General features: G+C 52.6%; 5 protein-coding genes across 6 annotated transcripts; 3 read left to right on the top strand and 2 right to left on the bottom strand.

Moving 5' to 3' along the window:
* The first annotated feature begins 23,376 nt into the window (after positions 1–23,376).
* Positions 23,377–31,237, top strand: Higd1a (HIG1 hypoxia inducible domain family member 1A). Its single transcript, XM_038324076.2, has 4 exons — positions 23,377–23,533; positions 27,658–27,776; positions 30,207–30,341; positions 31,084–31,237. Exons 2-4 carry the CDS (start codon positions 27,680–27,682, stop codon positions 31,131–31,133), a joined length of 282 nt encoding a protein of 93 aa, XP_038180004.1. The 5' UTR covers positions 23,377–23,533; positions 27,658–27,679; the 3' UTR covers positions 31,134–31,237.
* A 17,943-nt stretch (positions 31,238–49,180) lies between these two features.
* Positions 49,181–79,031, top strand: Ccdc13 (coiled-coil domain containing 13). The gene is made up of 15 exons (XM_038324530.1): positions 49,181–49,398; positions 50,379–50,527; positions 52,348–52,490; positions 54,085–54,174; positions 59,533–59,649; positions 60,587–60,691; positions 63,257–63,421; positions 65,997–66,173; positions 66,911–67,117; positions 69,891–70,018; positions 71,436–71,519; positions 72,388–72,510; positions 76,447–76,598; positions 77,910–78,024; positions 78,872–79,031. Exons 1-15 carry the CDS (start codon positions 49,181–49,183, stop codon positions 79,029–79,031), a joined length of 2,133 nt encoding a protein of 710 aa, XP_038180458.1.
* A 5,712-nt stretch (positions 79,032–84,743) lies between these two features.
* On the top strand, positions 84,744–92,940 carry Hhatl (hedgehog acyltransferase like). Its single transcript, XM_038323819.1, has 12 exons — positions 84,744–84,866; positions 86,297–86,415; positions 86,888–86,955; positions 87,367–87,480; positions 87,577–87,771; positions 88,034–88,243; positions 88,371–88,539; positions 88,866–89,010; positions 89,120–89,155; positions 91,833–92,034; positions 92,334–92,475; positions 92,717–92,940. The coding sequence occupies exons 2-12, from the start codon at positions 86,310–86,312 to the stop codon at positions 92,842–92,844; spliced, it is 1,515 nt and encodes a 504-aa protein (XP_038179747.1). The 5' UTR covers positions 84,744–84,866; positions 86,297–86,309; the 3' UTR covers positions 92,845–92,940.
* Positions 92,941–93,397: 457 nt separating this feature from the next.
* On the bottom strand, positions 93,398–98,281 carry Klhl40 (kelch like family member 40). Its single transcript, XM_038324454.1, has 6 exons — positions 97,130–98,281; positions 96,005–96,165; positions 95,588–95,695; positions 95,307–95,492; positions 94,089–94,235; positions 93,398–93,509 (listed from the first exon to the last, which is right to left on the bottom strand). Exons 1-6 carry the CDS (start codon positions 98,279–98,281, stop codon positions 93,398–93,400), a joined length of 1,866 nt encoding a protein of 621 aa, XP_038180382.1.
* A 10,841-nt stretch (positions 98,282–109,122) lies between these two features.
* On the bottom strand, positions 109,123–118,421 carry Zbtb47 (zinc finger and BTB domain containing 47). Of its 2 annotated transcripts, none has more exons than XM_038322664.1 (6): positions 118,313–118,421; positions 113,685–115,169; positions 112,491–112,638; positions 111,560–111,675; positions 110,817–110,961; positions 109,123–110,694 (listed from the first exon to the last, which is right to left on the bottom strand). In XM_038322664.1, the coding sequence occupies exons 2-6, from the start codon at positions 115,086–115,088 to the stop codon at positions 110,420–110,422; spliced, it is 2,088 nt and encodes a 695-aa protein (XP_038178592.1). In that variant the 5' UTR covers positions 115,089–115,169; positions 118,313–118,421; the 3' UTR covers positions 109,123–110,419. The 2 variants fall into 2 exon arrangements, with proteins under 2 accessions (XP_038178592.1, XP_038178590.1); XM_038322662.1 differs by lacking the exon at positions 118,313–118,421 and adding an exon at positions 117,601–117,722.
* Positions 118,422–120,839: the final 2,418 nt, after the last annotated feature.

Genomic DNA, 120,839 nt, shown 5'->3' with positions numbered 1-120,839 from the left:
GGTAACAGCAACACTGCCATGTCCAGAAGACGCTGCTTCAAGCCGGCCTTCCCTGGTCTCTGGCTCTTACGGCTTTCCCATCCCTTCTCCCTCAACGATCCCTGAGCCTCGGGGACAGAGTGTGACACAGAGTCCCATGTGTGTGTCTAAGCATCCCATAGACACTAAGTTTCTACACTTTGATCAGCTCTGAGTTTCCGTACCAGCCCATGTCCCTGGATAAAGAAGCCTCCCTGCTGAGGGATGGGTGTTACATTTAAACCAGACATTCCAAAGAGGACAGTCTGCCTCAATGTCCCACCTGAACTCTGTAACCCAAAACAACCTGTCCATAGTCTGTGTCAGGGAGGAGGGTCGTGTCTGAAGTAGTTTGGGAGAAATTTGTAGAGTTTAGCACGTAAGAACTTGAGGGACGACGCTAACGCTAAAACACACTACATCCAGGTCCCCTCTGCAAAGACTTGAAGGAGGGAGACCCGTGGGAAAGGTAGGGTACCAACAAATGACCGGGTAAGCAAGATGGGGCTTCATGGGCTCACTGTAGGGTCAAGGTCCACCCAGCTGGCTCTCACTTCACATCCTACCCCTGAGACGATCCCTCCAGCATCTGCATACGCTGCCGGAAACCTTCTGAGAGGTCTTACCCAGTCCATCCCAGGTGCCTCACGGTACACTGCCCCCTCTCTCTCCAGGCTGCAGCCACTCCAGGGCTTCAGCGGTCTCTGAAGTGCATCCAGGTTCGCCTTGTTCTCTCAGTTTGAGGTGTATGCAGCTTGTCATTTTTGTATCTTCAAAACTCCTCTGGCCAGGCGGTGATGGTGCATGCCTTTAATCCCAGCACTCAGAGACAGGTGGATCTCTGGAAGTTTGAGGCCACCCTGGTCTACAGAGAAACTTCCAGGACAGGCTCTAAAGCTACACAGAGAAACCCTGTTTCAAAAAAATAAATAAACAAATAAATAAAAAAAAACTCCTCTAGAACCCTGTGTATTATTCAGATTTTTTTTGTTTGTTTTTGTTTTTTTTTTGTTTTTTGTTTTTCGAGACAGGGTTTCTCTGTATAACATTCCTACCTATCCTGGAACTAGCTCTTGTAGACCAGGCTGGCCTCAAACTCACAGAGATATGCTTGCCTCTGCCTCCCAAATGCTGGGATTACAGGCATGTACCACCACTGCCCAGCTGAATTATTCAGATTTTACCAAAATTTTAGGATCAAAGTTTAGACTCTGGTAGTCCCGATAAACTAGGTTCTGATGTGGGATTTCCCTCTGTAGGCTGTGACTATGTTTTATTACATTGGTTAATAAAGAATCTGCTTCGTCCTATGGCAGGGCAGAATAGAGCTAGGCAGGAAAAGTAAACTGAACGCAGGGAGAAAGAATGCAGAGTCAGGGAGATGCCATATAGTTGCCCTCTGTATGCTGTGAATATGTTTTAGTATCATTGATTTATTAACTGCAAGAATATGGGAAACGTGAGAAGATGGGGTACATCAAGTTAAGGGATACCCATTCTGTGTGTGTGTGTGTGTGTGTGTGTGTGTGTGTGTGTGTGTGTGTGTGTGTGTGTGATGTGCCCCCTGGCGTTCCAGACTCTGGTGACCATAGGATGTTACAGATCCACAGACAAACTCCCAGTAGAGGGCGCCTGTCGTCTCCTCCACAGTGGCTATTGGGGCTGGAGAGGCGGCTCAGCTGTTAAGAGCACTTGCTGCTCTTGCAACTGACTGGAGTTCAGTTCCCAGCTCCTGTGTCAAGTGGTTCAGAGCTCCCTGTAACTTTATTAAGAAGCCGCTTTGGCCCGTGACAGGGCAGAATAAAGGTAGGCAGGAAAACTAAACTGAATGCTGGGAGAAAAAAAAGGTGTAGTCAGGGAGACACCATGTAGCTGCCGAAGGAGACAGATGTTGGAACTTTATTCGGTAAGCCAGAACCTTACCAGATTAAACAAAGAATAATAGAAAGGGGTTAATTTAAGATGTAAGAGTTAGTTAATAAGAAGCCTAAGCTAATAGGCCAAGCAGTGTTTTAATTAATATAGTTTCTGTATGGTTATTTTGGGTCTAGGCAGCTGGGAAATGGATGAGCAGCCTCTGACTACACAAACCTCCCCATACAGTTGGCTACTGAACTGAATTCCCATAACACATAGGAACCCTGAACTTACATGACTAGTTGATAATAAGAAAGGTGATCAATAATAAAACCTCTTGGGATCTGGAGAGGCAGCTCAGCAGTTAGGAGACCTCACTGCTCTTGAAGAGGACCTGGACTTAATTCCCAACACCTACCTGGAAGAGCTTACCAGCCCCTGTAACTCCAGCCTATGGGTTCTGATGCCCTCTTCCGGTTTCCTTGGGCACATGTATGATTGCAGTGCACACACAGACAAGCAGGTGTGTGTACACACATGCATAGTGCACATAAACAGCTCTTCAGGTGGAGACTGCTGGGCTGAGGTGGCCTATGTACCAGTTTGGTTGTCTCTCAAAGGAATTCTGGGGGGTGTAAGTGCCAGGCGGAGGAGGCCTGAGTACCAGTTTGGTTGTCTCTCACAGGGACTCTGGGTTTGGAAGTGAAGTGGTGTGTAGTTCGTGATTTATACACATGTTGGGGAGCAGTCCCATTAAAGGAGTCTATTTAGACCTCAGGCTATCCTTTCCAAAGAGAAAGTATTCCTGAGGTAGTCTCCTGACTGTAGTATCATCTTCCTGCCAGTAGGGGTCGCCCTGAGCTCCCCAGGAGGTAAACTCAATCCTCCTGCTAAGGATTCCCACCGCTGAACAAGAGAATCATGGATTAGACGGTGTGCCCCCTGCTTTTCCAGCGCTGAAAAACTGGTTAATTACAAAAGCCACGTGCACAGCAAGATTTTTTTTAAAAATCACATTCCTTCACCCAGTCCTGCTCCTTAAGAGAGCGCTCAGGCCAGAATGGGCAGAGAGAAGAAGAGAGGATCTGGTAGACCCGGACACCTGATTAGGGGCTGTCAGCACAAAGAAGGAATGTGCCGGTGTCCAGGCAAGCAGTGGGTGGCTAGGATGGTCACAGTGCTGCGGGGCACATCACAGGCTGGGCTGTTTCTGTTTAAGCACCTCTCTTCATTTTCTGTAATGCTCTATCCTAAAAAGCACACTTCTTTCAGGGATCCAATAGGTTGAGCGCACAACAAAAGTCTCCAGGCACTTACCTGCTGAGAATAGTTGTCTAGGTCTCAGTCAACACCTGAGTCAGTCTCTCTCTCTCTCTCTCTCTCTCTCTCTCTCTCTCTCTCTCTCTCTCTCTCTCTCTCTCCTGAAAACCTGCTGACCATGCTGACCATGCTGGTCATGGAAACACCTCAACCCAATAAAGCTCATTCGCAGCCAGACCACGCCCACATGCACCTAAATGGAGAGAAACTCGAAAGAGTTTCCACTAAAATTAGGAACAAGACAAGGTCGGCCACTCTCCCCACACCTAGTCAATGTAGTTCTTGATGGAGTTGAAGAATAAATAGTTATAGTTTTCCTTAATTATGAAAAAAGATAAAGTAGATATAAATATTATGACTGTAATTCTTGCTTGATACCTGTTTTGTTATATGTAATTTTTCTGTGTTAAAGTTAAAACCTTCCTTTTTATTTAAACAGAAAAGGGGAGGTGATGCGGGATTCCCCTCTGTGCTGTGAATACCATTGGTTAATAAAGAAGCTGTCTTGGCTTGTGATAGAGTAGAATAGAGCTAGGCGGGGAAAACTAAACTGAATGCTGGGAGAAGGAAGGTGGAGTTTAGAGACACTATGTAACCACCAGAGGGAAAAGATGTGAGTTGCCAGCAGGAACCTTGCCGGTAGGCTATGAACCTCATTGTTAAAGTATAAACTAATAGAAATGGGCTAATTTAAGATATGAGTTAGCCAGAAATATGCTTAAGCTATTGGCCAAACAGCATTGCAAATAATACAGTTTCTGTGTGAATATTTTGGGTCTGAGAAGCTGGGAACAAACAAGCAGCTTCTCCTATAACAGTAACCCAGACCAGAAAGACAAATATCATATGTACTCACTCATAAGTGGTTTTTAAACATAAAGCAAAGAAAACCAGTCTATAATTCACAATCCCAGAGAACCTAGACAACAATGAGGACACAAAGAGAGACACACATGGTCCTAATCTACATGGGAGGTAGAAAAAGACAAGATCTCCTGAGTAAATTGGGAGCATGGGGACCCTGGGGACCCTGGGGGAGGGTTGAAGGGGAGGGGAGAGAAAAGGAGGGGAGCAGAGAAAGATATATAGCTCAATAAAAACAGTAAAAAATATTTAAAAAGAAAAGAAAAATTAGTTTTATCCAATGAGTCTCACTGTGCATACACAAACCACTGTTGAAGGCAGGCCCTGGCCCAACAAAATGGGAAACGCGAAATGAACTTAATAACATTTTGAGGGTTCTTTGTCTTTTTTTTAATCTCGCAAATCCTCTCTCTTTCTCTCACTCTCTCTTTCTCTCTCTTTCTTTCTCTCTTTCTCTCTCTTTCTTTCTCTCTCTGTCTCTGTCTCTCTGTCTCTCTCTGTATATATATATATATATATATATATATATATATATATATATATAAAATGGTTTCTGGTTTTGTGTTTTTATTGGACTTCTGTGTATGCAAATGTGTGTGTCTCTATGTGTTTCTTGTGCTTTTCCTTTGACCCCTTTTCTTCTGTGTTTGTTTTGTATTATTTTCTTCTTTTTCCTTCCTCTTCTTCTCATTATTTTGATGCCTGTTTGTATTCTGATGAGAGAGAGAGAGAGAGAGAGAGAGAGAGAGAGAGAGAGAGAGAGAGAGAGAGAAAGGGTGTGGATTTGGGTACATTAAGACATGAGCAGAATCTGGGAGGAGTTGGGGGAGGGAAACCACAATCAGAATATATTACATAAATATGTTATATAAAATTATTTTCAGGTTTTTTTTGTTGTTTTTTTTTTTGTTTTTCGAGACAGGGTTTCTCTGTGGCTTTGTAAGTCTAAGTTGTTTAGATATTTCCAATCTTAGTTAGAAGCTGTCATTCTATTGGACCAATCATGGCGTCCAGGACAAATGCATCAAGCATCAAACACACAAAGCCCCTTCTCTATACATTCAAAGATGCAATACTAATGGGTTTATTTTCTTAGGCATTAGAGGATGATTCTCTTTTTTCATGGCTAAAACATTTCCAAACATTACAGTCCATACTTTCAGAGTCATTTCAGAAAAACCACAGATCTTGAGCCAGTTTGGGTACATTAACCTGAAATTAAGCAGCATAAAAAACAAAACATTCAAAGTTACCTGACTTAGGAGACACCTACGTTCCCTTGCTCACCTGGTAGAAGCATCCATCAAATGCCTATGTGGTCCAGGGAGAACAGATTTTTGAAAAGTCTGCAAAGGGGAGTGTAAGAAAGTCCAGACAGCCCAAGAAACACATCGAAGATTTGATTTCTGATGCTCTCTGTAAGCAGCAAGGCCTTCTCCTAGAAGAAAGCTGACCCAGACAGAAGTTAGTCACAGCATCGCTAAGAGCCAAGAGCAGGACGCAAAATCCAGCCTTACAACCTACCAGGTGGGCCAACTGTCATGTCCTGCAGTACAGCTGTGCTCCTCTTGGGGGCGCTGCTGTTCCAGGGAAGGCAGGGAGGGTGTTAAAATGGGATTTTTGTCACTTTTAAGGGCTGCACTGCAGAAGGCAGGCAGGCAGGTCTAGCTCTGCACCCTCGATTCTTTACCATGAAGGGCCACACGTCCTTAATATAAACACACAGCATGACCATAACGGCCACATAGTCAGACAGCGGAGCCCCTGAGACATTTGGCAGGAAAGACAAGACCTCATTATATTCATAGAGGAGAGAAATGTGGACCCTGAAGTAAATTACTAAATGCCACAAAGGGTATTTGGAAACAGATAATGGAACCCCAAATTTAAAAGTGAGTTCTGATATTTGTTCAGCAGAAGGCTAGTCTCCTTTAAACGAGCCACGGCGTCTGCGAGTTCAAATCCCCAGTCTTGCTTCGCTTTAACTTTTAGGTATTGCGAGCAAACTCCAGCCCTTGGGCATACTAAGCAAGTTCTCTGCCATGGGACCACATCCCTGGCCCAGAACTGAGACCTGAGACAGGATTGCAGAGGCTGGCTTTCCCCCCAAGAACACAGCCATCGAGGACAAACCCTACCCTCAACTTCACCCGCCTCCACTGGTCCCCAGGGCTCTCTGCCGTGGAGGGGGACACCATCGGTTTCCCGTGTTCTGTTCTGTGTCCCTTCTGCCTCCCAGTTAGCAAGGTGAAGAAATGAAAAGGGTAAAGCCATGGGCCAGGTGTGGAAGCTGGAGGTCAGAGGCCTTTCTCCTGGTCACAGTGCTGAGCCTCCCTGGGCTTCAGACCCCCTCATGTAAAAGTCACTCCAACCCTAGAGACTGAGAGGAGGGAAAGGCAGTGGAATGAGGCCCAGCAGCACAGCTCTCACTTGGCCTCCAAGTTGGGCATAGGTGACCGTGTCCACTCACACTGGCCCAGCCCATAGCACCCATAATGGCTGACCTCTCCCCTGAGTTCCTCGGGAAGAGGATTTCTGAGGACTCATAGGTAATTACCTTAGTCATGAGATCAACAGGAGCTATTGCCTGAAGTACAGAAAGTTAAAGGGCCATCTATTTGCACCCAGTGAGCTGACACACCCATGAACAATTTCCCTGTGCTTTGATTCCTCCAAAGTCCAGCGCTGGCACCGCCTGGCCACTACACGTGGACGAATGTGTACCCTACTTCCCCTGGCTTCTGTGGCCACCCCACTGGCTCTCCTGTCTCCCCTTCTCTCCGCCCAAAGCTCACCCATTCTTCTAACCCTCTCATGCCCCTCCCATTCCTGGAGACCTGCCCTGAGCCACCTCTGATGCTCTGGCTGCCCCTCTCGGGAGGTACGATACTCTCCAGGAGCATCCCGTCCTCAGCTGGCCATCAATAACCACGACGATCATACTGAAGGCCCTGTGTGCCTTCATTCATATTACCCTCCTTTACTGCACGTGTGCCACTAACTATGCGTGAATTGTGCTTCATAACAGAATTCACCTTCAGGGTTACCAAGAGCAGCTGATATTTCCCACACACTGTACACCTGATAAGAGACTTCCAGGAACCGCTCAGGTGGCCCAGGCATCATCGGTCTTTGTCCTGACTTAGAGACCAAGCATCTAGTTAGCTTGTGGAATTTGCCCACCTCTCTGTACCTCCGCCTCCAGCACTCCGAGCACCTGCATAACCAGTTTTCTAGATCGATGAGAACGGGAGGTCTCAGAAACAATTCCTTTGCTGGGAGTGGTAACACACACCTGTAAGCCCAGCATTCGGGTGGTTGAGGTACAAGGATCGTGAGTTTGAGGCTAGACTGGGCTACAGAGCAATACCTTGCCTCAAAAAGAAAGGGAGAACAAGGCAGGGGATGAGGAAGAGGCAGTGACAGGAGAGGAAGGCCCTTAGGACCACTTGGCCTGACATTCTTTATCTGAAATTCAAATGTAATGGCAGCATCCCGATCTACCTCACTGGGACCAGAGTTTATTGCGGGGGTGCTTTCCTGTCCCTGCTCACTTAATCTATATTCTTTCCAGCAAATATTTCCTTTTATGGGGAAGATACAGTTACTCGGAGACTAGTGGGCAATTCACCTTTCCCTCACTGCCCATGGTTGGCCAACCGCTGCCATTGGGTCCTGAAGGGGAGTCCTGGAGCCTCTTTCTGTGGAGAAGAGTTCCCAAGCGGAGGCCCGTGACCAACAGTGACTGATGGGTAGGAACTAGGAGTCCTGGAACTGCTTCCAACCTCACAGCTCAGAGTTCCCTTCCCAGGCCTGGGGAGGAAGAACAAAAGAGACAAATTCCAACTCCCATTGGTCAGATCCTTCCCTGAGGGTTTTGGGAGGCAGGATTTGTCAGCCAGGGCCTCTCTGACTCTTCCCCTCTAAGGTCGTGAGACCCCGGGAAACTGAGATCACATGGGATACAAACAGGAGGCTCACAGTCACATGAGGTAACAATACTAGGGAAAGAGGTGCCTCTGAATCGAAGAGCCCAGTTGTGACTGCGGTGGAACCCAAGGAGCCCAAGGAACACTGTTGTTGGTCGGCATCTTAGCGCTGGTGGGCTGTCTCTAAGCAACAGTCCCGTTTCCGGAGGAACCACAAGTTGCAGAGCACACTAGCCTCTTCCCCCTTCCTTGGGGTCTCCTTCTCATCCGCCATACCTTGCAAGGCGGCAGGCTAAGGTTACTAAGCTCATTTGAATTTTCTGTTGTTTTGATGCCCCAAATCCTTAAAACCCTCTTCTGGTCACCACGAAGCAGGGTAGAAGGACCCGGAGTGTGATCTGCTCTGATCAGGCAGAAAACCTCTCTTTTCCCGTCTTCCCTGGACAGCGGGTTCCTCTCCCTACCAAAGGCATCAGGGAGAGTCACTTGGGGCCACCAATTTAGGTGAAGTATCTGTTTGCAAATCCACTCTTCTCTTGGAGCTCTAAAAGTGATTGCTCATTCATCTCTGGCAAAGGACACCATTACTGCGATTTGGATCTAATTTAAATGTCAGCTCCATTTGTGAGCCCTCAATTCATTACGCTGTCAGGGCAAACAGATGGTGCCTCTAATGGGGAGTGAGGGTAGATGGCTTGGAGAGCGTGGAGATTGGTCAATAAAAGCCTGTTTGTACTGCCATCGAGTGGGGTGGCCCTCCCAGGAGAGTCACCTCGTCCAGAGAATTAGCAGCTCATAAACAGGCCTGAAATCCTTGTGGAGAGGGGAAAGTTGGCATTCTGGGCAGACTGTGGTCATGAAGGGGGGGGGGGGGCTAGAAGATGGGTGATCAGGAGGGTCCAAAAGTCCACTGCAGGCTGGGTGTGAGGCACACACCTGTAATCCCAGTACTTCAGAAGTTGAGGCAGAGGCCTGTTAGCTCAAGGTCAGCCTGGACTTGAGTGAGACTGTCTCAAAAGGAAAAAAGTTCTGTTGTAACTCCAGTAGCTGACAGTGCAGCCAACGTCTCTGTATGCGGCTGTTTGCCTCTGATAGTGCAGTCAGCGTCTCTGCATGCACTGCTCACCTCTGACGGTGCAGCCAACATCTCTGCATGCACTGCTCACCTCTGACGGTGCAGCTAGTGTCTCTGCATGCGGCTGCTCACATGACAGTGCAGCCAGTGTCACTGCATGCGGCTGTTTGCCTGACAGTGCAGCCAGCATCACTGCATGCGGCTGCTCACCTCTGATGGTGCAGCCAGCATCACTGCATGTGGCTGCTCACCTCTGATGGTGCAGCCAGCATCACTGCATGCGGCTGCTCACCTCTGATGGTGCAGCCAGCATCACTGCATGCGGCTGCTCACCTCTGATAGTGCAGCCTGTGCCACTGCATGTGGCTGTTCACCGCTGATGGTGCAGCCAGCGTCACTGCATGCACTGACGCTCACCTCTGACAGTGCAGCCAGTATCACTGCATGCGGCTGTTTGCCTGACAGTGCATCCTGTGTCACTGCATGCAGCTGCTCACCTCTGCAAAGATAGCCTGGAGTCACTCACCCAGGATTTCAGGGTTTGCTGGAAGCTTCTGTGCACAGGACACAGGCAGGTCCTGTGGCACAAACATGGGTACAGCAGTTCTTAATCCTGGATGCTTGCAAGGCAGCAGTCACTCATAACTGCAGTCCAATGTTGAGTGTCAGTCCTGGTGCAGGTCCCAGCCAGGGACTCTAGGGGCAAAACTGCTCCACTCCTTCCTTTGGAAAGTATAGTGTATTTCATTTGTATTTCAATAAATAAAGCTGGCCTGAAGTTCAGAGAGTAAAACAGTCACCGGTCAGTCTTACAGACCAAACAGTGGTGACACACACCTTTAATCCCAGTAGCCATACTAGTTTGCCATAAAAACCAGGTGGTAGTGGTGCACGCCTTTAATCCCAGCAGTAGGGAGAAATATAAGAAAGGAGGAGACAACTCTCACACAGTCTCATTCTGAGATTCCTGCAGGCAGGATTGCCATTTTAGACTGAGGTAGAGGTAAGAGCCAGTGGCTGGCTGTTTTCCTTTTCTGACCTTCATGTTGAACCCCAATTTCTGTCTCTGTGTTTTTATCAATCAGGCTACAGGGAGGGGTTATCTTCCTGAAGGATACAGAGAGCTCTGCTTCCAGAGATCAAGGCTCCTTTTGCACCAGTCACATGTGCAAATGCAGATTATAAAAATAAAACATTCTCTTCAGTTATATTTATTAAATTATAAGCTTTATCATCTAAAACGTCAATATATAACTCATCACCAGCTGAATATTAAAAAAGAAAACTCTGCCTGCTTGCTATCTACTGGGAAAAATAATGACAAAAATATATGTTATATGTTTGGTATAAAATTAAGATATTTTTACAGTACTATGATGTGGGATTTCCCTATGTATGCTATGAATATATTTTATTACCATTGGTTAATAAAGAAGCTGCTTTAGCCAATGACTTAGCAGAGTAAAGCCAGACAGAAAATCTGAACAGAGATATAGAGAGAGTAGGTGAAGTCAAGGAGACGCCATGTAGCTGCCGAAGGAGAACGCCAGAACCTTTCCAGTAGGCCAGAGCCTCGCGGTGACATATAGATGAATAGAAATGGGTTAATTTAAGATGTAAGAGCTAGGCGGGAACACACCTAAGCCCTTGGCCAAGCAGTGTTGTAATTAATATAGTTTCTGTGTGATTACTCGGGTCTGGACAGCCAGGAAGCAAAAGCAGAGTCTCTGTTTACAGTACTGAGTGTTGAATACAGAGCTTGGTGAACGGCTGGCCAAGTACTCTACAGCTGAGCTATATCCCAGCCCACCCTCCCAGCTATGTTATAGTTTTAAAAGACTTCATTATTAGTGGGTATATTTGCTTGTGCATATGTAATATGTGTGGGTACGCATTCCAAGGCACACGTGCGATGGTCAGGGGACGACTCTATGAGGTCATGTCTCTTCTCCCACCTTTACCTTGGTTCAGGGATCTAAGTCAGGATGTCAGGCTTTCTTGGTCTCGCCGGTACACTTTTTAAAATTTGAAATAGGGTCTCAGTGTCCAGGAAGGTCTTGAACTTGCCATCTCCCCTGACTCAACCTCCCAAGAAGGCAATAAAATTGCACCACCAAACCCAAAGGGAAATCAGATGAAGTAAATGTGCAGAGACTATTAGTCCCGAATTTAAATGTTTGCAAATCAAGCAAAATAAGAAAGAGAACTTCAGCTTGAAAGACATACTGTGTTCCCGCTGCTGCCCACCCTGCTGCTACCAACCCCTAAGAACTGAGAGCACAGTCTGTATGATACAGGGCAGTAAGTGCAGAAGTCAGAAGGCTGAGGCAGGAGGGTCACAGCTGTAAGGCCTGCTTACGTCATTACGACAGCCCTGGCTACTTAGCAAGACTCTGCTAATGAGGGTCCAAAACACAATGAAATGAACCCTGAACCCATTTTCAAGTGACAAACTCCATTGATTTGAAAATGCTATTGTTAAAACCATTTGTGTCCAGTCTAAAATCATCATTCCTTATTAGTTCTGCTTCATGCCTTCTTGTACAAAGGATGTCTGACGTCATTGCTCACATAAAGTGCACGGCTGGGCCAGTCTGGTCTGGACACAGTTCTGCGGAAGAAGAGGCAATCTCGTTTCTACAGATTCTTCTCTAAGTCATTCTTAAATATATTTCCTCTCTAATTGTGTGGACGTGTGTGTCTAGGTGTGAGTGAAGTGCTTGAGGACCCCGAGAGGGGACGGCATTTCCCTGGGGCAGGAGCAGCACACACTCTCACCCTGCGCCATCTCTCCAAGGCTCCACTTCCCTAAATCTCAGAGGGTTGATGTCACTGGCTGGCTGTAGAGTGACATCAGGGACCTGTCTGAGTTTCATGTTTGATACACAGGATGGACAGCAGTTCCACCAGTCAAGTCCCAGAAGTTAGGAGAAAGCGCAGGCTTTGTGGAGAGGAATGTCCAGGGAAGAAGGAGGCAAAGACGGTTAGTTCCATCTAGCGGGAGTCTTTGGGATGCCAAGGTGGAGCTGAATGGAGTCCGGGAAATAGAGCAAGAAGTACAGTAGAGAGGAGAAAACCAGCTTACAGATGAGAGTCAGCAAACACGACATCACTCTAGAGGAGGAAGAAGCAGGAAAGCCTGCACAGCACCCTGGAATGCAGCCACAGTCCAGGCTTAGAGCATGTATACCCTGTGACAGCAATGAAGACAAAAGGATGTAACAGAGGCTACTGGGGAAATTTCCATGATGTCCATGTGGTGGGGAGCTCGGGCTGTGCCTGAGGGACGGAATGATGTTGTCTTTCAACGTTACGGGCTCGGCAGTGTGATTGGAAACAAAAGCAGGCTAGGGGAAGTGAGTGAGTGCGGGAGGGTAACGATGGCACAGACACCTTCCTTCCCTCTCCTAAGTTGGTGAGGAAAAAGAAGAACAAATACCACTACAAGAAGAATCATACAGGGTGGTGTGGTAATCCCGGCACTTGGAAGGCTGAAACAGAAAAGCTGACTAGAGTTTGAGACCCATCTGGGGTACAAGAGAGTGCATCCCATAATAATAATGATAAGGGCCAGAGAGTAACTCCTTAGTTAAGAGCACTGGCTGCTCTTCAGGAGGACTGGAGTGTGATTCCCAGCACCCACCCCACGCAGCTCACAACTGACTGCAGCTATAGCTCTGGGGGTTTGACATCTCCGGCCTCCTCAGGCACCTCTCACTACACCTGGCCTCAGTCTCAGCTAAGCTGGCTGGACCCGCTAGTCTCCGTCCTCCCCAGCATGAGCTGGGACCGCACATACCTGCTATTATGTGCAGCCTTTTTACGTGGGGCTGGAGATGGGAGCTCAGGTCCTCATGCTGGCTCAGCACCTTACCCAAGGCATCTCTCCAGTCACTGATGGATCGTTGCGTTGATGGAAATTCAAGTTCCAAGATTGTAAGTAACTTATCCTAACAGGAATTCCAGTGGTCTTCAAATGCATGTCACTTCACACCATAAACAGCAGCAAGCTGACCCCCAAGCGACCCCAAACTCCACATTTTTCCTCACTAGGACTTATTAGATGTTCTGCTGTCTTGAACAATAACAAATTGTACTGAACACATCAGGGAATAAATCAATTCAAGATTAAAATATTTAAAGTATAATATTTTTGTTCATGGTTACACAAACACGCAAATCCTACTTCCCTTTTGGTGACTAATGGAAACATTTTTTACATGGCTGGCTGAAAGCAGGGATACAAAAATAAGAGTTACATAAGCTAGGAAAGAAGTCTGCCTTTCCCTCGCTTCTCCGCGAGTCTACCAAGCTACTTACGAGCATCCTACAGTGATGATTTTTGTGCACATCTTGAGTAATCAATATCGTGTTTGTAGGTCAGCTAGGTAGGACCTACACACACACATACTGAAGGGGGCAGAGATGTCATGATGATTGTGTGTACAGCGCTGACAGCTTACCAGACCGCATTGAGATTCTGCTGTTCTTTACCACTTGCTCTGAGAGATCTGTCAGTGCATCCTGTCTGATGAAGAAAGAGCAGGTATGCTTCTCCCAATCATTTAGCTCAGAAGCGGCAAAGAAACTTCAGTATGTGGACCTGGTACTGTTAGACCGCATCTCACACAAGCCTGGACAGAGCCGGCAGACATTTCCTGTCCACTTTACTCCCCTGCTGAGAACCACAGATGCTTTCTGTTCTTGTCAACATCCTGCCTGGACACCTTAACTTTCAGGAGAAAATATTACCCATTTTAGGAGGCGGCCAGGGTCTCAAGGAGCCCAGGGCGATATTCTGTAAACTTGCTCTGTGGTCAAGGATGACTCTGAACTTCTGATCCTGCTGTCTCTACCACCACACCCGATGTATGCCATGCTGTAGACTGAACCCAGGACTTTGGGCACGTTAGCCAAGCAGTCTACCAACGGAACTACTTCCCAGCCCCTCTGATATTCTTCAGAAAGGGTTTCATGGAGCCCAGGCTGGCCTCAAAACCTGCTATGTGGTTTAGGGTGGCTTTAAAGTCCAGCTCCACGGTACTAGGATTGCAGGCGTGTGCCACCTTGCTCAACCTTGTCCAAGCTCTTTAATCGTAAATCTAAAGCAAAGTCCTCCTGACTGTGACTCAAGCCTGCTCTCCATGATGCAGACTCTGCATTTATCCAAGTGGTTTCCTTTTCCCACTTCCAGGGGCCAAGGCACAGCTACATTCCCATGGTTCCCACCATCCTCTGCCCAGTTGGCTTTGTAAGAAACACCCTCTCGATCTCTGCATCCCAGCCTTCCAGGCCCCTTCTAAGATCTGGCCTTTCTGAGTCTTTGCCAAGGCTGAGAACATTTATAATGAAATGGCCATCAAGTAGGTGACCTCTGGCAATGCTCCCACGCTGTGACAGCTACCTGAAATCCCACCCAAAGCACTTGCACTTTCTTTGCTATATCTATAGGCCCATTCCTTCGACCTGCTTTGATTAAATTAGTTCTAGGAAGGGACTAAGTCCTTAAGTCTAGAGTCCAGTATGCTTCTCCTGAACCGTCTGTATGTCTGCACACCCAATCACTGATGATGGTCAGGTGCTGTTTTCTCAAAAGGTCTGACAAACACTTAAAACCAAAATAACTACTTTAAAAGAAGGGTACCTCGGGTGTTGATGGGCTGGGGCAGGGCCTGATTCCTCTGCCCATGCCACCACAAGAGAGATGAGAAATGGGGACAGCTCTCCCATGCTCATAACTTCAGGGCTGGCTCACATACACCTGTGCTGACAGGGTTGGCTCTGTTGGGTAAAGTTGTGAGCATGGGAGAGCTCTCCCCACTTTTTATCTGTCTTGTGGAGGCATGGGCGGGGGAGGGTTGATGCCCAGATGCCTTCCACCTGCCCATCATCATCGGGGCAGGTGGGAGAGCTGGCCCTGTGGTCATAAGAGTGGGAGAGCCAATCCTGTTAGCACCGGTGTGCGTGAGCCAGTCCCAAAGTTGTAAACATGGAAAAGCTGTACTCATTTCCCATCGGGAGGACCAATCCTACAGCTGCCCAGGCCCAAACCCAAGGGTATGATTGGCTCCCCATCCATGATCTGCTGGAGCGTGTGAAGGGGCCTGACCTGCAGATCCAAAGCGGCAGGATCTCCACAACACAGGCAACAACAGGATATCCAGGCGGAGCCCTAGCAAGGACCCAGCACTGATAGGGTAGCAGAAATCAGAGACCTTGAACCAGACCAATGACTCTTTGCAAGGAACACTTACAAGATACACGGACAAAGGAGTTTGTGGTGTGACTCACTGTGTCACACTGCACCTTCTATGGTGAGATTTTTAAGTTTTTCCCTTTATTTTTTTCTTTGTTTTATTTAGGGGGTGTGCATGGGTGGAGGAAGGATGTGAAGGGATGGGGAAATGAATGGGATCAAGAGGCATGATGTAAAAGACACATAGAATACATACATACATACATACATGCATGCATACATACATGCATGCATGCATGCATACATACATACAGGAGGGCGCCAAGAATAAGACAACTGAACTTTAGGCCTAAATGAACAACTGAGCTCAGAAGCCTCTTTCCCTAGGACCACGTGTGAGCCGCTGCTTGGAGCATGAACCAGGAGCTCTCTGAAGAGGACAAGAGCAAGGCTGGAAGGTGCCTCTGTACCACCTTTCCTTCCTACAAACATGTAGGTGAGGTGACATAATTTACAGGAGCCTGGGAAGTGGGTCAGCAGGTAAAGATGATTGTAACCATGCCTGATCACCCAGGTTCCACCCCCAGAACCCACATGGTGGAAGGCAAGGTTGTCCTCTGACCTACACACACCACACACACACACACACACACACACACACACACACACACACACACACGCACACGCACTAATATATGAATATAAGTTTTTTAAACTAGTTACTTGCGGTAAGGTAAATGGGATGATGTATCTTCTATATTTCTTCTCCATTATATCTGTATTATGATGGGCGTCTGTCACTATTGTAACACCATGTGGATCAAACACAGCAGAACCCTATAGAGTCTCCTGAGGCCAGGTGTTCAGTGGTAGTGTGCTTGCTCAGCATGGGCAAGGCTCTGGGTTCCATCTAACACTACAGGGGAGTCCGAAGCTCTGAACCACATTATATTTCAGATGCTCACCACCAGAATTCACAGCCTAGCACGAGGGTCATCACCACACCAGTGTGTCACACAGACTGGCACAGCCTAGCACGAGGATCATCACCACACCAGTGTGTCACACAGACTGGCACAGCCTGGCACGAGGGTCATCACCACACCAGTGTGTCACACAGACTGGCACAGCCTGGCACGAGGGTCATCACCACACCAGTGTGTCACACAGACTGGCACAGCCTGGCACGAGGGTCATCACTACACCAGTGTGTCACACAGACTGGCACAGACAGAAGCTGTCCCTGGTCACTTCAGCAGGCCTCAGGGGCCCAGAACGAGGGTGGGGTCATTTCTGATGCCATGCAAACATCACCACCTCACTGCGGAACAAATCCCATTCTGCTCCAGTCAGCCTGAAGTTTGCAGAAAATAAAGGCGCACTGGGCTGGAGCGCACGTGCCTGCGCTGGTGTCTCAGAGTGGTCGGCGCAGGAGACCTGCAGTCAGGCATATTCGTCGCACTAACACCCCTATTTAAACAGACCGGGGCTGGGTGTGGCATGCGTGTCTGCAATCTCAAAGCTTGGGAGGTTCAGGCTGGAGGATTGCCCAACATTCAAGGATGGCATGAGCTACGTGGGCTACGTGAGCTAGCTTGCCATACAGAGCAGTAGCAAATGGGGAAAAAAGATAAAACAAACCCCAAACAAGGCACTGCCCCTGCTGTTGCGCGTGGGGCAGCCTTTTGTTTTGTTTGTCTTGTTCTGCATTCATCGTCCACATCTTGTTCCAATAATCCTGGTGCTTAAATATCATGAATTACAGAGTTTTACTTTGATTAACTCTAATGCTTACTGTGCTGTTCACATGACTTAAGTGTTTAGAAGCCACTTGCTACAACTAGAACTGAACCCAAAAGAAGCCTGGAAACAACAATCCTTCCTACCAGAGGTTTATACCACATAGATCTGACCACATGACGTTGAGCTGGCTCCAGAGCAGGCTCGATCAATGACTTAGAGCCTGCCTGTGTGTCATCTAAACAGGAATCTAAATTCTCAGAATTGGCATTCCCATAAGAAGAAAGGAAATGGACTAAGTGGCTGTAAGGCCTTTAGAAATAACTGACATAATCTGGCTCCTTATAAAAAATGTAGAATGCATTCTCTGAAACTTGGTAATATTTACATTTTGTCTTTCTGTACAACCCTTATAGTGTTGAATATATGGCGGAAAACTATGTCCAGTTCATGATGTTTTAAGTGTCTGCTATACCAAATGCAGTCTTTGTGTGTAGGAGTGTTTTGTCTGCGTCTATTTCTGTGCACTTCATGTGTGCCCAGTGCCCAAGAAGGCTGGAAAGGGCTTCAGAGCCCGGGAACTGGAGTTGTAGACCACAGTGAGCAGCCATGTGGATGCTGGGAATAGAACCCAGCCCTCTAAGAGCAGCTTTACCCCTGAGCCATCTCTCCAGCCCCACAAGTGCAGCCTGAGAGCTCCAACAAGCCTGGCTGTGACTCACTGCAGCATACGGCCCTGGGGCAGGGCAGCCACTCATCTGGGCCTTCTTTCTAAAGAGGGAGGGTATGAAGCTGGCTTACTTTTTAATAACAGCTGAAGTTTTTCCAAGGTGATTTTCTCCTCCCTCCCTCCCTCCCTCCTTCCCTCCCTCCCTCCCTCCCTCCCTCCCTCCCTCCCTCCCTCCCTTCTTTCTTTCCCTCCTTCTCTTTATGTGTGTGTGGGTACACAGGCCTTAGGACAAATGTGGAAGTCTGAAGACAACTTTTGGGAGTCCTGGGGATTGAACTCAGATCAAGAACTTGGTGACAAGTATCTTCATGTTCTGAGCCACTTCACCATCCCTCAGTTTAATTCTTTTTTTTTTTTTTTTTTTTTTGGTTTTTCAAGACAGGGCTTCTCTGCAGCTTTTTTAGAGCCTGTCCTGGACCTAGCTCTTGTAGACCAGGCTGGCCTCGAACTCACAGAGATCCGCCTGCCTCTGCCTCCCGAGTGCTGGGATTAAAGGCGTGCGCCACCACCGCCCGGCCCTCAGTTTAATTCTTAATTCAGTACTTTAATCAAGTACCAATAAACTTTTCTAAAAGCTACATCTATTTTGTAACCCAAAAATGTAAGATTATCTTGTGTGTTATGTGCATGTGTGTTTGTCTACCCTGTGCAAGGCCTGGTCAATTCCCACTACAAAGACCAAGGATGAATGGAACTCAGAGGGGACCCACTCCCGCTAATGCCTTGTGCTCCATTCCCAGCGACAAGGGGCAAAAATAAAATAAAAATCAAGCCTTTTCCTCACCTTCAAAATTCAAATCACTTCAAAGTGGATCAGAACGAGAGAGGCCCTTCCAAGAGAAAGCGTTTGAGGCGCAAATGTGCATCTTCCACCCCGCTACACCTTACCTTAAATTACAACGAGTCCAATGTGTACAAAACGTAATTCTTTTTCCTTCTTCACACTCCCCTGCTGTTATACTATTAACACACCTGTCATCAGGGTTTCCTAATCACAGAGGAAAATGTCTTTTTACAGTTGTCATCTCTACTGCTTCCTGGCTTGTTAACTATTTATTTTTATGTTATGGGTGTTTTGTCTGCATGCATTTCTGTGCATCGTGTACACAGTTCCCTAAGAGGTGTCAGAACTCAGGAGCTGGAGTTCCAGATGGTTGTGGACCATGTGTGCACTGGGAACAAAGCGAAGCCAGGTCCTTGGCAAGAGCCATCTCTCCAGCCTCCCAGGGTTTTGTTTGTTTGTTTAATGTTTTTTTTTTCATTTTGTGTGGGGAGGAGATATTTCATACCTCAGCATGTGTGTAGAAGTCAGAGAACAACTCCCAGGAGCTGATCCACCGTGAGGCCCCCAGGTCCAACTCAGGTCACACCATTTGTGCAGCAAGCAAGCCTCTCATTGGCCCCTACTTCCTAGGTTATAACATTTATAACCTAGGAACTGGTTTAATTTGTTGGGCAATATTATTTTAAGGTGTATTACTTTTATTTATGTTGTGGAACATTTGTTTAATTATGTAAAGATGTGTTGCTTTTGTTTATGCTGTATTTGTTTAACTCCATGAAGCTGTAATTCTTTGACTGTCTAAAACACCTGATGGTCCTAATAAAGAGCTGAACGGCCAATAGAGAGGCAGGAGAAAGGATGGGTGGGGCTAACAGGCAGAGAGGATAAATAAAAGGAGAACTGAGGAAGAGGAGGAGCAAGAGAACGAGAGGAGGACATCAGGGGCCAGCCTCGGAGTAAGCGCAAAGGTAATATTAATAAAAGAAAAAAGCCCAAAGGCAAAAATTAGTTGGGATAATTTAAGAAAAGCTGCAAGAAATTAGCCAAGACTGGACATTCGTAACTAAGAATAAGCCTCTCTGAGTGATTTATTTGGGGGCTGGGTGGTGAACCCCCAAACAGGCAAAAGTGAAACATTGTACTACATTACCAACGTAAGTCCCAAGTGGTGTGGGGGGTCCTTCTGCCTACGTGTTGCTTTAATTGGTTAATGAATAAAAAACTGCTTTGAGCCTATGGCAATGGCAGAACAGAGCTAGGCGGGGGAAAGCTAGGCCGTATGCTGGGAGGAAGAGAACAGAGTCAGAGAGAAGCCATGGAGCCACCACCAGAGACAGAAGTGCTGAAACTTTGCTGGTCGGCCATGACCTCGTGGTGATGCACAGATTAATAGAGACGGGTTAAATTAAGATGTAAAAGTTAGCCAATAAGAAGCTAGAGCTAATGGGCCAAGAAGTGCTTTAAATAATATGGCTTCTGTGTGATTATTTTGGGTCTAAGCTAGCCGGGTGGCCGAGAACCAACCAGTGCCCCTTCCTCCAACACCCAAGGAGGACAAAGTCTTCCTCATCACACAAAAGCTACACTTCTCATGGGAGGAGGCTAATCCTCAACAGGGTTCCCCATCCACCCCCACAACTGTACCCATGCTTCATACATGAAAACAAAGTGACGTGCCCAGCACAGGCACAGTCTGAACTCAGAGCAGGGCTGAGGAAGATGCACTAGAAGTCTGAGGCCAGCCTAGGCTATACAGCGAGATCCTGATTTTAAAAAGAGAGATATCTTTGAGAAGGTAAATCAAGGCCATTGTTAGTATGTTGTTAAGTTGGGATGTCCAACCAGCTCTGAATGAGCCTGTGTTTCATTTTCAGGAAACTAACAAGTTAGCTAAATTATTCTGAAGTGTACAGATCCCTGTCAAAAAATGAATATGCTTTGGTCATTGCTAGTGTCAGCCTTTGTGTGTCCGGGACTTGAGGTTTATCTTCATATTGGTCAATGGTGTTAATTTTAATATTGTGAGCAAGCTATATCATAAGCATAAATGTTTGCATCTTTCAATAATGTCAGAATTTATTGAATAACAATAAATCCATAAACTATGTCCGTCTCATCACCGTCAAGGAACCAAGTAGTCTCGGTGTCATTTGGAACACAAACACTGAGCAATCGTTTTCTTTTATTTCATTTCAATCTTAGTTACTAATGTTACTCTCAGATTACACATTTCATACCACACAAGATTATATAGATTCTAGAACTACTAAGAAATGGCTAATGACCATAACAGGCTTCACAGAGGCCCGATTACAGACAAAAAGCAGAGAGATGGCAGAGATCTGTTACCACTACTGATGGCTAGGTATCGAGAACTCATCAGAGTTATACAGAGCAGGTTTAAGGTACAGTGGGTCTAGACATCTTTGTAGTTCTAGTGGGCAGTCAAGCAGGGTGATGTGCTCAACTGAAGCCTCGGACACAGAATCAGAAGTCCATCCAGTGACGAACATCCCTAATGCCAGGACTATAAAGGCCAGTGCAAGGTCCTCCTGCTTCTGAGCTAGGGTTTTACCATGTAAGCCTTGCTGGCTTCAGACTCGCAATTCTCCGTCACACACCTAAGTGCTGGGATTAGAGGTGCCACCACACCCAGCAATGTCTTCTTTGCTGTGACTCAGGAGAGGAAGTTACACCATCCTTTGGTCTGGTGTTTGCTAAACCCATGGGCCTGGCTTCTCTGATATGGTCTTGATACGCTCATGCGCTCTGATTTAATTTGGTAAGTTCACAGATGGTACTTTTTTAAATTTGTGTAGGTAAGTCCATGCCTTGTGGTGTGTGCTGCATAGTGGAGGGTGTTCTTTGTGATAAGCTCTGTGTGTTCAGTATCTGGTGGTTGTCTACCTGCCCAGGTAAGTTACCCTGCCTTAGCAAGTACTCTTAAAGATGGAACAAAGTGTTAGTGTACAAAATGGAAGCGTCCCAGGCAAGGTATAACCTCAAGGCTACTTTTCTTTTATTTGTTGTTTGTTTTTCAAGACAGGGGTTTTCCTGTAGCTTTGAGGCCTGTCCTGGAACTCGCTCTTGTAGACCAGGCTGACCTCAAACTCACAGAGATCTGCCTGCCTCTGCCTCCCGAGTGCTGGGATTAAAGGCATGTGACACCACCACCAGGCTTCAAGGCTACTTTTCTACACCCAAGTAGGGGAACCAAGAGCAAGGCCAGCTTTCTCTACAGTTAGGTCTTTTTGCCGCGGTTAATTACGATGGTTGATTCCTACTCAGCCAAACTGTGTTCAGGGCACCTGTACCAAAAGCCTGCCTGCCTTCAAGGAGAGAAAGCTGCCACATAAAGGTAGGGAGGGTTTATTTTTAAGATTTACTTTATTGCATAAGCCCTTCACCTGCATGTATGTATGTGCATCATATGTACATGCCTGGTGTCTGTAGGGGTCAGAAGAGGGCATTGGTTCCACTGGGACTGGAGTTATGGACAGGCGGGTGTCGGGAACTGAACCTGTCCTCTGCAAGAGTAACAGGTGTTTTGTTGGTTGGTTGGTTTTTCAGACAGGGTTTCTCTATGTAGCAATGGCTGTCCTGGAACTCCCTCTGTAGACCAGGCTAGCCTTGAACTCAAGAGCTCGGGCTGCCTCTGCCTCCCAAGTGCTGGAAGTTCTTAACCACTGAGCCAACTCTCCACCCCCAAGGTATGGAGTTTTTATCATACATAGCATGAAAGGTTTTCTACATATAACTTAAATAATTTTTAACCTGAGTTAGATTCCTGGGGCCACGGTCAAAGGAGAGGACAGACTCCTTCAAGCTGTCCTCTGACCTGCACACATTTGTCATAGCACATGCGCCCTTCCCCACAACAAATAAAAATGTAAATATTCTTCAAGTCTGTCGTGTAGTTACTGAAGGGTGGCTCACAAGATTACGGAAGTATTGGAACGTCAACGTTCAGGAGATTCAAGAAACTTTCTGAGGGCCCCAACAAGACGGTTCGTTAGGTAAGGGTCACCAAATGCGACAATCGGAGTTCTACGCCCAGGATCTATTCAGTAGAAAGAGACGACCGGCAAAGGTTGTCCTCTGACCTCAGCAACCGATCACACAAATGAATAAACGTGATAAAATCAGTTTAAAAAGAAAAGAAACACCGAGGTATAAAAAGCTCAGCAAGTTCCAAGATTCACCAGGTCCCTCCCAGTTTAATCAGTAAACACAGGGCAGCCTCAGGCCGGGGAGGGCGCTCCAGGCAGGCAGCTGTCAGGAGCCGACGGGATGGGCTCGCAGCTCACCGGGGCGCGGGCTCCGGTGAGGGAATCTGTCTTTGGTCTGTGATGGGCGCCCCACCCGGGAGGCACAGGCGTTCGCTCCTGTCCCAAGTCACCAAGCGTTGGGTCCCTACGAACGGCCGGCGCCTCTGGAGAGGTCGCCACGTCCCGCCCCACTAACTCGGACACACTGCCTCGGGCTCGGACGGACGGACGGACGCCCCCGCCCCGGAAGCCGGCTGCCCGGGAGACTCCTCCTCCGGCCCGGGTGAGGTCACAGCTCCCCGTCCTCCACCAGCTCCAGGGAGGGTCCCCAAAGGAGACCCGACGGCGCATGCTCCCGCGCCGGACTTAGCAAGCTGGGCGAGCCTGCGCGTGCGCGGCGTCCGCGGAGCCGGGCGAGCGAGTCGTGAGAGATGGGAGGCGACCGGGAAGCCGAGCCAGCGCCCGCCCGGGCCAACCGGGCCAACCGGGCCGCCCGGGCCTCACGTCTGACACGAAGAGCGTGCGACGATGCCGGCCGACGAGCCCCGGCGCCCCAGCCAATCGACGCCTCGCTCTGCCTGGCCACGCCCCCCGCGCCCTCGCACGTAAAGTTGAGCCCGCGGGACCCGGCGAGCCTGCTGCTGGCTTCTGATTGGCTGGGGCGAGCGGTGGCCGGAGCCGACGGAGGTGGTGTGCTCGCACTCGGGGTGGCGGCTAGGAGCCGGCGGGACTGCAGGGGACGCCGTGTCTCTGTGAGTGAGCCGGGCCGGGCCGGGAGAACGGAGGGTGCTCGGGAGGGTCGGGAGCAGGGGTCTGCAAGCCGTGGGGCGCGGGGGCGGCGGGGGCACCCGGGTCCTGTCGCCCGGGGATGTGGGGACCGAGGCCCGAGCTTTGGAGCGGATCGCGGCCGAGGGAACCATCTGAGACGGGGACTGGGCTGGTGCCAGCTTCGGGGGTCCCTGGAGCAGCGGCGGACGAGGAGGGAGCAGCGCGATCGAACCGGCCACGGAGGCGGGCCAAGGTCACGAGCAGGGTGGGACGCGAGGTGCCTGGCCTTCCCGGTGCGTCACCCGGGGTTAGCGCCGACCTTAGGTGACCCTGTGTCACCTAGGAAGAAGGCTGTGGCGGATGCGAATGCTCCTGACCAGGGGACGTGGCGTCGAGATCACAGACGCTCCGCCGGATTTGCCGGCAGCCCGGGTGGTTCAACAGTGTTGCCCGATTTCCTCGCGTATTCTCGGGGTGGAGAGCAGCCCCCTCCCCGAGAGTGTTATCCGGAAGTACCGAGGCACCCTGCCGCTTGACAGTTCGTTTGCAAATTCTGACGGGTTCAAGTGGTTCTCGGTGTCCCTGGAGTGAGCTAGGGGATCCTCTTTCCGTCTTCTGTACAGCAGTGATGCTTGAAAGGGCTCCTTAAAACATAAATACTGTGTGTCCTGCCCCTGGTCAGTTTGAATCAGCATCTCCAGGCTGGCGCCTTGGCAGCCATTTTGCACAAGCTGACAGGTGACTGATGTAAAATCAGAATTTGAAACCATTGTTTTAGATCATAGTTCTTGGGATCAAAGGGACAGCCTGGGAAGGGTCTCCGGCTGTTGCATCACCTGACGCTCAGCCATTCTCTCATTTTACCTCTACTAGGTTGCCATGCATTTGGAAAAAGGCTGTCAGTAATCATACCTGACCTTACAGAATAAATAGATTTGAATATCTAGTTATTGGTGATGTAAAAATAAAAATAATGTTCTGCTTCCCGACAGATATAGGTCAGTCTCTGGGTGAGTGAGATAGTAAAAGAAAATCTAGTGTGGGGGGGGAAAGTCTCTCCAAAATTGGAATTGTTAGATAATTTAAGTCACTGAAGAAAGATTCCATTTCACTTTAGGTATAACTTACACAGTGTTTACCCTTCAGAGACCGTATTGGGGCTCTGTTAGGAATGGACTATTGTATTTCCAGTTCAAATTTGCGCCTGTAACATAAGTGTTGGTTTAGCCATAAATATATTGTCAATCTGAAAGCCGTGGGCTGTATGGGGAGAGCCTTTCCAGAGGTGAACTCCTAGTGTGGACCAACTCACATGGCCCTCCAAACCTGGCTCTGCCACCCGTGAAAGGAGCATATCGATCATCATTGAACTCATTTCTTACTCAGAGTATGATTTGAGCGTATTGACCCTGGAACTTTAAAGGGTATTGTTTCCTCTTCGTTTACGTGGTGGTAATTCATGAATACTCGGGAAATCTCCAGGTGATAAGGTAATTATCAAAATTACGTATTCAAAAAGCGTTTTCTATTTAGACCGATTACATTAAAGTTACATCATTTTTAAGATGATGTGAAGGTCTAATTTGAATGTACATTTCTGGTATGTGTTGGACTTTAAGTGCTCCTATTTCTTCTAATTGTGTCCTAAAATGTGCTCATTAATATTCCTGAATCAAAAAAATGTCATTAGTTATTTCTTCTTTCTTTTTTCTTTTTTTAGTCATGGTTTTGCTGTATAGCCCAGGGAAGCTTCAGACTTGAGATCTCCTGCCTCCTTAGTCTGAGGCCGAGATTATAACAAGTGCCACCACACACAACTGTTCAGTTATTTCATCTTTGTGTAGCCCCTCCTGGTAGCCAAACACATATACAATTGGCACAAATGCATGCTAATGCATTGGGGCAAATGCCTGTCACGTAGGTCACGTAACTACAGTCCCATCAACACGACTTTCTTTGAGCTCTAAGCCTATCTTCAGCTCCCTGCCAGGTATCTGTCCAATCATGCCTGGTGGATGTCTTTTGTAAACTTGATTTCATTATTTTGTTGTCTTGAAACAGCATGTTGCTACATAGCTTAAGCTAGCTTTGAATTCATGATCCTCCTCTGAGTGCTGAGATTATAGGGTGTGTAACACCTCCTCTCTGGTCATCACTAGTGCCCCTAAAACAAATAATGGCCACTTGGTGTGCCCAAGTCTTAACTGCAGAGGCAGCATTCTGGAAGTGAGGTCAAGTGCCCTGCCCATGCTAGCCTGAGAGTCTGTAGCCTGAGAGTCACCTGATAATCGCAGGTGATGGATGGAAAGAACCCGTGCCTGCTGGCTTTTCTGTACAGAAAAGAGGCGGTTGTCTCTCCCTCGTGAAAGAAGAGCCTGTTGCTCCATGAACCCACTGGGCAGTTACCCTCATCCTCATAGGAAATGGGGGAAAGATACCACTGTGGTTTGTTTCCTTATTTATGATTGTTGGTTGGTTGGTTGTTTGTCTGAAGGTGCTGGGGATCTCACCCTCAGCTTCATGCGTGCCAAGAGGTGATCCATCACACACCACTTCTGGAGATAACCTCACATGATGAGTTCAGGAGGCTTAAGGGCAAAGGGAGGTTTGTTTTATTTTTGTATTTTTGAGATAGGGTCTATTGTATAGCTCTGGCTGAACTGGAATGCGAAGAGACCCACCTGCCCCTGCCTCTTGAGTACTGGTCAGCCTTCAGATAGGTAGCTCTGGGGGACCAATCTGAAGGCCTGAATGCAGTGTGTCGTCCCTCCATAGAGCCCATTCATGCGGTTCTTGAGGTCCTAGGTGTTTATGAAACCTCAAATCTGTTCTAGCTAAGATAGTTTACTGTAGTTCAATATGGATTATGTTATTGGCAATTAAATACATTCTGCCCATTCCTTTTTAAAAAATGATCTGTTTTTTGAGCCATCGGTTATTTCAGTGTTAGCATTTGGATTTCTATTTATGTTTTTCTTCGAGTCAGGATACCTTCTGTAGCCTATTTGAAGGTTTTTATTTGTTTTGCTTTCTTTGAGATGAGAGGGTATCATCTCCTAGTAGCCCAGGCTGGCCTGGAACTCAAGCTCCTTCCCCTTCAGACTGTTGGTATCACAACTGTGTGCCACCACACCTAGTCAGTATTTGTTTTTGCAAATATAGTGAGAGTCCTGAACCTTGAGCTTACTGAACCTTGTATATACAAAAGCTTAGTGAGATTTATTGCGTCAGGAAGTAATGGAGTACAAAAAAAAAGGGCAGTTCTCTTCTGAATATTGTGTGTAGCTAGCTCTTCTCTGTTGGACGGCAGTATTGACTCTGTAGGGAGATAGAGCTCACTTTCAAAACAGACATTCCTGCTTTAGAGTTGGATTTTCTTTGAGACTTTGCTGCCATTTAACCCTCAGGAAGAGCAATCTTGTTGCCCTTGTCCTGAAGGCAATGCACTGCCCGTGGAGAGTCCAGGATTGTAAGTGCTATGGGCAGCAATTGGTGCCAGTGGGAGGTCTGTGTACTGTGAGCCGTGTTTGCCTCCTCTATTGAACCTGTGGGTCAGGATTACAGGCAGGCAGCTCAAAATTGTTCAGTAAAGAATCACACGATAAAGATGGGATGGATCAGTCGCTGCACCGCGATGAAAAGTCGGTGAACTCTGTGTGAGGGATGATTGTAGGGGGGCCTTTGCCCGGTGGTGGTGGAAATGAGTTGGTTTTTGTTATCTTTTGTTACATTTTGTTATTTTTGTTCTGCCCTTGTATTCACCTAACTGCTAAGCTCATCTTGGCCCTCTCTGGGAGCCCCGGAAAGCAATGTTGTAACAGGAAGAGGACTTGTAAAGAGGAAGGCTTGGGGCACTGGGAAGGTGTGGGAAAGAAGGCGGATCAGCTGCCTGCTAGATGTCCATCAAGGACACTCGCAGACACACCCCCGCACAAGTGTTTTAAAAGAACATCGGTTCGGGTGATAAAGGTGCACAGTTCTCTTCAGTGTGAAAGTTTAAGGCTAGTTTCCAGGTTCACAGCGGACGCCACAGGGACGGAGCAGAGTGGTTCCAGGTGGTGATGTGCTAGCTGCTTTTAATTGAGAACCTCGAACAATTCTCTTTCAGGAAGACTCTTGAAGAAATCACGATGTCGACCAACACGGACCTTTCCCTTTCTTCGTATGATGAAGGTCAGGGGTCTAAGTTTATTCGGAAAGCTAAGGAGACACCATTTGTCCCCATTGGTAAGTGGCTGGCGCTGATGATCAGTCTGCCGTGAGCCTAAAGCAATGGAACTATGGTAAATTTGAATACTGAGTGGATCCTGAAATACCTTTTTCTTATTTTGTTGAAGTGTGATAAGGCCAGCATCCTAAGAGCTCATCCCAAAAGCTCGTGGGCTCGGGTTTGTGTGAATGACTGTTGTCTCGGTGACTCGTGCTGGTCGGATCCCAGGACCACCTCTGACTCCGAGGTTTTCCAGGGCTCAAAACAAAAGCGCTGTAATGGTGTTGAGGTTCACGACACTGGAAGGGCAGAGGTGAAAGTCAACAAAGTCGCCTGCCATGAAGTCCAGGGCAAACCAAGTGTACGCTACAGTGTCTCCTCCTTGAGGACATTGCATCCTTCAGGGCTGTGTGACAGCATGGGCAAAGCTGCCACACGCTGGCATTCAGGTTGTTCTGAGGTCGGTCACAGGCGTGCCCTGCCCCTGGAGGCCGTGCAGCTCATGAAACAGCAATACGATCACCAATGGAAATTCCAAAATCAGAAAATTGGAATAATTTATTCACTTAAAGCAGATACAAATTATATTTCGTATTCAAACACTAGACATGTTCAGGGTCAGGGATCCTGGTGAACTCTGCTGTTGTTGCCTGGAGATCCTGGACACTTTGCGTAGGGCAGGAAAGAAGCTGTGTGCATACTTCAGGAAGAAACCCTATTGGTCTGTGGGTGATAAAATGACCTGCATAGGGAATACAAGAAAATCAAATGAGAAACAGCTAGACCAAATAGAGAAAAGATTACTGTCCTAGTTATATGGCTGTTGCTATGGTAAAATCCATTGCCAAGAGCATCAAAAGGAAGAAAGGAACAGTTATTTTGTCTTAAACTGCCAGATGGCAGTCCATCACCTAGGGGAGTCAGGGCAGGAACTGGAAGCAGAAACTAGGAGGGATACTGCTTGCTGCCTCACTCCCAGGCACGTGTCCAACCACCTGCTTATCTGCCCTGGGCCATCCACAGCGGACTGGGTCCTCCCACTGTCAATCAAAATAGTATCTCACAGGCATGACCACAGGTCACTCTGATCTGGGCAGTACCTCAATTCAGACTCGTGACCCCTTCAGGGGTCACCTAAGACCATGGGAAGACACAGATATTTACATTACAGTTCATAACTAGCAAAATTATAGTTAGGAAGTAGCAATGGAAATAAATTTATGGTCGGGGTCACCACAACATGAGGAACTGGGTTGCAGCATGGGTGGGGGGAGGTCAGAACCACTGCTCTAGAAGGAACAAACGTTCATGCTGAAGCTGAGTGGGCGGTTACTTCATTGGTCCATCATTAGACATCTGGGGGGCCCCGGGAATGTCTAAGAAGTCGGTAAGGACACCACTGCCTGCAGATGGTGGGTGCCCCACCCTGAATTTCCCTTCTCAGGTCTCACAAATCATTTAAGAGCTCTGTCTTTTGTTTTCTCCTTTCCAGTGCTAACACGGTTATTTCCTGGTTTCTTTCTTTCTGTTTTATCATCCAAGCCCAGTCACCAGCTCAACCTCTGTAGTGTGCATTTGTTTGTTGCCCACTCTGTATTGATGACTGAGTTCCAGTTTTAGGTTATGCAGTCTAAGAGGGAGCCATTTTGAAGTTCAATTTTCTGTGGCCTAATGCGTGATTGTGTTTTGTCAAAACTTCCCAGACATTTAAGACAATGTATGGTCTATTTTAAATTAAGATTTTATTTTTTTATTATTGTCTGTGTATATATGTGCCACAGTGCTCAAGTGTTGGTCAGAAAACAACTTTCTGGGGTCTGTTCTCTCTTTCAACCCCATTGAGGCAGCTCTCTTGTTTTCTCTGTACTACATACTCCAGGCCAGCTGGCCCATGACCTCCTGTGTGGCCCTGTCTCCACCTCACATCTGTCCGTAGGAACACTGCTATAATTACAGATGTCCATCGAATATCTGACTTGGGGAAAAAAAAAAAAAAAAAAACTTGGATTCCAGGGATTGTTCTTGTCTTCCTGCTTCGCAGCAGGCGCTGAGACATCTCGCTGCCCTTCTGTTGGTCCTAAATCTGTCTACTTAGTCCACAAACCCACAGGTTTATCAGAAGTGGTCCTTAGCCGGGCATTATGGCTTAGAACCCAGCACTTGGAATGTAGGGACAGGAGGCTCAGATTCGTGGTCATTTTATGTTCAGAGCAAATTCAAGGCCAGCCAGGGCTGCACAATGAGATGCTGTTTCAGAAAAGCAAAAGACCCAAGAAGATCCTATTTAGATTGCTGCTGTCTGCTATGAATTCTAGATTTGGGCTTGTGAAGCAAAAAAGACTGAAAGCTTTGTGTGTTAATTAATGAGCTGATAAAGTATCCTTACAAAAGTAGCAGAAATTGTCCCGCTGCCATGCTACTAACGCGAGTGTGACTTTGTTCTGCAGGAATGGCAGGGTTTGCAGCAATTGTTGCCTACGGACTGTACAAACTGAAGAACAGGGGAAATACAAAGATGTCCATCCACTTGATCCACATGCGTGTGGCCGCCCAGGGCTTTGTTGTTGGAGCTATGACTCTTGGTAAGTCCAACAGGACTTCTGATATGTGCCTCTCTTTGATGCTTTTCTTTACAAAGCAAGGTAAACCCTTTCCCTGATCCTGAAGCAGTCTGGAAATGCCTGCTACTCATTTTCCTGTGGCGGAATAATTGGAGCAGCGGTGCAGTTTTACCTGCTGAGGTAAACCCTTGTTAGTTCATTGCCGTCTGAATACAGGATGGCAGCAACAGTGTCCTGAGGAGAATGTGATTGCTGCCATGCGTTTTGGAAAGTAGAAAAGATTCTAAGATGTATGGGCTTTTACTGGCGTCGTGACTTACTGACTTCATCTGCTACTGTATGGTGGCTGTTTTAAAATCGCCAGGCAAGCTGGTCAGTGGTGGCACATGCCTTTAATCCCAGCACTCAGGGAGGCAGAGGTAGGTGGATCTCTGTGAGTTTGAGGCCAGCCTGGTCTACAGTGTGAGTTCCAGGGCAGCCAGAGCTACACAGAGAAACCTTGTCTGAAAAACCAAAGAAAGCAAAACAAACAGAATGCCAGGCAAACACTGTTGATCAGAATCCTGGAATACGTGAGCTGCTCACACTGGCCCTACCCAGCCTAGGAAGTTACAGAGTTTTAGGGCTGAATGCAAGGAAGCCGGAGTGTGTGCCTCTGGTGTCCACCTCCTGACAGGCTGTCGCATGTAGCTGTCCTGTGGACTGTTGTGTGTCTTCTAAATGCTGAAGGAGATGTATTGACACTTCTCTCCCTTTTCTGCAGGTATGGGTTATTCCATGTATAAGGAATTCTGGGCCAAGCCTAAGCCGTAGAAGATGAGCTGCCGCCTTGACTGGGAAGTGCTTGCTTTACTTAGACGTCTCATATTGAGGTTACATGTTTGTGTCACAATAAATAATGTGGGTTTAGACAATGACACAGTATTGAATATTGGCTTACTTCCTTGCCAGCTTAGTGTACCTGGTGGCCAGATTGTCAGTGACTTCTCTAACTAGGTCACTTGGGGGAGTCAAGTTAACACAACAGAAACCTGTTGCCTGAATGCAGTTGGTAACAGTGTTCTCCTTGCACCCTTATGGTAAAGTTTTTAGGGGGACAGCGGACAGTCAGATACACAGTGCCTCAGAGCAGGCCTTGCTTTGGAAGATGTCAGGAGGAAGCATGTCTGCCCCAGTTCATTCAACCTTTTTTGTCTGCCTGTGGGCTGTCTTTAAAACTTAGGGTTTTAAGGTTTGTTGGTGTCTAAAAACACTTTCCAAAAAGTGCATGAAAAATAACTGACTTATAGAGCCCCCTACGACCGAGTGAGGGACAGGAGGGTAGGAGGGTGTGTGTGTGTGTGTGTGTGTGTGTGTGTGTGTGTATACACAACCCGGAAAGCTGATGGCAGCTGCAGAGAAGCAGTGTTTATTAGAATCATACTTATAAACATAGTTAATTAGAATCATACTTACAAACATAGTTAACTAGAATCATACTTACAAACATAGTTAACTAGAATCATACTTACAAACATAGTTAATTGGGGTTCCACTTTATATTTTATAATTGCAAAGTTATATTTTTGCCGCTCTGTAATAGAATAGTGCTTAAACATCATACTGAAATAGAGGTATTTTTGTTTCTTTTTTGTGGCGCTGAGCATTAAATGCAGCCCTCACTTGGGCTAGGCAGTTGCTGGTACCAGTGAGCTGCATCCCAGCAGAAATAGGGACTGTAAGTGATAATACTTACACAAATGATAAAGGAAACACACAGCTTCTTGTGGACAGTGTCCTGCTTTCCCTGTAAGAATCATAAATATTAAAGAACCGAAAGTGAGAAGAGAGGGGTGGGTGGGTGGTTTTCCAGACACCACACACGGACTGAACATACGGAATGCTTAGTGCACTGTAAACCCTGTCCAGCCTGAACTTCCATTCCACAGCGACAGCGTGGCATGTGTATTGTTATTAAAAGGAGTGAACATACCAGGTGTCTTGTATTTATTTCAGCATAGAGAAAAGTGACTCTTCCCTCGGAGCAGCACAAAAATTAGAAGACGGAATCTTTGTACGTGTGGTAGGAGACAGTTAAACGCCATCTTCATCTTCAGCTCGGAGCATTGGTTGGCATCTGTTGGCACCTACTGTGTGCCCCACACTACCCTGAGAAATGTTTATTTTAACTGTGTAGATGTGGATATGTACGCAGGTGTGTGCATACGACTGCAGGTGCCCTCCAGGCTGGAGGCAGTGAGTGTCCCTGGGGCTAGAATTACAGGCTATTGTGCTGGGAACTGAATTGGGGTTCTCTGCAAGAGCAGGTCTTGGTCTAAGCATTGAGCCATCTCCCCAGCCCGCGCCCTTTTATTGTGTGTGTGTGTGTGTGTGTGTGTGTGCATGCATGTGTGCAGCAGTCACAGGACAATCTGAGGAATCGGTTCTCTCCTGAGTGTGGGCAGGTTCACAGTCTTGGTAGCAAGCCCCTTTACCTGCTGAGCCTTCTTGCTGGCCCCTTAAGAACTTAAACATGCAGTGTTGTTAAATTAATGATCTGGGGGTAGACCCTATCCACAGACAGGCCTGGGTCACATGACTGGCACTTGGGCCTGGGAGGCAGGCAGTAAGCAGCCTGCTTTCCTCCTGCTGTGCTGCCTGTAGGACTGACCACAGAGTTTTGCATTGTTCTAGTTTAGAGTAGATGGGATCGCCCTTTAGGAGAGTCCAGGGAAGGTTAATAGCACCACAGACGCGGACGGATGTGAGGACCTGCCATGTGGCCATATTTAATAGGATCAGGCTGCACCTGATCAGTCCTGATCAGTGCCTGTACGATTGCCGTGAGAGCGTGGACTAGCCACGCCTCTGTGGTCCTGTCTAGCTGCGGCTGGAACAAGCCTGAGAAAGTTCTGTCTTTTGTCTTCCTGCTTTAGTGATGTTCTGCATTTTGAGAATTTGTTATTGAGTAACACCTGGACTCATGCTTCTGCCACTCTGAGCCAAATAGTTGTGTCTTCCTCGTCCAAAGTGGGGACACAAACTAGAATTAGAGAAAGTAGGAAGTCACAGGGGCTTGCCTAGCACACCCTGCATGAGCGGCTCAGTACATGGCTGCTCTTACTGTGATTGTAGTAAGTATAGGGTTAAAGGTCACAGCCGAATATGGCTGCCGGTAGAGGAAGCAGCTGGAGCGTCTGGCTGGCCGGAGCCCGGGGCTGGACTGGAAGTCTCGCAGAGAAGCAGCATTCTACTTTGGTTCTCCGTAGGGAGAGCTCTCCTGCTGTTGGGTATTAGTGGAGCGTGGTGTGATTGTTTGAAGCCTTTCTTCCCAGTTACCTGTCTGGACACAATGGTCTTGTTCACCCAAAGATCTTAGCATTGGTTTTTTTTGCTCAGTTAATGCTTGTTGAATTCATCTGAGTAAATCTTGGGGTTTTGCATTTGTCAAGTTCCAGTGGTCCTCTCTCCGTGGTTTTCCATGTCCATGGATCCCTCCAACCACAGATGTGAAATTTATGTGTGTGTCAGTTCAGAGCGTGTGTAGATTTCCTTTTCCTGTGGGGTTCCTACAGGTGTGGCGTAGTAACATCGGTTACACAGCATTTTATTGTGTTAGACAGTGTGCAGAACGTGGAGAAACTTGAAGACTGTGGAGGATGCGCACAGCTCATGAGCAAATCCCCCCCACACACTGTTTTGTTTAAGAGACCTGAGCACCTGTCTGCGGGGTTCTGGAACCCCTCTGCCACTGCTGGGTCTGCTGTGTCTGAGCAACAGCGACATCTGGTGACGAGAGTTGGACCTGACCACAGTGGTCGTGGAAACCACTTCTGTAGATGAGTCCCCGGGATTCACAGTTACGGTTCTGTCCCTAAGCAAATCTGCAGCCCACTCATGGCTGCAAATCAAAGCCAAAGGCTTATGAAGTAAAAGGTGCCGTGTACCAAGCAGTAGAACTGAGAGAACGATGTTCTGTCTAACAGCCCTTTGGGTTTAGGAGAAAAGAGCGAGCCCAGGCCGTAAGATAGAGTGCCACGTGACCAGCGAACCTGGGTAAGTTTAGGAAGAACCAGCACTGCGCATGTGCCTGAATCCCGGGCTCACGGAGGCTGCTTAGCTTTCCCCTCAGCCGCCTGCAAGGGGCAGAAACGAAGGAGGGAAGCTATCTGTAAGTGGGTCATGCTGAAGCCATTGTCAGTCTCTAGTATTCTGGGCTGTTTCCAGCGTAACTGGGTGACTAAAAGTTCATCCTCAGCAGAGGCTGCTGCCTGCCTTGCCGGCGGCCCTCCTCAGGTTTGCATTTCTGTCCGCTAAACCTCCACCTTCCACCATCTCCCCCTGCTCTGAACCTTCCTCCAATTCTCCAGTGGGCCAGTCAGCTTGTCTCACATCTGTCCCCTTGTACTAGTGAAGATTTGTCTCAACCTCTGTAAGGAGGAAGAGATCCACACACAAACTGTTCACTGTGGGAATATCAGTCAAATGCTAGGAAGTGTATAAGGCGCCGGGCCCAGGCAGCCGGACAAACTGCTGATTCCCGAGATCAGGTGGCCTCCCTGTGTGGCTGGGATGTGGCTCAGTGGTGAAGTATTTGTCTAGCATATTTGAGGCCCTCGGTTCAGTGTCCAGCACGAAAGAGAGAGGAAGGGAAGAAAGCTAACATTAAGCAACAACAAAAGTCTATGACACGAGCTGAGAACACAATGGAGAAATTTGGGAGGAAAATCACAGTGTAGTCCCAGTTCAGTCCGCTGTACTGATGGCCTGGTGAAGGGCCAGGGTCGATCTCACCCATCTGGGAGGTCACCCGGAACCAGGGGTTCCTGGGGCTTGTCAGAACACAGTTTTCTGACAGAGTCAACCTATGATGGCCGACGTCTCCATAGACGCAAACACATTTTAGACGTGAGCTCCGCTGGTAGACTCGACTTGCCTGGAACCAAAAATGATGCACCCCTGATGGCCAGGGTCTAGAGGAAGCTGAGGCTAGCAAAACCCCACCCATCACAGGTTGACGAGACAGAACTTCATCAAAGCAAGGCTTGAGTCTGAAGATACTGAACTTTTAATCCTTTGGGGCTCCTGAGTACGAAGCTGAATAATCAGGAAGACTTTAAAACCTTTGCTGAAAAATGCCTCCAGGCTGTTTGTCTCTGTCTGCTCTGGATCTGTGCTTACAACACCTGTGTGGTGGCTCTCGGGGGCCCCATTAGGGTCTGCACCCGGGAAACGAGCTCTGGATATGGGTCCCAGCACCCAGACACAGGCTTTTGCTCAGTGTCCTGTTTCCATGCAGCTACTCAGACTCCGGGGGTACTCGGCACAGAGTAGCAGATTGGAGTTTGGACCCCCAAAGCTGAGGTGGAGCAGGAACCTTGGTTTTAAGTTGCAGTAAAACTCCCGTTATGAAGCAGGACAGCTAGGTACGCGGTAGTACAGACAGTGGGTACGTCACACATTACAAAGCTCTTCCTCGGCCGGTTTGAGTCTCAGAGCCGTGGTAATGCAGCTGTTTAAGAAGACAGAGCAGAGAAAACGAGCTTGGTGGTTAAGAGCAATGGCTGATCTTCCAGAGGACCTGGGTTCAATTCCCAGCACCTACACGGCAGCTCACAACCATCTATAAATCCAGTTCAAGGGATCCAAGGACCTCTTCTGCCTTCTCGGGCGTCAGGCAAACACTTGTCACATAAAATAACTTAATTTGAAAAACAAAATGAAGTTTGTGACTTGGCTCGTGTTGCCTTTCTGCTCAATTTAGCTTCTCATTGAGCAGAAGACTTCATGCTTATTATTTGAAGGAGGAAAATAATCTCAGTGAGGAAAGCCTACTTGATGACCCTCTTGTCTTCAGGAAGATACATGGGCCGGGTTGACGGCCTGCTGGGTAAAGTGCTTGCCTTGCAAATCTGAGGACCTCAGTTTGATTCCATGACCTGTGTATAAAAGGCAAGCGTGGTGGAGCTTAGGCTCGTAACCCCGGTGCTGGGGAGACCCAGGCAGGCAGCCCAGCCAAGCCTCCTGAGGCCGGCGAGAGACCCTATGGCCTCCGTACCTTTCTGTTGCCATGGAAATACTCTAACACAAAGCCAGTTAGGAGGAAGAGCTGACCCTAGCCCACAGTTCCAGGTTCCGTGCATCATCACAGGGAAGCCAAGAGCAGAAGGAAACAGTGCTTTCTTCCCTCGTGTCCAGCTTCCGCTGTCCTCATATACAAACCTAAGCCAGGTGCCACCCACAGTTAGGACAGTCGCCCCCAGGCCACCCACAGGACAGTCGCCCCCAGGCCACCCACAGTTAGATAGGACAGTCGCCCCCAGGCCACCCACAGTTAGACAGGACAGTCGCCCCCAGGCCACCCACAGTTAGACAGGACAGTCGCCCCCAGGCCACCCACAGTTAGACAGGACAGTCACCCCCAGGTGCCACCCACAGTTAGACAGGACAGTTGCCCCCAGGGGCCACCCACAGACAGGACAGTCACCCCCAGGTGCCACCCACAGTTAGACAGGACAGTCGCCCCCAGGTGCCACCCACAGTTAGACAGGACAGTCGCCCCCAGGCCACCCACAGTAAGACAGGACAGTCGCCCCCAGGCCACCCACAGTGAGACAGGACAGTCGCCCCCAGGGGCCACCCACAGTTAGACAGGACAGTCGCCCCCAGGTGCCACCCACAGTTAGACAGGACAGTCGCCCCCAGGCCACCCACAGTTAGACAGGACAGTCGCCCCCAGGCCACCCACAGTTAGACAGGACAGTCACCCCCAGGTGCCACCCACAGTTAGACAGGACAGTTGCCCCCAGGGGCCACCCACAGTTAGACAGGACAGTCACCCCCAGGTGCCACCCACAGTTAGACAGGACAGTCGCCCCCAGGTGCCACCCACAGTTAGACAGGACAGTCGCCCCCAGGCCACCCACAGTAAGACAGGACAGTCGCCCCCAGGCCACCCACAGTGAGACAGGACAGTCGCCCCCAGGGGCCACCCACAGTGAGACAGGACAGTCGCCCCCAGGTCACCCTGTCTGGACAGTCACTGAACTCCCCCCCAGGTGAGACTAGACTCTGACAGTTGAGAAAATGACCATCACATCCTGTCTCAGAAACTGGATGAGTGGCTTTGGGGAACAACCCCAAGGCTGGCATCCGGTCTCCACATGCACACAATAATCAGCTTTATAAACAAAAGTTTGCTATGACATTGTCTCTCCCAGAAGCATCAGATACTACACCCGTGAAGTCTTACCAACATGGCTGCTGCCTAAGCATGAACTGAAGACAGTGATCTCAGCAGACATGCAAACACGCAAACATGCAAACACGCAAACATGCAAACATGCAAACATGGAGAGGAGAAGTCCACAAGGCCTCAGCCCTGGACAAAGAGCTCCAGGCCACTAAGGAATGCAGAGGCCAGGAGAACCAGTCCTCCTCAGAGAAGAGCACACCAACTCTTTATCTGATATCAAGTGGTCAGTCCTGAAAACACACATAGACATAGTTATGCAGACTGAACGGGTGGTATCATATACATACACACACCGTACACACACCACACACGCCACACACATACACGCACGCACTGTGTGGTGCAGGGGGTGGAACCAGGGCCACACACACCACACACGCACACACACACACTGTGTAGTGCTGGGGGTGGAACCAGGACACCACACACACACACACACACACTGTGTGGTGCAGGGGGTGGAACCAGGACCACACACGCACACACACACACACACACACACACACACTGTGTGGTGCAGGGGGTAGAACCAGAACCACACGCACACACACGCACACACACTGTGTGTTGCTGGGGTGGAACCAGGACCACACACACACACACACACACACACACACACACACACACTGTGTTGCTGGGGGTGGAACCAGGACCACACACGCGCACACACACGCACACACACACACACACACACGCACGCACACACACCACACACGCACACACACACACTGTGTGTTGCTGGGGGTGGAACCAGGGCCTCATTATTTTTAAAACTCTTCTAAAAATGCAAAAAAAAATTTAAAAGCACCACAGTTCTTCTATAATCACTGTACGTGTTGCGTGTATGGGTTTTCTTAGTGTGTGTGTGTTCACATGTTTGATTGGTGCATGTGTGCATGGGAAAGACACAGGCTGTCCTCAGGGTTTGTCCTTAGCTCTCCACCGTTGGTTTTTGAGATACAGTGTCTCAGTGAACTTGAAGCTCAGGGATATGGCTGGGCCAGACAGGGACACGGATGTTGTCATCTGTGGTGTAACCCATAATCACTTCTAATATTCCTTTTTTAATTTTGTGTACCACTTGAAAAAAGGAAGAGTGTTGCAGAATATTATTTTAAGGTGTGTGACTTTTGTTTAGGCTGCATTTGTTTAACTCTGTGACTATGTGATTCTTTGCCTGTCTAAAACGCCTGATGGTCTAATAAAGAGCTGAATGGCCAATAGTGAGACAGGAGCAAGGATAGGCGGGGATGGCAGGCAGGGAGGATAAACAATACAAAGAATCAATGAGACAAAGAATTGGTTCTTCGAGAAAATCAACAAAACAGACAAACCTTTATCCAAACTAACCAAAAGGCAGAGAGAATATCCAAATTAACAAAATCAGAAATGGAAAAGGGGGAACATAACAACAGACATGGAGGAAAGCCAGTATCATCAGGCCATATTTCGAAAACCTGTACTCCACAAATTTGAAAAACTTAAAGGAAATGGACAACTTTCTGGATAAATATCACTTACCAAAATTAAATCAAGACAAGATAAGCAAATTAAACAGACCTATAACTGCTGAAGAAATAGAAACAGTCATCAAAAGTCTCCCAACCAAAAAAGCCCAGGACCAGATGGTTTCAGCTCAGAATTCTACAAGACTTTCAAAGAAGAGCTAATGCCAATACTCCTCAAATAGTTCCACACAATAGAAACAGAAAGAACATTGCCCAACTCTTTCTATAAGGCTACAATTACTCTGATACCCAAACCACATAAAGACATTACTAAGAAAGAGAACTACAGACCAATCTCATGAACATCGATGCAAAAATAATAAATAAAATACTGGCAAATCGATTCGAAAAACACATCAGAACCATCATCCACCATGATCAAGTTGGCTTCATTCCAGAGACGCAGGGATGGTTTAACATACGAAAATCTGTCAACGTAATCCACCATATAAACAAACTGAAAAATAAAAACCACATGATCATCTCATTAGCTGCTGAAAAAGCTTTCGACAAAATACAACATCCCTTCGTGATAAAGGTCTTGGAGAGAGCAGGGATACAGGGAACATACCTAAACATAATGAAGACAGCATACAACAAGTCAACAGCCAACATCAAATTAAATGGAGAGAAACTCCCAGTGATCCCACTGAAATCAGAAACAAGACAAGGCTGTCCACTCTCTCCATATCTATTCAATATAGTTCTTGAGGTCCTAGCTAGAGCAATAAGACAACAAAAGGAGATCAAGGGGATACAAATCAGAAAAGAAGTCAAACTCTCACTATTTGCTGATGATATGATAGTTTACATAAGCAACCCAAAAAAATCTACCAAGGAACTTCTATAACTCACAAACACTTTCAGTAATGAAGCAGGATACAAGATTAACAACAACAACAACAACAACAACAACAAAAGTAGCCCTCCTGTACACAGAAGATAAATGGGATGAGAAAGAAATCAGAGAAACATCACCCTTCACAATAGCCACAAATAGCATAAAATATCTCAAGTGGAATGTAGTGATGAGCTGCGGGCAGGTCTGCTTTTCGTCCTGCCTGGCTCCCGCACGGCTAGCTTAAAACCCGAAATAACAACACACAAATTGTATTCATTTAAACACTGCCTGTCTCTTATTAGCTAATTCTCACATATCTTGCTTTAACCCATATCTAATAATCTATGTAGCACCACGAGGTGGTGGCTTACCGGGAAGATTCTAGCGTATGTCCATCTTGGGCCGGAGCTTCATCGTATCTGACCCAGAGAGGAGAGGCATAGCAATTGCCTGAGGCATCTGCCTCACTCCCAGCATTCTGTTCTGTCTACTCCACCTACCTATGTTCTAACCTATCAGGCCAAGCAGTTTCTTTATTAATTAACCAATGAAATCATCAGATAGATAGAAGACACACCTACATCAGTGGAAGACTTGTATGACAAGAACTTTAAATCTCTGAAGAAAGAAAGTGAAGAAGACACCAGAAAGTGGAAAGATCTCACATGCTCTTGGGTAGGTAGAATTAACATAGTAAAAATCACAATCTTACCAAAAGCAATCTACAGAATGCAATGCCCATCAAAATCCCAGCAAAATTCTACAAAGACCTCAAAATAACAGTACTCAACTTCACATGGAAAATTAAAAAAAAAAACCAGGTTAGCCAAAACAATCCTGTACACTAAAAGAATTTTTGGAGGCATCACAATCCCTGACTTCAAACTCTACTGCAGAGCTACAGTACTGAAAACAGTCTGGTATTAATATAAAAACAGACAGGAAGACCAATGGAACTGAATAGAAAACCCAGATATTAATCCACACACTTTCAAACACCTGATTTTTGACAAAGAAGCAAAACATATTAAATGGAAAAAAGAAAGCATATTTAATAAATGGTGCTGGTATAACTGGATATCAACATGTAGAAGAATGAAAATAAACCCGTATCTATCACCATGCACAAAACTCAAGTCCAAATGGATCAAAGACCTCAACATAAAGCCAACCACACTAAACCTCATAGAAGAGTAAGTGGGAAGTAGACTTGAACACATTGGCACAGGGAACCACTTCCTAAATAGAACCCCATCAGCACAGACACTGAGAGAAACAATTAATAAATGGGGCCTCCTGAAACTGAAAAGCTTCTGTAAAGCAAAGGACATGGTCAACTAGACAAAACGACAGCCTACAGAACGGGAAAAGATCTTCACCAACCCCACATCAGACAGAGGTCTGATCTCCAAAATATACAAAGAACTCAAAAAATTGGTCATCAAAAAACCCCCAAATAATCCAATTTAAAATAATGGAGTATAGACCTGAACAGAGAACTCTCAACAGAGGAATCTAAAATGTCTGAAAGACACTTAAGGAAATGCTTGACATTCTTAGTCATCAGAGAAACGCAAATCAAAACAACTCTGAGATTCTTACACCTGTAAGAATGGCCAAGATCAAAAACACTGATAACAACTTATGCTGGAGAGGTTGTGGGGAAAGGAGAACACTTCTGCATTGCTGGTGGGAGTGCAAGCTGGTACAGCCCCTTTGGATGTCAGTGTGGCAATTTCTTAGAAAATTAGGAAACAACCTTCCTTAAGACCCAGTAATACCTCTTTTGGGTATATATCCAAAGGATGCTCAATTGTGCCACAAGGATGTGTGCTCAACTATGTTCATAGCAACATTGTTTGTCAGAGCCAGTTTGGAAACAACTTAAATGCCCCTCGACAGAAGAATGGATAAGGAAAATGTGGTACATTTACACAATGGAGTACTACACAGCAGAAAAAAAATAATGACATTTTGAAATTTGCAGGCAAATGGATGGAGTTAGAAAACATCATTTTGAGTTCAGTAACCCAGACCCAGAAAGACAATTATCATATGTACTCACCCATAAGTGGTTTTTAAACATAAAGGAAAGAAAACCAGCCTACAGATCACATTCCCAGAGAACCTAGACAACAACGAAGACCCTAAGAGAGACATACATTGATCTAATTTACATGGGAAATAGAAAAAGACAAGATCTCCTGAGTAAATTCAGAGCATGGGAACCTTGGGAGAGGGTTAAAGGGGAGGGGGAGAGGCAGGGAGGGGAGCAGAGAAAAATGTAGAGCTCAATAAAAATCAATAAAAAAAGAAAAGAAAAGAAAGCTGGCTAGCCAGAAGCCAAACTAAGACCGGGCATTCATAACTAAGAATAAGCCTCCATGTGTGTTTTTTGGGAGCTGGGTGGAGCCTCTCCCCACGCACACCTAAGCCCGGAGTAAAGAGCGAGAGGCAACCAAGAACAGACGAGCTTTTTTAGCGTTATTATTTCCTGTCCTGCTGCAGCCATCTTCGTCACACAGCTTTCTCCCCGCCTTGTTTCAGATTTTCCAAAGATACTATGGATAACTACCTTACGTTTCCTGATAAACCATCCACTGCAAACCCCTTGCATCCCTGAGTGGAACGCTTAAGAGACACTGCACACACGTGGTGGCGCAGCCTGTCATCCAGCACTCAATGGGGGCAAGAGGATCCAGAGTTCAGTGTCATCCTTGGCTACAGAGAGAGTTCGAGGCCAGCCTGGGGTGCACAAGACCATGCTTTTAAAAATAAAAAAAATAAATCCGTAAATAAAATACATTCCGGAGAGCGAAGGCTTCAAGGGCGCGTTGCCCTCTTCCACCCAGCTAGGGGGTGCAGTTTGGGAGGTCTCCCCGGGTCCGCTGCCCCGTCCACTCAGTCCTTTCAGGGCTCTCCCGGCCCCCGTAGACACAGGCGCCCTGATTGGTTTCCCTGGTGACGGTTGCCGGGGCAGCGAGTGCCGGCGTCGGGAAGGGCGGAGGAAGCGCTGGCTGCCCTGAATATAGACCGCGAAGCGGGCCGCGGTAAGTGTGTGCGTGTGGTCGGGGATGGGGGTGGGCTGAAGAGGACAGGAGCCTGGCGGGGACCGAGCCGGGATCTGAGAGCGGGAACAGAACCGGAGGCCGAGAGCGGGAACCGAACCGGAGGCCGAGAGCGGGAACCGAACCGGGGCCGAGAGCGGGGACCGGGAACCGGGAACCGACAGCGGGGACCGAACCGGGGCCGAGAGCGGGAAGAGAACCGGGGGCCGAGAGCGGGGACCGAATCGGGGGCCGAGAGCGGGGACCGAAACGGGGGCCGAGAGCGGGAACCGGGAACCGACAGCGGGGACCGAACCGGGGCCGAGAGCGGGGACCGAACCGGGGGCCGAAAGCGGGGACCGAAACGGGGGCCGAGATCGGGAACCGAACAGGGGGCCGAGAGCGGGGACCGGGAACCGACAGCGGGGACCGAACCGGGGCCGAGAGCGGGAATAGAACCGGGGCCGAGAGCGGGAACCGGGAACCGACAGCGGGGACCGAACCGGGGCCGAGAGCGGGAATAGAACCGGGGCCGAGAGCGGGGACCGAACCGGGGGCCGAGAACGGAAACCGAACTGGGGGCCGAAAGCGGGGACCGAAACGGGGGCCGAGAGTGGGAACCGAACCAGGGCCGAGAGCGGGGACCAAGAGCGGGGACGGAACCGGGGGCCGAGCTAAGATCCGGACGGCATGGCCGTAACCCGGTGGCCCAGTCCTCTCCCTGGGCCTGAGATGAGGCCTGGCTGTGCCGCCCCTCCCTCGGCAGACTGATGTTTTTCTTGTGGGAAGGGCTAGCGAGGAAGAGCCCAGGCCACGGTCTGGTGGGTCAGACTAGAAGCAGGTAGTACGCAGCCACACACAGCGCGTGGCCTCAGGCCCCTGCCCACTGCTACCCTGCTTTGACTCCCATTCATTGACTCCCGAGGCCTCGGCTATTGTTGTGGGTGGGGGGCAGTGAGGGGCGGGCTGGTGGGCAGTGCTGCTCAGAGCCCCTCAACAATGCTCTCAGTTTCTGGAGCTCTACCCCTGCACTGAAAACGTTTCTTCTCCTCCTTTTGGTCTTCTGAGCAGAGCCTCACTCTGTAGCCCAAGCTGGCCTAAAACTCACTAGAAAACCCCTGTTGGCCCCAAATTGACAGCCATACTCAGGTCTGAAGCCAGACCTTGCATAACCAAGATCTACGTATTTGTTACTATTATTTGTGGTTACCTTGCTGGATACAAAGTATAATTATCTATAAAAAGCCGAATTCTTTCACTCTAGAAATATTAGTTTGGCACCTACTGTGTCCCAAACACTGTTAGGTCCTGTATCATGCATGGCCTTGAACATGGTGTGTTGTGCTAGGCGTGGTGGCACATACATGTAGCGCTAGCATTTGAGAGGTTAAGGCAGGCGGATTGCCATGAGTTTGAAGCAAACCTGGTCTACACAGCAAGTGCCAGCACGAGGCCAGCCATTGCCGCTGCTCAAACAACGGAACAGAAGAAACAAACGCGTGTCCTCTGGTAGTTTACATGCTCGTGGGCGAAAACAGACAACTTCTGGGTAAAACATGCTCCATGTCAGAAGAAAAGCAAGCAACCTGGGGGCGGGAAGCAGGGATGGTCATCCATAGGTTCACAACTTGACTAAGTTTAGAGCCGTCTGGGAAACACGCCTCTGAGTGTGTCTGGGAGGGCGTTTCCAGAGAGGTTTAGCATCCCATGGAGCCCCGGACTGAATAAAGCAAGGAAGCTGAGAAGGGGTGGAGTAACTGCTGCCTCTCTGCTTCCTGAGAGTGGACTCCCTGTGACCGTCCACTTCCAGCTGTCCCTCGTCCCTGCCACGCGGACGGTGTCCTCCAAGACCGCAAACCAAGCCAAGCCCTTCCGTTGCCTTTGTCACAGATTTGGCCACAGCAACGAGGATAATCAATGCACAGTGGGGGAAGGGGTGCGGCATCTATCAGGGTGGTCATTAGGGAAGCCATCCCAGAGGAGAGGCCCCCTGAATTCAGGGATGCCCAGAAGGGAGCCAGAGAACACACACGGAGAAAAGAGTGTAGAAGGGACAGTGAGTGTGCAAGATTGTGAGCCTGGGGCACCCCTAGTGATAGCATGGGAACAGTAAGTGTGCAAGGCTGTGAGCCCAGGACACCCCTAGTGATAGCGTGGGAACAGTAAGTGTGCAAGGCTGTGAGCCCAGGCCACCCCTAGTGATAGCGTGGGAACAGTAAGTGTGCGAGGCTGTGAGCCCAGGCCACCCCCTAGTGATCATGTGGGAACAGCAAGTGTGCAAGGCTGTGAGCCCAGGCCACCCCTAGTGATCGCGTGGGAACAATAAGTGTGCAAGGCTGTGAGCCCAGGCCACCCCTAGTGATAGCATGGGAACAGTAAGTGTGCAAGGCTGTGAGCCCAGGCCACCCCTAGTGATCATGTGGGAACAACAAGTGTGCAAGGCTGTGAGCCCAGGGCACCCCTAGTGATCACGTGGGAACAGTAAGTGTGCAAGGCTGTGAGCCCGAGGTACCCCTAGTGATTGCATGGAAACAGTAAGTGTGCAAGGCTGTGTGAGCCCAGGCCATCCCCTAGTGATCATGTGGGAACAGTAAGTGTGCAAGGCTGTGAGCCCAGGGCACCCCTAGTGATCACGTGGGAACAGTAAGTGTGCGAGGCTGTGAGCCCGGGGCACCCCTAGTGATCGCGTGGGAACAGTAAGTGTGCGAGGCTGTGAGCCCGAGTACCCCTAGTGATTGCATGGAAACAGTAAGTGTGCAAGGCTGTGTGAGCCCAGGCCACCCCCTAGTGATCATGTGGGAACAGTAAGTGTGCGAGGCTGTGAGCCCGGGGCACCCCTAGTGCTGAAGTAGACATGTTCTGCTGGACAGAGTCAGGACCCTGGCTAATGTGTCAGAACAGACTGGGGTGTGGGGGTGAAGCAGAGCAGATGAAGGCATGAATTACGAAGCCCGTTAGATGGTGGTTGTTGGTCTAGGCCCTAGACTCTTGGGGGCTGAGGTAGAGAAGTGCGAAGAGGTTTACCAGAGACTCCAGAGTCCCACACGGAGATGTCTGCGCACCGTGCTAGTGGCACCATCCCCAGTCGCTGAGGAGCGGAAGAGGCATAGCTGCCCATCAACAGAAAATGGATGAAGGAGATGCACACAATGCAATGTTTGCAGAAAACTGGATAGAACCGGAAATTACTGTGTTAAACAAAACAAGCCAAGCTCAGGAAGATGAACATCACATCTTCTCTCACATGGGATTCCAGACTGTGACATCTGTGTGACATCTGTGTGGGGGGCATCCATGTGACATTTATGTGACCTCTGTGTGATATCTATGTGACACCTAGGGGGCATTGCCATGAAAGCAAACATGCCCATGAGCCTGGGAAGGGAGCTGAGGGTCCAGAGAAAGAGGGTGGTAGGAGACATGTGACTCAAAGGCAGAGGAGGAACTGTTGGGGGTCAAGAGAAGGAGGAGGGACCCGAGGATTGGCAGGAGTGGAGCGGGTGGACCCACAGAGTGTATGTTAGCTTGAAACTGTGATTAGTTAAGATCCATTTTGGTGCCGGGCGATGGTGGCACACGCCTTTAATCCCAGTACTCGGGAGGCAGAGGCAGGCGGATCTCTGTGAGTTCGAGGCCAGCCTGGTCTACAAGAGCTAGTTCCAGGACAGGCTCTAGAAACTACAGGGAAACCCTGTTTCGAAAAACAAAAACAAACAAACAAACAAAAATCCATTTTGGCTTACAAAGCTGGAGGCACAAGGTTGAGGACCCACATATGGTGATGGGCTCGGTTGCCAGAATCTGGGGTGGTTCAAGACATCGCATGGTGAAAGAGTATGTTTGCATACACACATGCATGTATGAATATGTGTGCATGTGTGTGTATCTGTGTCTGCATGTACATGTGTGCATGCATAGCAGTTTCTTAGAAAAGTAAACTAGATTTCACCACAGAATTTATAACCAGCATTTCACCTCAGGTGTTTACCAAGAGAAACGAAAGCATGCTCACACGGTCGCACGCTCACACGGTCACATACACAGTCACACGCTCACACGGTCACACGATAACCATGGTCACACAGTCACACGGTCACATGGTCACATGGTCACACGGTCACCATGGTCACATGCTCACATGGTCACACGGTCACCATGGTCACACAGTCACATGGTCACATGGTCACACGCTCACACAGTCACATGGTCACATGCTCACACGGTCACACGGTCACATGCTCACACGGTTACACTGTCACACGATAACCATGGTCACACGGTCACCATGGTCACACGCTCACATGGTCACACGGTCACCATGGTCACACAGTCACGTGCTCACACGGTCACATGGTCACACGTTCACACGCTCACACACACAGTCACACGATCACCATGGTCACATGCTCACATGGTCACACGGTCACATGGTCACACGGTCACACAGTCACATGCTCACACAGTCACGTGGTCACACGATAACCATGGTCACACAGTCACACGGTCACATGCTCACACGGTCACACAGTCACATGCTCACACAGTCACACGGTCACACGGTCACGCGGTCACACGATAACCATGGTCACACAGTCACACGGTCACATGCTCACACGGTCACCATGGTCACACAGTCACGTGCTCACACGGTCACATGCTCACACGCTCACACGCTCACACACACAGTCACACGATCACCATGGTCACACGGTCACATGGTCACACAGTCACATGGTCACACGGTCACCATGGTCACACGCTCACACGGTCACCATCTCAGCACGGATGTGTACAGCAGTTTGATTCCGGGATAAACGGATACTATTTAGATATCAGGTGGCAGAACTATAAGCCGGTGTGGCTTCTAGACATTAGCATGCTACACAGAAGTGAAAAGGGCGGCCAGATACATACAGCAGTGGGTGGACATCCGAAAGGCGGCACTGGGCAAAGAGAAAAGAAAAACGGTCTAGCCACAAAAACCTAACCCTGTGTGACTCTAGCCATGGGAAATTCTGCAAATGACAAAACAAGACACCGAGGTAGCATGGGGTGGGGACTGGCAGGGGACACCCCGAGCCTTTGGTGTGGTGGAGATGCCGTCTGTGATAGTGGTGGCCTAGCTGAGAGGTCACGTCTGTCAAAAGTAGAACGGTGGCTATGGGGTGGAGTTGATGGACCGGAGAGGCTGTGCAGGGCTTGATGTTTGGGCCAGGACATGACTGTGGTGGGGTGGGGACAAAGGGGACGCTGGGGATGCCCTGGGCCCCTGCAGTATTAACTGGCAGCAGGCCAGCTAAGCAGGAGAGGCCAGGTGAGTTATTTAGCACCCACAGGCCAGCAGGTGCTGCTGAGCATCCAGGGAAGACGGAAGCGGGGAGTACAGACGTTCGGGGAGAGATAGATGGTCCCCAGAAGACAGGAACTATCTCCTCGATTCTGTTTGGAATTGGGAGGGGGCTGAGACATTCAACTTCTTGTGACAAACTCCTTTGATATTGATAGTGAACTTTCAGAGAGGGGCAGGGAAAGTGGGGGCTTTGTTGCTGGGTTGTGTTCTAAGATAAATAAGGTTTTTATGCCAGCATAAACCCTTCCCTTGCCCATGGAAAGAAAGAACAGGCATGGGGCATGGGTGCATGTCAGACAGACTTAACTCCATGGGCCTTTTCCTGCTTAGCGCTTTGGGGCTTGTCTTCTGAACCCCAGCAGTGGGTCACCTCAGAAGCAGAAAGATTTCCTGGGCTGTGTGTTCATGATGTATGTATATGTATGTAAATTATACCTCAGATAAATTATTTATGCATTTATTGTTGGCTTTTGACACAGCCCCATATAGCCCGGACTGGCCTTGAACTCCTGATTGTCCTGCTGGCATCCAAAGTCTGGGGTTCTAGATATGTGCCATCCACCCAGCTCTGTCCCCCACTTTGAAGGAAGGAATGATGGCTGGGGCCCGTTTTCCAGAGATTGGGATCTAGTGGTCTGGGGTTGGGCCCAGATGTCTTCAGTTTCAGAGGCTCCTGTGAGACACTAACGTGCAGCCGAAAGCTGCTGGCAGAAGGACCAGGCAGATGTGTCCCTGCTGCCACTGCAGACAGGAGGCGGGGCTCAGCCTCCGCTTTAGATGATCTGAGGTGAGGGGGTATGTCTGCTTAGACCCACTGATGGCTCGGTCAGAACCTGGGCCGACTTGCACAGTCCCCTTGTGCGTCTGTTCTCAGGGCAGGATGGAGGCCGAGGAAAGCTCAGCAGACACTCTGCGACTCCAGTTCAAGGCCATGCAGGAGCTGCAGCACAGACGGCTACAGAAACAGATGGAGAAAAAGAAGGAGAAAGAGCTGAGCTGTAAAAGCAAAGCTGACCAGGAGAAGCTTACAGAGATCCCAGACAACCTAAGCCTCCTCGACACGGAGGAGCAGAACCTGAAAAACATCTTCGAGAAGAGGTAAGGACCTCATCAGCATGCAGGCTGGTGAATGGGTAGGGGTGGTGGAGAGGGAAGGGCGGTGGAGGGGGAGGGGCAGTGGAGGGGGAGAGGGAGGGGCGGTGGAGGGGGTGGGGGAGGGGCGGTGGAGGGGAGGGGTGGAGAGGGTGGGGTGGTGGAGAGGGAGGGGCAGAGAGGAAGGGGCGGCAGTGATAGGGATGACGCGGTCGCAGATATAGACCACTGGTCCTCCGGGTGAGTGTTCGTGAGCTCAGAGTTGCTGACACAGATGGCTGGGGCCTTGTGCAGGTGGCAAAGCTCGCTTTCTGGATGGCAGCTGCGGGGCGGTGTATGAAGGCCAGACTGAAGGATGTAAGCGCCTCAATGCATGCTTTCTTTGTCTGGGTTTTCCTTCAGTCACTTTGCTGGAACTGAACCGAGAGTTTGTAGATCATCCTGTTTACCTCTGCCCACAGTCCCACACATACCCCGAGAGAGCAGCACCTAAACACCACTGCTCCAAAACTATGCAGATTCCTTACTTTTTCTTTCTTAAATGATTGGTGTGACGTTTAAAGATACCCAGCATCATCTCAGTGCTCTGGACTGACAGAGCCTTGGGTGCGTGCAGATCTGCGTGGCTGAGGTGGCGCCCCCTGCTGGCCTGTGTCCAAGGGCATAGCTACTGGTTAGTTGTCTCTGTGTCTAGTTTTGCTCCAAATCTTTGCTGACTTCAAACTGTACACAAATGCACACATGTGGACACACACACCCACAAGCACACACAGTGAAGGTTTTTATACAACCCATAGGAAGAAATAAGCAATGTGGTCCAAGCCTTCTAACATGGTGCTAAAGAAATTACTTTTCAGTCTTATTTTGTACAGATGTCTTAGTGCCCCCTAGTGCCCAGACGTGGTACTACAAGCCTAGGCAGGCAGCGTGACCCTGGGCACTAGCTAGTGCCTATGAGGAGCAGCCGGTCCTCCTTTCCCTTGCAGGGTGCTAGAAGATGAAATCCAGCAGCTTCGTAGTGAACTCAGGGAGACCGTCGATGAGAACGGGCGGCTGTATAAGCTTCTGAAGGAGAGGGACTTTGAGATAAAACACCTCAAGAAGAAAATAGAAGAGGATAGGCTTGCCTTCACAGGTAAGTCTGCCGTGGCTGCGCAGTCCAGGCAGCTGGGCTCCAGGGAGCAGTGCAAGGGTCCCGTGGTCACAGTGCTCTATGGAGTCACTCGAAGGGTCTCTTTCCTTTTTGAGCTTGGCTTGGATGTTACCAACAACTGTTGCATGCTATAGAAGTTTCTGGGACCCAAACACACTCAACAGGTACATGCCATCTTCAGCAGCTGCTGTGCTGACCCTGGCCCTGTAGGTCTGGACTACACTCAGATTCTGCGATGGAGATCTTGGTGGCAGAGGTGTGAAAGACTCTGATCCTGCAGGTCTTGGGGTAACCTTGAGCCTGTGGTTGTGAGCTGCCGTGATTGCCTCCGACCTTAGCCGAGGGAGTTGGCGAGGACTCTGACCCTGATGACTCAGCGCCCCTGTGGACCACAGCATACATCACAGAAGGGTGTAGATGGGTATAAACAGAAAGCCAGTGCCCCATGCTGTCCACCATGGGACAGCAGGCCTGAACCTGCTCTTTCCAGAGTCCCACCCTGTCTCCCTCAGCAGGTCTGGCATAGGTCCCACCAGAAAGACCTCCGCACCCTGATGGCCATGGGCAGCAGGATGCTCCTATTCCCTCCATTCTTTGGCTTTTCCTGTTCAGAACAGAAAACACAGGAGTCAAGGCTCTGGCTTGTGAGGATAGACACTTAACTTTGCTTCCTGCTGCTCTGGCTGGGGTGGATGGAGGCTTGGTTAAGCCTGTAAGCTCCAGGCAGAGCAGGAGATCCATCTCCGCCACAGGGCTGTCTCTGCTTCCTGCCAGTGCAGGCTGACTCCTCACGAGATGGCTCAGCTCCACTCTGTGCTTTGGGGAGAGAAGTCTGGCTGATCCTTGTTTGTCTGTTTTTTTTCTCCCCTTCCTACCTCCCTCCCTTTCTTTTCCTGTCCCCCTCCCCATCTTCTCTCCCCTCTTCTTTTCTTCCCTTCACACCTCCGTGTAGCTCAGGTTGTCCTGGAACTTGGGGTCCTTCAGCCTCCTAAGTGCTTGGGCTACTAGTGAACCACCAGACACAGCTCCCTCTCTCATTTAACTTAGAATTACACCAAGCACAGCATACACTCCAGTTAGAATGCCTTTCTCCTCTTGCTGAGGGCTGTAGGAACTTTAGAGCCATCTAGGTCCCTTCGCGTCCTGCTTGCGTATTACAGATTTGTGGGATTTTTTTCCAGACAAGGTCTCATGTAGCACAGGCTATTTCTATTTCTCTGTGTAGCTAACACAGGCCTTGAACTCTTGGTCCTTTTGTCTCCACCTCCCAAGTGCAGGGTTTGCAGACGAGCCACCCTACTGCTTTTCTGTGTGTTCTGTCCCCTGTACGGAAGCGCTCACAGTCAGGGCTGCGGTTTCAGGAGCGAGGCTGTGCCGGAGGAAGCACCGGGGAAGGCAGGGAAAGGATTTGGCATTCTCGCTGGGCTCTCTTCCTTGGACAGTCTTCTGGGGGCTGATAGTGGATTTTAAGTCCCAGGAGGAAATGAGCCCCCAGGAAGCCCATCCCTGGATCATTCCTGTTCTCTGGGTAGTTGCCAGTTGTCTCTCTCTAGAACCTGCCCCCCCAACACACATTGATATGGCCTCCAGAACCCTCCCCCACAGATTCTTTTGAGGACTGTGTTCCATGAGCAACAAGGGTACTCATACTGCATCTTACCCCCAAGCTCAGCTGAAATGGGGTTTCTTTACCTTCTGGAGGCCATGACTTCCTAGAGACCCTGCCTGATCCCCTGAACAGCCTTGTAGATTTGAGGCGCAGGTTGTATTTTTAATGGGCCTTGCCATTTCTTTAATTGTAGGGGCAACCGGGATGGCTGGGGATCTAGTTGCCACCAAAATCGTTGAACTGTCCAAAAAGAACCGGGGGCTGATGGCAGAGTCAGAGAGCGCGAAGGCCAGGGTGAAACAGCTGACTAACCGCATCCAGGAGCTGGAACACGAAGTAAGGGCCCGGGCTGATCTTCCTGGGGGTGGGGAACTCAGAGAGGCCACACTTGGAGGTCCCAGGGCACAGTTTTTGCAGTGAGTTCCCCAGTTTCTGCCACATCCAGAAAGAGGGCGTATGACAGCCAGCCAGGGGTCACTGGCTGTTGAGACTAAGGGAAATGGAAACACAGCATGCCCCAAACTCCATGTCTCCGTCCCCCATCCACCAGGTGGCCACGGTGGTAACCCTGCTGCCGGGTTTGCTGAGAGATGAATGATGTGGCATTTTGTAGTCACTTAGAACGAAGCCTGGTGTGTAGATGGCACCAGATAAACGTGTGTAATCAGTTCCCAGAAACCCCTGCTCGTCTGAAGCCACAGCGAGAACTAGTGACCCTGCTATGTTCAGTCTCTCCCCTTTTGCTGTCCCCTCCTCCCAGCTAACCAGACTCCCTCTGCTCCAGCAGGGGCACAGCCCGTGGTTCTGGTTCCTTAGGACTGGAGGGAGCCGGGAGCCTCTCCTGAGTCTGAAGCCTAGTCCCAAAGCCCAGCGTGACCCACCCTGGTCCCCACACTGGCACCCAGCAAGAGTTTCTTCATTCTGGGATGAATTTCTAGGGATTCGGCTCAGGTTCTGGGCGCACACTGGAGGACTAGAGCAGGCATGGAGGCTTCAGTTGTGGGAGATGGAGCCATGTGGGCGTGTGGCACAGCACCCAGCCATGGTGAACAAGGAGACCAACACCTGGCAGGCAGCAGCGGCAGGAGCAGCTGGAAAGGGCACACCCAGCAGGCCCAGCCAGAAATTATGGGCACAGTGTCCCTTTAAAGGGCCCAAAGGTTCATAATGCGGGGTGGGGAGAAAGCACAGGAGACCAGCATGGCCTAGCGCTGAACAGGATGCTCTCAGGGGCGAGAGGGGGCCATGCCCCAAATCAGTGGCCACCGCTGAAGGGTCAGCTGCCTGGCTACTTGCAGCAGGCTCTGTCACATCCCTTATCTTTCCTGTAGCCCAAAGTCTACATCCTCTTTATTCTCTGTCTCCACGGCTGAGAGAGTGTCTTAGGGTTCTATTGCTGTGAAGAGACACCATGACCACGGCAACTTTTATAAAGGAAAACATTTAATTGGGGCTGGCTTATAGTTTGGTTCGTTGTCATGGTCATGATAGGAAGCGAGGCAGCATGCAGGCAGACGCGTGCTGGAGGGTGGCTGAGAGCTCTACAACCAAATCCACAGGCAGCAAGAAGAGAGAACAACGCAGCCCACCCCGCAGTGACACTCAAGGCCACATCTCCCAACAGTGCCGCTCCCTATTAGTCTACAGGGGCCATATTCATTCAAACCACCACAGAACTGTGCTGTGGTTATTTGTTACGGTCTTAGTAGATTCTCGGGTTGCTCTGCCGGGGCCGCTAGGGAGCAGGGTTGACCGTCAGCCAAACCTCTCCTGCCACAAGTAGCTTGGAAAGGGTATCCCTTCCATCAGTGGTCCACAAGTGAGCCGGGGGCTCAGACGCCAGGGCAGGGGCCATACACCCAGCCGCAGCAGGTACTTCAGCTGGCTGTGCAGCTGCGAGCAAGTATTAGTACCAGGTTTGCTTTTTTAGCTGCAGATGGCACCAGCCAGGCCGCCAGCCAAGGGGACCACTGACCCAGGAGCCAAGCCACTGAGGACCCAGGTGGGAGACAGAGCCTTGGTAGGAGTTCTTCTCTGTGCTGAGTCTGTGAGGTAGCCGTCACCTGGACCTCCCCTCCCCGTGCGTTCTCAGGTGCTCTGCCATGGTCCCCCACCCACTGCTCAGCCAAGGGCTCTTCTCTACTGCTGTGGCCTCCTCAGAGCGGCCCCAAGGGAACAGCCCTCTCTATGCCCTGTGGCCAGGATGCTTGGCAAAGAAGCATCCTGGTGAAAGAAGGCTTGGCTGTGGGAGTTGGGGGAGCTGGTAGAGCTGGGGCCTCCAAGCCCTGGGGACATAAGATGGGGGCGGGGGGGGGGAGGTTGGTCTACCTACCTAGCTGCCTGCTTCCAGGCAGCCATCTGTAGCCCCCTCATGGGGCTACACCCACATAGCCTAATCCAGGCAGCAGGTTTGCTCCCAGCTGCTCAGAGTTCTGTTCTTTTCCCCTTCAGTTTGTACACATGTACATGCGTTTGTGTGTGTGGGAATGTGTGGGGGTGTGCATGTGTGCTTTCATACACGTGGAGGCCAGAGGACAACCTCAGGGGTCATCCCCAGGAACGTTAGTCACTCCTTGAGGCAGAGCTTCTCACCAATTAGTGCCCGCTGGCTGGTTGAACTGTTCAGCTGGATTAGACTGGATTCTCCTGTCTCTGCCTGCCTGGCATTAGGATCACCAGCTTTCACCATGGTGCCAGCTTTTTACATGGGCACTAGGGACTGAGCTCAGGTTCTCACAGTTGCAATTTACCAAACGAGCTGTCTCCCACACCTCCTGTGCCAGGCACTGCAGTGTTGGGGCCCCCTGGGCAGCACTGCAGATTTGCAGATTCATCCCCAGACCCTTTTAAGCTAATGAATAGGCCACGAAAACGTAGGCCATTCATGTGCCAGGTGGTGGTGCACGCCTTTAATCCTGGCACTGGGAAAGCAGAGGCAGGTGGATCTCTGTGAGTTCCAGGACAGGGAGGGTTATGCAGAGAAACCCTGTCTCAAACAAACAAAGTAGGCCATGTGGATGTAGTTCCAAGAAAAGGTGAGCAGGCTGTACATGGTTTTCCAGGGATGTAGAGCACAGCTCAGACCGAAGAGCATGAAAGCCCCCAGAATGTCCCAGCAGCCACATCAGGCTTCTCAGGAAGCCAGAGCAGCTGCTACAGAGGGGACCAAGCCCCAGGACTCCCAGCTCAGTGCTCCTTCTCCTGTCTCTTGTCCCCTCTTGCCCATGCCTCGGGATCAGGCCACAGCTTGCTAATCTTGAGAGAAATTCAGTCCTGGGTGTGCAGCGATGGGCCCCTCGGGGTGTCAGGATAAGTGTGTGAACCAGTGTCGTTGCTGGGGAGGCAGCTACAGTGCTCTTGGTGGGGGTGGATAACGTCCTTTTTAAATTATTACTTTATAAATAATACCAATAAAAATTCCCACTTCCTCCCCCTCCCACTTCCATCCCACTCCCCCACACACCCTCCTCCCCACGCTCCCTCCAGTCCTAAGAGAGGGCAAGGCACTCTGCCCTGTGGGAAGTCCAAGGCCTTCCCCCCACCATACAGGCTGAGGAAGGTATGCATCCAAAGAAAATGGGATCCCAAAAAGCCAGTACATGCAGTGGAGACAAATCCCAGTGCCATTATCATTGGCCCCTCTGTCTGCCCCAATTGTCAGCCACATTCATAGGGTCCAGTTTGATCCCATGCTACTTCAGTCCCAGTCCAGCTGGAGTTGGTGAGCTCCCATTAGCTCAGGCACACTGTCTCAGTGTGTGAACCAACCCCTTGTGATCCTGACTTCCTTGCTCATATTTTCCTTCCTGCTCTTCAACTGGACCTTGGGAGCTCAGTCCAGTGCTCCAATGTGGGTCTCTGTCTCCTTCCGACACTGGACAAAGGTTCTATGGTGATATTCAAAATAGTCACCAGTCTGACTATGGGACAAGGCCAGTTCAGGCACCCTCTCCTCCACTGCCCAGGGTCCTAGCTGGGGTCATCCCTGTGGACTCCTGGGAACCCCTCCAGAGCCAAGCCTCTTGCCAACTCCAAAATGGCTCCCTCCATTAAGATATCTCCTTCCCGCAGGGCGGTGGTGGCGCATGCCTTTAATTCCAGCACTCGGGAGGCAGAGGCAGGTGGATCTCTGAGTTCGAGGCCAGCCTGGTCTACAAGAGTTAGTTCCAGGACAGACTCTAGAAACCACAGGGAAACCCTGTCTCGAAAAAAAAAAAAAAAAGATATCTCCTTCCCTGCTCCCATATCTGTCCTTCCTCCATCACAACCATCCTACTCCCCCAAGCTCTCCCCAACCCTTCCCTTCTCCCCACTCTCCCCTTCTCCCCTTCCCTCTACTCCCCCATGCTTCCAACTTTTGCCTGATGATCTTGTCTGCTTCCAATTTCCAGGTAGATCTATATATGTTTTTCTTTGGGTTCACTTTATTACTTAGCTTTTCTAGTATCACGAACTATAGGCTCAGTGTCCTTTGTTTATGGCTAGAATCCACTAATGAGTGAGTACATACCATATTCTTTTTTTGGATCTGGGTTACCTCACTCAGGATGATGTTTTCTATTTCCAGCCATTTGCATGCAAAATTCAAAATGTCATTGTTTTTTATCACTGAGTAGTACTCTTATGTGTAGATGTGCCACGATTTTTTATCCATTCTTCCATTGAGAGGCATCTAGGTTGTTTCCAGGTTCTGGCTACTACAAATAATGCTGCTATGAACATAGTTGAACAAATGCTTTTGTAGTATGATTGGGCATTTTTTTGGTATATGCCCAAGAGTGGTACTGCTGGGTCCTGAGGTAGGTTGACTCCCAATTTTCTGAGAAACCACCACACTGATTTCCAAAGTGGTTGTACAAGTTTGCATTCCCACCAGCAATGGATGAGTGTTCCCCTTACTCCATATTCTCTCTAGCATAAGCTATCATTGGTGTTTTTGATTTTAGCCATTCTGATAGGTGTAGGATGGTATCTCAGAGTAGTTTTGATTTGCATTTCCCTGATAGCTAAGGAAGTTGAACATGTTCTTAAGTATCTTTTGGCCATTTGAAATTCTTCTGTTGACAATTCTTTGTTTAGTTCAGGACCCCATTTTTAATTGGGTTAATTTTAGAATTTTAATGTTTAGTTTCTTGAGTTCTTTATATATTTTGGAGATCAGACCTTTGTCTGATGTGGGGTTGGTGGGCAATGTCCTTTACAACCCTTCCTGCCAAAGAACACTGCCAACCTGCCCTTGGCTTACCCAGTCCCTTGAGATCCCTTGACTTGAGCTACCCTGTGTAATATCGTCAGGTCCCTTGTTGGCCTAACAGGACATCTGCCTTGTGACACAGGGATCGAGCCCTGGCCACTGTCCACCAGGGACTAAGAGGAAAAGTAACAGCCGTGTAAAGGGGGTGTGATGAACTTGAGAAACAGGTCAGGCCTGAGCTGGCAGCAGGAGTTTATCCTCCATCTGCAGGCCAGCAAGTCGAGAAGGTGCCCTTGACCATGCTCTGGTGAAGTGGGTGGTAAAGGCCTTCCAGGAGGAACGTGCCTTCAAGCATAAAGGATGGGAACCAGAACATTCTGCATAGCTGGCTCACCGGGGTGTCGGTTGGATGGCATTTGGCTGAACCCCAGAGCCCACAAACAGGAAAAGGACAGTGAACCAACATAAAACTGGCTAGGAAGGAGCTGGGCAGTGGTGGCGCATGCCAGGGCAGCAGAAGGACCAGGGTTCTAATCCCTCTGTGCTGTCCCGACCCTGTGCATGCCAGGACAGCAGAGGACCAGGGTTCTAATCCCTCTGTGCTGTCCCGACCCTGTGCATGCCAGGGCAGCAGAAACACCATGGTTCTAATCCCTCTGTGCTTTCCTGATCCTGTGCATGCCAGGGCAGCAGAAGGACCAGGGTTCTAATCCCTCTGTGCTGTCCCGACCCTGTGCATGCCAGGATAGCAGAAGAACCAGGGTTCTAATCCCTCTGTGCTGTCCCGACCCTGTGCATGCCAGGACAGCAGAGGACCAGGGTTCTAATCCCTTTGTGCTGTCCCGACCCTGTGCATGCCAGGACAGCAGAAGAACCAGGGTTCTAATCCCTCTGTGCTGTCCCCAACCCTGTGTATGCCAGGACAGCAGAAGGACCAGGGTTCTAATCCCTCTGTGCTGTCCCCAACTCTGTGCATGCCAGGACAGCAGAGGACCAGGGTTCTAATCCCTCTGTGCTGTTCCGACCCTGTGCATGCCAGGGCAGTAGAAGGACCAGGGTTCTAATCCCTTTGTGCTGTCTTGACCCTGTGCATGCCAGGGCAGCAGAAGGACCAGGGTTCTAATCCCACTGTGCTGTCCCGGCCCTGTGCATGCCAGCAGCTCTGCTTCCCACCCCGACTTGATTTTCATCCACCAGAGGAAGGTTGACTTGATAATGGAGGTTGAAAGAAAATCTGAGACAGAGATGGCCGAATATGTATTTTTAAATTTTATTTTTTCATTTTTATGTGTGTTGTTTTCCTGCATGTATATCTGTGTGAGAGCCTAGGATCCCTGGAAGTGGAGTTACAGACAGTTGTGAATTGCCATGTGGGTGCTGGGTATTGAACCTGGGTCCTCTGGAAGAGCAGCCAGTGCTCTTAACTTCTGAGCCCTCTCTCCAGCCCTGACAGTATATTGATCATTTATCCCCAATACTTGCCTCAAGCATCATTATCGTCAGATACAGGGTCTCACTGTGTAGCCCTGGCTGTCCTAGAACTTGCTGTGTAGATCCGGCTGGCTTTGTCTCCCAAGTACTAAGACCAAAGGCGTGTGCCACTAAGCCCACTTCAGACATTGGTTTTTTTTTTTTTTTTTTTTTTTAGAGAAAGATAAAAAGCAGATGTCCGTGAGTTCCAGCATGTGTGTTCCAGGGCTGTTGTTTCAAACCGTATTCCATTAAAGCAAACACATAGCACCCCGCTCTGCTGGCGGATTCATGGCCTGTGCTGGCAACTCCAGCCGCAGAAGAGGCCCTGAGTTGGGGAGCTAATGTGCCTGGCGAGCTGGTGCGGCTTTCTGCAGATGAACAGAGGATGCTCTTAGCATAAGCCTGTCTCTGGGCACAGAGTATCTGGGAGAGGTGGGGCCTGCTGCCTCCCCTGGATACTCCAGTCTTGGCCATGCGTGTGGCCACACGTGTGTGTGTGCAATACACGGAGCACACAGGTCAGCCCTGAAGCTCAGGCCTCTGACGCTTTACCTCCCACCCACCTCAGCTTTGCATCTCAAGGCGCTAGGGATTTCTGAAGACTCCAGCCCTTCCCCAGTGCCTGGAACATACATTAGACAGACAGTAGCCCTGACTGTTACTACTACATAGGCCATAGTGATGACTTCCTCTCTGTTCTTCCGAACCCAGCTGGAGTCCCCAGAGGTGAAAGCTCTGCAGGAAAGGCTTGCAGCCACCAACCTGAAGATGAGCGACCTGCGCAACCAGATCCAGTCTGCAAAGCAGGAACTCCGCATGGCCCAGAAGGTCTCTCAGAGTCAGGGCATGGGATTTCTTACGTGGCCAGGGTTGGTCCCAGGAAATTCCTGACTTTCCAAAATCCTGCCCACTGGCTTCTCTTCAAAAGCAGGGGGCCTTACTTCTGCCTGTGGTAGGTCAGCCCTGCCTGGGGGCAGGATGGCTGGCTACCTGGGGGCTGCCCTCTGCCCTGGGATCTGCCTATGGACTGAGATTAGCTCTGCCCACGAGGGAGAGGCCTTGGAGCCTTCCCTACACCTCCCCCATCCCCACTGCTCTTTGCCCTGGTAGACTGACCCTAGGTTTCCACTCAGCGTGATGCCTGGCTAACTGCTGCCTTCTGTGACCTTCAGTATAGACAATGAACAGGGAATTTGTGCCCTGAGAGCTTTTAGAGGAAATTGCTCAGGTGTGGCGTGTAGGCCCAAGGGCCAGCTGACTGTTGATATTGACATAGTGAATTCTCTGACACGTGTCCTCCTTGCTGGAACCACTTAGACTGGCCAAGAGTTCCAAAACAGTGTTCTGTTGTGGAAACAAGGGCCAGAGACTCGGCCGGCTGGACGGGGATCAGCTTAGTGACATACGGAGGGTGTTAGTTCTACCCCAAAGCCTTGAGACAGGCCTGACCTCATACAACTTTGGTGGCCCTGGGTCAGATCTTCCTGAGACAGAGCAGCCTCCTTCGATTTTTCTGTGCTTCCAAGAGACTCTTGGCAGTGACCATCACAAAGGGCCAGGCCCCGCAGCAGTTCCTGAGCCAACAGGAGTTCTGTGATAACAGGCGTGTGGGCTCTGTGGGGCAGGACAGTGCTGGGAAGGCCATGCCAAGGGAGCCGCTGTCGGGAACCCCGCCCAGCTCCGAATCCCGTGGGTGAGCGGCAGGAAGGACAGGGGGGGACTCTCTCCTGTCACGCTGAGCTCTGAGCCCCTTGCTTTATTTCAGGTTCTGGCCAATGAAGTTGGGGAAGACGTAAACATCCAGCAGCTCCTGGCCTCACCAGGGACCTGGAGGGGGAGGGCTCAACAAATCCTAGTTTTACAGAGTAAGGTGAGTGAAGTCACAGACATCTCCCGGCCTTGGCCCGGATCCGGGAGCACATGGCACCACCCAGGGCCTGTGGGCCCCACAGCATGTCCTTGCAGAGTGCGGGCTTACATCCTCCTCCGAGCCTGGTGTTCATTTGTTATTGCGTGCGCATGCACATATGTAATGCTTTTCACATGCCTGGCCTCGCGTGTGACTGGCTTCTCTACGGGCTTGTTTTCCCCAAGTTCATGTAAATTTGCGTGACTGCTCTAATGGTAGGCTTTTTCCAGTCTCGTCCCAGAGACTCGCAAATCCCATTTGAAAGGTTTTGGTAACCAATAAAACAGCCTGGTCTCCCTTTTCATTTTCTGAGTGTTTTGACACATACCAGAGGAAGTGAGGGGTGGCAGCTCCAGAGCTGACCGACTTGTATCCAGACGCCAACTCTCTCTTCACCACCTGTGGGTCGGCACTCAAATTACTGTCTCTGCTTCAGTTCCACATCTATGCACCTGTTCCCCCACCCCTTGGGCTGTGGCAGAAAAGACCATGTCAGCATATGTGGGGCGAAGGTTCTCAGCACAGCACCATCCTGGCGGGATCACTGGGCAGTGCTTAGCCCAGGCTTGCTGCCCCACCAGCCTCATTTTGCCTTTGGACTGAGAAGCTTGGAAGACATGGGGTTCCCTCAGTTCCTCAGGCATGCCATCTACATTCCCAGGTGCCAGACTCCCACCCTGCTGGGTGGCTTTTCCCGTAGGATCTTTTGTGAAATCCTTGAAGCCAGCATGAAGGGCACCCCAAAACTTTGGGATCCTAGAGGTGTGAGCTCGAGTCTCCTTACCTTTAAGTGCCCAGCACTTGCCAGCTCAACAGATCCACTGCTGCCACTGAGCTATGTTTTTAGTGTCCTGTCGACTGCCACGCGGCTGTGAACTGACTGCACCAGAGAGGAGCCTGCGCCGGCCTCTGCTCGGGGCTGGGAAAGCTGGCCGTCTGCGTAGAATTTAACTAGATCCCTGCCTCTCACCCTGTAAAATATCAGCCCAAAATGTATCAGAAATCTCAGTGTAAACACTCAGAAAATACATAAAGAACTCATAACAAAGGAACAAGTAACTCATTTTTTAAAAATGTAGAACGATTTCCATGTACACTTCTGAGGAGAAGGAACACGAATGGTTAGCAAATGTGTGTGTTTGTGTGTGTGCACACGTGCACAGAGGCAGAGTCGACATGAGGTGTTTTCCTCCACCATGTTGAAGGAGCATCTCTTCCTACACACAGACCTCAAAGACTCAGTGGTCTTGCTGGCCAGCTTGTCCCAGGGTTCCCTGTCTCTGTGTCTCAAATGGTGGGATTACAGGCAGGGCTCCACCTCCATGCCTGCCCTGCCCTCCGTGTGGGCACTTGCATGGTGAGCATTCTATCCACTGAGCCATCTCCCCAGCCTTCACAAATACATGTTTTAAATAGTCGACAGCCTTAGGGAAATACAATTCAAAACTGCACTAAGACTCCATGTCTTCTAGTTAGGAGCGTGGTCATGGAGAAAACCACGTACGCTGATGAGGGCGTGGGAACGAGGAGCGTTATGCACCACGGGGTCCTGCACGTGGTGCTTGTGGCCACTGTGGAGGTCTGTGTAGAGTGACTTCAGAAAGCTGACGTTAGAGCTACAGTATGATGCAGCTCGGGTACCACTCCTGGATAAGTGCTCGGAGGAGTCTGCTCAGCACACAGACACCTGCTTACTGCGTGGTCGCAGTCTGGGTGCCCATCCGTACGTAAAGCACAGACTCGTAGCGTGGAGAGAAATGTGTCATGCATAAACCGTGGCATCTTAGCCATGAATAAAAAGCAGAAGCATGATACTTGCCAGAAATGGATAGGACTGGAGATCGTTGTGTTAAGTGAAAAAGCCACACTCAGAGAAACAGTGTTTCATGTTTTCTCTCCTAGAGGGTTTTTTTAAATGACCTAAAAGATGGGCAGTAAAGAGAAGGGAACCGGGGGGGGGGGGGGAGCCAGTGCCGTTCAAACAGGTCACAAATGTAAGGGACTGTTGCAGAGAAACCATCATTTTGTACAATTACTGTGAGTGTTGAAATGTATAATAAAAATTAATGTTTTGATTTAAGAAACAAAATAACCCATGGCTTTTATTAAAATATGGCTTCCAGGCCCTTCCTGCCCCCAGAGCCCTGCATTTTGGTCTGAAGTGAACTCCAAGACTTGTCTTTCCAGCAAGAACTTAAGGGGCTTGCTGGGCTCAGGTGGGTTGGGGTGCTGAGCCCGCCCCCCATTGCAGCACCATGCAGAATGTACCCTCGGGTAGACCCATGCTCCTGACGGGACTGAGATTCAGAGCGTCTGGGAGCCTGGGACAGCCACAAGGAAGGGACTTTTCTCGCTGAACCCCTTGGACAGCTCCCCCATTTGCAGAAGATCTTCCTAGCCTGGGCCCGTCCTGTGCCACACCCTGGAAGGGCGGCTCCACTTTTAGTCTGGCAGACTCCTCCAAGGCACCCAAGTGGCAGGTCCCCTGGCTGTACACTGTGGGACAGCCGGCTTTACCGTCCTCAGGTCCGAGAGCTTGAGAAGCAACTGGGGCAGCGTCAGAACAAGATGACAGGCTCGTCGGGCTCCGAGCCACTGCCTGTCGGTTCAGACCCACGGAAGCTGACAATGCAAGAGAAAAACCTGCTGAGGATCCGCAGCCTGGAGAGGGACAAGCAGGAAGGCTGGGAGGTGAGGCGGGCCCAGCCACAGGCTTCAGCTCTGTCGGCAGGGAAGGGTGGTGGCAGGAGTGGGAGGCAGGGGGATAAATGTGCTACAGTGTGGCTGACTTCCTCTGGGTCTCCCCCAATGGGATGCACTACCCACATTCAGGGTGGGTCTTTTCTCCTCTGCAAACACCCTCACAGGCATGCCCAGAGTGTGTCTTCTCAGTGATGGTGATTCCAATCCAGACACCCTCACACTGGATCACATTCCCAGTAGTACAATGGGGGCAGGCCTGAAGGAAGCCCACCAAGCTCTGAACAGCGTGGGCAGGCCAGCGCGCCAGGCTCTGTCACCGCTGACTGCGAGTGGCCCTCATTCGGCCCGCAGCACCCGACAGAGGCTTCCAACAGTCCCACGGGAAACCCCATCTGCCTGTGCCGGGGTGCCGGGAACTTTATCATAGCCTCGTCCAGCCTTCTGCATGTCAGCTGTCTGTAGGGCTGGGCACATTGGGTCCTGCTGAACCTCGTATGCCAGGATCATCACCAAGGCACTTGGATTTGTGAAGAGACATGTGACATGGTGGGGGGGGGGCTGATAGGAGGGGTGAGAGCCTGTCCTTGCTGGGGTTTCTATGGCTGTGAAGAGACACCATAACCTTGACAACTCTTATAAAGAATTGGGGATGGCTTACAGTTCAGAGGTTAGCCCATCATCATCATGGTGGGAAGTATGGCAGACATGGGCAGACATGGTGCTGGAGAAGGAGAAGAGAGTTCTACAGCTGATCCATTGACATCAGAAGTCACTGTGATACACTGGCTAGGCTTGAGCTTCTGAGACTCACAACCCACTTCCTAGTGACATGCCTCCTCCAACAAGGCCACGCCTCCTAATAGTGCCACTGCATGTGGCCAAGCAGTCAAACCCATGAGTCTGTGAATAGGAATGGCTTTTGCTCCTATTCAAGCCAACACAGAGTCAAAGTGACAGCCCTAGACCCATGTCGTCCTCTGTCCAGGTGGTCACGGGAGCCTGTGGAGCAACAGGTGAGCAGTGGCCCCGCCGGTCGAGAGCTGGGAAGCCATCTTGCTCTACCGCTCCAGTGTCTGCGATCTTTAGCTAGGCTGACGTTGTTCCCGCCATAATGGACCCAGGAAGAAGCCATCTGCTGCCCTGCCTACCCTAGCGACTCTGAAGGGCTTAGCTGGCCTGCCCGGCCTCTGCCTCTGCCCGCCTCTCCGTGACCTCTAGCATGCACAAGACTTTAGCTCTTCTCAGCAGCTCCCATCTCTGCTCAGCTCTCCCCTCCCCCACACCCCAGTAGGCAGCAGTCTCTCTCCCAGGCTTGGGGGTCGCTCCTTAGGAATAGCCTCACCCAGCTCCTGCCACAGTGTACACAGTAGGCCCACAGGAAACCTAAGAATGAAGGCATGAGAGGCTCTAAAAATACGTGAAGTGTGTGAGCATCTAGTTCATACGGGACAGGACCAGGTGCAGAATGCAGAGGGGATTCCTGCCTCTACAATGTCACAGAAGCTCTGTTAGCTGTGCGGCCCCTTGCTGAGTGGGTTTAAGTGGGAAGAGGTCAGTAGTCAGCTCCCAACAGCACTGTGTTTCTGTTAGAAACCATAAACACAACACAAGTAAAGTGGACGCGAGCCATTTTGGTGAAGAAACGAGTTTGGTAGGCAGCGTGGCTAGTTGTAGTTATGTGCTGTTTGTGCAAGAGAGCATGTGTGTACGCATGTGCGTGTGTGTGCACATGTAGAGTCCAGGCATGTGTGCACGCATGTGCGCATTTGTACACATGTAGTCCAGGCATGTGTGTACAAATGTGCACGCGTATGCACATGTAGAGTCCAGGCATGTGTGCATGCATGTGCACGTGTGTGCACATGTAGAGTCCAGGCATGTGTGCATGCATGTGCGTGTGTGCACGTGTGTGCACATGTAGAGTGCACATGTAGAGTGCACGTGTGTGCATGTGTGTAGAGTGCACGTGTGTGCATGTGTGTGCACGTGTGTGCACATGTGCGTGTGTGCACGTGTGTGCACATGTAGAGTCCAGGCATGTGTGCATGCATGTGCGTGTGTGCACATGTAAAGTCCAGGCTTGTGTGCATGCATGTGCGTGTGTGCGCATGTAGAGTCCAGGCTTGTGTGCACACATGTGTGTGTGCGCATGTAGAGTCCAGGCATGTGTGCACACGTGTGTGCCTGTGTGCACATGTAGAGTCCAGGCATATGTGCATGCATGTGCGTGTGTATGCACATGTAGAGTCCAGAAGACAATTGCAGGACTCAACTTCTACTCTTGTCCCAGAGATCAAGCTCAGGTTTCAATCTTCTGAGCCATCTTGCCAGTCTTCACGTTCGTTTTCTAAGTCAGGAGAGGTACGCTGCTGTCCCTTAGAGCTGTCTGCCACGTGCCCATCAGGAAAAGGGGGAGCCGGGTCTGCCTGCGGTCGGCCCTGGCCCTATCCCTGGTTCCTGTGGCCTTCCATAGCCGCCCCTTCCGAGTCTCTCCAGTCAATGGGAACTGGGCTACCCTGAACTACTGCACGGGCTAGCCTCAACTCTCACTCCCTGATTACAGAAACTGGCCAGTGAGCGGGACGCCCTCCAGACAGAGCTGGGAGAACTGAGAAGGAAGTTTGAGGGCTTGCGCTCTCGCAACAAGGTGCTGTCCAGTGAGGTGAAGACCCTCAAGACCCAGATGGTGACCCTGGTGGAGAAGGGCAGACATGACGATGAGCTGATTGATGCCCTCATGGTATGCAGGCAGGGGGCGTTGAGAGCAGAGACACCTCAGATGTGCTTCCTACAGTAAAGTCCTGCCCCTGGGACACAGCTACCCACAGTGCCTGAGAGAGACAACCGTGAACCTAGTGCCCTTGGCCTTGGGACCCCAGAGGGGATAGCACTCTGTAATGGGGTGAAATGGGGGCACCCACCTCTGGGATCAGTCTGCCTCTGTGGGCACCTCACTGACAGTTCTGTGCCTGGGGTGCTCTGAGTCTCCGTTTTCTCCTGAGGTCTCCTGTCCCAGGTCATAGTTGTCGTTCCTCTTTGCCCCAAAGCAAGGAGCCTCTGTCCTTAGAGCCTCCCTGGGGATATGTCCAGGGTCCAGGCCTCAGGTCAGGTGCTGACGGGCTCCTCATGAAGCATGCTGGATCAGTCCTTCCTTGCACTCACGTGTCTGCCTACTGGCTGGGCACCTACCCACCAAACTGCCTTCTGATAACTAAAGGGTCGCTTTTCCCATCTGGCCGTCTTGGCCCCAGTCTCCCAGGAGGAAATCCGAGGCCAGAAGGCATCAGAGTTGAGCCTTGAATCCCCAGGAAGGGTGCTCCTGGTTCTCAGTCAGATAACTAGTGTCTCCCGCTAGGGTGGTCTCGGCCCAGAGAAAGTCAGATGGCTCCGGGTAAGGAAGCCAGCTGCCCCTGCCCTGTCCTTTCCTACCCAAAGCAGCCCAAGGCTGCCTCTGCCTGCCCTCTGTCTGGCCCTCAGGACCAGCTAAAGCAGCTGCAGGACATTCTGGGCAGCCTGAGTGTGCAGGAGGAATCAAGGCGCACATCCCAGCACCACCTGGACCAGAAGATCAACAGTGAGGCCCAGAGGAGCAGCAGCCTTGTAGCCCAGCTGCGGGCCATGGTGGCCGAGCGTGAGGCCAAGGTGCGGCAGCTGGAGCTGGAGATTGGGCAACTCAGTGTGCAGGTGAGCAGGGTGCCACCCGGGGCAGGGGCCGTCAGTGCCCGGCTAGCACCTTCTACCTCCTTGCTCTCAGGTCAGCACTGGCCACACAGGGTCCATGTGGACCCCTTGCATCCAGCAGCCTTCTAATTCTGTATTCACGTTTCCTTCCTAAAACACAAGCCCTGTCTGTGGGCCACACCACCCTGAGCACGCGTGATCTGTCTAAAACACCAGCCTGATCATGTCCTTGCTCAGCTCAAAGCCACCCCTGGCTTCCTGTCACCCTCAACTTCACCAGGGCCAAGAGAATCCAGACTTCTCCCATCTGCAGCTGTGGCCCCCACCTTCGTGACCCATGTGGGAGCTGTGCTCCAGCTACGTTCACACTGCAGTCAGTAGGACGGCCACACTTCTTAATTAAAACCCTTTTAAAGCCTTGACAATGTCATACATGTATGAAAGGTATTTGGGCTGTTTTCATAACCTCCCCTACCTTCTCCCACCCCGCACTAACTCTCTTCCCAACGTGTCTCCTGCTTTCTTCTTTTCTCTGTGTGTGTGACCACTGAATTTAATTAGGGTTGCTTTAGCATTAAGGGAGGGCAACTCACCAGTGCCTACAACACTGAAGGGAGTTGAGTCCTCAGCAACCATTGGCTGTCAGGAGTTCCCGAGAGGGGTGTGGTCTTATGAGCCCCTCCCCTTCCCCCTGCTGGAGTGTCACGTCATGGGACAGCGTTTCCTAGCTCCCCTCCCACCCTCATTATGCTCTTCCTACCCCCTGTTCTTGGCATTCCCTGAGCCTCTGAGAGGGGAGTGCAGGTGTCTAATTTAGGGCTAAGCTCTCGGTCACTCATTCTCAGCACTTTGACCAGTTGTAAGTCTCTGATTCTCACTCACCACAAGCAGAAGCTTCTGTGACGGAGGCCGAAACCCACACTTATCTGTGGGTTTAACACGTGGAAGGCAGTTTGGTACCGTGCCCATTTAGCAAAATAGCAGTAGAAGATCCATCCCTATGGTCTGTGACCTCCCTGGCCATGGGCTCTCCCCCATGTTTACAGTATCAGGGGTGAATTCCAGCCTCGAATCCAATCAAAAATCGATTGGTTGCCCCCAGAAGTCATGCCACTGTGCGCCAGTGGGCACATCTTGCCTGGCAGGCTAGTATCACAGCTAGGTATGACCCTTGGTGACTCTTTTCCACCCCCAGCAACCTCCATATCACCTTCTGGCACCACGACAGCCTGCCAGCAGAGTGGACACTCCCAGCTTTCCCCTGGCTTGATTTCTCTGTGTCCTACAGCCGGTCTTCAGCAGTAGGATCTTACTGTCTAGTTATGGAGACAGCTAGGAGCAATGCTGGGAGCCGGTGAGGCCTCCCTGACTAATGGTGGGGAGGGAGGGTCACCGCCCGCACTGCGGTTTTCAGCCACAGCCTGTGGGTTCTAGAACCAGCACTGTCCACCCTTGCAGGGCACCTCTCGTACTCTTTTTTTATTGTTGTATATTTTAATTGGCTTATAAAACAGTATTTTCCATATTGCTTTTCATACATCCTTGGTTTCTGTTACACCACAGCCACCCCGTGCCCCATTCCTGCTTAGCCCACATTCCATCCAGATCCTGAGCACACGTCTAACTCTGGCCTCTTCCCCTCCTGTGTCTTCCCGTCACCCCTCCCCCTTCAGACCTACCGCGTGGGTGGACGTGGGTCCCTTCAGACCTACCGCGTGGGTGGACGTGGGTCCCTTCAGACCTACCGCGTGGGTGGACGTGGGTCCCTTCAGACCTACCGCGTGGGTGGAAGTGGGTCCCTTCAGACCTACCGCGTGGGTGGACGTGGGTCCCTTCAGACCTACCGCGTGGGTGGACGTGGGTCCCTTCAGACCTACCGCGTGGGTGGACGTGGGTCCCTTCAGACCTACCGTGTGGGTGGAGCTGGGTCACAAAGCAGCTCTGTCCCTTGTTTCCTTCTAGGACCCGGGGTCCATCAGAGCTACCAGGGCTCTGACCTCTCTCAACTCAGAGCGGCACTAATTGACTGGCCTGCTGAGTCCAGGGGAGCCTGGGGCTGCAGGCTTGGTCAAGGGAGCGCTCTGGGCATCGGGCAGGTGGGGGACATCGTCTTGCGGTCTTCAATACTGCTGTCCTGAGAGGAGTGCTTGGAACGTTCTAGCATTATCACCTTCTGTTCTTGTTCCTGGTCTCCAAAAGAGGACACAGCCAGCTGGGAGCCAAGCTCCCCTCACCAATGCAATTGCATATTCCGGTTTTCTCAGAATTCCTGGGGCCATACCATGCCAGGCTGTTAGAAGCCACACTCACTGCACTGATGTGGCCCAGCCTCCCGCAAGGATCTGCTGGTGCACACAAGAGAGGAAGAGGCCAAAAGAGGGAGGAGCCTGGGAAGCTCCACTTCCACACAAGCACTGGCCCTCAGACTGAAGTCCAGGTGTGAGGACTGAAGATGGCCCTGACCTTAAGTCATAAACTGTGTGGGGCCACCAAGGACAGACGTCAGCTCTGACCTCTCTGTGCCTCTGGCCCCCACTGTCCTCACACCTCCCTGTGGCCCTGGCCTGCAATGGTCTCATCTGGAGCCTCCTCTGAGCAAAAGCTTTGTAAGCTGTCATTGTCATGCAAGCGGTGCCTTGGCCGCCCAGGCCAGCATTCTCCCTGAAGAGGAGCTTCTTTCATAACCCTGGAGCTGGAAGCCAGTCAAGCCCGCCCCCTGCCCTCTCCAGGCTGGCACCAAAACCCTGACATCCAACCCCACATCTGTTCCCTGCAGTATCTCCACAATAAAGGAGGGGGTGAAGGGGCCAGCCCCACCCATGCCATGTTCCCTGAGGACCAGATCCCGGTAACCAGCTCTCCGGCCTCGGCAGGCGATCATGTCGGCAGGCTAGGATCCTCTCGGTAAGGAAAACACAGGCTGGAGGGATGGTGAGTGACTGCGTAGTATTTGGAGAAATGGTGTCTCCCTGCTTCCTCTTATGGAAAGCCCCTGCGTGAAATTTTGTTTTGTTTTATTTATTTTGAGACAGGGTCTCACTAGATAGCCCTGGCTGGCCTGGAACTCACAGACATCCTCCTACCTCTGTCTCCAAGTGCTGGATAACGTCATGTGCCATTATGTCTGGCCTTTTCGATTTTAACACAGGGTCTCAAGTATCTCAGGCTGGCCTTGAACTTGAGATGTAGCCAAGAATGACTGAGCTCCTGACTCTCCCGACCTTATCTTCCCAGTATTAGAATTATAGATAACACCAGTTCATGCAATACTGAGAATCAAAACTAGGATCTTGTGCATGTTAGACAACCAAACCACACCAACACAAATACCACATACAATACACTCACCATACACAGCACACACACACATCCCACATACCACACACAACACACGCACCATACTACATACCACATACAATACTCACACCATACACCACAGCACACACACGCACATACACACTACATACCACACACAACACATGCAGCACACCACATACACACACATCCCACATACCACACACAACACACTCACCACACCACATACCACATACAATACTCACACCATACACCACAGCACACACACACACACACACTACATACCACACACAACACATGCAGCACACCACATACACACCACATACCACATACAATACACACCATACACCACAGCACACACACTACATACCACACACAACACATGCACCATACCACATACCACATACAATACTCACACCATACACCACAGCACACACATGCACACGCACACTACATACCACACACAACACATACAACATACAATACTCACACCATACACCACAGCACACACACACACTACATACCACACACAACACATGAACCATACCACATACCACATGCCACATACAATACGCATACCATACACCACAGCGCACATACACACCCCACATACCACACACGATACACACACCACACACATGCACACAAAGCAATGCTTCAGGTCGCCTGCCCTGCTGTCAAGCGCCACCTGAAGCCCTCTCCTATTAACTCCCTGTGGCAGGAAGGTGCCGGCAGCCCTGGGTTCCATCACTTCAAGCACTTGCTGGAAGTCCCTTGTCCAGCTTCTTGCCCCAGCCTCAGGGCACACTTCCTCCCAAGTCTCTCAGACTCACTGCTGTTGGGTTGCTTGTGGCTCTGTTTTATCTTGAAAGAGGAAGGACAACTGGCCCATGGGGAAGCTGAGGCCCATACAGCCTTCTCCACTGGCTCCCTATATCCCTGTCCACTGTGTAGTTCAGCAGTGCCCACTCCTTCCCTGCTGATGTCCCCCTCTGCCTCCACACAGCTCTGTGACCAGCCTGGGCCACACACTGGTGGAGTCGGCTCTCACGAGGCCATCCCTGCCTAGTCCCCATGGGACCTCACCCAGGTAGGAGCAGTAGGAGCATAGCACCCCTAGCTCTGGAGCTTACCACCTTCCCTGGCTCAGCATCCCCAGCCTATTAAGGGATGGAGGACTGAGGCCAGGCCAAGTCCAAGCATTCATGGAGGGTTACATAAGGCTGGAGAGGCCTGTGGCGGGGCCACCTGATAGAGTAAACAGCTTCAGAGCCAGACCTTGGCCCTGACAGGCAGTGTGGGCCTCTTTCCTGTTACTAGGGAGTCAGCCCAGCCCCACCTCACAGCCTTCTCTTACCCGCTGAGAATCTTTCTCCAGGGGGAGTGCCCCACATCATGTGGGTCCCCACACTCAGTCACTGATATCCCCTCGGCTCCCCAGCCCCCTGTTTGTGGATAAAGCCAGGCTCAGGGCTTAAATGCACCCTTTGTTCTTCTTGTGGGCTCATGGACAAAGGATGGTTTGTCCCACGCACTGTCCACTGGAGACGCCTGCTGCCAGTGTGCCCCGGCCCCTGCAGGTCAGCTTGGGATCCAGGCAAGGCCCAGTGGGCCTCCTCTCACTTGAGATTTACCATGTGGCTATAAACAAGTTGGTTTTCTCTCTCTGGACTACTGTCTCCCGTGAAGTACCTGTGACACTTTGAGCCAGACATTGACACTTGACACTGGCAGGGAACCAGGCCCCAGAAGCCACATCCTGGGCCCCTGGGCCTCCATAGGGATTTATAGACTTAGTGGGACCGAGTGGCCTACATAACCAGGTGGTGGCTGGGCTTCTTCCCCTCTGGCCATCCCAGAACCTCTAGATGTCACCACCCCTTCTGCCACTGTATAAGGATGTTTATGTCTTCCAACTTAACATGACCTCTGCCCTTTGCCCTCTACTCTGGCCCCAGGTTCTTGGACTCCCCAGAACAAAAGGGCTGGCAGGCACAAGCTGCAGAAATGAAGGCCCTCTGGCAGGCCGCCGAGGTGGAGCGCGACCGCCTGAATGAGTTTGTCACTGTCCTGCAGAAGCGGTAACACATGACACCCAGTCAGCTCTCTCCTAGGCCTGTGTGGGTTGGGACTGGGCTCCCTCCAGGGCCCACAACTCTGGGTTCTGTCCTCACTGGAGGACCTGTTCTCGGGGGCAGCCCTGTTTTCTGTGCACCCAGACAGCCTGTCAGGTGGTAACCTTGGGGGACTGGCTCTGTAGTGAGAACAGTCAGACTTAATTCAAGGGGTGTTAAGCTCTGTGACCTGTGGTCGTCCTGTCAGCTGCCTGAGAGTCATGTGGGGAAGTGACAGCCTAGCCCGATGCTGGCAGTTGCTGGGCACAGGAGGGCAGCTGAGCTGAGAAGGTGAGGTTCTGAGAGGCAGGAAGCCAGCGTGCAGCTGAGGTACCCAGGAGGTCCAGCCGCCTCCAAAGAGTTGCTGACAGCTTCCACTCAAATCAGTCAGTGCCCCTGCTCACATGGCCTGGCTGGCAATCACTGAAGGTACCCAGGCTGGCACATGGGCCAGCCATGGAATCCATCCTAAAAAACATGAGGGGCACCACCAAGCTCCTGTCCTCACTGTGGTGTTGTGTGTCCGTCACTGTTCTGCGGTGACAGATAACAGGAGCCAGCTCTGCCTCAGCTGAGTAGGGGGGAGGCCTGGAAAGTATTGGAAATGCTGAGGAACAGAGCAGAAGGCCTGAGGAGGGGCAGGGGTCTTGATGGTGTGTTTTCTGGGACTTCTATCCCCCCACCCCACCCCCAAGAGAGAGCAGCCAGACTGGTGGTACCCCCAGGTACTCGCGGAATTGGGAGAGAGGGCTTGTTTCCAAGGGAACTGGGGTGGCCAGTACAGAAGCAATGAAGAAACACCTGCTTTCTCTATGACTGCATTCAGTGGCTAGTACAAATATCTGTCCTCTGTCTGGGCGTTGGCCCCCATTTCCCTAGGTATGTCTGTATTGGAGGGTGACCTGGTAAACTGTTGCTGCAGAACCTGCCATCCTGACTTGGGGTTAAGTACAATGGTTGGTCCTTTTGAAATCCTGTGCCTCACTGGGAACTGCCCCACATGATGGCTGCTGGGGGCGCCCCCTTGGCTTCTCTCTGTCACAGGTGGAGCAGGGTGACTCAGTTTCCCTCCCTGTTGCCTTTTTCTTCACCTGAAGTGGCCTTGGGCCTAGAGTGAAGAAGGAAATCAGCCAGGATATGTGTTAGGGAACAATGGCTGAGAGTCACAGGCACCTCCGTCAGCCGTCGGAGCACCTTGGTTCATTCTGATGCCTGTGTCACTTTGGGGCTCCTCAGCCAAGATATAATATGTTGACTTCCAGAGCATCACCCCAAAACCAGGCTTCCCATCCTCAGAGCCCAAGTTCTTTCAAGCAGTTAGCCCTGGCGTGACTTCACGGGCACCCATACATGTGCATGTGCTCACATACATGCGCGCACACACGCACACACTCTCTGGGAAACTCACATCATGCTTGACCGTTGTCCACGATGCCAGCTATCCGTCCCTTAAGTCCGTGAGTGTGAACGGAATCTGTAGTTAAGCAGACTGCCCGCATTCCTGAAAGAGCAGAGCAGAAGGAGAGCCCCTCCGCCCCCACGTGAGCCAGGGTCACTGTCCTGTTTCCACCCCACAAGCAGAGTGACAGCAGCCTTGGATTTGTTTGTTTTTAAATTGTTAATTTGTTATAAATATTTAAATCGCTCCATACATTATGCACAACCTCCGCTTATTTCGCTCACTGGTACCCCGTGGATCACTCTCCTCTTGGAGAGGCAGACCAATCACGTGACTTCCCAGCCGGTCGGACACTCCTCTCTCTGAGTTACTGGTCTCTAGTCTGCAAACCCTTTCTTGTGTTAGACGTTCGTTTCTGTCCTTGTTTTACTTTGATATTTTGTCTGTTTGTTTCTGAGACAGGGCCTCAGTTTCTTCCTGGCGTCTGCCCCATTCTTTTGTGGTACTCGCGTCACAGGGCAGCCCAGGGAAGGCCATTCTAGGTGACCACAGAGCCCAGAAGAGCTGTGGATAGGCAGGACATACACGTCTCTCTCCCCACACAGGCTTAGCAGGAAGCATGCGAGTCCTCATGGTTTGTTTTTAGGGAGACTAGGTTTGGGACATAAGGTGTCAGCCCCAGGTGCCACCACTACTCCGTCCATTTGCATGGGTGCAGCCACCTTCCAAGGCCAGCAGGCCATCCAGGTGACACCCCACAGGGCAGGGCCTTGGCTTGCCGTAAGCTCTACTGAGTAGACAGGGACCAGAACGACCTTGCTCCCATGCTAACCGCATCCAAACTAAGCTATCCGTTGTTTTCTAATCTCAACCCTCCTTGTCCAGGACCTTAGTTCTCGCATGGCGGATATGAAGAGGCAGGCCTGCTGATGTCATTGTCAGTGTGTTGTCTTGTTTCGCTGACCTATGACGTGCAGAGCAGCCACGTTTGTGTTGCTGGTCAGAGTGGGACCACTTGGCAGAGCTGGTAGAGGTGGTTTAGGTCTGTGGCCCACAGTGCAGCAACCACAGGAGCCTTTGCAAAGCTGGCACATTGCCAGCATGCCTGAGGAGCAGGGGAGCTTGTTCTAATCCTCACTGCCCACAGCCCCACTCCTCCATCCAATTCCTTTGGCCTTTGAGCAGCTGTGCATCTTGCTTTTGAAGATAGTTTCAAGAAACTCGTGCCTCATGGGTGTCGATGGTTATTCAGGCTAGTATACGGCAGCCCAGTGTACAGTTTCTGGTTAGTAACTAGGTTCTTGCCCTCCCAATCCTCCGCTGTTTCTTCTCCAACATAGAGAGATGATTCGATTCCCTGTTGTCCACTGTGGACTCCAGGCTGCAGCTCTGCAGCCACTATTTCTGTAACCTTCTGCTAGGATGGATCTCAGGGATACCTGGCCTTCTGAGTTTTTATTGCCACAGAAATCCAAAGTGCTTTAGGGAGCCTCAGAAAGACCCACAGGACAGAGCAAGCTTCCGGGTGAGGTAATCAGAGCAGGATCTCCTAGGGCTTCAGTCTGCAGCAGGCGTGAAGAGCACGGTGTAAGAAGCGTGTGGCAAGCACCAGGTCCAGGGGAACAGGGCAGTAAGGACATGTCATGGCCCCTACATCTGCAGAGTCACAGAATGTACCCTATGGAAGGCAGGGCATCAGCAGTGCATCATGGTCCCAAAACAAGGCAAGCCGGGATGATCACTTCAGCCCAGAGAAGCAGTTTTCCTGCCTGGAGCCATTCAAGGGAACTGTGGGGAATGAGTCGGTCAGAGTAATCCAAAGCCCGCTTCGAGGATGGAGGGCATGGTGTGCCTTCTGAAGCTGGCAGTAGGCAGGGAGGTGATGCTGAGTGGGTTTGGGAGGGGACTCTCCCCCACCAAAGATTCTAGATAGGAACCCAGGTTAGCGGAGGCTTGAATTTCAACCTGTGGTACCTGGAGCCTGCCATGAGATGCTAACTTTGTGTTGTCTTCAAGCAATTTTGTGTTAATTTTGCTTATTAATTCCTGCTATTTTGTGGTGGGTCTGTTACAGCAGCAATAGAAACAGACTACCTATTAAAAACTCATCCGAGAAGCAGGGAGGGGACTGTGTTTGACAGGAGACAGTAAAGCGAAATGAAACCCTCACTCAGCATGATAGGAAACCAAGACCTGTGTCCAGTCCTCCAAACTAGGCACATGAGCATCTGTACAGTGTGGCAGAAAGTTCTAGAAGCAGCAGCGAAAACACCAGAGAGCTGGTTGCTCTGAGGGCAGGAGCTAGGAGATCAGGGTGGCTCACCTGCCAGCCATGTATCGTATGCCTCAGAGAGTTTGAAATGCCTGTTCTGGTGTTACTGCCGTGAACTCAAGACAAGGGAGGCAAACCCTCACCTCCATAGTGTGTGCACCACTTGTGGGATCCAAGAATCACGCATGGGGGCACCCGCCTGCAGGGCGTGAAGCTTGTGTCTAACCGCCAGGGTGGAGGAGAGCAGCAGCAAGCTGTTGGAGGCCGAGCAGAGGCTGCAGGAGGAACGCCAGCGCGCAGTTCTGCTGGAGCAGCACCTGGAGAAGATGCGCCTGGAGCCCTCCAGGACCTCCGTGTCCCAGAAAGTTGCCAGGAACAAGCCAGGTAAGGAGCCCAGGAGGTGGGTGGCGCAGCTTCAGGAGCAGGCAGGCAAGTGTTGGGAGCTCTGCCTGCCCCTGCTGTGAGGGGCTTCTTGTTCCATGTGCCAGCCTGGCTCCCAGAGAGTCGGGGCCCTCTGGGAGCCATCTAGGGGCCTTATCCTGAACTGGCAGTACCCCTGCTGCATGCCCTTGGCCTCTACTCCCTGTGCCACCTTCCAGAGCCTTTGCCTAGCCCTTGGTTGAGCCTAACTGGGCCCTGGTCATAGCTGGTCTCGGGCAGAATTGGTCCGCTGGACCAACCACAGTGGGAGAGTGTAACACTCAGGCTTCTGAAGAAAGGCTCAGGTGAACTTTCCATGGCTGGGAGGCCACGTCCCTTTCTTGGGTGCCATTCTCCTCGCACGGGCAGCTTCTGTCCTGTCACCCGCGATGCCTGGAAAGCCCATGTGGCCCCTGCCGCTCACTGGCCCATTGGGGAGCACAGCTCTCCTGTCCCCTATCCCCCCCACCCCCCCGCCACCTGCCCTGGACCACACACAGGGACCAGTAAGGACAAAGACAGTGGTGGAGGCTCAGCTAGGCTCAAAGGAACAGCAAGGAGACAGGAGGCCAAGGGACAGTGGGGTAACATAGGGGTTCTCCGTGATTCGGTCACACTCACTGAGGACAACTAGGAATCCATCTATCCTTGCAGTGCCAAGGAGGAGGCCAGCTCAGGGATTTCCATGGCTTATCCAAGGCCATGCAGCCGGGGTGAAGGCCAGTTCTACTAAGGCTGGGGATTTCCTGAGGCCTTTTTAGCTCAGAATATTTTGATGTCCTGACATCATCACCCAAGGTCACAAATGACTTTGCCATCTTTCTCCGAGCACTCTGTGGCCACTGGGCCTAGTAGCCCATAGCTTCCTAATATAAAGCTGCCGGCCTGAATGGAAACCATGGAAACCAGTAGGGGGACCAGGATGGGGGGACCAGGATGGGGGACCATGGTAGGGGTGGCCTCAGAAGCAGCGACAGCCTGGTCCTGGGCTCAGATCTCAGGCCAGCCCTAAGGTCCCACTGTCTACTCTCGGTGACAAAACTGTGGAGGGGTAAAGGTGAGGACCACCGTGGCACAGGCAGGCAGAGCCAGGATGGGGATGCAGAGAGCATCAGGGAGGGCTTCTAGAGAGAGCTGGCCCCAGCCTGCACCCTGCACCCTGTAGGAGATGTGATGTCTCCACTCTCCACAAGCTGGAACACAGAAAGTGGGCAGGGCGGGGAGGGAGAGCTCACATAACTGGCCTCACTACAGAACGAGGCTGCTCCTCCACAGGGCCACCAGCCACCAGCGCCAAGCACAACCCACCTGGGAGTGCCAAGAAAGACTCGTCCGCCACTCAGCTTTCCGATATGCCCATGGAATCCCAGATCGAAGAGCTGACCGCCAGGTGCTTCCTGCCCAGCCTTCCGGAAAGGGTAGAGATGGCCACATGGAGGGTAGAGATGCCCACATGGAGGCTTCCGGAAAGGGTAGAGATGCCCACATGGAGGCTTCCGGAAAGGGTAGAGATGCCCACATGGAGGCTTCCAGAAAGGGTAGAGATGCCCACTTGGAGGCTTGACAGGCAGAGGGACCATGTCCCTCTCCCTTGCTACAAGGACCTCTATTTTCCCAGAAGGACGGTTGTGCCAGGACTGGTCTAGGGTAGGGGGATTCCACAGTGCCCTGATGACTCCAGGCTCCCAAGAGAACCTGTATCGGTACTAGGCTGTGCCCTCACTTTCTCCAGTAGTTAACCCTCTACAGAGGAGCTGAAGGGGCCAGGGTGTGTCCCAGTCAGGAGACTGGCATGGCCTGCACAGAACCCTGGGTTCAGTCCCCAGCATTGTGCACACAGGACGTGGTGGTCCACACCTGTAATCCCAGCACCCTAGGAGTGGCGGAGGCTCACACCTGGCTGCTTACTGAGCTTGAGTCCAGCCTTGGGTACATGTGAGCCTATCTCTAAATAAATAAATAAATAAATTTAAGCGTATGGTGGGGGAAAAAACAAAGCAAGAAATGAGGAGTGTATAGGAATCTGGGTAATTGAGGCTGCTCAGAGCTTCTGGGTCAGGACTGTGGGTAGGCCCAGAGAAAGATCCATTTGGTATGTGTCTCCTGAGGGGTCCAGAGAGGAGGAGGCAGTTGGAAGGGACCTCTAAGCCTGCACCACAGCATCTCCTAAAACACTGGGCCCCAGAACACCTGCTGCCTCCACACACTCAGCCCCTTCTCCCCCAACCCTCGTCTAGGCTGGCCATTCAAATGGAGGAGAACGGAATCCTGAGAGATGCTCTGGGCAGTGCCCTGCGTGGGAAGGAGGAGGACTTCCGCATGTACCACCAGACCCTGGGCCAGGTGAAGGGGGTCTTCCTGCAGGCCCTGCGGCAGCAGAAAGCCAACAAGCAGTAGGGCACAGCTGCTTTCTCGACTCCTGGGGGGCAGGGTCCTCAGACGACTGACCCCCTGTGCAGGCTGTACCCACCAGGCTCCTCCAAGAAGCAACTTGGACTACCAGCTGAGCTCAGACCTGCTCAGCAGGCAGGCTGAAGCTTAGGATGCCTGAGCCAGGGAGGAGGCCGGCCACCCCCTGCAGATGTGTGACCTTGAGCGGGTGCTGTGGCCCTTGTCCTAGGGCCTGGCCAGGACACACAAAGATGAAACCCTTGGTGCTTCCTGATGGGGGCATCCACTGGTGCCATCCACACCTCCCCATAGTCATCCACTTGGGCATCCCTCCGCTGTCCCCTGCCTCTCTGTGGACTTGGCATAATAAGACTACTTTCACAGTCACTGCGGCTCTGGTTGAATGCGTTCCTCCCCTGCCAGGGGAACCTGGTCTCTGGTAGGTAGGGCTTTACGGTTGTGGGCACAAACCTCCAAATAGAAGCTGAGCCAATCGGTCGCTCTGGTGGTTCTGATTCTGAAGCTGAGGTCCCCAGCTGAGTGAGTGCCCCAAGACTGCACAGCCCCACCCTAGCTGCTCCCAGGGGCACAGGTGCTGGAGTCAGAAGGCAACCCAGGCAGGCCTAGGCGTAGCGTGGACAGGTGAGGCCATGGGCCTTGGTACATGAGTAGTGTGTGTTCGTTGCTATGGTGAGCTAGGGGATGCTACAGGAGGGGCCCAGGACACCCTCATCTCAGTGACTGTAACAGTGTCATGCCACCCACAGTTATATCACATCCACAGCCACACATGTTCACACACACCATACAGGCAGTTCTGCACAGAGGCCCTGAGAAAGGAGCAGACAGACTCCCTCCCATGAAACACAACCACGTGTATAGCTCGTACAAGACACACTGTGGCAGTACCCTCCCTGGAAAGCCGGGATTTTCTGAGACACTGTGTGCTCTGCTCATTCTCAGGGGTCTGTGGAGAAATCCACTCTGCCCATGACCTCCTGGATAACAGAAGTCCGAGACATCACAGCAAGAGGTGGCTAAGGCCATTGGGATGAAGCAGCAGTTTGGATAACTGTCCCGGGACTCCTAGGGAGGGAGAGTGTTCCCCTGGCTCCTTGTGACGAGCAGTGGGCAGAGAAGAGAGAGCACAGGAAGACTTGAGCTGGGAGGAGACAGCGTTTGACAGTAAGAAGAGGGAGAGTCACGGGCACCTTCTTCAGACACTGGGGAACCCTGAGAGAAATCTGGGCCGGGGTTGCGGGCACCGGGCCTCAGCAGAGCCTCTGGGAGTGAGAAGCGTGGACAAGAACCAGCCAGCCTCTCTCAGAGGCAGGCAGGGAAGAGTAGGTAGGACTGGACCACGTCCTGGCTACTGCAGCAGTCTGTTGTGGTTCCTAGCCCGGTCTGAGCTGAAGGAAGGAAGGAGCCTTGGCTTTGTGCAGCCCGAACCTTAGCTGGGAGCCAGGCAGGTTTGCATCCCACTTCCGTGCAAGGACAAGTGTCCACAGACTGGCTTCCCCCAAGCCTATGAAAGAGGGGGGACAAGTCCTACTGCCAGGTGCTCCACTGAGTCTCATTGGGACCCTATGGGGTGAGCTGGCATCTTACAGAAGTGGTCCTGCATGGGCAGTCCTGACACATGCCAGCTCCTGCAGGCGCTGGAGCTAAAGGCCAGCAGGCAGAGTTTATAAAACCTCCAGGCAACCTCAAACAGTTTGCTTGGGGCTTCGTGCCAGGGCCCATCCCCCCACTTCTGCTGGCTGAAGTAGACCAGATTCCCAGTGTCCCTCACTGTGGCTGCTCCAGCACTTAGTGAGCTAGAACACACAGTGTGCAGAGCAGCGGCTAGCTCACAGCAAGCGCCCAGCAAATGCTGGCTCTTCGCAGAGTCCTCCTCTCCCCCCCCTCCCCGTGCAGTCAATGCACACTTGCTGAGAAGCATTCCCAGGTGCTGAGGTGAGGCAGGTGAGCACTCTGGGTACCAAGAATTCCCAGGACAGATGGGGAGACAGGCTCCCAACGGGTTGCCATATATTTAAACATCAAGTAGTCATCACCTTGCTAGGCCTGGGAAGGGACTGAGGTGGAACTGACCCAGTCAGAGGGAAATGGGGAAGAGGTTGTGATGGCGTAGGTGGAGAGAAGGATGTAAATGGGCACAGAGCATCCTCCCCAGCTCCACAGAGCTCTTAGGGGAAGGGGCTGGAATGTAGACGGGCACAGAGCATCCTCCCCAGCTTCGCAGAGCTCTTAGGGGAAGGGGCTGGGATGTAGATGGGCACTGAGCATCGTCCCAGATCTGCTAGGTTCTTAGGGGAAGGGGCTGGGATGAGCAGATGGGAGCACTCTTAAGGGGAGGTGGGGTTATCAAGGGATGAAGGACTTGGGTCTTGAGGGCTCATTCAGATAGGTCATATGGGGAGGAGAGCAGCTTGGTCTGTCTTGGAGTGTCTCCCTGGGTACAACCTGACCCCGTGGTCCCTGAAGATGAGTGAGTGCTCTATCCCTCACGAGGTGAGCCAGGTAAGAAGGGAGGGGTTCAGGCAAAGAAGCTGGTGACCTTAGGGGAGGGTCCCTGGCTACCCCCAGGAAGGTGCCATGGGTCTGAAGCTCACGTTCCTACAATGATGGAGGCACACAGTTTGTCATGGAAGTGGTCAGGCCACTGTCCGCATGGGGGCCTCTGGGACAGAGCAGTCGGGCAAGGTTGCAGGCTTGGTCTGGCTGACCCAAACAAACTTACTGTCACCAGGCCCTATCCCTATCCTCAGGGAGTCCAGGACAGGGTGGTCTCCAGCAGAGTGCCCCAAACCAGCCTGTCTCGCATCCCCGGGTTCCAGGGAGCCAACAGCTGGCCTTCAACATAGGGCAGTTTCCTGTTCCCTCACACATGCCAGTGAGCCTTGTCACACGCAGTCTCTCCTGCCATCCCTGAGCCTCCATACATACACAGCTCACATCACACTCACATGCCACACAGCAAGAATGAAACTCTCACACCCAGATGCTACACAGCACACACGCTCATACACATCCAGCACACGTGACCCACACATGAGGCTGAGTCGAAGAGCCTCTGAGGTTTGGTCATAACTTTCCCAGGCACCCTGGAGGCACCAGGAAGTAGCTTGCAGTCCGTGGATGTCAGCCCAGTCAACTTCCTGTCGTTTGTTTGTGGAGCAGTGTCCCACCTGACAGTCCCTGGCACAGGTGGAGGGACTGACCTAGTCTCCACTCCTCTGCCTTCCCAAAGCCACATCCCCACATGCTGTAGTGTCGGGATCACTAGGGAGTGCGCCACCGCTCAGTGGGCACTGCCGCAGTGTCTGGCTTCCCAGCACCCACAGGGCAATGCGTCATGCACATGGGGTGAGTCACTGAACCCCCTAAAAGCGCTGAGTGTCCATGCATAGTGTACCCACTTAAAAATAAAAAATTGGAGCCCCAAAACAATGTCTTCAATTCTTCAGCCCTCTTGGCATCTCCTGAGGGCACCATTTCGTGCGGACATTATTCCTGGGGAGAAACAAACATGTTTCTGCTTATTCCAGGTAGGGAACTGACAACAGACCAAAGTCCACCTTGGTGAACCAGTAAATTTTATTGGGGTTATTTACATGGGTGAGAGGTCACTTACAGGACCAGGACCAGAAACGACTCGATGGCAGCTGCACCACCTTCTCCCAGCACGGGCGACAGCTCCCAAAAGCTGGGAGCCCAGGGCACACTGCAGGTCGCTCAGCAGGCTGGAGGGGCCCATCATGGTGGTTCTGAGTGTCTTGGCACTTTCTTAGTATTGCCTTAAGTAGGGGAGGAAGGGGCGTAGTGTGATTCGGTCAGTTTCAAGGGCTTGCTTAGCTTCTGAGTTGTTTACTTCCTCAGTGGTAAGGAGCTTCCATGAAGGATGGACTGTTTCATCTCAGAGGAGACTGCCATACAACACACCAAACACATGGTCTGTGTATGGTGGTTTCACCTTGTCTGGTGTGGACATGACCCTCCCAGGGTGGTCTCATCTGTCTGGTGTGGACATGGCCCGCCCAGGGTGGTCTCATCTGTCTGGTGTGGATGGCCTGAGTTCTCACCATGATGCAGTCTCTTCCAGAAGTTTCTGGGCAGATCCTATCCACTGTCCACCGTATTCCTCAGTTTTCTCTTCTACCTGCTGGAGATGGCCTTTGTGGATTGTGGGGACATTAAAAAGAATTTCTCTGAGTTCGTCCTGGCTGTTATTATTTCTGTCCCTGATAACCACCAATTGTGCCTCAACACAGTGCCCTAATGTCAACCATGCCTGCCCAGAAGTCAGAGCTGTGACTCTCTCATCCCAAGTATCAGGATTGAACCACAGCCCCAGGCAGCCCCTCCTCTGCAACCCCTTGCCCAGCACACTGTTCAGGGTCAAAGACCAGCGTCTTGGCTTCTGAGGTGGGCTGGAACCTTCCCAGCCGCGTTCTCCGTGCCCATGTATCTGGATTCCTGGGAGGAAGCTCGTGACCTAACTTCCCAGGGTTTGTCCAGGACCCTGCTGGGTGGAGGCACATCTCCCTCCCTGTCCATCCTCCTGTAACAATAGTTACAGAACTCCCAGGACCTTTTCTCAAGCCCTGGTGCCTAAGAGCTGACCTGTGTAGACAGAACCCACACACCCACCTTCTCCAAGACTCAAGTTTGGACTTCTCCAGGGGTCCTTGCCCAGCAGGCGCTTCAGCTGCTTGGGGATGTTACATTAGGATTTCTTACTACCATTAAGAGGACCATTTCTGCCACTGAGAGGACACTATCTGTTCCAGATAACCCTAATGGCACCCATCCACCCAGACAACTCCATGTGAGCGCAAGGCTGGGATACTGGAGCCCCTCAGCACTGCAACATGATTAATAAAAACCCAGAGACAGATATTGGGGTTCAACTGAAAGAAAAGTCAGCCACTGACTCTTACCTCTACCTCAGTCCAAAAAGGCAATCCTGCCTCCATTAATCCTCAGAATGAGACTGAGCTGAGACCTGTCTCCTCCCATCTTATATTCCTCTCTAGGGCTGGGATTTAAAGGCATGCACCATTACTGCCCGGTTTCTATGGCAACTAGTGTGGCTACTGGGATTAAAGGTGTGTGTCACCACAGCCTGGTCTGTAAGGCTGACCAGTGGGGCTGTTTTACTCTCTGATATTCAGACAAGCTTTATTATTAAAACACAAATGAAATCACTACACAGAGCCATGGTTCTTGCCAGTCCCAATTCCACTGGAAACGCCAGCCCTCCCCTAAGCACCTACACCTATCTAGCCCAGGCTCTTGCCAGGATGAAGACTCAAGGTGGGGACTGCCCTGAACACCCTTGAGAGGTCACAGGTAAAGGTGGCATCTGGAGTTCACAGTGTGCAGATTCCGGGGACTGCAGTGGGGGGCAGGGCTGCCTGGAGAGCTTCCTGGAAGAAGAGGTCCTGGCACTGACCACAAAGAAGTGCACAGGCTTTCCTGGTCTGAGGGGGGGGGTCAGGTGAGACCCAGGGGCCCCCATATGAACCTGCATCTCCAGAAATCCCTTCCCTCTCCCGTCACACCTCCATCCTCCCTGCCACTCCCTGCGGCTCCCCGTGGCCAACAGTACTGCAGCACTCGGCTCTGCTCCACTCCAGGAAGGCCACCTCCTCCTCCTCCCCCCTCCCCTTGCTGTCACCACTCACCGCTCTAGCCTCCAGGGGGTGGGGACCCCAGAGCTGGACACACCCCACCGTGGCCCCACAGCTTAGCCAGCCGGACAGACTCACGGTCGGACGCAGGACCCCGGAGCCCCGAGGTGGGCAGTGTGCCAGGGTCCCTCGCAGCTTCTTCAAGGTCAGTGCAAGCTGGGTGTGCAGCTCTTCCAGGGCCCTTGAGGCCTGTGGGTCCTACCCCAGAGCTCTTCTCCTAGACCGAGAGCCCCAAGGTGGGCTTCACTTCAGGTGCACCTGAGCCAAGCAGTGCTGGGCAAAGGACACCCTGGGTCCACAGTCAGCACACGTCCAGGGGTCCCAGGAGGGGCCCCAGGCTGGGGGCCAGCCGCCTGCTGAGGCCTCACTGGGGACACTCCCCACCGGCCATGGGGAGCTAAAATTGGAAAGCGGAGAGTGGGAGGCAGCTGACACAGCTATTTTGTGCTCTCTTCATCCTCTCTGGTTTCACTCTCCTGCTCCACTAACCTGATCCCATGCTTCCCTCCCCCAACCTGCAGAGGCTGGCCAGGAGGGTCAGGGCCCGAGGCAGGCCAGCGGGGCCAGCTGTGGTCTGGTCTGAGCTGGGACTCTGGAGGGGTTCGCCAAGAGCACCTGCCCTTTAGAGAAGCTCACTGGGTGGCTTCACTGTGTCCCTGCCCCTTTCTGGCCCACACCCTCTGCTGTATAAGAAGTTGTGAACTCTCGGAGCCCTGGCTGCAGGGCTGAGGAAGACCATGGGCGGGAGGAGGGGAGACAGAGTGACCCTAGCCGTCTCCGAAAGGTCACCAACACCGTGTTCCTCTTTCACACAGTTCCAAGTCTGAACCTGTGCAGTCCTTGGGAAGACTGCAGGCTGAAGGGGGTGGGAGGGGCTTTGGTAGTGGCCTGGGTCCCAGAGATGGCCAGCAGGGTAGCAGGAGTGACTAGACTCATCCTGGGCTTGATACCGGTCAGTACCTTGGACAGCAGCCAGCCCACTCCCAGTTCCTGCCTGGCTCTACTTGGCCCAGCTCTGGCCAGCAGGATAGCAGAGCCTCCAGCCAGCAGCCTGCAAGGCTACACAGCACTCCCAGGGGGGACAGTGGGTGAACACAGACAGGGATCCGGGATAAGATAAAATACTGGCCAGGGACTTACTTGGTGGAGGAACACAGTCAGGCAGAGCCGCAGGATCTGGAAAGAAGGGGCTTTGTGAGCATGGCTTTGCTGGGGTGAAGGCAGCCTCACTGAGAGATGGGAAAAGTGACTGATGGGCTAGAGGCAGGGTCTCCCCCATGGGAAAGACCCCCCAAGGTCGAGGAGTGGCAGTTTTCGGCAAAGTCCGTCAGAGAGATGTGAAGGAGAGGAAGGTGACTGTGTGAGTCTGGACTTTGGAGAATTTCTTAAGGAAGCAGAATCGGCATCTGCAGAGGAAGGAAGGAGGTACCTGGGTGGGAGGAGAGACTGATAGAAAGTGCCCCCAAGGTAGGAGCGGAGCAGAGTCTCCACAGGACTCCACCCCAGGGAGAGCTCATGAGGTGGGGGTAGGGAAGGCTGGGAACTGGGGGGCCCTCACCCATGCTTCTCCTACAGCCCTGTCCAGGCCATGGGCATCAAGACAGCACTGCCCGCAGCTGAGCTCGGTCTCTACTCCCTGGTGCTGAGCGGGTCCCTGGCTTACTCTGGCCGAGGTCTCCTGGAGGCATCACAAGGTAATATTTGGGTCCTGGGACAGGAGCCTAGAAGGCCTCAGAGTTCTGATCAACAGGGCCAGAAACTTGGAGGCTGCAGACCCCAAGTATTCTCTAGGCCATGGGGTAGGCATAGTCCTTAAAAACCATTTTAGACACACACATGCATGAACATGCATGCACAAGTACACATGCTTGCACACACGCGCGTGCACACACAGACACATGCACACATGCACGCACACTCAGAGGCCAGGGGAGAAAAGAGGATAGAGAGGTTGCCTGACCTAGAACCAGACATGCTAAACACCAAGTCCTGGATCCAGAAAGTAGATGCCAAAGAAACCTCCCATCCCTCTCTGCTGCAGCTCTGAGGCTCTGTCCCCTCTCCTCTGGCTGCAGCTCTGAGGCTCTGTCCCCTCTCCTCTGAGTGGGATGGCCCAGGGCAGGGCCTATGAGAGGCCACTGCTCAGAGGCCACGCTCTGTTCTCAGATGGGGCCCACAGGAAGGCCTTCCGGGAGTCTGTGCGACCTGGCTGGGAGTACCTGGGCCGGAAGATGGTAGGTCTCTTGTACCTCTCGGGTCCCTGACCCATCTCACCCCACGTCCTTCCCCACGCTCTATTCTTGCAGCTGTTTTCTTGCCTTAGGGCAAGGAGGGCTCTGCCTTAACTTCAGGGCCTTCGGGCTCCTTTAGGAAATGGGTCCCCTATGACATAACATGCTCAAGCTGGCCCGCTGGCACTGCCTTCCAGAACTAGGCAACAGGGGCAGCGTATCAGCGATCTGCTGCATGAGGCAGGGCAAAGGTTTGAGAGGCAATCCCCTCCTTAGGGCCCCTCATCCATTCCTTTCTCCTGCGTTCCCGGGTTCCTCCCTCAGGGTGAGCACAGACACCTGTGACCTCTGCTGTCTGTCCCACCCTCTCCACTGCCCTCAGCGCGCCTCACTTCCCCTACTCTGGTTGTCCAGGACGTGGCTGACTTCGAGTGGGTGATGTGGTTTACCAACTTCCGAAACATCATTGTCTTTGCGCTCTCAGGACACGTGCTGTTTGCCAAACTCTGCACAATGGTGGCCCCCCAGGTGAGCCGAGCCTAGGGCACTTGACCTCCTCCTGCCTGCCCTTCTCAGCCCCCTAAAGGCTGTGGGAGGTTAACCGAGGCCCCCTTGTGCCCACAGCACCGCTCCTGGATGTATGCTGTATATGGAGTCCTGGCTGTGCTGGGCACAATGGGCCCATGGTACCTGCTGCTGCTGCTTGGCCACTGTGTAGGCCTCTATGTGGCCTCACTCTCGGGCCAGCCCTGGTTGTGTCTTGCCCTTGGTCTGGCCAGCCTGGCCTCCTTCAAGATGGACCCCCTGATCTCTTGGCAGGTACATAGGATAGAGGGGATAGGGACGAGGACTCGGGGACCTTGTCTGGAGCATTTCCTCGATTTTTCCACCTATTCTCTCAAGTCTTTGAGTGAGGTGGCCACTTGTACTTTGTCCCTTGCTCTGTTGTGTTACCGAGCTAAAATCAGTGTTGCCTAGCAGGATCGGGCCAAGCTCCCATGGGAAGCCGGGAAGCCGGAAAGGGGCTCTCCCCAGAATCATGGGCCCATTAGTGAGCCAGAGGCTTGCTGTCTCCTTCCAGAGTGGGTTTGTAACAGGCGCCTTTGATCTTCAAGACGTGCTCTTCCACGGGGGCAGTGGCTTCACAGTGCTCCGGTGCACCAGCTTCGCCCTGGAGAGCTGCGCCCACCCTGACCGCCGCTACTCCCTGGCTGACCTGCTGAAGTACAATTTCTACCTGCCCTTCTTCTTCTTCGGGCCTGTCATGACCTTCGACCGTTTCCATGCTCAGGTGAGGGGAACCCCGTGGGATCACAGAGCACCCACGGCTGGGTCTCCTTCTCCTGACAAGAGCTCCTATCTCAGACGTAACTCCCCAAGCATGAGCACCCCTCCCAAACAGGGCTCTACCCCTCCAGGTGAGCCAGGAGCCAGTGAGGCCGGAAGGGGAGCTGTGGCGCATCCAGGCCCAGGCAGGACTCAGCACGGCGGCCATCCTGGCTGTGGACATTTTCTTCCACTTCTTCTACATCCTCACCATCCCCAGCGACCTCAAGTTTGCCAGCCGCCTCCCAGACAGTGCTCTCGGTGGGTATCCACAACGGGACGGAGGCAGGGCCACCACCAGGAAAGCCCCCATCTGTGTGGCACCCACGGCTTTGAGACGGGCATGGTCCATTAGTCTCATCACGTAAAGCCCTTCATCTCCCAAACTGCAGATGCCACCTGCGGGGTGCGGCTGATTATCACGGGTCAGCGGGGCCTGGCACACACCTCTAGAGAGTTGCAGGGTCTCCATGGGAATAGGGGCGGAACAGAAGCAAGACTCTTTGTCCACGGGGTGGAGAGGTGAGATGCCGGATGTGGGGCAATCAGTGCACTAACCTCCAGAGAGTGATGTCACCTGTCCCCAGCTGGCCTGGCCTACTCCAACCTGGTATACGACTGGGTGAAGGCAGCCGTCCTCTTTGGTGTTGTCAACACGGTGGCTCGCCTGGACCACCTGGACCCTCCACAGCCGCCTAAGTGTATTACTGCGCTCTATGTCTTCGGAGAAACGTGAGTGAGGAGGGCGGGTCGCCACTGGCTCCCGGCTGTCCTTAGCTTCATGCCCCATGCCCAAAGGCTCTGCCTCTGGCAGATTCATGCCCGTATCTTCTCCCCACAGGCACTTTGACCGTGGCATCAATGACTGGCTTTGCAAGTGAGTTGGAGAATGGTACCAGCCTTCCTGCGAGGTGGCCAAACGCACTGGGGCCATGGATTGTTTTAGAGATTGGGCCAGAGGAAGCAGGAAGCTTTAGTGTCTGCCTGGGAGACAGACATAGAGCTTGGGACTTTGTGGGAGCCCCAGAAGTGCTGTGAGCAGAGACATAGCTGGCAGCTTGGTCGGAGGTCATGTTTAGCACAGGTATCCAGGGAGTGTGATGGTACCCAAATTCCTGCCTGCCACCTGGGAAGATTGACAGGACATTTTCACACAGAGATGTCTACTTGACATCTTTGTGGAAACTTGGGGAGATGTCTAGACCTGAGAATTTGGAGTCAAGAGAAGACTGGTGTCTTCCATCCGGTGAGCATTATGAGATGGGCAAAGGGGTCTCCTGCACCAGGCCTTAGAAAGCCTGATTCCTAAGGAGAGAGGTAACAAAACTGGGCCCATAGGGACTCTGGCAGGGACCGAAGAAGAGGCAGCAGAACGACATGAAAAGGTGTCAGCAGAAGAGGACACATGGCCATGTGAGTCCCTGGAAACCAGAGGAGAGTGTGCAGGCATGAAGGTTCCCAAGCGGGTGCTGCCACAGCCAAGGAGGGCTAGAGCTGGCAGCATGAAGTCCACTTTCCCAGGAAAGGCGGGCAGGTGGAGAAGCTGCGGGGAGTGTGTGCAAGAGGTCCTGCGGCGGCCTGGGTGTGCATGGGAAACCAAAATAGCAGCTTCGGGGAGGGGTGGGTGTGACGGGGCATTGAGCCTGATGCAGCATAGAGGGGTGACTGACAGAACTAGGTCCCCGAGGGCACAGGAGGAAGCGTGGGATAGACAGGAGGGAGAAGTAGGCAAGGGTGAGAGACACGGGGTAAGGGCATACATCACCCTTCTGGGCCCCCTTGCAGGAGGCCAGGGTGCAGTATCCGTTTCCAAGCAGGAAGATAAAGCTGACTGGAGAGAGCCCAGGAGGGATTGGAGGGAGAGCATTTAGGATCCGTGAGGTGGGAAACCTCATGATGCGGGGTGTGCAAGGACGTGTGTGTGTGTGAGCGTGTGTGTGTGACTGGAGTCTCCCAGGTGGGTGAGCAGGAAGAAGCAAGAGATTGTAATGATGGTGTTGTCTATGAGCCTATTAGGGAGGGTGGTAGAGATTCAAGGGTTATAAGGCTAATGGGCATGATCAGAGAAAGAGTCCCTGGTCAGTAGGAATTCAGAGGGGGTGAGGTTTCAAGCTGGGGTGTGGTCCTGGGAATATGTGGGTAAGACAAGGTGGAGAAGCCTTGGAAATGAGGTCAAGTAGTGAAAGGCTGGTATTTATTGAGTTCCCACTGTGTGTGTCAGGCACTGTGAGTGTCAGGCACTGTGTGTGACAGGCACTGTGTGTGTGACAGGCGCTGTGTGTGTCAGGCACTGTGTGTGTCAGGCACTGTGTGTGACAGGCGCTGTGTGTGTGACAGGCACTGTGTATGTCGGGCGCTGTGTGTGTCAGGCACTGTGTGTGTGACAGGCGCTGTGTGTGTGACAGGCACTGTGTGTGACAGGCACTGTGTGTGACAGGCACTGTGTGTGGCAGGCACTGTGTGTGACAGGTGCTGTGTATGGCAGGCACTGTGTGTGTGACAGGCACTGTGTATGTCGGGCGCTGTGTGTGTCAGGCTCTGTGTGTGTGACAGGCGCTGTGTGACAGGCACTGTATGTGTGACAGGCACTGTGTGTGACAGGCACTGTATGTGGCAGACGCTGTGTGACAGGTGTGGCAGGCGCTGTGTGGCAGGCGCTATGTGTGGCAGGCACAGCACCCGGCAGAGGACTGTAGGGTATGAGGTCACACAGGAGGCAGACACGTGGCTGCAGTGTCTTCATGGCATAAAGAGCTTACCTTATTACTAGGAGGGTGAATTGTGAACTGATGTGATCCGAGCCACAGTTTAAAATAAGATTTGTTGTAATATTTTATGTGCATGTGTGTGGGGTGGGCCTGAACATGTGTATGTGCACTGCATACTTGCAGGTGCCTACAGGGGCCAGAAGGGAGCATTGGGTAGCCCAGAACTGAAGTTACGGCAGTTGTGAGCCATGTGATGTGGGTTCTGGGAAATGAGCCCAGGTCCTCTGTGAGAACAGTTCACACTCTTATCTGCTGAGACATCCCTCCTGCCCCCTGAGCACTGGTGGAAGCAAAACCAGGGCTATGGGGCTCCTGAGCAGTAGAGGGAACCCTGAACTATGGCAGAGATGGTGCAGGGGTGCGCACAGGTCAAGACCCACAGAGCTGATAGAGTCTGCAGCTTGGATGTTGGGGATGGGGGAATCCAGAATCTTGACTACAACCTAGCCTTGAGCAATGGTCAGGTGAGGGGCCTTCCACCAAGATGGGCTGGAAGCAGCCTCTGGAGGGACACACCTAGGGACAGACGAACGTCTGGGTAAGGAGACAGAGGCAAAGACACCGGCTTGGGTCATCCACAGACTGTTTAGAAAAGCTGGGGTCTGAAGAAGACAGAACTAGGGACTAGACAATTCAAGCTGCAGATATGAAAGTCCGAGTCCGCCCTTCCACAGTTTGGAGCTGGGCAGACGAAGTGCAGGCACGTGACTCCCAGAGCTTGGCGTCCCACGTGCCACCCTGCTGTCCCCACATTCCTGCGGTCCCCTCCTCCCATCTTTTCTGCAGATACGTGTATGACCACATCGGTGGGGATCATTCGGCCGTGATCCCGGAGCTGGCTGCCTCCGTGGCCACGTTCGTTGTGACCACTCTGTGGCTTGGGCCTTGTGACATTGTCTACCTGTGGTCTGTCCTTAACTGCTTCGGCCTCAATTTTGAGCTCTGGGTGCAGAAGCTGGCAGAGTGTGGGCCACTGGCACAAATCGAGGTAGGCGGGAAGATCCAGGGCTGGGATTGGCTGGGATCAGTTAGGTCACAGGAGGCGGTGGCACTGCTGCTTTCTGGGGTCACCAGGCACACTTGGTCCCTGGTCCAGAAAGTTCTCCCTAAACCTCTCCCGTCTGCCAGGGTAGAGCTTCACCCGGTGCCAACCTGGGTCTCACTAGCTTCTGAGTGGCAAGGTCTGGCTGCATTATTCAGCTGCTCTTGTTCCTCTGGGCTGGGGTGACGCTGACTGACCGTGTCCCTCTCCCCTGGCCCTCTTGTCGACACATTCTTGGACGGCAGGCCCGGCTATCCGAGCAGATGTCTCGGAGGGTCCGGGCCCTCTGCGGGGCTGTAAACTTCTGGGCTATCATCATGTACAACCTTGTGAGTCTCAACAGCCTTGAGTTCACAGAGCTGGTCGCCCGACGCCTGCTACTCACAGGTAAGGGACGGGGGCGGGGGAGGATACAGGATGTGCCAACCTCACACGAGGACAGGGACCTCCGATCTACCCAGCGCACACACAGCACCCTGGCATGGCTCCTCCCCTCACAGGCTTCCCCCCCCAGAACACGCCCAGCTCACACGCAGCACCCTAGCATGGCTCCTCCCCTCACAGGCTTCCCCCCCCAGACCACGCCCAGCGCACACGCAGCACCCTAGCATGGCTCCTCCCCCAACAGGCTTCCCACAGACCACGCTGGCCACCTTGTTTGTCACCTACTGTGGTGTCCAGCTGGTGAAGGAGCGTGAGCGGACCTTGGCGTTGGAGGAAGAGGAGCAGGGGAAGGACAAAGAGAAGCTGGAGTAGACGCTGGGGACAGAGGCCTGGGTTCTGCTAAGCTGCTTCTGGGCCCCAGGACCAGGCCATGAGGCCTGACCGATAGAATAAAAGACTTTTCTACCATAGTGTTCTACTGGCTTCTTGTCCACTCTGGGCAGGGAGCTGATGGTTCCAGGCTTTGGGGGAATGATGGGGTGTCCTGTGAAGGCAGGACCACCCACATCAACAGCCCAGCATTGGTATAGTCCAGCCCTGTGGACACTGATTCTATGGTAGCTGAGTGCACCCGCTAGCTTACATGCTCAGTAGACAGTTCATTGATTGTCCCTGAGCTTCCTGATGGAGGTCTGTGTTAGCACCAGGAGATGCCATTGACCGAGATGCTCCCACCTGACGGGCACGGAGAGAGTCCCTTAGGAGACGAAAGGGGCACACACAGCCAACCCGGACAGAGCCAGAACACAGCCTGGGATGCCTGCCTGGCTCATACCGCCCTCTCCCAGGTCCTTTCTGGATCCCGCAAGGTGTTTGTTGTGAGGCCAAGGGACAGGAAGGAGGCTCAGTTAGGGCCCTGCGCTGGTCACATCTTGGTCAGGCGAAGCACGTTGAGGCGCACGGGGAGGAAGGTGGCACCGGCCGCGTAGGCGATCTCCCGCAGGACCCCTTCCCACTTCCTCTCATCCTCGTTGAACCTGAGGGGAAGGGAAAGCAGGTACCAGGATGGGAGTTTTATCGAACGGAGGATGGGCAGGGACCCTGCCAGACAGGGTGGCTGGTGCCCCAGGCCCACCCCCAAGGATGTCTGCTTCTAAACGATTGTCCTGTGCTAAAGTGGGACCCCACAACAGGCACTGTAAGAAGACACCCTGCAGTGTAGAGCAGCCCCCTCCCGGGAAAAGCCACCTCCGGGCCCCCCACACTCCTCCAAGTTCACTGCCCTTGGGGAAGACTTTCAATCCCCAACGTCTGTACATTGAAGAAGTTCCTGAGATGACTGCCCTTCTTCCCCCACCAGGAGAGGGTGTGGGGGGAAAAACAGCTCTCAGAACCTGGGTCTAGACACCCCCCACTCCTAGCCTCACTGCTCCTCTAGACAGAGCACCCCGGAACTGGGGAGAGCAGACTCAGGGCTGTGCCTGCCGCTTGGGCGTGACTCCTGTCTGTAACCCACTGGGGCTCCCCAGGAGGGCCGGCCACGGGCTTCGGGGCGGAGCAGCTATGTTTGCTGTCCCCCCCCCCGCCCTTGTGCAGCACCTCAAGGTCAGACTCACCTCCATATGTCATTGAGCTCCGTGGGGACCAGCTCTCCAGACTCGGTCTCCAGAGTGGCAAAGCCACCCAGGGCATAGAGAGTGCCAGCTAAGCTGACTAGGCTGAGTGAGCTGCGCTCCTGTGGGAAGGCCTCGAAGGAGGACCACCTAGGGACAGGGGAGACTCCGTGAGCCCAGCCACCGTTCCCACCATCATAGCGCCCATTGCCCCTGGGAATCCGGATTCCAGGTTGCAGCCCTCCCTGGGCGATGTCCTGTTCAATGAGGTTCAAGCGCCCCCAAGGCTCAGTCGCCTCAGCCGTGCTCCCATTCACTCTGACCCCTGCGTCCCTCCTCCTCCCTTCCCCACCACTCTGCCAGCAATCCAACCTGCATAGTGAATGGATAGCCCCGCTCTGTATATCCCTTTACCTGGTAACTCAGTCCCCAGTGTTGCTGGACTCAGGCTGTGGCTGCCACTGATGGCCCTGTTCCTTTGAATGCCCTCCATCCTGGTGTCTGCTCCCTGCCTTTCTGCTATGGGGGGCTCCTTCTGCACACCCCCAGATACCCTGATTCCACATTTCCTGAATAGACCTCCTATTTGCTGCCCAACTCCCAGGGTTTCCCCAACAACTGGTTCTTTAGACTTCCTCAAAAGCATCAATTTCACCCTCTTTCCCTTCCAACACCCTACCCACCACTAACCTCAAAGAATGCTGGTTGGAAATGCAGCTCCTCTGCCCCGTCCCGTTCCTTAGAAATCATGGTCCACTTTCTCCCCTTGGCCCTTTCCTAATATGTCTAAGAATCTGTTACCCCTTGTCTCAGCCGCAACCAGACCCCTCTGTCTCCGAGAAATTCCCTAATCTTCTGTCCTGTGGGAGCCAGTGAGACATGGAGCTTAAACTCACAGGAGACATTCCACTGGCCTTAACGCTTCACCTCTCCCACTCCAGAACCTTCCCACATCCCTTCGCTACCAACCTCCATTCTCCTGAGCATGGCCTTTCTTCCAGGGGCCCCCTCTTTGGTGTTAGGTACCCATGAACCACCATCTTTGCTAGATGGGGCCAGATGGCTTCTCTTTCCTGATCTCCTAACTCAATGCTGCAATCTCAGATCCTGACCATTTTCTGGTAGCAGTTCCCAAACGAGGAACCTGTCACCCCCAGCCCCCACCCTGGGAGCCCTTCTGCAGACTCTCCTGCAGCAAAACCTCAGAGGAGAGGGACCTACTTGTTGTCTGCAATGCTGTACACCTCCGCGGAGCTGGTAAGCCCTGTGTCTGTCACCCCTGCAGCCACAAAGATGCGGCCATCGTGAACAGTGGCCCCGAAGAGCGAGCGGGCTGTCTGCATGGGTGCCAGCTCCTTCCACTCAAACTTCTTGGGGTCGTAGACACACATCGTGTTTAGACATTTCCTGTGGGTGGACAGAGTGAGTGGGGAGAGAGAGGCTGGGACAACTGCCCGTCCCCTCAGCCACACAGAGGCTCCTCCCACCAGCCTGAACCTCACCTGTCCTTGCCCTTGCCACCAATGACGTAGACGAGGTCCATGTGAGAAAGCACTGTGTGGCCATACACTGCATAGGGCAGCGGGTCTGATTCACCCCATTTGAATGACCTGGAGGGGACGGGAGGGACAGGAGCATGGCCCCAACGGACATCAAGTCTGGTTCTCAGCATCCACACCCACAACACAACACACAACAAAGTGCATTCAGATCCTTCCCGGGCCCCCTCCCCTGATGTCTTGGGCCTTTGTACCTGCCTACCCGTCCCTCTGCTCAAGGGTTTACACTTCAGGTCTCCGCCCAATGCTTGCACATCTGTGCAGGCCTCCCGGCTGTCCCAAGTGATCCCAGCCCCTCCCTCCCCAGGGCCCTGTCCCAGGCCACCCTGTCCCCAAGGCAGCCTCGCCCTGCCCACTTACAGCCTGTCGTAGCACAGGACTGAGTCCAGGCTGTCCTCGCTGTCCTTGAGCTCCCGGCCGCCAACCACGTAGATGGCGTTGAGAGCCTCCCCCAGGCCGAAGAGGCAGCGTGGTGAGGGGAGTGGTGGCATCCCCAGCCACTCAGAGTCCAAGTGGTCAAACTGTGGGCAGGCAGTGTCCTTGGGTCAACCACCTCCTATACTAACCTCCTGGCCTGGCCCAGCCAAATCCCACAGAGAGGACTTCTTCCCTCCTGTGGTCTTGACTCTTGGGTGACCCTCTATGCAAGCCTTCCATCCCACCTTCTGCACCTGCCTAACCCACGGTTACAGGCACAAGGGCCCCGGATTATATGGATGGACACTTGATATTATTTAACCTCTGTTCAGCCTTTTCAAGCATGGAAGAGTGTCCCACACACAGAGGCCCAGAGAGAAGAAACTTCACACCACAGTCAGCCTGGGGGAGCTGCCCCTCACCTACGCCATCTGTGAGGCCTGTGGACTTAACCTTGGCACCCAGCTGCCCGGCGGCTCCTCACTTCCTGTACCAGCTTGTCTGGTTCTGCTGTCACACGCTCACCAACCAGTCCAGGTCGCCATCGGTGTTAACCCCCTCCTCCTTCCTATCTCCAGATTTCACCTAATTGACAAGGCTCAAAACCACAGGGTCAGGCTGTAAATTCTCCAAGGTCCCACAGTCATAAGGCCAACCTGGACGAGATCCTCCTGAGCCTCAGTCCCCCCTCCCCCCCCAAAGGAGAAGGCAAGGTGCTCTCGGTGTGATAATCTGTGTTTCCCACCTGTCCTGGCACTTCTGCCAAGGCTCAGCTCACTATTCTTCTCTGTCCCTGACCCCCAAGCCCCCAACTCGGGGTCAGGGCCTCCAGCTCCCCAGATTGCTAGACACTGGGCCTAACGACCCCCAAACACAGCCACCAGATTTACATAGAGCTCTATGGAAACTGCTTTTAACTCTTCCCCCTTAAAGCAAGTGGCTGCTAGTCAAAGGTCCTAGACCCAATGACAGCACTCAAGTAGACACAGGCCCCTCCCACGCCCCAAGGCTGCCTCCTAGTACCCAGAACCCAGCGCTAGTCCCTAGTTCCCAAGGCCGGCCAATTACCTGCAGAAAATAAGCGCTCATAGGGTCCTCCTTGTTGTCCTCATTGTAGAAGAGGCCGCCGGCCACAAAGATCTGGTTCTCCTTGGTCACCAGGCTGACGTGGTTCTTGGGGATCTGGGTGGACAGGGAGGCACAGTAGCACTCGTTGGCGGCTGGGTCATAGGCCACCGCACCCTCCTCGCTGATCATGAAGATAAGGTCTTGCAGGAACATTCCGAAGCGCAGGGTATCATTGAGGATCCCAGGCAGCACTCGCTCCTCATCGTCCCCAGCTTTGGCGTCTGCTGCGCCCTGGTTGGCCTCCTTGGTCTGGGCTGTTTCCTGGCCCTTCTCTTTCTTCTTCTTGCGCAGTGTAGTGAGGCGGCCCTCATGCGCGTCCTTCACCATCTGAACCTTGCGCAACAGCTCAGGCTGGGCGCGCACGAGTGGGTGGCGCTCCACGCGGCTCTCCAGGAAGGCGCGAGGCAGCAGGCGGCAGCGAATGCTCTCGAAGACCGTAGGCAGCGCGCGCTGGCGCTCCGCCTGTGCCTCGGCATCGCCGCTGCCGGCCCAGCGCATCACCGCCTCGAACACCGCTTCCTCTTTCTCCACGTTGAGGCCGTCGCTGGAGATGATGGCGATCAGCTCGTCTGCTGAGAGCCCCAGGAAGTCGTTGTCGCGCGCCACCAGCGGGAAGCGCGAGCAGATGAAGTCCCGCGCCGACACCGCCAGGCGCGCGCAGTCCAGTAGGAGGCCGAGGCGGAAGACAGCCAGGCAATTGGCCAAGCACAGGCGCTTCTGCAGGAACGACACGCAGATGGTGAAGATGGATGGGATCTGGAATCGGTGTGCCGCCGCGAACAGGTCCTGCACGTTTGCCTCGTCCAGCGCGATCTCCGACGTGTAGAGGTAGTGCAGCACCTGGGACACCACGTCGGGCGACACCTCCTCCAGGCGCAGCTCTCCCGCGCCGTCGGGCTCGGCCAGGAAGCGCGCACGGAAGTAGGGGCTGCAGGCCGCCAGTACCAGGCGGTGGCACGGGAACTCGCGCTCGCCCACGCGCACCACGCAGTCCAGGAACTTGCCATGGTCCAGCATGTCCTTGAGGCCGTCCTGAAGGAGCGTCTGCTGGTACAGCCGCTGCTCCTCCGCCTGCTCCAAGCCTAGCGTCATGGTGCTCGGCTCCCTGGAACGCAACGAGACTGTGTGGTCAAGGGCTGCTCGGCACACTTCTGCTGTCCTGTGGGGTCGCGCTCTGACTGCGCAGCTGTCTGCGCTGGGCTATATATAGAGGATGTCTGGACCCTGTAAGAGGAGCCGCTTGGCCTCCTGCACATGACGTACAGGGGACAGCTGGTCAGAGGCCCTCTCCCTGAGCACCCTTGACTCAGCACTGGGGCTCATGGGGCAAGGGTGGGGTACATCTGGGCCTTTTCAGAATTGGAAGGTCTCTCGACCCTATAGATAGACGGCTGCCCATAGAGGGAACTGGTCCCTCTTCAGGACTCTTCCTTCCTCCCTGCCTTCCAGGCTTAGGTGCGCACAACCTTCCTCAGAGCGTATCTCGCATGACCACTCCTAGTTATGATCGTTTGTGTTTCCTGCTTGGTGAACATGTTCCTGGCAATTACTGCTTATAGACCTTGGTGCCCGCTTTCAAAATGGGAAGGGGTTTCCTGTCTGCTCCCAGCACAGAGACCATTGTTTTCCATAAGGAAACCCCTTAAGTCAGCAGGAGTAGCTCTTTCTCTGTGAAGCCTCAGTTTCCCCTCCCGTTCAATGATGAAAAGGAGCTAGAATCCAAGGGCCTCCGCTCAGCTTTGTTGAGCGCAAGAGACCTTGGGGCAGCATGCTCCAGGGAGGACTCGGAGGTGTCAGGTCTGCTAGAAAATTAGTTTCCTAAGATTCTCCAAATCTGGGTGTTTAGACCTTCAAATTCTTAATATTCCAGGGAATGCCATTTGAAATCATGGAGTCCGAATAGTGGCATTCCCCAGAAACTGTTTAGTGCTCAGAGACTGGGCCTGTGTGTACCCATTGTCCTTGGTTCACTGCCTGACCTTGGGCCCCTGCAGCCTCTCTGTGATTTGAGGAGTCGGGCTGAGACTGAGCATAGGACATCTAGAAGCCCACCTTGCTCTGGACTCCTGTCCACCCCCTAACCCACACGTGGGCTTCAGCCTCCAAGATTAACGCATTCCCCAAGCTCCCGAGGCTGCAGCTGTGGGTTAAATTTAGCCCTGGGACAGTGGTAGGAGGTGAAACAGAGCACTCCCCCCACCATGCCTCTGAGTCACTTGTTTTTAACCTTGAGCTTGTGGGGGGAGATAGGAGAAAAACCTGGGTGGGGGGAGGACTGAGTCACCTCCCCTTTGTGATTCCAGAAACACCCCTGCCTATCCCTCAGGAGTAGTGTGCTAAGAGTCACCCAGTTCTACAGTGGCACATCCCAGGACAGGGTCCAGAGGTGGGCTGCCCACCTTCCTGCTGCTTATAGGGCTACCTTAGGGCAGGCTAGGAGGGCTTCCATCCCAACTCTGGACAGTGGGGCATTTCTAGACAACATCGCCCATAATTTGCTGGGTCTCACAGCTGAGCCAGAGCAGACACGCCCATCTCTGACAACTTGGAGACCGCTCCCCTAGTGAATAAAAATGTCTGTGATCACAGCCTCACTTTCCAAAGACCTGAATAGAAGACACTGACTGCAAATGAATTTATAGCCACCAGATGACTTAATGTCATATTTTAGGTTTATGACAGATTCCACGGTGCTCACTCGCTACCAGGCTTCCCGGGAGAACATTTAACGTGGCTCATTCATCCATCTAAAGCCTACTGTGTACTAACATGGGTTAGCGGTGGTTGAGTGTGTTCTGAACACCACCCCTCTGGAGCCTACATCTGCTGGGGTGAGCATCATGAACAGAGAGCCACAAATCAGTGCCTCATCCCATGTGCTAGAGACAGGTGAAGCGTGGCAGGTGCTGGGCAGAGCAGAACTAGGTGGAGCTGTTCCCCTGCCTCTAGCCGGAGATGACAACCCAAGCCTGCTGGTTCCTGACCCGACCTAGCAACAAGGCCGGGCAGGAGGCCCATTCCTGACACAAACTGAACCCATGTGCCTCCGCAAGTCCACACAGAGGCTGCCACCGGCTGATGAAGCAGGAGCCGCACCAAGGGCGGTGTCCTGGGCCTGAGACTCATTTTCCCGCTCAGAGACACAAAATTGGCCGAGGGAATCCCCTCTGTGTTCAGGCAGTGCTGGCAGGAGTAAGATTTAAAGACACCCCCCCCCCCAGGGCCTCTGAGGATTACACTGTGCCTTGAACCTGAGTTCACAAAAGCAGACCAGGGTCAGGCTGGGGGAGGGGCCAGGATGGGGGAGGAGTTCAAGTGGAGTACTTGGTTTGGAACTGGGAAAAAATAATTCAAGAAAGACAAGGAACACTAAACTTAAACAATCTGACTGCTTATGGCAATAAAGGAGGAGAGAGTGGAGGGGGAAGGGAGAGAAAGAGAGCATCAGGCCAAGAATTAAGAATATCACAACTTGAATGCTTAGAGAATCATCTGGTGCCAGCACCCAGGGGAATATAAAATGCTAGAATTATCTGGAGAGGATTTGAAAGCAACAGTCACAAAACATTTCAATCAATTAAAAATTCTCTTAAATTTCTCATAGCAGAAAAATCTCAGCAAAGAAATAGAAGCGATATGGAAAAACCAAGTGGGAATTGCAGACCTGAAAAAAAAAATACAACAAAGAAAAATCTTCCCGAGCGGCCTTGATAAAAGTGTAAAAGTGAAAGAAGAGCCGGGCGGTGGAGGCGCAGCCTTTAACCCCAGCACTTGGGAGGCAGAGGCAGGTGGGTCTCTGAGTTCAAGGTCAGCCTGGTCTGCAGAGCGGGTTCCAGGACAGACAGGGCTACACAGAGAAACCCTTTCTTGACTAAAAAATACACACACACACACAAACAAACAAAAGGTAAGAGAATAAGTCACCACAGGGAAGAGGCCTAAACTGTCCCCTACCTGGCAACAGTGAGACATTATGCATTATGGTAAGTATGTAAAGTTACAAAGAAGGTCGAGGGGGGGTGTGTCAAAAAGTAAATTCAGTAACAATGGCTGAAAATCCCCAAATTTAGCTAAGATAAACCAGGAAACTCAAGATGGCTCAAGGGCACAAGTGTCTTAGGACCAGAGTTTGATCCCTGGAACCAACATGGTGGAAAGACAACTGGGTCCCACATACACACAGTGGACACCCCACCCCACACCATAGCACACCATACCAGACACACATCCCACACCATACCACACATACCACATCACACCACACCCCCTCCCACACACACACAACCACATCACACATACTCACACTATTCCAGATACACACCCCTACCACACACACACATACCATATTCCCCCATACATACACACATTAGTAAATTAAAATGTAAAAAAAAAAAAAAGACCCAAACCGAAAGACTGAAGAAGTTAAGCAACTGCAAACAGGATATATACAAAAAATTTGTGCTTAAATGCATTATAGTGAAAAATTTTAAAACCAAAAAGATAAAGACAAATATATATGAAGCTATGTATTTATGATCTATGAAGGGTGAAGGGCAGCCATTTGAATGACAGTGATGGAGGAGAGTTATCTGTCTATGTTTCTTTCATTGGTTAATTAATAAAGAAAACTGCCTTGGCCCTTTAATAGGATAGAAAATTAGGTAGGTGGAGTAGACAGAACAGAATTGTGGGAACAAGGAAGTAGAGTTGGGGAGATGCTTCAGACACTCGCCATAGTGAGTCTCCATGCTTCTCCTCTCCGAGATGGACGCAGGTTAAGATCTCTCCTGGTAAGCCACACCTCGTGGTGCTACACAGATTACTAAATACGGGTTAAAGGAAGATGTGAGAATTAGCCAATAAGAGGCTGAAACTATGGGCCAGGCAGTGTTTAAAAGAATACAGTTTCCGTGTAATTATTTTGGGCAAAGCTAGCCGGGTGGCGGGATACAGCCCCACCGCTTCCTTCTACATGACAGTCTATTCTCATCTGAAGTTATGGAAACCACAGGAAGTGACACATCTTTTTTTCTTAAGGCTCAAAAACCTGTCAATCATGGATTCTATACCAGTGAGGTTATCTGTCTGGAAAACGATCCCAGGGAGTCAACTTTTTTTGCTTGTTTAATGTGCTGTCTGCATGTCCCTCTGCTCGTCAGCAGAGGGCAGTGGATCCCACTAGAGATGGTTGTGAGCACCATGTGGTTGGTGGAACTTGAACTCAGGACTTCGGAAACAGCAGCGAGTGCTCTTAACTGCTGAGTCACCTCTCCAACCCAGGATCAATTTTTTAAAAGCCCAGAAATAGAGGTCAGCAATACGCCCAGAAGATAGAGGTGCTAGCCATGAAGCCTGGTGACCCAAGTGTGATCCGTGGGCCCCACATGGCGAAGGAGAGGACTGGCTTTCTTAAGTTGTCCTCTGACGTTCACATGTGTCATGGCATGATCCCACCCCAAACCTGGGATGGTGAGATGGATTAACATGTAAAGGGGCTTCCTGCCAGGTCTGGATGACATGAGCTTCATCCCGAGAGCTGACAGGGAAGAGGGCGAGAACTGGCTCCTGCAAACCGTTCTCTGATGCCATCTGTGCCCTGTAGCATGTATATTCAGTCACACGCACACACACACACACACACACACACACACACACACACATCAAATAAATAAAATGTAAAAAGTAATCCCAAAATATACAGTGTAATTTTGTTTACTGTTTAAAAGGAATCCCGACAGACATCTGTTATAACATGGATGAACCTTGAAGATACTATGATAAATGAAATACGCCAACCTTGACATAAATACTGTGTGACCCTGTTGGGGGCTGCAGACCCCTGGCCCCTTGACTTTCTTTGCCTGCCTCAGACCCTTTGCCTGCTGGAGTGAGCTGAGAGAAACAACTTGTTTTCCTGTGCCTGTAGCTGCTCTGAGCACGAGACCCTCAAGAGTTCCTGATGGCAGGGGAGTGCATTCTGGTGCGTTTTGCAGCTGAAAGTTCCCGAGGGCTGGGGCGTGGCCATCAGTTAAGGATCCCTAGATAAGCTTCCCCGGATTAAAGAAACAACAATAAAGTTGGCATTCTTGTTTCAAGGATGACCCGAGTCTCTGTGTGTCTTTGTGTGTTTAAATCTCCAGCCTAGTTCCCGGCTTGTGAACAGTACCGCTGCGTGTCGACAGCAGAACAGCCGTAGTGCATGTTGCATGACCCCGTTTGTATGAGGTTGCTCTGTATGAATTAGTTCTCAGAGGCAGCACATGGAAAGGTGGTTGCCAGGGCTCTGGAGATGGATTGAAAGGATGTGAAATTTGTGTTTTTCAGTTTGGGAAGTTAAAAAGTTCTGGAGGTGGTAGTGGTGAGGCCCATCTGTAAATCCTTTGGTGGGGCTGCAGATGGTGTGCGTTTGATGACACCCATCTGTAAATCCTTGACAGTGGCTACCATACAACACTTGGGGAGGCAGCTCAGCAGGTAAATCACCCGCCACAAAAGACTGATGGAACTGTGTTCAGATCCATGTCAAAGCCAGATGCAGCAGTGTAAGTATCTGTAATCCACATGCTTACCAGGAAATGGGAGGGGGATCTCCAGAGGGACAGCTGGCCTGGCATCTGCATCAGAAAATTAAGATTGTCCCAAACAAGGTAGGAGGTAATGACTGACACCCGAGACTGTCCTCTGACCTTCTCAGGTATATTGTGACATGCTCGCACCAGCATTCACACATGCACATAAACATACACGCATGCACACAATTACAACTCTCCTACGTGTTTTATCATCTAAACATACTTATGTATACACAGGGAGGGAGGTGGAGCAGAGAGAGTGCCCTGGCAATCCTGAGACTAGATTTGACTCTTGGATAAAACAAATGAGTGGGGGTCAATAATGTAAACCTGGGGTTGTAAGCATTGGGGGGAGGCAGGAGAACGGCTTAGGTGTTTTAAATAGGGGAATGAGCCCTCAGCTCCAAGAACAAAACACATAAAAGGGAAGTGTGAACAACTAAATCTCAAAAGCAAACTTTTATTCTACGAAAGCCTGTGTGAAAATGTGGCACTCTCCAGAGCTGGAGGAAACATTTGTAAGCACCCTTCACGCTCCACAGAAGATTGAGCAGCCATCGCCCCTCCCTTGGACAAGGTTGGGTTTGCTTCTGGTGGAATCTCTGGTTTTTCTGAAGATTTAGCTAGTGTTCTTGTGTTCAATTGCTGTCTGTTTTAGCTAGATGGGTTCTGCCTATCATGCCGCTGTTCAGTCCCAGAGAAACAAAGAGAGTCTTATATTAATTATAAACTGTTTAGCCTATTAGCTCAGGCTTATTATTAACTAGCTCTTACAACTTAAATTAACCCATAATCCTTGTCTGTTTAGCCATGTGGCTTGGTACCTTTTCTCAGTAAGGCATCCTCTGCGTTTGACCGGTGACTGACTCTCTGCCTTTCCTCTTCCCAGAATTCTCCTAGTCTGGCTGCCCAACCCTACCTGGCTACCGTACAATCAGCATTTTATTAAACCAATACGAGTGATGAATCTTTACGGTGTACAGGAGCATTATTCCCACACTAATTTGCCGCTGATCACCCTGGTCCTGCTGCATGATGGCAGAGGAGGCATGGCACAGTTATTTACAGAGTAAGTGGCCTGGACTCAGACAGACCCAGGATCTAAATCCTTTGTTGATTGGCATCTGCTCATGCCAGTGGCTCCAGTTCCCTGAGTTTCTTTTTGTCCTCAGCACCACAGGAGTCTGCAGGGTGGGCAGCTACAGGGAGTTGTAGAGAGCTCTTGTTTTACGCGAAAGCCCCTGGGGCTACGGGTGTGGAGAAGAGTCAAGGTGGGGTCTGCTCAGCTGCTCCTGGAGACTCGTGGAAGAATGGGGCCTGTGCTCCCCACTCCCTCAGGTTCCAAAGACCATCTGTGGACAGTGTGGAGGTTTCTCCCACCTCCAGACAAGGCCTTGGGGCTGCTGTTGTTGCCTTTTACCTCAGACTCTCTCCACACTTTATATTTTACACCCCCACCCCAAACTAAAGGTGTATTCCGGGTAGGGATACAGCTCAGTTGGTAGAGTGCTCTCCTAGCATGCATGACCCCGGGCTGGATATCCAGTGCTACATATAACCCAGCATGCGGGCACATGCCTACCATCTCAGCATGGGGGAGATCAAGAAGTCCAAGGTCTTATTCAGTTACACAGGGCGTGTGTGTGCATACATGACTTTGTATAGGAGATGATTATTGGCTGGTTTTGTGCCAACTTGACACAAGTTAGAGTCATCAGAACAGAAGGAGCCTCAGTTGAGTGTAGTGATATTTCATTTGTATTTTAATAAATAAAGCTTGCCTTACAGACTGGGCAGTGGTGGTACTAGTTTGCCATAGAAGCCAGGTGGTAGTGGTGCACGCACGCCTTTAATCCCAGCACTAGGGAGGAGTGTAAAATGGGAGGAGACAGCTCTCAGCTCAGTCTCATTCTGAGGATAGATGTAAGAGCCAGGGGCTGACTGCTTTGCTTTTTTGACCTCCAGGGTGAACCCCAGTATCTGTCTCTGTGTTTTTGTTATTCATGCTACAGTTGAGCAAATGTCTCCATGAGATCCAGCTGTAAGGCATTTCTCAACTAGTGATCATTGTGGGGAGGGCCAAGCCCATGGTGGGTGGAGCCATCCCTGGGCTGGTGGTTCCGGGTTCTTTAAGCAGGCTGAGCAAGTCATGGGGAGCAAGGCAGTAAGCAGCTCCCCTCCACAGCCTCTGCATCAGCTCCTCCTGCCTCTAGACTCCAGCTCTGCTTGAGTTCCAGTTCTGACTTCCTTCGATGATGGACTATATAATCTGAAATCTAATAAACCCTTTCCTCCCCAGTTTGCTCTTTGGTCATGGTCTTTAGTCACAGCAACAGAGACCCTAGACAATGACTCAGTGGGTAAAGGGCAGAGTCCACGTGATGCCGGGCACAGCACATGAGCCTGAAATCCAGCAGCTCCAAGGGAAGATGGGGACAGAGATAGGGGGACACTTGGATGCTTTGAGGCCACTTAGCCTGATAGAAAAACAAGAAATCTCGCTCTCACCCCCAAAATGTGAGGATTGACACTGCAGGCCATCCTCTGACCTCTACATGTCCATGTTAGTACTCACACGTGTGCATGTACGCACACACATGTGAGTGCTCACACGCGAATGTACACGCACACCATATATTTTTAAAGCTATATTCATTTTGAGAAAAGGTCTTTGATGTAGGCTGGTTTCAAACTTCTGGGCTCAATCAATCCTTCTGCCTCAGCTCTCAGGTGTCCCACTGCCTGGCAGTGGAGACCAAGGCACGGTGCAGGAGAGGGCGCTGCTGCCGCTACATTCCTAGAACTCTCCTCAGTGCGGCCACTCACTAGGGTTCTCCTTACACATCATCTGGAAGTAGGGCTTGGCCATGGGACCTTAGATAACGACACAGAAGCAAGTCATCTCTGAATGGCGGCATGCTGTTCCCACCCTAGCTCGTCATTCTGAAGACCCAAGTCAATATGGTCATGCCACAGATCCAAGCCATCTGTCATTCTCTCCCAGACACCTCACGGGGCCACAGGTGTTGTGGCCCTGAAGTGTGGGTGGCTTCTTACCACAGAGGAACCCAGCCTCACCTGAGTTACTTACCAGACACAGCTAAGCAGTCATGTCATAGCAAGAGAAGGCCGGAGAAAACGGCTAAGCCAGAGGGCATGTCTTACTCTTGTTGATACCTACCAGGCCTCCGAACCACGCATGCATAGACAAAGTACAGCCTTCCCAGCCAGGCTTCAGGCCAAGAGGAAAGACAGCAACCTGAAAACTAAACCCTGGGGGAATAGAAATGTTCTAGGCACTCTGACTGCTCCCTGACACCCACAGCTTACAGCCCAGGGCCCTGTGTGGAAGTGGCACCCTGAGGGACAGAGGGCAGGGGTGAGAGAAAGGAACATAGCAGGATCCTCCCAAGAAGCCCACTCATGGCTGGGCAGTGATGGCACACGCCTTTAATCCCAGTACTTGGGAGGCAGAGGCAGGCGGATCTCTGAGTTAAAGGCCAGTCTGGTCTACGGAGTGAGTTCCAGGACAGCCAGGGCTACACAGAGAAAACCTGTCTTAAAAACCAAACAACAAAAGCAGCCCCTCTCATCACAGCTTGTTTCGAGTCTTAGGGTTTTCTGAGACAGGGTGTCAATTCCACAGGGCAGGCTGTGTGGCCAAAGGTGGGCTTTGAACTCCTAGCCCTATTGTTTCTGCCTCCCAAGAGTGGGTGTTACATGCTCCCTCTAGACTGTGTCTTGAAGCAGGATACACTCATCTGCAGCCCCCCTATCAGGCCTCCAGGTCTGTCTGAGGCACTCTGCACCAGAGAGCAGGGTGACAGACCACAGCTGTGGAGACCCATGTCTCCAGGGTGCAGCATTCCACCAAGCAGAGCGTGAGTGACAGGGGATACTTGTGAGGTCCCCAACTCTCAACGTGCCAGAGGGCTGGGCTGGTGAATGAGATGGGCAGGCCCTGCTGACTCCGGGACTGTGGCCCGAGTCTCCTGGGTACTGCCTTGGGGTGACCACATCAGACTCCAGAACTTCAGGTTTTTGGGGACTTTCTGTATGTAACCCAAATCCCAGATGCAGTGTGGGGCCCACCTCATCCAAGCCCTGAGTGGTAAAGGTGGGCCCCCATGAGTGCCCTAAATGCCCACGGGGCTGTGTGCTGAGATGCTGGGGCACCTGCAACGCCCACTCAGGCAGCAACACATAAAGAAGAGGCTGGGCCAAAGGCCAGGAGCGGTACTGAGTTTATTCCCCATTGATCCCCCTTGAATGCCTACTGTCCCCACCCTGGGACCATGAGGTGTCATATGCAACCAGACTTCAAAGCTCCACACACCTGTCTAGCCTTCTTGCCGTCACCTAGACCCATGAGGGGACATGGAGGTTGTCATCCCTGGGTTCAGACCACACCAGGTCTCCATAGAGACGCCCTATCAACTGTTCCAAGACCAGAGCGTCTTGCATCACTTCAGAGAAGCAGGTCCAGGAAGAACTAGACCTACCAAGTCCAGCTGGGCAAGAGACCCAGCAAATCTTCCCAGAAGTGATGGTCCCAAGGCCACCGTCTCTTGGGTGGACCTTGGAAGTTCCCACCATGCTCCGGTTCCTTCATGCCAATTCAGTGACTTGGCCATCTTTTTAAAAGTGTAGAGGCTGGCCAGACATGAACCCCAACTCTACGGCATCAAGAAGCACAGGGAACTCCACGTGGGTAGGGTGATGTGTGTAGCACCAGGCACACAGCAGCCTCGGGGAGAGAGGGCTGTGCCCACCTTCCGCACGGCAACCATCACACTCAGTACCCAGGACCTGTCAGGCTACTGGGGAGGGGGAAGGGTGTGGGAAACTCAACTCCTGGGACAGGGCTTCATTCCCATCTCTACCCTTCAGATTGCTGCTTCCTGAAGAATGGCCATATAGACCTGGGCCCTAGCCCCATGAAGGCCATCAAGGCAAGCAACTGACAAGAGTGGGGACCACTAGAGGTGGTCAGCTTTTTTTCTTTTTTGAAAATGTGAGCCAGCTCTGGAGAGCTGCCAGGCACTGGGGCCAAAGGTTAGAAATAGTAAGGGGCAGGGAAGGGGTCCCTGAGGACATTGTGGAAGCCCAAAGATCGAAGGGAAGCACAGCTAAACTAAAGGAGCTGGAAGCATCCCCGACCTTGGGCAGTGAGGCGGGAGACTTCAGCCAGACGGGTCCCTACCTGTCTGCCCCGCGGACACAGAGGGACCCGAGGCCACGCTTGCAGCCCCACTCTCTAGGCTGGGGAATGGTGCCTACACCGGGGAACCTGACCGCTCAGACCTTCCTAGCCCAGAGGAGAGCAGAGTCAGCAGGGCGCCTTGGGCCTGCCCACACCTGTACAGAATAAAGTGCTTCGTTTATTGATGATTAAAATGTCCCCAGCCCTCTGTCCCAACGCCATGGGCCTCTGAGGTCGGAGGGGTGTGGCACCCTCCGCCGGTGACCGGCGGGCACAGGCCTCTTCCCAGTGCGGCCATGCTGGGAAGGCGGTGACGGGGAGGAATAAGGTGCAGAGTGTAAGGAACAGAAGCTTATGAAAAGAGAAAGATTGGGACGAGGAACCGCAGCTAATGGAAACTCTCTCCCATCCAAACACAGGAATAAGGACATTAAATGACAACAGAGAAGGGTCACCTATTAGTGCCTGCCTCACAAGGGCAAGCATTGGGCACTGGCTGAGCTCCCTGCTCCCACTGGCTTCTCTCCCTGGCTGAACTGTGGCACATCAGACAGTGCGGAGTGCAGGAGGGACCAGGAGCCAGCCAGAAGCAGGTAGTGGCCTGGCCCCTGGAGAAGAGGAGGCCTCATGTGGGCCTCTGGGGAGCAGACACAGATGCACGTGTCTCCTGGTGGGTGAGTCCAGCCAGGAAGGCTGGGAAGGGACAGGGGTGCCCTGTGGACAGCTCCCTGTCCCTTGACCCACAGATAGCACCGTGAAACCCTGAACTGCTTGCCTGAGGCTCCTGGGGGCCCACCCCCAGCATCTCACTCTCCTGCAGGACCTCTAGAAGCTGGGGCTGGGGATTTAGCTTCTCCACCCCCTGAAGGCTTGGTCCCCAGCACCTGGAGAGGTTCCTTCCAGGATTTGGGGCTCTTTGAAAGTCCAGCACAGGCTGAGGATCCCTGAACCTGCCTGGCAGGGATGTGAATAGGAAAAGGAACCCATGGGGGCCAGCCCCCACCTGCCCCACTCTGTACCACACAGAGGGGGTCTGCAGCTTTTATATTCTGCCTCTTCCCTACCCTGCCAGGCCTCCCTGGCTACAGGTCTCCTGGGGGGGGGGGCTGGTCTACCACTCCTTCAACAGGGGTGCACCCAAATTCTCCCCAAGCCCTCCCATTCTAGGGAGTAAGTTAGGGGCACAGGGAAGCTGGGATGAGCAGGTGAGGCTGACCCAGGCCCTGCCTGGCTCCTGGCCTGCATCTGCTGCCTCTAGCACCCCTCACCTGGAGGGGTGTGGCCAACCAGTTCCCCTCTGTTCCTTTACTCCCAAAGATAAGGAGTAGAACTTGCAAAGAGCTGCAGAAGGGGCTCCCAGCATGCACCAGAGCCCAGCGCCAGGGGTATCCAGCCACAGGACAGCCCCCAGCCTGTGTTTCTGCTGTCCCTGGCCAGGAGGGCCTGTGCTGGGTGTCAGTTGGTGTCCAGCCTGGGAGCTGTAGTGGGGAAGAGGGGGGCTGTGGGCTGCAGGTGTGCGGTGGGCAGGGTGGCAGGGTCGCTGGGCAGTGGGTGGCTGACACGGAAACATTTCTCTTTGTGTGCCTTCAGCATGTTGGAGAAGCGGAAGCGCTGGCCACACACGTCGCATGGGTAGGGCTTCTCTCCTGTGTGCGTGCGCCGGTGCCGCTTCATGTTGGGCCGGCTGGTGAAGCTCTTGCCACAGATCTCACAGATGTATGGCTTCTCCCCTGCGATTGGAGGGGCAGTAGGTGTGTTACGGCCAGCCCTAGCTCCCATTGCACCCCATCCCACCCAACTTGGGGACAAGGGGACCCAGAGGTGAACTGAGGCCTGGGGGGAGGGCGCACACCTGTGTGTGTCTTCATGTGCTCGTCAAAGTACTGCTTCATGTTGAAGTCTTTGCCACACCACTGACACATGAACTGCTTATGACCGATGTGGATGCTCATGTGCGAGCGCAGCTGGTACTTGTACTGGAAGCGCTCATTGCAGTTCTGCGGGGAGGGAAGAGCTGCAGACATCCTCGCCCTGGCTCCCCCAACCCGGAACTCCGTGTGTGTGTGTGTTCCCACACTGATAGATGGACCCTGGCTCACCCAACCTGAAACTCCATGTGTGCATGTGTGTGTGTGTGTGTGTGTCTCCACGATGATAGATGGACCCGTGTGGCCAATTTCTGATGTTTCCTCAGGCCCTCCACCTTTGCTGTTTATGAGACAGGGTCTCTCACTGGTCTGGACTTTCTCAGGCTGTGCTGATTGGCCAGTGAGCTCCAGGCACCCACCTGTCTCTGCCTCTTCAACACTGAATTACGAGCATGTTCCTCCATGCCCATAAAAAAAACAAAAACAAAAACAAAAACAAACAAACCCCCTGGATTGAAGCTCAGATTCTCACACCTGCGTTTTCCTGACTGGCTGTCCCCAGTCTTCCCTTTGGTTTGTTCGTCTGCCCCCAAGCTCGTTCTATGACTGACATTGATCTTGACTTCCTACTCAGGCAGCCTCCACTCTCCAGTGCTGGGGACCCCTAGCCTCCCTCCCTCCCTCCCCATCCAAGGGGACCGAGTAGCCAGCAGGAAGCAGAGCTCACCTCACAGCGGAAAGGCTTCTCTCCCGAATGCTGCAGCGAGTGCACCTTGAGAGACATGCTGCGCTTGAAGGACTTCCCACAGGTCTCACAGGTGAAGGGCATGTCCTTGGTGTGGGCTGCAGGTGGGCACCAGCTGTCACTTCTCCAGGGCACCTACCTGAACCCCCATTTCCAGACCTGTCCTCTGGTAGCCCCGCACCCACTTTCTTGGGGGAGGGGGTGGTACTGAACTCAACAGCACACCCAAGGCGAGGGCCTCAGCCTTGGACCCAGGGACACTGAAGGCCAATGAAGAAAACATCTGGAGACAGCCCTCCCAGGCTCAGATCACCAATCTGGTTACCCAGCATGCTGCTGGCCAAGACCTAGACCCCAGGGTCCCAGTCCCATCCAGTTAACAATCTCCAGTGAAGAAAGGGAGTGTGTCTGTGGGGCCATTTGTCTAGATGATCACTCCTCTCTGGAGCTTAGAGCCCAGGTGAGAAAAGGTGAACACAGGAACTCTAGACACGCAGCCAGGCCCACCTGAAGATGTGCAGCCCTGCCTGAGCATGGGGTAGCTATCACACTTGGGAAGGCCTCCTTACTGTGTCCAGGCATGAGCCCTGGGGAAGGTGGCATTCAAGAGAAGCCTGAAGCCCTGTGAGGGCCAAAAGGTGAGGAAGCATGAGAGACAGGCCTAGCGGCTGTCACACTGAGACAGGACCGTGCCAGCTCACATGGAATCGTGGAATTCAGGAAAAGCTGCTCCTTCCCACACCAGGGTCCACAGCCTGGCCGGCCGTGTGCCAGCTTGTCGGGGCATCCTGACAGACCGGGCAAGCTGCCCGCCTGTGCGTTGCTTCCCCAGCCTTCCCATCACCTGGATGTACGCCTTTCCGACAGTCAGCGGCTGGCCCATCCTCTGTCCCCGGCACTGGCAGGGACTCACCGACCATGTGCTTGCGCACATGCGCCATGGTGTAGAACTTCTTCTCGCAGATCTCGCAGGAGAACTTCTTCTCCGCATAGCCATGCACGATCTTGTTGTGCTCATGCAGGGACCAGAGCTTCTTGAAAGCTTTGCCACATGTTATGCACTATGGGAAGAGGAGCAGAACTTTGGGTGTGAGCTGGAGCTAGCTTCGGCTCCTCTACAGTCTCAGTTTCTCCATCCGTAGAGCATTGTGAGATGAGCTGGGTTGACCCCCCCCCAGACCCATCCATGTGGCTGTCGGGGTACTACTTCCAGGGTCCCCCTCTGGTCTTTCCAGGCTTTCCTGCTCAGGCAAGAGGCTGCAGACTATGTCAGGTGTGGTAGCTGTGCTGGTTGGTGGAAGACCCTTTGGGGCCTTGTTAGTGCGGGCTCTACAGGCTGCAGAGGGTGCTAGGGCTTCCTCGGGCAGTGAAGGGTGGGTGGGCAGAGGGTGGCTCTCCTGGACTCTGGTCCCCGCTCATCTCAGCAGTAGCCCCCCGAGGGGGCACAGACTTGGCAGGAAGGAGGAAAGGCTTCATGCCCTTGGGCTGGCTTAAGGTGCAAAAGAGATTGCTGAGAAACAGCTGAGGGGTGGGCAACAGGTGCAGAGTGGGGGATGGGCAGGTCACCAGGTCACACCTTCCCCACTGGCATCACAACGAGCAATTAGTTCAGGTAATTAACACCCGCCTACCTGTGGCCATTTTTTTTCTTTCTCCCGGGCCAGAAAATTAGCTGGCTGTGTGTGTGCATGTGTGTATGCATGCATGCATGCACACGTACATGCTGGGGTGTGTTCAGACAGATGCAGACTGGGCAGCCATCCCAACACCACACCACACACACACACGCACGCACGCACGCACACACACTTCTTTCCAACTTTCTCATCCAGTCTTTTTTCTCCAGGGAGCTGGAACCTCCACAGAGTTTAACACAGGGGTCGTTCCCCCCTCCCCATGGGCTCTACGCATTGACTCTAGGGGGAGCGAAGGGTGGCAGCCCCTCCAGGCAAGCCCTTTCCCTTTTGTGCACACTCTGGTGTAACTTACAACCGATGTACCTGCATGGGCAGCTCTGGGCACGCCCTCCCCGGTTCCTACAGTCCCCGACCTCATGCATCCAGGCAGCTCCACCCCAGGTCCGAGCACTGTCTGGGCAGCGTCTCACCTGGATGTTGCGCTCACAGTCCGTCTGCCGATGCAGCTGCAGCTCGCTCTCCAGCAGGAAGCGCTTCCCACACTGGCCGCAGATCTGCATACGACTGTGTGTCACGTTCATGTGCTTCTCCAGGTACCAGCGGTTGTTGAAGACCCGGGGGCACTTTTGGCACGGGTGCTGCTGTTTCTCCTCCAGCTTCACCTTGGCCCCCAGTCCGTCGGCTGCCTGGGTCGCAGGAACGGCTCCCGAGGCCTTGGGCTTCTTCCCGCCTCTGCGCCCAGCCTCCTCCGGCTCAGGGGTAGCTCGGCGCTGAGCATTTTGCCCCCGGGACCGTGTGGACATTCTGCTGTGCAGCGGAGGGTCCACCTGGCCACCTTGACACCCTGCCGGACCCGCGGGGTCCTGCCTGCTCTCAGTCTCCCTCTCCTCCTCGGAACTCTCTGCATCCTGCTCGCTGGGCCCATCGGCTTCGTCGTCATCCTCTGGCTCACTGGGCCCTTCCTCCTCTTCCTCCTCTCCCTGGCTGCCTCCCTCTTCTTCCTCCTCCTCTTCCTCCTCCTCCTCTCCCCCTCCACTACCTCCTCCTTCCTCCTCCTCTTCTTCTGAATGTTCCTGCATCCCATCCTCCTGGCCCAGCACCATGGTGGCCCCAGAGCCCGGTTTGCCCTCAGGCCCAGTGGACACATGCAGTGTTTGGTTATTGAGGTTCACCTCCACAATGATTTGAGACTGCTCCTGGCGCCCATAGGTGCCCGAGGCACCCAATTCCCGCTCTAGTCCCTCTCCACTTTCTAGCTTGCACAGGCTGCCTGGTGGCTCGGCCTCCTCAGGGGTCCCCTCCTTTTCCTCCTTGAAGAGCAGTGGCTGTGCTGGCCCTGGAGCAGCAGAGTCCCCAGTGGTCCCTGCCCCGTCCTCCACGCGCACAGAGTAGGGGTCAGGGCCCTCTCGGGCATAGATCTTCGGTAGGCCTGGGGTATCTGCCTCCTGCTTGATGTCACAGTAGTAGGGCGGTGGAGGCACTGGGGCACAGCTGGCAGCTGGCTGCGCCAGGGCCACGGGGCCTGAGGGCGCCAGGGACCGAGCGTCCAACAGTTCCTGGCAGGAGGCTGCGATGTCCGCCATCTGCAGCAGCGAGGCCGCACTGAGTACCTCGTGCACGTTGGCCGCGTTCACCAGCAGCTTGGATGTGTATATGAAGTTCAGGATCTGCTGCAGGCCGCTGGGCGCCAGCTCCTCGAGAGACAGCTCGACCCGCTGCAGCTGCTTGTTCTGCGTGAAGAGTGAATGGAAGAACTGACTGTAGGCAGCCAGCACCCCCTTGTGCGCGGGGAACACGCTACGCTGGGGCACCAGCACCAGGTCCACGTCGCACAGGTCCGGCTGGAAGAGGCGTTGCTCATTCAGGCGGCCCATCAAGCAGGCAAAGTGCAGGGCCACGTCCTCCACCAGCGAGAACTCTGCCGCCGGGGAGTCTGTAGTCTTCTCAACGAGCAACTGTGGACCAGGACACAGGAAGGTAAGGACCAGCCACTGCCTGCCCCTGCCCACGGCGTGGGAGGTGCTTTCGGAAGAAATGATCTTCATTCATGGTAGGGGATGCCAGAGGGGCAGCAGGAACAGCTGATACTAGGGTTCAGGGTCCTGGGACCTGTGCCCAGGTGGCCACTCTGGGCCTCCTCTCTCAGCTCTTCTGTGCACACAGGACAGCCACAGAGAGAAGGGAAGGGACAGGGGCCGTGTGAACCACCTGTCCAGATAGGTGGGGCTTCTTGGGATGTGGGGCTTTCGGGGAAGCCCCAGTACAGGAGGACTAGGGGTCACCCCAGGATCAGCATTGTGTCCTACCGGGTGCCATCTCTTCCTCCGTGTGTCCTGACCATCCCACCACATTGACAGAGAAGAGCTTGCTCAATGATGAGCTACTGGAAACCCAGCTTCTGCCACAGCACCCAGGCTGCATCAGGGGGATGCACTTAAGTGGCCAGAAAGGACCTTCAGGGGTTACTGAGGACAACAGGCTGAAAACGTCCACATCAGCTCCTTGCACCCAGGGCTTTCCAGGGAGGATGGGCTGTGTTTACCACACTCCCAACAGGACACCTCAGCGTGGCTGGGGTGATGCCCAGGCCTCGAAGCTCCAAGATGGCACTGTCTTGGAGGCCATATCTCCTGAAGAGTCCTAGGGACTTTAAAGACCACTAGATCAGACTGCCAGAGAGCTCCCAGAAGCTGGGTGACAGAGATGGCTGGTCTTATCCCTTGCTTAGGGCCTGGGGCTCAGCACACGACACTGGCCAGTCCAGGCCCACACAGGCCAGCATTGGTGGCTGCTCAGGCTCTGCCTGGCAAGATAAAAGCTTGCCATGTCTGAGTGCTGACATGCCCCAGTTGGGGACATAAGCCTAACACCTCTTCCTCAGAGGTCCAAGGACCCCGTCAGTGGTTCTCCTGTCAGCGGTGGGTGGGCCAGACAGGGAGGACCAGATCTGAGCTCCCTTGTCAGAAGCCGGCTAGGGGAGAGCCCAGGGAGTCTTGAGCCCGTGCCCTTTCAGAGAGCAGCCCAGCACATACCAACTCTCTGTTCTCAGCGGATACCACCTTCCTCACGTTCCTTCTGCCACCCATCTTTGCCTCTACCCCAGAACTGCTGGCCCATCTAGCTGGGACGTGGCATGGAGCTCCGCCCATCCGTCCTTCTCTGAATCACTCTGATTCCACCCTCTGGGACCAATTCCTACAGCACAGATGGAGAAACTGAGGCCCCAAGAGGCGTTGCCTCCTAGAGCTGTGGCCCTCCATCTCTGCTTGGGTACCCCTTCCTTCCGGCTGGGGCACTCCAAGTGGCTAGATGACTGAGTGCGTTCTGAGAGTGAGGTGGGCTGAAGAGAGGGGTCTGGGAACCAGCCAAACATGGTCCCCACACCGTCCTCAGTCACTGAGCCTGCAGGTGACCAGTGTCTGCACTACTGAGGGGATGGATGGTGGCGTGAAAGGCCTGCATACCACACACCCCATGCCTGGGACCCTCTTCTTCCTTACAGAGCTCCTCACCGCCCCCAACCCCACCAGGGCCCACCTGTGGGCACCTGAGCCTGGCAGGAACCCATGCATTTATTTCCAAAGCCACTTCCCAGCCTAACACTGCCAGCCAAGTGGCCGGGCCCAGCTGTGGGCCCAGCCCCTCCCACTCAGTGCCACCAGCTGTGGGTCTCTGGCCAGATGCTTCGGCTCCCTGAAGCTGAGGAGGCCTCTCTCCACCTGGCTATGCTGCCAGCTACAGCAGCAGCCCTTCCCCCCAGGGGAACACCTGCAGAGGCCACCAAGCTTCTGACTCCTGAGGGCCATCTGGTGAACCCTGGGGACAGTCACGCCATCCGGTCCTCCCCGGGCAGCGGGGGAGAGCCCAGGCCGAGCAGGGGTACGGGCTCGTGACTTCTGGATGCCTTCTTTGGAGAGGCCTGGCTCAGAGACAGCAGGGGACCGGCCCAAGGTCACACAGGAGTTTCCACTCCAGCTGTGGGCGCCCCCCGCCCTCGTTGAGGAGCTGTCCCGATCTCCAGCAGGGCGGCTGCAGCGCCCACGTGGCCCAAGGCCTGGGCGGGAATCCGACTCCCCCTTTTACCCCCTCCCCCATTACCAGCCCCGGGGCGGCGCCGTCCGGGCGCAGAGAAGAGCCCCCCTCCGCCCTCGCGCAGAAGACCTCGGCCTTTCGCTCCTTCACCCCCACCCCAGGAATTTCACCCCCTAGCCGCGCCACCGCGCCGCACTCCCGCCCTGCGGACACCCAGCAGACAGGGTCGAGGACCCTCGGGGGAGGGGTCAGGTCGCTCTAGCCCCCGTACCGGGCCCCGCGGGACCGTGCGCTCCGAAAGGCGGCGCTCGCAGGTGGGCGGATAAGCGGAGGGACAGGCAGGGCCCTGCGTACCATGGTGCCGCGGCGCTGGGAGCTCACAGGGCCCCGCAGGATCGCGCTGCCCCCGGCGGCCGGGTCCGGGCCCGGGCTGCCCCATGAAGCGCCGCGCTGGGGGCCGCCCCCGCGACCATGGCCCCGGGGGCGCGGCCGGGCGGGCTGGCGGGCGAGCGGGCGGAGGCGCAGGGCCGCGGCGAGTCCCGGCCGAGCAGCTGCGGCCCGGGAGCCTCGGGCGCGGCGGGCGGGGGGCGCGGGGCGCCGATTGGAGCCCGCGCGTCAGCTGGGGCCGCCGTCTGGACGCTTAAAGGGCCAGGCCGCCCTGCGTGCGGGCTAGGGGCGCGGACGCGCGTGGTGCGCGCCGTCCCGATGCGGCTGCCCTGCGGAGAGCCTTGGGGTTCTCCGGGCCGGGCGGGTAGCCGACCTGGGAGCGTTTGAACCACGCGACCCCACCCTCCCTCGCTGAGCCCCTCTCTGCGGGGAAGTTCGTCCCGGAGCCTAACCCGTGTGTCCTCCCGCTGCCCCACGGGGGCGGAGCCAGGGTAGGTGTGAGGTCACTGAGCTGGGCGAGCCAGCCCCCGACCCACCTGCTCCCTTGCCCGAGCCCCGCACCCCAGCCACGCTCAGAACCCGCCCCCTGTGGTCCCGGCTGCTCCGACTTGGGGGTGAGTCTGGGGTCCCCAGCTGTTCCGGCCTCCCACGCGTTTTTCTCTGCGCCTCTCGGACCTACCTGGTGGCCTTTGGTTGCCCAAGGCCTCGAGCCGCCGCAGAGAGAAAAGCCTTTCGGATGACCTGCCCGGGACAGCCGGGTGGGAGGCCAGAGGCCCAGGCCCGGCCGAGTGGCCTCTCCGCGCAGCCTCCGCTGGGGAGATGCAACCCGGCTTGCGGAATGCTGCTCTGGCACCGGCTCGGTGGGGGCAGGGGGCTGGCTGTGCTGGCAGGAGGCTGCGAAGGAACGCTGCCAGGCTGAGCGGAGGCAGGGCGGGACCACGGGCTACCACCGTGGTCTCTCCTTCGGACGCCCCGCACCCCTACCCAGCGGCCGCTGTTGAGCCGAGTCACTCTCCCAGCACTGTACCAGCCCGACCTCTCCACTCTACTCCCCACGGCCTCCCTGGGTATACAACTTCCTCATAGTGGGCAGGGGGCTGTGGCTCGCTCTTTAGAGCCAGACAGGTGTCATCAAAATCAAATAGCTGAGGGTCTGTCCCCTAAGAATGCAAGGCTTTCCCACGAGGACACTGGGCTGGCTACCCCTGAGCCGGGGAAGCTGAGTCAGGTGGGGACAGAGGAAGGCCCCTTCCTCCATCTGAGCAGGACATGCCCTGTAGCTGGGAGAACGAGCTAAGGCACAGATGCCTGACTGTGCTCCCCGGGTTCTAGGCTAAAGCTAGAAAGGCCAGTCACCAGGATGCCGCCTGTCACTTCCAGCCACCATTTCTCTTCTGACTCTGGATCGCTGCACTGACCTGCAATGGGGGGAGGGAAAGGCTATCTACCCACTGGGTGGACAAGGACAGGGTCCCACAGGGAGACTAGGCGTGCAGACAGAAGAACCCTGTGCTAGGACGTGGCCACCCTAACCACAGGAAGGATGCTGGCCCACCCCAACCCCTCAGGCTTCAGCTGTCCCAGAGCGGAGTCTGAGCTCTGACCAAGGAATCCAGAACACCCTGGGCTTGTCATTGGTTGCGGAATTGGGTAGTCAGGAGGTGGGGTGCAGGTGTCCAGCTGGAGGAGAGGCCTGGATGGAGTGAGGCCTGAGAACAAGACTGACCAGGGGCACTCTACTTCCTGGAGGGGCAAGGGAACCTCAAGCTCCATTGGTGAATATGGCTGGAGCATTCATCAGCACGGGACAGAGGTCGGTGCTTTTGACTGCCCCTGGGAGCTGGGTGACTCCAGTCCAAACTTCACTTCTGAGAGCAAGGAGACAGCCCAAACTGCTTGGGGTTCCCTTTGCTCACCAGGTAACATGGAAACGCAGGTGAGGTAGTACCTGGGGTGGTGCAGGCTGGAGGAGGGCCGCAGTGGCCTGCCTGTACAGTGGGGCCTCCTCCATCTGCCTGAGCTCTAGCTGCGGAGCCCAGCACTAATGCGCCACACAGCGTGGGAGCCTAATGCAAACCATCGGGTTCCTTTTCCCACAGCTCCCTGCTAGCTTCTAGAAGGCTGCCAGAGACCCTACTCCTGCACAACCCTGGGAACTAGTGAGGAGCTGCAGCGGCCACAGCTGTGGTTCCTGGACAGTTCCCTGGACACAGCCTGTAGAAGGCAGGCTCCTCTCCAGGCCAGGGCAGAAAGGCTCCACCACTTCTTTACACGTGCACCCCTGGGATCAACTGGGGACAAGGGTTCTCCCAATCTCGTCACTGTCACGTGGAGAGCAGAGATCCAGAGCCGAGGCTCAGTGGACACAGTCATAGGCCTGGCCCTTTCTATTTCTTGGTGTCCTCAGAGCTCAGTCCAGGCTGTGGAGTTGGGTCTCATTGCGTGTGTGGTGTGGTGCTGAGGAAAATAGCCATGGCACCAAGCTGTTCTGAGACAGGGAGGAAGCAGCCATGGCAAGGGCAGCCCAGGCCTCAGAGGAATGTAGTCTGCTGTGGTCTGCAGGGGATTCCAGGGTGCTGAGCTCTCTCCCCCTCACACCTCCAGTTCCTGAGGGACTGCAGTAACCAATAATTTCAACCTCAGTCAAGACATCCTGACCTGCCCCAACTTTTTAAGATTAAAATTTATGGGTGTACTGTTTGCGTGTATGCCTATGTGAGGGTGTCAGACAGCTTAGCTGCTATGTGGGTGCTGGGAACTGAACCTGGATCCTCTGCAAGCAGTCCACACTCTTCTCCACTGAGACCCATCCACCCTCCACACCCCACAGGGCAATGGGGACAGCCAATGCCTGGCTAATTCAGAAGGTGAGACCAGAGCCTCTGGCAATGCCCCAGTACTGTCCAGTCCACCAGATGAGAATAAAGTTCCAAGTTTCCTCCCCATCTCTTTGGAGGGTGTGGAACTGGGTCTCATGTAGCTTGGGTTGGCCATCAATTCATGGATCCTCCTGTCTCCATCTTCCAAACCTAGCTAATTTTAAATTTGACTTAATGTACTTTTTGGACAGTTTTACTGTTCAGTCCTTGAGCTCACACGGATCTGCCTGCTCTGAATGCTGGGGTGAAAGGTGTGGACTACCATCCCTGGCATGTTCTTTACATTTGAAAGGAAAGCACCCAGGTTTGACAATTCTGTTTCCCAAC

This window comes from Arvicola amphibius, chromosome 3, assembly GCF_903992535.2.
Source record: "Arvicola amphibius chromosome 3, mArvAmp1.2, whole genome shotgun sequence".
Lineage (NCBI taxonomy): Eukaryota > Metazoa > Chordata > Mammalia > Rodentia > Cricetidae > Arvicola > Arvicola amphibius.
The sequence above is the reverse complement of the archived record's forward strand: the minus strand, read 5'-3'. Positions and strand labels throughout refer to the sequence as shown.

Excerpts from the sequence above, each read along its gene's own strand:
- Higd1a (XM_038324076.2), top strand. The coding sequence starts at position 27,680 with ATGTCGACCAACACGGACCTTTCCCTTTCTTCGTATGATGAAGGTCAG. Across the intron at positions 27,777-30,206 it reads GACACCATTTGTCCCCATTG|GAATGGCAGGGTTTGCAGCA; the intron begins GTAAGTGGCTGG and ends TTTGTTCTGCAG. Across the intron at positions 30,342-31,083 it reads TGTTGGAGCTATGACTCTTG|GTATGGGTTATTCCATGTAT; the intron begins GTAAGTCCAACA and ends CCTTTTCTGCAG.
- Ccdc13 (XM_038324530.1), top strand. The coding sequence starts at position 49,181 with ATGGAGGCCGAGGAAAGCTCAGCAGACACTCTGCGACTCCAGTTCAAG. Across the intron at positions 70,019-71,435 it reads GGCAGGCTAGGATCCTCTCG|CTCTGTGACCAGCCTGGGCC; the intron begins GTAAGGAAAACA and ends GCCTCCACACAG. Across the intron at positions 72,511-76,446 it reads GTCACTGTCCTGCAGAAGCG|GGTGGAGGAGAGCAGCAGCA; the intron begins GTAACACATGAC and ends TCTAACCGCCAG.
- Hhatl (XM_038323819.1), top strand. The coding sequence starts at position 86,310 with ATGGGCATCAAGACAGCACTGCCCGCAGCTGAGCTCGGTCTCTACTCC. Across the intron at positions 88,244-88,370 it reads TCGACCGTTTCCATGCTCAG|GTGAGCCAGGAGCCAGTGAG; the intron begins GTGAGGGGAACC and ends CTACCCCTCCAG. Across the intron at positions 89,011-89,119 it reads CTCTATGTCTTCGGAGAAAC|GCACTTTGACCGTGGCATCA; the intron begins GTGAGTGAGGAG and ends TTCTCCCCACAG.
- Klhl40 (XM_038324454.1), bottom strand. The coding sequence starts at position 98,281 with ATGACGCTAGGCTTGGAGCAGGCGGAGGAGCAGCGGCTGTACCAGCAG. Across the intron at positions 96,166-97,129 it reads TGAGCGCTTATTTTCTGCAG|TTTGACCACTTGGACTCTGA; the intron begins GTAATTGGCCGG and ends GCCTGCCCACAG. Across the intron at positions 94,236-95,306 it reads TACAGCATTGCAGACAACAA|GTGGTCCTCCTTCGAGGCCT; the intron begins GTAGGTCCCTCT and ends CCCTGTCCCTAG.
- Zbtb47 (XM_038322662.1), bottom strand. Across the intron at positions 112,639-113,684 it reads ACTGTGAGCGCAACATCCAG|TGCATAACATGTGGCAAAGC; the intron begins GTGAGACGCTGC and ends CTCTTCCCATAG. Across the intron at positions 111,676-112,490 it reads TGTGCGCAAGCACATGGTCG|CCCACACCAAGGACATGCCC; the intron begins GTGAGTCCCTGC and ends GCCCACCTGCAG.